This window comes from Leptosomus discolor, chromosome 24 (assembly GCF_034619465.1).
Source record: "Leptosomus discolor isolate bLepDis1 chromosome 24, bLepDis1.hap2, whole genome shotgun sequence".
Classification (NCBI taxonomy): domain Eukaryota; kingdom Metazoa; phylum Chordata; class Aves; order Leptosomiformes; family Leptosomidae; genus Leptosomus; species Leptosomus discolor.
The window spans coordinates 7,117,324-7,254,637 of NC_141414.1; the positions used below are offsets into that span (position 1 = coordinate 7,117,324).

At 51.6% G+C, this 137,314-nt stretch overlaps 7 protein-coding genes across 12 annotated transcripts; 2 read left to right on the forward strand and 5 right to left on the reverse strand.

Moving 5' to 3' along the window:
• Nucleotides 1–10,691: 10,691 nt before the first annotated feature.
• On the reverse strand, nucleotides 10,692–26,321 carry COMP (cartilage oligomeric matrix protein). Its single transcript, XM_009957976.2, has 19 exons — nucleotides 26,246–26,321; nucleotides 24,057–24,142; nucleotides 21,765–21,816; nucleotides 19,449–19,621; nucleotides 18,095–18,232; nucleotides 17,221–17,298; nucleotides 16,909–17,067; nucleotides 16,260–16,364; nucleotides 15,970–16,077; nucleotides 15,377–15,536; nucleotides 13,893–14,011; nucleotides 13,409–13,461; nucleotides 12,796–12,989; nucleotides 12,192–12,370; nucleotides 11,942–11,990; nucleotides 11,506–11,702; nucleotides 11,223–11,395; nucleotides 10,920–11,059; nucleotides 10,692–10,738 (listed from the first exon to the last, which is right to left on the reverse strand). The coding sequence occupies exons 1-19, from the start codon at nucleotides 26,319–26,321 to the stop codon at nucleotides 10,692–10,694; spliced, it is 2,286 nt and encodes a 761-aa protein (XP_009956278.1).
• A 21,335-nt stretch (nucleotides 26,322–47,656) lies between these two features.
• Nucleotides 47,657–70,623, forward strand: UPF1 (UPF1 RNA helicase and ATPase). 2 transcript variants are annotated; one of them, XM_086477326.1, is made up of 24 exons: nucleotides 47,657–47,881; nucleotides 54,229–54,371; nucleotides 54,787–54,876; nucleotides 55,427–55,594; nucleotides 56,449–56,629; nucleotides 57,090–57,251; nucleotides 57,903–57,987; nucleotides 58,153–58,251; nucleotides 58,438–58,555; nucleotides 59,368–59,527; nucleotides 59,649–59,767; nucleotides 60,038–60,202; nucleotides 60,418–60,532; nucleotides 60,716–60,859; nucleotides 61,296–61,509; nucleotides 61,729–61,846; nucleotides 63,446–63,602; nucleotides 64,609–64,751; nucleotides 65,392–65,566; nucleotides 66,294–66,375; nucleotides 66,892–67,053; nucleotides 67,280–67,497; nucleotides 67,972–68,094; nucleotides 68,208–70,623. In XM_086477326.1, exons 1-23 carry the CDS (start codon nucleotides 47,657–47,659, stop codon nucleotides 68,089–68,091), a joined length of 3,363 nt encoding a protein of 1,120 aa, XP_086333452.1. In that variant the 3' UTR covers nucleotides 68,092–68,094; nucleotides 68,208–70,623. The 2 variants fall into 2 exon arrangements, with proteins under 2 accessions (XP_086333452.1, XP_086333453.1); XM_086477327.1 differs by having other exon boundaries at nucleotides 58,447–58,555.
• Nucleotides 70,624–72,991: 2,368 nt separating this feature from the next.
• On the reverse strand, nucleotides 72,992–75,176 carry GDF1 (growth differentiation factor 1). Its single transcript, XM_009948396.2, has 2 exons — nucleotides 74,891–75,176; nucleotides 72,992–73,830 (listed from the first exon to the last, which is right to left on the reverse strand). The coding sequence occupies exons 1-2, from the start codon at nucleotides 75,174–75,176 to the stop codon at nucleotides 72,992–72,994; spliced, it is 1,125 nt and encodes a 374-aa protein (XP_009946698.2).
• A 2,227-nt stretch (nucleotides 75,177–77,403) lies between these two features.
• Nucleotides 77,404–89,783, reverse strand: CERS1 (ceramide synthase 1). Its single transcript, XM_086477637.1, has 7 exons — nucleotides 89,562–89,783; nucleotides 81,290–81,449; nucleotides 80,339–80,519; nucleotides 79,791–79,952; nucleotides 78,726–78,873; nucleotides 77,944–78,092; nucleotides 77,404–77,446 (listed from the first exon to the last, which is right to left on the reverse strand). The coding sequence occupies exons 1-7, from the start codon at nucleotides 89,781–89,783 to the stop codon at nucleotides 77,404–77,406; spliced, it is 1,065 nt and encodes a 354-aa protein (XP_086333763.1).
• Nucleotides 89,784–92,187: 2,404 nt separating this feature from the next.
• Nucleotides 92,188–98,045, reverse strand: COPE (coat protein complex I subunit epsilon). 4 transcript variants are annotated; one of them, XM_086477351.1, is made up of 10 exons: nucleotides 97,906–98,045; nucleotides 97,536–97,598; nucleotides 97,013–97,106; nucleotides 96,654–96,846; nucleotides 95,491–95,544; nucleotides 94,941–95,022; nucleotides 93,685–93,840; nucleotides 93,360–93,428; nucleotides 92,791–92,865; nucleotides 92,188–92,533 (listed from the first exon to the last, which is right to left on the reverse strand). In XM_086477351.1, exons 1-10 carry the CDS (start codon nucleotides 98,029–98,031, stop codon nucleotides 92,486–92,488), a joined length of 960 nt encoding a protein of 319 aa, XP_086333477.1. In that variant the 5' UTR covers nucleotides 98,032–98,045; the 3' UTR covers nucleotides 92,188–92,485. The 4 variants fall into 4 exon arrangements, with proteins under 4 accessions (XP_086333477.1, XP_086333478.1, XP_086333479.1 ...); XM_086477352.1 differs by having other exon boundaries at nucleotides 96,654–96,806; nucleotides 97,006–97,106; XM_086477353.1 differs by lacking the exon at nucleotides 96,654–96,846 and having other exon boundaries at nucleotides 97,006–97,106.
• Nucleotides 98,046–98,270: 225 nt separating this feature from the next.
• On the forward strand, nucleotides 98,271–103,318 carry DDX49 (DEAD-box helicase 49). Its single transcript, XM_086477297.1, has 13 exons — nucleotides 98,271–98,385; nucleotides 98,516–98,639; nucleotides 98,741–98,826; nucleotides 99,084–99,205; nucleotides 99,292–99,479; nucleotides 99,598–99,738; nucleotides 100,097–100,172; nucleotides 100,295–100,371; nucleotides 100,802–100,899; nucleotides 101,268–101,342; nucleotides 101,960–102,048; nucleotides 102,430–102,501; nucleotides 102,799–103,318. Exons 1-13 carry the CDS (start codon nucleotides 98,271–98,273, stop codon nucleotides 102,988–102,990), a joined length of 1,455 nt encoding a protein of 484 aa, XP_086333423.1. The 3' UTR covers nucleotides 102,991–103,318.
• An 8,877-nt stretch (nucleotides 103,319–112,195) lies between these two features.
• HOMER3 (homer scaffold protein 3) lies at nucleotides 112,196–134,793 on the reverse strand. Of its 2 annotated transcripts, none has more exons than XM_009956455.2 (9): nucleotides 134,570–134,793; nucleotides 123,258–123,414; nucleotides 122,218–122,349; nucleotides 121,676–121,783; nucleotides 118,084–118,205; nucleotides 116,951–117,107; nucleotides 114,952–115,062; nucleotides 114,121–114,201; nucleotides 112,196–113,265 (listed from the first exon to the last, which is right to left on the reverse strand). In XM_009956455.2, the coding sequence occupies exons 1-9, from the start codon at nucleotides 134,572–134,574 to the stop codon at nucleotides 113,077–113,079; spliced, it is 1,062 nt and encodes a 353-aa protein (XP_009954757.1). In that variant the 5' UTR covers nucleotides 134,575–134,793; the 3' UTR covers nucleotides 112,196–113,076. The 2 variants fall into 2 exon arrangements, with proteins under 2 accessions (XP_009954757.1, XP_009954755.1); XM_009956453.2 differs by lacking the exon at nucleotides 134,570–134,793 and adding an exon at nucleotides 125,336–125,349.
• Between the last annotated feature and the right edge of the window lie 2,521 nt (nucleotides 134,794–137,314).

Genomic DNA, 137,314 nt, shown 5'->3' on the forward strand with positions numbered 1-137,314 from the left:
CCTGTTAGTCCTCGTTAACGCGGGCTGACGGACCGGTGCCTGACACCGCACCGATGGCGTTAAAAAACCCCCAAACCACAAACCCCCCTTGACTCCGCACTGGTGGTGTCGCCTCAGTGCCGTGGCCGATGCCCAGGTCTCTGCGCTCGGGGCTCTTCCCACGTTCGAAAAACGCGTTGAAAGACTGACCGAGAGCCCGACGGGCGCGGAGTCACCGCTGGGGGCACTGGAAAAGGTGCCCCCGTTACCCCAGAGCCTGCCCAGTAACAGAACCTGTGAGAACGGGGCCCTTCTCTCCAGCAGAAGTTACACATTAACACTTTTTTTTTTTAGTCTTATTAACAAATGAAAAATTACGGCGCACCTAACACCCCGAACGTGAGGTAGAGGAGAGCCTTTCCGTGCAGCGGGGGTTGAACATCCGTTTTTATCCAGTGCAGCCTCCACAACAAAAAGGTTCGTTTTCGTGTCAAGGTGCGCTGTGTTCCCCCCTCCGGCACGGCGCTTCCACCTCTGCTCTCCCTCCCCTCGGGCTGCACCCCCTGGATTTGCTTTTTTTCATCTCAAATCCCTTCCTCAGCTGTCGTGACTTCCAAGCGAAAAAACCCCTCGGCGCTTCTCCCCGTCCCGTCCCCCGTGAGAAGGGGTTTCCTTGCCGTTCCCCGCGAGCGCCGGCGAAGCTCTGCCGAGGAGCTGGGCTGCCCTGAATGAGTTATACTAGGTTTCTGTGTGCTTCCAGAAATTGGGAGGGGGCCGCCGTCCCGAGACTCACGCACACCCTGCTGAGCAGGGTCGTTGCTGGGGTCTCTCTAATCTGGGTGCGTGTTTGCTCACGTTTGTGCCATCCGTTGACCATTTGCACTAAAAAATGTTTTGGGTTTGTTGTTTTTGTGGTTTTTTTTTCTTTTTTGTTCCTTTCGCTCTCTTACCTCTGTCTTTGTGTTCCTTCCCGCGCAGCAGAAAGGTTTTCCTGCGTCTGTTGACGATGTTTTTTGTCCGCTCTAAACCCAGCCGTACCCCTTGACTCCCGCTGTCTGCTTGTTTCAGATTGCTGATGCTTTCTCGATTTAAGGAGGGAGGGGGGGGGCGTTGGGGGAAAAGATAGCTCCGAACAGGAGGGTACCCCAAAAGAACAGGAGCAATTCGGGCAGAGGTGACTCGGAGTCCTTTGCTTTGACCCAGCCGCGGGGACGGCGCGAGCTGAACGCGCCTCTTGCGGTCCCGCAGCTCCCGGCTGGGGTTTCTGTCCGTGTCGCTCGCGCCTCCGAACGGCTCCCGTGCGCGTCCGTCCTCGCTGGTGATCTGGTTTTGTACCTTAAAGCAGAGTCACTCCAGAGTGAAGCGCCCGGGTAGGAGAGGAGATCCCTCACTGGAGACTTTTACAGGGAGCTTTGCTAAATGCTACCTTCTCGGGTTTTTTTAAACTCCGTGTATATATAAGAGATCTTGTTTATTAGACTTGTCGGTAGACATTTAAAATGGCCTTAATTTAAAACGAGCACGTCTGGATGCAACTGTCACAACTAGGGACCATCGAGCTGAGAGCAATCCCGGGTTTGTTCCTTCCGCGCGGGGCAGAGGGAGGGAGGGCGCTTCGGGACGGAGCGAGGTGGGGCCGTGGCAGGGAGCGGGCGACGGGCTTCGCCCCGGGAGCCGGCGAAACCCTTGGAGAGCCCGAGCGGTTATTCCGACGGCTCCTGCCTTTGCCTGCCCGGGGGGGCACGTAGGGGCTGCGCTTTGAGAGGGGTCTTTTCCCGCCCCCTCCCCTTAAAAACGTCGGGGTTTGTCACGTGCGTGTGCGAGAGGCGGGTGTTCAAGCAAAGCCGGTCTCGTCGGTGTCAGACGTAACCGCGGCGTTTCTGGAAGAAGCAGTCTGGTTGTGTTGGATGATTTCGTAGCGCTGGTTTCGGGCTGAGTTCTGGCTGCGAGGGCGAGCGCCGTCGGGAGCGGCTGGCCCTTCGCGCCCCGACGGGAGCAGCGGAAAGACAAAAAAGATCCCTTAGCAAAAAAGAAAAAAAGGAGGAAAAAAAAATAGTAGTATTATTTATAACTTTTTGAGTTAAATGATGTTGAAGCTGTCTGGTGTCTCAAAGGGTTCCTGTCCACACATACCTGCTGAGTGAACCTCCCCCCTCCCTACAACATGTGTTTTTATATATATATATATATATATTACAGAGTTCCCAAGCTAGACTGTTGCATTTGCCAATACAATGGGGAAAGAACAGGAATAAACCCTCGGTGTATCAAATACTGTGATTTTTTCCAGAGACAACCAGAACTTCTGCTGGCGGTGGCAGCGCGGGGAGGGGGGCGGCTCTCTCGCTGTACATAGCGCCCCGCGTTCTCGCGCCCCTGCCTCTGCCCAGCCCGGGCCCGGCGGCTCCCCACGGCTTCTGCATGTCAGCGAGCACTTCGCCAGCGCCCCTCGGCTGTGCAAAACCTGCCCTGTACAGAGAACCTTCGGGCTTTCCTTCCTTTTTTTTTTTTTCTTTTTTTAAAAATATTTTTTCCAAGAGGGGAAAAGGTTTCCAGAAAAGAGGCTGCGAATTCATTCCAGAAATTGTTGATTAGTTGTACAATTTATTACCTTGCTTTAAATTTAATTGATTTTCTTTTTTTTTCCCCAAGCGCGCCCCGGTGCGATCCCGTGCGAGGCTTAGGGGTGAAAAGAGGGCGCTGCCCCAAAAGCAGCATCCGATAACTTACAGAATCACTTAAAACTCCCCTCAAAAAGCAGCTCTGGGCCGTGCTTGCTCGTCGAAGCTTGGAGCTCTGTGGGAGCGCTAATTAAGGTAATTAAGGCTCTGTCCCGCAGCGAGCGAGCGCAGCGCTCGCCCTGGAAACCCCCTCTGCACGAGAAGGACGAGGAGAGCCCCTCGTCGCCCCGCAGGCCGCAGTGTGCGCTGTGCTTTCAGGAGACAAGGAAAAAGAAAAAGAAAAAAAAAGGAAAAAAAAGAAAAAAGAAAAAAAAAAAAAAGGCGTTTATTCCTCTGAAAAATGGACCCCCCGTCACTGTGATGGCAATGTGAAAGCGCAGGTAGCGTTTGTTACGTGTGTCTGTTCTTTTTAAAAAACAAAAAAGCAAAAAAAACCGGGATATAAATTTGTAGTGTTCCTGTTCTTTGTATTTTTAGTTGCCTATTATTTATACTGCGCAGTGTGGGCATGGATTGCATGTCGGTTTTCTATGCGGGCACCATGACGACATTATAACTGTGTATTATAAATCATTTTTACCTTTTTAAACAGAATCATTGTGTGGAATTTCTATACTGCAAAACAAAACACTACATTACGTACTATATTCATTTGTGTTATTTATTTTATTATTTCGTGGGGCGGCGGGGCGGGGGGGGGGGAGGGGGGTGGTTTTGACTGTGGTGTATATTGCCTTATGTGGGCTTGACCAATTTTATCAAAATAAAGGCCTAAAGGGGTAAAAGCCGTTTACTGTTTTCTTCAGTAAATCGACTCCGGCGGCCGCGGCCAGCGGAGAGCGTCCAGGCAGCGAGTCCGGCGGGCAGGGCGGCTGCGAGAGGAGCAGCCGCCGGGCCGAGGACCGACCGCGGGTGGCGGGAGCCTCGTCTGGGAAGTGGTTCGAGTCTGGCGCGGCCGTGCGCCGCGTAGCGAGGAGGAGGAGGAGGAGGAGGAGCAGCCGCGTCCCGCCCCGTCGCGCCGCCCGGGCGCCTCCCCGTTGCTGTGGAGGGACCTCGGCACGGCCGCACCGGCCCTGGACACCACCTCGCGCGTGACCTCAGCCCAAACTGTTCCACGATTCCGGCGCTGCCCAGCGCTTTGGGAAGATTCCCGCCGCTCTTCGGCTTTTCCGAAGCGTCCGTCTGAGCCCCGCGGGTTGCTGAAGGCCGCGGGTCACGAGACCGAAGAGAAAAGAGCAACAGCAGGGACCCGCAGCCCCGTTTCTCGGGAGAAGGTGCAGCACGGCCAGCGGCTCGGTGCCTGGAGCAGGTGGAGCCCCGTCCCTCGGGTTTCACAGCGGAGCCGTTCTGCCTCGGCGGATTTTTGTCCGGCCTCGACGCGGTTGGAGGCGCGGAGCCGCGGGGCCTCGGTCGCCGCGTGCCGGCGGGGAGGAGCGGGCGGCTCCGGCGGCGGGAGTCTGGAGCAGGGGGTGCCGTGGGCGGCTGCTTCTCCCGGCGTGTGTTCTGGCCCCGGCTGTCCCCTCGTAACCAGCTTCCCCCGGTGCTTCTGTAGGGTTGGGCGGGTCGTCCTCTAACTCAAGAGTGGGCAGGGAAATGCCTCAATAGCGTTTGTTTTGGTTTATCTTGGTTCTTTTCGTTTCCAGTTGTGCCGTGAAGCGGCTGCAGGAGGATAAAGTCAGTGCTGCGCGTTGAATTTTCTGGTGGTTTCTGCTGGAGAATCAGTGAGCTGCCGCCGGCGTTTTCCCGTGGGTACAAAGGTGGTTTGTTGGTTGTGGTTTAGTTCAGTAATTGCTTCAGCTTTAAGGCAACATCATTTTGGGCAGAAAACCCACGTGGCGAGAGCCCCATCTGCTTTTTGAGGGGCAAACGCTGAGGGTTCTCGACCCGACCCCAGCCACTTGCTGCCACGACCGGCCTGGGAGCAGCTCGCCGGTGCCAGCGCGGCGGTCGGGTGCTCTGGGTCGATCCGGCTGGTCGCCCCCTTTCCCTGGAGCTGTGGCGCGGGCGTGCGGCGCGGCAGGGGAGCCCCGGAGCTGCCGGCTTCACGCACCGAGACTTACCGGGGCCCGGCGGGACGGGTGAGCTCCGGGGACGCGGTGGCCCCCGAAGCGGCTCCGCTGTCGCTGCCGCCGCAAAACCCGAGTCCTTGGGACAAAAGCGAGCGCCTCGGGAGCCGCCGGCCCTGGCGTCGGGGACCCGCCGCTGCGTTCTCCGAAATGCTTCGCTGGCCGCAGGTTTCCCTGTCAGCGCCGTCGCCCACGCGAGGCACCGCTCGAAACGCCGGTGCTTCAGGGGTTTTCTCCCAGCGAGGGGACGGGATGGCAACGGAGATGGTGGTTTAGACGACGTTACTCCTTCATTTTGCCCGCCTTCAGCCCCTACCGCCCTCCAGGCGCTGCTGCTTCACCCTATGAAGTTTTGCAGCCGGGGTTTCCCCGTGGTGGCTGTCGATCGCGCTCAGGCAAGAGCGATAAAACCGTCAGCGGAGAAACTCGCCGCAGAAGCAGGGAGCCACGTAGGGGGCTGCACCGCGCGGGGGCAGGTCGGGGATTCGGGCCGTCCCGATCTCTTCTCTCGTTTTAGGAAACGGGGATCTGCCGCTGCAGATGGGCAGCGGTTTGTTTTGGAGCTTGGATACGACAGCGTTTAATTTGTGACGGTTCTGGTCGCCTTTTGTTGGGCTCAAAACCAAAACCACTGATTTGAGCCGTTGATCTGCCCGGTGGGGACGTCGATCACCCGTTTCCCGCAGCCGCTCCGTCCGTGTGCGGAAGGGACGGCCGTTTCCAAGCTGGTGTAAGGATTCCTCCTCCTCCTCCTCGACGAATCTGCTTCCAACAGTGACGGCGGCTTTTCTGTGTTAGTGTAGAGCCGAGCCTGAGGTTTGCAGTAGCCAACCTGAGCTACCCGGGGACTAGTGACTGGTACCGGTGTGGCCGAAACCTCCCGGGGGGGGGAACTCGGTCTGGGTTAACGCCGGGAACTCGGAGAGGCGCGCCCTGGCTTTGAGTGAACAGGCACGTTCGTGTTAGTGTGGCTTCTGTCGGTCTTAGAATTGTTGGGGGTTTTTTTTTGATCTCCGTTGGATCAAGTTTTTGTTTTGTAGTATTTTGATTCGCGTTGGGTGGCGGATGAGTCAGAACGAAGCGGGCCTTGCTGTGCTGGGAGCTGCTGGGTGCTGAGCGTGCTGGCAGATGGCAGGCGCTGCCTGGTGGTGTTCGACTCCTCTGCTCAACGTTTTCAAAACCCTGAGAGGCTGGAGGGGGGACACACGGTTGAACAACTCCAGATTTCGTCTCCCCCTTTACCTTAGACGGCCGAGAATCCGTCGGTAAATAAACGGGGACGAAGGGAGCTGAGGTTGCAAGAGACGCTCTCGGCGTGTGAACGGAGAGATGGCGGGATGGGTCACGTACCTCCCGCCCTGCTCCCGTCCTGAAGTGCGTGTCCTTCAAACGGAAGCTGCGTTTGAGCCTTAAATGAACAAAGGAGGCGTCGCTCCGCTTCGAAAGCGTCCCTGGCAATGACACAAAGCCGAAATCGTTGGTGCTTCTGCCGGAGAAACGCGAGTCTGCGAGTCGGAGACCGCGGGGGCTCCCGAGGCCTCGTCCCGAGCAGAGCCCACTCGGATCTCGTCGCTCTCGTTTGCGGAGGCCGAACCCCCCCCCGGGCTGGTGCCGGAGCGGAGCCGCTGCCGCTCCCTTCCCTCGGCCTCGCCGCAGCCAGAGTTTGCCGCTTCCCTCGGGCAGGGGCTGCCTCGGGGCGCCCGGGAAGGAGGGGACGGGTCTGGGTCGCGTTGCTTTGAGGCCGCTGGGCTCTGAGCTGCTCTGGTGGAGAGAAATTTGCCGGGCTCTGAGCTCCGATGCGCTCGGATGTTCTGGGTTGAAAATAAGTCCCAGCCCCCGGCGAGTCAAGCTTTAAAACCTGTCGGAAGGCGCCCAGGTCTGCCCGAAGCCGGGAGGTTTCCGCTTGCGGCTGAGGTTTTTGGCTAGATGAAGTTTTCGGCTTTTTGGGAAGATGCGGCGTCCCAGGGAAACGCGTGTTCCGCCCCGGGAATGTTGTTCTCTACCAGGTGCAAATTTTGCTAAATCTTTAGTCTCGGACCTGTGCAGATTCGTCCACCTTCAGTTCTTCCCTGTGCAGTAGAAGTTTTTTTCCCCTCCATACGCTTAAACTGTCATAAATGGAGTGAGGGCGAAGGGAGGCCTTGGGGAGGCTGCGGCTGGCGGGGAGAGGGTCGTGGTTGTGGGGAATCTCGAGTAAATCTGCGAGAGCGGGGCAGGGGCTGGGCGCGGAGGCGGGCGGAGCGGGGATCGTTCCGAGGGGACGTCGGCTCCGGCAGCGCTCGACCTCCGCTGCCCTCGGGACGGCCGTGCAGGGCGGCTGCGGGCTGGGCCACCAGCTCCTTTGTGCCGGGGTTTTGAGAAAGGGGGTGGAAGGTCTTCGGGTATAAATCTAGAAATTAAAGAACCGGTTTCCGCAGCTGGGGCAGGGAGTTGTCAATGTTTCCTTCGGAAATTTTACGGTTTAAGCTTGCTCGTAGGAATTGCGGTGAATTCCACCACCCCGAGGGCAGGTTTTGAATTCAACGCGATCCGCTCTGGCTACTCGTCAAGGAAGAAAAGCGAGGGTTCTCGAATCTCGCTTGGGTGGGATGTCACAAGCCTCCGTTTGAAAGGCAGAGATTAGGCTTGGCTCAGTTTTGGAATTTCTAAGACGTTAAATATCGAGAAGATAAATAGGTGAAGCTGCTGTCCGTGCGGAGTAGATGGTGAATCGAAAAGTTATGTGATAATATTTACAGGGCAAAATGTTGGGGGGGGGTGGGGATAGGGCTCGCTTAAAGGGAACTTTCTTTACTTACTGGATCCTGAACATTCATGGCATGAGCATCGGCGCAGCCGGGCGGTGACCGCGTGTATAAATGTACCGTGTCCCCATCCGCCAGTCGTCGCGCAGCGTAGTGCTTACGATGTCGTAGTGCAGTCAGCTCTTCACTCATAAGGCGGTAGATACGGAGGGTTTCTTTTGGGGAGGAATTAGAACTTTTAGATACTTTTTCTTCTGACCTTCACGGAGGCCCCGTCTGTGGACGGGATCCTCGTAGGAGTGGGAGTTAAATGTATTAGTGCTCACGAAGGGGAAGTTTGATTTTAATAAAATTAAATACAGCTGCTTTTGGCAGCTTCTCTTACAGACTTACAGGCAGCTAAAAACAACTTTATGTAGTTCATTGAGCTTGGGCAAAAATGTCAGATTTATGCATTTTCAGGGACAGTATAATATACTGTTCTTTACAAGCTAAACTTTTTCTATTAAAATAATTTGTGGATTATTTCACTGATATATGCAATCCTATATTCAGCTACAGCGTTGGTGGCACAGGAACTCTGGAAAAGTTGTCCCTGCGACATAAAAGTTTTATTTATCGTGTTTTTCTATAGGTAAAGTGGAAAACTGAAGTTGGCTTTAAGTGTTTGCAACCTGAGAAATGATGTGACAAAGCAGCTCAACTAAATGTACATTCTTTTCAATCTTTTTTTTTTTGTGTGAAGGCTTTTGTCTTTGTATCTTTGCATTATTTGTAAATGAAATGTAATAAAAGTTCAGACGTTTTTGTCTCTGGCTGCTCAGCTTTTTCTGAGTTCCGTTTGGTTTGTTCGTTTGCGTTTTCGACTGGTGGTTTTCAGGGTTGGAACAGGGGTTTTGGTGCTTGTATTTACAGAGCAGCAGCAAACCCTGATCGTTTTGGGTGAGCTGGGGGGAAGCTGCCCTCTGTCCTGCTCTTCCCAGAGGAAGCCGCAGACAGACCGAGAAGGAGAGGAGCCTCCAGGGGCAGCCGGTCTCCAGAGGCGTTCCCAGCCTTCCAAAGGGGAGAATTTGGGGGGCTCGTGGAGACCCTGTGGCAGCCGGCTCAGAGCCTCCGTCCCCTCTCTGGGTTGCTGCACCGCTCGGGAGCTTTCTAGGGCGGGGAGAGTCCGTCTGCGCCGGAGCTGCTGGATTTGGGGAAGAGACAATGAGCGCGTGGGGGTTCCGAGCGGCCTGATGAGCTGCGGGCTGTGCCAGTGGGGTGCAGCCTCCGCCGCCCGAGCCCCGCGCTCGGGGGGTCACCGGGGTGAGCGGAGCCAGCGAGGAAAAATAGATGGACGTGACGGAGGCGGCTGGGCTGGAACAAGCAACCCCATCGCTGGGGCGGTTCTTTCGGAGCCCTTTGGAATGGAACTGCCCGTTTCTGAGGCTGTTTTGGGGCTTGTCTGCGGGAAAAGCTCCTCTGCCAGCAGCGACCTGACCCGAGGGAGGGTGCGCTGGGGAGCAGCCGCCCCTCAGCTGGCGGGTTCTGTGCGGGCTGTCACTAAGGGGACCCGCAGCAAGGCTGAGGGGATGGACCTGCCCTTCCAGCACCGAGCGGACGGTGGTTCCTTTCTGCCCTCGGCGTGGAAACGCATCCCCTCTGGCCGCAGCCACGTTGGAACCGCTTTCTTGGCAGCTGCGCAACGCCCCTGGGGTTCGTAAAGCGTTTTGTACGGGGGCTGTTGGGCTCTGGGCTGCCTCAGCTGCGCCTTTTCCTCTTGGGGAGGGAAAACTTGGTGGCTGGTTCCATGGCGGTCACAGACCGGTGAAGGGAGACGTTCGCTGAGTGCTGTGACCAGCGAGTGAAGCGTCTCCGAACGAGCCGGTCAGTGAGAACCCGCGGTCTTTTGGCAGGTCCCTGCTTACGCTGCTGCCTCCGGAACGTGCAAGTCAAACCCCCGCGGCGGTGGAGACCCTGCGCTTGGGAAAGAGCCGCTTCTGCCATCGGCTTTCCAAGGGCAGAGGGAAAGTCGCGTTCGCAGCGTGCTCGGTTGGTGACGCGTCACCGAAGCAGCGCAGGGTGTTTATCCTACGCTCATCCCAGAGGGAGCTTCTGCCTCCCCCAGCGGCACCGTGAAGCGCTCGACGGGCTGAAACCACGAGCGAGTTTCGGTACAACCCCCGTGAGCTGCTCACCCGCAGCGTCTCGCCAAATTTGGCCTTTGTCGTCCCGTTAGGCGGCCTGGAATGCTGCGGGTTGTCGTTCACCTGGAAGAGACGGGGCAGCACAGCAGTGCAGGGTTTAGGGCTCTCCAGGTTACCAACTACAGCAGCCCTTTGTCCGCTGTTCCCAGCTCAAGGGAGCACCCACGATACTGCCGTTTTCCCAGTTCCTCAGCTGGTGGGCTCTGGGATAACACAAAGCCTAAAGCTTTTGTGTGTCGTTCTACAACTAACTGCCACTTCCAAGAACCGGGTAGGACGGTGGGACTAGAGGGAGGTTCTTGAAAGCAAAGGGGTCCCTGTGTCCTGGTGCTGCTGCCAGCACTCCTCGCTCAGCGGAGGGCTCTCGAGCAGCACTGCTGCCTTCGGCTTTTGAGGGTTTCCCTGTAATAGACCTGTACCAGAAAAGTTTCAGAAGAGGAAAAAGCAACATGCACAGTGACCAAGGAGAAGTCTAGTATTTATTATCCACCATTCTGAGTATTTATTATCCACCATTCCAGAACAAAGATACTCTCCTTAAAGTGCTTCCCGTCCTGCTTTGTGAGCAGCTTGTACGCAGGCTGCCCTCCGCGTCCTTTGCGGACGAGCGCTGGGTTTGCTTCGCGGTGGGGGCTTGAGAGGGAGAACAACCTTCACACTCGAGAGCCTTTGAGTGGGGAAAAAGTTCCTGGGAATCCTCCACGCTAAACTTCCTCGAACAATTCCAGCTGCTGCAGGCAGGTCGCTTCTCGGCACGTCTTCCTCCGTGCGGTGTAGAGAAGCAGCGCTCCCAGCAGCGCAGGCTCCTGGTCACGCTCGCTGGCTACGCCTCTGCCGCGCCGGTCGGGTTTTGTAGCGGTTAAAGAAAGTCGCCGTTGTAGAAAAGATGCCAGGTAATGCGTTGCCGCTGGGGGCTGTGCGGAGCGCAGTGGTACGTTACTTACGGGTCCTTATCCAGTCATACCAGAGCGGGAGTGGGGCAGCTGAGCACGAGTTCTAAAGCGAGGTGGGCTGGACAGACGTGTAGCTCGGCGGTTAGTCTTGCTGAACTCTAAACGTTTCGTAGTCTTCTGGAATGGTGTCTGAGGGGGACGAGATTAAAGCAAATACAGGTTAGAAGTAGAACCAGGAGGGAAAAAACAGAATAAGCTGCGGCACCACATCCCTGTGCTGTGCAGCCCAAGCTGCGCGTGGCCGAGACCCAACCAACGCCTTGAAAGCGAAAGGGCAAAATTCCGTGTTTGACTTTCGGAACGAACTCACCGTTGCAGCGGTAACGCAGGTTCGACCAAATAATGTTCTCCTGGGAGAAGCAGAAGACCCCCAGGCGTCCTCCTCGCATGGTGGTGTCAAGGACAACGCCAGTGTCTGCTACTACTTCGGGGCCTTCGTAGAAGCGAGCTCTAGAGAGAAGCAGCGCGTGTCGGGCGGGAGCCGAGGCCGATAGCCCCCTTGTAGAAACTGTAGTCCCTCGGCCAGCCGCTCGCCCTCCTCTCTACTGCCCGGCTGCTCTCGCGTGTCAAACCTCCGCCCAGCCGCGCGAAGGGAGCGGGGGCGGCCCCTCACCTGATGTACCCGACTTGGGGCCGGTGCTGCAGGAACCAGCGGTACGACGTCTTGTCCTTCCAGCCGGAATTGCGAGGGTCCTTCCACAGCAGCTTGACCTGGTCGGTGGTGTCGCCGGTGTGCCAGAGGGAATTGCGGAGGTACTCACCGGGGCCTGTTTTAGACTTCACTGCCTAACACGGAGAAGAGACTGGTCAAACGTGGGGGCAAGGGGTTGACTGACCACAGCTGCTTGCCCCACAGCTAAGAAAAAGGCAAAATTCGTCTGCAACGGCAGCTTTACCTTCAGCTGAATTCCAGGCTCGGCTACTGCTCGGAAGGGGTTTGCCTGCCAGTAGGTCTGTTCCATCTGCTTCCACATGACCACGTAAAAGCTGGAACTGTCCTGGTAGCCAAATATGAAGCCAGCATAATCGTCATCCGTGGCGGTGTTGACATGGAAGGTGCCCTCAAAGTCCACTCCGTTGAAAGCCGTGTAACCTGCAATTGGTAGGGAAGCAAATTCTCTGTATTTTGAGACAAAAAACGTCGCTCCCTTCCTTTCTGGATTCACGTGGGGGAGGCGGATTTTGCTAAGCCAAACCCGAAGACTCTGCCTACGACGGAAAATATTGTCCCAGGAGGTGGGTGGGATCACGGAGTTGTGTCTGAAATGCTTGTGAAAGCTGCACCGAGAAGTAGGCAGCCAAGGGGGGACAGGACAAATAGAAGTGCCTCACCTACAGCCAGGCCAGGATCGCTGTTCATGGTCTGGACAATTTCCATGCCCTGAGAAAGATGAATGTTGACTCGTTAGCTTGGCTCCAGACGTGCTGGCTTGACCCTTGTACACCAAGGGTGACACCCGAGGGGTGGGACATTGTTAACGGTGCCATCAGGCCTGCAGAGCCTTTTAATGAAAACGGCATCCAGTTGGGTACAGGCGTGTTCCCACCCCACTCCCCAGCCCCTCCTGGAGCCGTCTCCTACCTGGTTGAGGACAATCCAGTTGGGGTCGATCTGTGCATCACCCTCAGGGTCCAAGACAACCGTCTGGAAAGCCCTGAAGTCGGTCAGCGTCACTTCTGCGTTCTCCGGGCACACATCAATTCTGTCAATCACCATGTCTCTGTCGAAGTCGTCTTCACAGAGGTTTCCCACACCATCACCTGGGAGCGCGACAGAAGAAAAGGAGGTACAAGCTTTCATTCCTGTCTCCTCCCCCTTGCACCCGAGTGTTACCCAGCTGGCTTTTGGCTAGCTGAGTTTAAGGTAGCCACGTCTGTGCAAGGTTAAGAGGTGTCCAGAGCACTGGACGCTCTTCAAGTCAGTTGCAAAGAAACCCTGAGGCTCCTCGTGCTCGCAGCGATGCTGTGAACAGAAGGAACGCCTCAAGTTGTAGACACTTCTGGGGGAGAACTTCTCCCAAATGTGATCCTGATGTCAGGGTTATGGGAGATCTGAACATGACGTAGGACCCTCAAGGCAGTGCTGAGGAGCTCTGAACTCCTGTCTGTCTCTGGAGGTGAAGCTCATGTGCGCTGGCCACCGGGAAGAGAAGACCCCCCAAGCAGAGCTAGCGTGCATCCCTTACCGTCCGAGTCTTCTTGGCCAGGGTTAGGGACGAGCCGACAGTTGTCAGGGCCTGGAGGTTTCTCATCTGGAATCCCATCGTCATCGTCGTCATCATCACATTCGTCTCCCAGCCCGTCGTTGTCTGTGTCCACCTGGGAGCTGTTGGGCACTGACGGGCAGTTGTCCCGTGAGTCTTGGTGGCCATCCCCGTCGCTGGTGGAGGAAGTCACGGTTAATGATTATCCACTGACACGTGCTTTTAAAATCAGCAACACCTTTCGAGGAGCTGGGACCCGCAGCAAGAAGAGCAGAAGTTGGTGCTTTCGGCCTCGTGCAGCCCGAAGCTGTTAGTCACAGGGGTGACAGCTCAGCAGTGCTCCAGCTGAAGAGATCCACGAGTGGCAGCTCACGGCAGGCAGCCCTGCTGTCAGCAAGCTCCCCCCTGCTGGCCCCTGGGCTGTACTTCCCCGGGCAAGGTGTTTTTTTTTTTTTGAGGCCTGGAGAAGATTCCACCTCCCTTAACCTCCGTCTTTTCAGTGGATAAGGCCAAGCCAGGTTGTCGCACGCCTTTTCCCCCCTCCATCCCCGAGATTTCGTGCAACGTAGGTATCATTTTTGCAGCGAGCTCTCACCTGTCCTGGTTGGTGTCACAGACGTCTCCCACCAGATCATGGTCGGTGTCTTTCTAGTAAAGTAAAGCAATAATGATTTGAACTTTGCATAGGAGGATTTGGCAATGAGGAGAACAAAGAGAGAGGTGTTTGTCAGCCTCCGTGCCGTGGTGAAAGCAGAGCTGACACCAGCGGGAGGGTTCCTTCTGCAGGATTTACCAGTTCCCCTGCCCGTTTTAGGCACCGCTGTTTCTAAACCCAGAGGAACAGGGTGGGGAGAGAGAAGGCCAGAGCGCAGCACCTCCCCTCCGACTGGTGCTTCTGCGCCCCAGGGGGGCTGGTCTCGGGGGGGCCGCACCTCTGTGCCGCAGGACGGCGGCTAAAACCTGCGAGCGGGACCCTTGGCGAGTCCCCAGGTACCCACACGTTCGGCAGGTGCTGCGAGCGCTGCCTCAAGTGAGACAAACGAACCCCTAAGCCTGCAAAATCGGGAGTGCCAACTCACCTGGTCTGGGTTACTGACTGTGGGGCAGCTGTCACACACATCTCCGACGCCATCGCCGTCGCCATCTTTTTGATCAGGGTTAGGAACTCTCTTGCAGTTGTCCACTGCGTTTTTGATCCCTGTAAAACGTGCACAGTGCACCCATGAAGGCCACAGGGCTGTGAAGCTCGATGCAGCAAGACCTCTTTTGGATGTAAGAGATGGCCAAAACCTAGGTCAGCTGAACCCGTGGAATAAAGCAACGCTTTCGATTTTTCTGTACGTTTTAAATTCAGCGACATCCTAGCAGCTGTGAAGAGATTGGCAGCAACTGATCTTAAAACATACTCCAGAGCGCATCACGATGGATGTCTGAGCGTGCTACCTCACACGAGCCCGGGAGGAAATGTCCTTAACTGCGTTCCTGAAGAGCAAGCTAAAGGACATGGCTCCAAACCGGCGTCACATCTGCGCAGCAGTGAGCGGCCAAGAGGATGGAGCTGTCTGCGGTTCCCTAAACCGTGACAGGGTCTTTTCCCTCTAAAGTAGACGTCTGTGTCGTTATACAGTCAGTCAAGGTTCATCTTGGCTATTTGACACAGAAGATTTAGACAGGGCCTCTTCAAGGCCCGAGACGGGACGGGAACAATCTAACTGGCAACCTGTGTGACTTCACTTCCCACTTCTCTGCATTTACCTACTACACCAGGAAATCACGCCAGCAGGGAGCCACTTGGCAGGAGGTAGCCAGACCCAAACAGCACTAGCTGAGCTGGAAATACTCTGTAAATAAATATGTATGTCTGAGGCAGCAGCAGTTGTGATTTCTGGCTGCTGAAAGCAGGCTTTGAGCAAACACAGCGTCATTAGCGCCCAGGCTGCTTCGAAAGCCAGCCAGGGTTTTCTTTTCGCCCCAGAAGAAAAGCCCTGACACGTACTGCCTTGAGGCAGTAGCTGCTGTCCACTTGGGTATTCCCATCCTTCTTCATGAGTTTAAAAGGCAGCACAAAGTAGTGTCCTCGTCCGGGCTGGGCTCAGCTCACAGGGTGCGTCTTTCTTTCTCAAGCGTGACCCGGGTTTGCTGTGACTGTGTGCAGCACAAGCGCTAACAGAGAATGCTCAGCACCATCCCCGTGACGGAGCTTTAAACCCTGCAGGAGCTCCACTGTGAAGGACGCTGGCTCCTCTGCTCATCCTGGCATCTTAAGACCTGAGCTGTGCCTCACCCCGTCAGAAATGGGTTCCACTCCTGTAGAGCTCAAGCCTCTGAAGGCCGGTACCGGCCGTAAGGGTTTCTGGTACCGGCCTAAGGGTTTCTGGTACCGGCTTAAGGGTTTCTGGTACCGGCCGTAAGGGTTTCTGGTACCGGCCTAAGGGTTTCTGGTACCGGCCTAAGGGTTTCTGGTACCGGCCTAAGGGTTTCTAGCTGTGGGCTGAATACCTTTTGGGTCTTAGCTCAGTATACACGCACCTCGGTGAGGAGGAGTCTCTCCAGCAGCTCTTACCGTCTCCATCCATGTCATCGTCACACTCGTCTCCCCTCCCGTCGCCATCAATGTCCCGCTGATCGTTGTTCTTCACCTGGCGGCAGTTGTCGCAGGCGTCCCCGAAGTTGTCCTTGTCGGCGTTGCGCTGGTCCGCGTTGCGGGTGTAGACGCAGTTGTCCTGCGGGAGAGAGGGGCTGGCTGAGGGGAAACGGTCGGCACCGAGCGCGCTACGGAGGAGTGAGAAGGACAAAAGCTCCGAGGTGGGTGGCCAGCGGCTCTGAGAAGCCCAGGGCCTGTCTGCAGCCGGCCCTGGCCTCCTCTGCACAGCCTCGTCGCTGCCTGTTCAGGGCGGACCTGAAAACAGCTCCCACCAGCGCTAGAGCAAGTGAGGGAGACTCTCCCTAATTCTCAGGGCACCGTGACCTGTTAAAGTCCCTTCAGTGCCATGATGTTCTCTCCTCTCTCCTTGCTTTTAGAGCCTTCCAACTGTCCAGGTCGAAAGCAAACGCTGCGTGTTGTGACCCGCAGGTGCCCTAAACCCACGTTAAAGGTGTAGGCAGGACCTCTGGGTACCTTTAGGTATGGCAGAGCTTAAGCATTAGAATTCAAACCTCAGCATTTAATATCCCATCTCCGTCGGCGTCATCGTCACAAGCATCTCCAATTCCATCCCTGTCTGCGTCCTCCTGCCCAGAGTTGGGGACAGTCACGCAGTTATCCTGAAAGGAGAGCAGCAAAGGGCCTGCTAGCGAGCTGTGCGTGTCATTTAGCCTGAGTGCTGAAGGCTGGGCAGGGTCTGACCAGCGCCCAAAGCCCGCCCTCACCCCAGCATTGCCCAGTTCTGGTTAGGGATTCCTCCCATACACTGTTGCCAGCAAGACACGAGCCAACCGCATCTTACCTTGCGGCATTTTTTGTCAGAGCAGCGTTGCTTCTCATCAGGGACCCCATCGATGTCCGTATCCTTCCCACAAACATAGCCGTTCCCTGCCCAGCCCACGAGGCACTGGAAGAAGCAGATCAACAAAATGAGGTGAGTCCCCTGATGGCCATATGCCTCCAAAATGTAAGGCTTTACGTGAGAACCAGCACAAAGCACTGGTTATCCAGGTACACAACGCCCCGCGGGGAAAAATATTGTCTGGAAGAAACAATTACAGCATAACCAGCATTTTAAATAGCTCAGATACAAGCTCTCTGCTTGTTCCTGGGATTACAGAGACAGATGCAGCAGCAAAACTTCTTGGCTGCCACAGGCCGCTGAACGGTGCTTCTCCCGGCTCGGCTGCGTGTAATGCTCCGTGACTGACAAATTTGTGGTGCTTCAGGCCAAAAAGGCAAACAACCAGCGGTGGATCTGAGGTGCCAGGAGCAGTGCGCTTCTCCGGAGAGCACCCAAAGAGCTGCTGCCCTAGCTCAGGGGTTCGTGGAGAGCAGGTCTGCGTCGGGAAGGCAGGCTCTCCAGGAGAGGGCAGTGGCAGACCCAGGAGAGGAACCGCAATGGGAACCGGCGGGAGCAGCCCCCGGTGGCGGGGAAGTGTGGACCTTACCACGCAGGAGAGGGACCCGTCGCGCTCCACGATGCACTGGGCTTTCTCGTGGCACGGGCTGATCTCGCCGTTAGGGCAGCGCCTCAGAGTCTGGCTCTTGCAGCCCGTGACTTGGTCCCCGACAAAGCCAGGTTTACAAGCCCCGCACTTGTAGGAGCCCTGCAAGAAAAAAAGCAACGGGGAGTTAACTAAAACACGAGCCCTGGCAAAGCCTTTGCCGTGACCTTCCTCAGCAGCTGGATTTGCCACCGCTAACAGAGGCCCCCGAGCCTGGGAAGGGAGATCCACACGAGGCTTTCCGGTGATGCTTACCCGTGTATTGATGCAGATGGAGTTTGGGACACAATTCCTGGCGGCGCCTGTCTCACACTCATTGATGTCGGTACAAACCTGCCCAGGAAGAATAAAACAGACGTTGACTTCACTCTTCAGCAGATACCACATCAGATTAGAGAATTAGGGCAGCACTAGATGCAGAAGCAAAGCCCCTGAGATGCCTTACTAGGACCCACAGCTCCAAGTTTTCCTTCTGACAAGCTTGAGCCAGATCCCAGCAATACTCCTGACCCCAGGCAAGCTGTTCACCCTCTACAGAGTCACCAGAGATTTTAGCCTGGCAGAACAGCTTAGCTCTGAGCTGAGCTGTCAGAGTATCTCCTTACTGTAAAAGGATAGAAGAGAGTCAATGGAGCAAGAAGGTCAAAGACTGCGTCCTATGACCGGCTAGCAGCTCTCTAAATAACACAAGCCACATGCCATTCCTGATTTTGGCAATATATTCTTATAAACCGCACTAAGACTCGGTGGGTTGTGGGGTTTTTTTCACCGTAATCTATCTATGACTGTCAGGGAAGGGGGGGGGGGGGGGGGGGCAGCGGCTGCATCAACTCTTCTGTGCCCTAGTATGAAGGATTCTCCGGGCTGGCTTCACAGCCACAAGGGTGTCAGGGACATAATCTGTCCAGCATAAATTCAGCAAAGGTCAGGGCTTGGAGCGGAGGTTGCTTTGCTGCGGGTGTTCTAGGACATCCTCGGCAAGTCTCTGCCCTCGCTGCGTCAGCCTTCCCACCAGGACAGCGCAGTCACCTTGTATTTCCTTCCCGTTCGAGGGCTCCAAGACCTTTGGGTTACAGTTACAGAGGGGGAAGAGTTAATGGCTTCTGAAGGAGACACAGATGTTTCTTACCTGCTTGTTGGCCCTGGCGTAAGCTAGTCCAACCCCTTCGACCGTCTGGCCGGTGAAGCCGGGAGGGCAGGGATCACAGCGGAAGCCGGGGGAGGTGTTAATGCACTGGACCTTCGGGAAGCAGGGGTTGGCGTTGCACTGGAAAGAAGAACGGGGTTGTGCAGAACCGTGAGGCCGGCTCGCTCAAGGGCGGCTGGGCAGGCAGCTCTCAAAGCAAGCCTTGCTGGGGGAGCTCCAGCTATTGTCCGTTTGTTTTTAAAGAATAAACCAAAAATGCACAGAAGGTCCTGGCTTTCCTTGCAAGTGGAAAGTGCAGCTTTCCCATCTCAGCTGGTCTCCCAAGTCCCAATATGTGCAGACAAGTAAAACAAATCAACTTTCAGGACTAATTCTTCTTAGGGGACAGGCAAAGGGCTGGCTTCCCTTCACACTTTCCTTCCCGGCAGCCTCTGAATCCAGAGAACTGGGTAATTTCTTACACTGCTTTTGAAAGACAGAACAGTTCACGTACTACTCTGCGAAGCAACGTCGCTATTAACGCTTGCTTTATTTTCTCCAACTCAGTTCTCATGCTCTGCGCTGGCAGACGCATTACATTGAGGCAGTGGTTCCCACGTTTTGGTGACCAACAGATGATCATCAACCTCAAAATCTCTCACTGACCCTTTTAACTTTGGCAGGCTTTAAAATTGAAACGCGATTGGGGTGATACGGCTTTGCAAGACACTTACAGTTGCTTGGTGGACATGGGACTAGGGTTTGGGAGCCACAGAACGAAGGAGTCTGATGGACACGCAAAATTAATGGCTGAGTAAAGCTTTGCATACGCACAGAGAGTAAACTTGATGGAATGCCACACTTTCTAAAAAAAAAAAAATAAATTAACGGCATCTGCCTAGCAAGGTTTGATTTAAAGGCAGAAGTAAAGCAATACGGGTAGTGTGGCGAGATTTATTGTATGAAGGACTATTTGGGAAGCATTTGATCCTATTCCACACATAATAAATCTTATCTCTAGCAACTCATCAGCCGTTAGCTCAAAAGATTGTAAGACCAAAAGGGACCGTTCTGGCGCTCCAAACTCACCTTCCTGTGTGGTACAACCCGAAAGATTTATTGTGTTTGAGCCCGTGTGTCTTTTAGCAAGAAATGCCGAGCAAGACTGGATATAAACCCAACATGGGACAGAGCTGAAGGGAGGGTGAGATACAGCCTTCCTTCCAGTCAAACGATCTTTCTGTGAGCTCCTACGGGAACCGCAAGACTTTGCTTTATAACCCCAAACCAAACCTGCAAGACTCCGAGAAAAGCGAGCCAGTTTTGTAACTCCCAGCCTGTCCTACTTGGGTTTTACCTCATTGATATCTGTGCACTGGGACCCATTGCCTGAATAACCTGGGGGACAGGGTCCGCAGCGGAAGCCAGTGCCGGTCTCCGTGCAGGCCACTCCAGGGAAGCAGGGGTTGGGGAGGCATCTGTTAAACTGGGTCACGGTGATGACGGGGCCTGTCGCCTCGGTGTGCATGCCTGGAGGGAAGAGGAGCGTTAAGAACAGAGCTGGCGCTGCCAGAGACGATCACCAGGTGGTCCCACCGTCTCAGAAGATACCAGTGGGCTTCACACGCTGCACGCTCCCTCCTTTCTGAGGGCTGAGCAGTTGTAGCTCCGTTTTGTAAATGAAGAAAAATGAAGCCAGAGGCAGCAGCTTGACAGATTTCTGAGTCAGAGCAGGCAGAAAACAAATAAGAAACCCCAGAAGTCCTGGCTCCCAGTCCAAAACTCTTGTTGTGCTGCCCTCCCTGTTGGTGGAGCGCCCTTGCTTTTGGAGTTCAGTTCTCTCCGTGGTTCCTCTACAACCTCACCGGCAGCAGGGACTCCGACACCTGGCTAAGGCAGAACCCACACAGCACAGGCTTCAACCCGGGGGCAGCTGTCAGCCAAACTGCGCTGCAGAAGGCAGGCACGTTAAACAGGCCAGCTTGGCTTGTAGCAGGAATACACACACGTGAGGCTCACACGAGGCTCTCACGCCGTACTGTTAGGCATAACACACTAGCTGCTACCTCCACGAGGCTGGGAAACCTCACTTCATCCTGGCAGATGAGAAATCCGTCAGGCATTTACCACTCGTAGGCTGGAACGCAGCAATATGGTCTAGCTGAGCGTGACGTACCGCGTGTGATGTGTAGGAAATCCTAACCTGTATAAAACGCTGCTGCTGTCCTACTCAGAAGCACTCTGAACACGTCGAGCCTGTCCCCGACACCGCTGCACAGCAGCTTGCCTTAAAGTTTTCAGCCAAATGTCCTTACCCTCATGACCTGACCCACGGCACAAGAGAACTGGCAAAACGAATCCGTGTGGGATGCCAAACTTCACTGAAGGCCAACCCAAGGCTGGGAACAAACCTTCCCTGAATCTAGAATTGCCACAAGTCTCCCACACCCACTACTCTAAGCGGCAAGGACACTTTTTCCTCCCAATTTCTCCAGTTTAAAAGCCCAACATAAAAAAACCTGAAACGAAACAAACCAAAACCCAACACTCTACCAGCAGCAGCGGCAGCAAAATCTTCACTAAAAACAAGGGCTCCTCTCTTCATGCTTCTCTTTCTGAGAAATAATGAGAGAAGCACATGACTGCTGTGAGTCCCGTTGTTCAATGCATGACTAAAGGAGGCTCAAATTCTACAGCAAGGAGTACAGGAGCAGAACGCCTATAAAGCAGAAGAGCAAGTGGGGAAGGCAGAAATCAAGTAACAGAGAGAAAGTTCAGGACAGTTTTATGAGCAAATTATTCAAACAATTGCTGTGGGTGAATGCATTTCTGTATTGCAGGTCCCAGAAGCTTTGGCTAATCTCTTTTCCAGCAGAAGTACAATCTCTCCAAAGGCAGAAATGGTTATTGCTCCACCCTCTGGCAAATAACAGAGCACCTCCAAGAACCATGCTTTCTGAAAGCCAGATATTCTGGAAGTAAATTCCAGTCTAGGAGAAAACCAAACAAACCATACATTGGGGAGCAGAGGGCGAGATTTATACGGGGAAATTTACGACCTTGCTTCCTGAATCCTCTGTGAACAACCTCTTTGCTTGGATGGTGGCAGCGCTAGGCTGGAAGGAATAGCAGAGCAGTGCCTCTTGGGGGTGATGTTCTCTTCCACTTGCCGCTCAGGATTAGCCAGCTCTATCCCACAGGACACCCAGTGTGCGTTCCCGGGCAATTCTAACATCGCCACGGGATGGGTTATCGGGAGATGTAGTTGTTGGGCAGTTTTCTGCGCTAGACTGCAGCTACCCCGAGAGGAACAGCGTGGTACGTCACAAAACCACTGACAAAGCTTATTTTGGAAATAACGGAAGGGAGTGAGTGCTGGGGATTTGCTGGGAGGAAAGATGAGCTTTTGAAGGCTACTTCTGCAGCCCGTGCGCAGCTTCAGCTGCCACTGAAGCACGAGAGCAGCACGGAACACTGGTCCACGTGTGCAGAATGTTGTAGGGGGAAAAAAAAGCATCGCTAATAACGAGTATTACCCTGTGACACTCAGGATGATCGTGAAACAAGCTATTTCCTTCGGGGAGATGGTCACAGGTAGCACTATACTACTTGTTTGGACACAAAGGTGTGAAGAACTTGGAGGAGGCTGTTGAACCTCAGCTCAGTAACTCACCGCAGGCATCACACTCCATGACTGTGTTCTTCAGGAATGTTATCTCCTTAATCTAGAAGAAAACAAGAACCACCACTGAGCCAAAGGCTGGGTTTTGCTCCCATGAAAAGTAACAGCCCCGCCGCCAGAAAACAGGGTGTCTCTCTGAGACTGCACAGCGACGTACAAACAATTTCACTCTTGCCCCGAAGTCTCTGGCGCAGACTTTCTGGAAGCTGAGGTGCTTGTATTCCCTGCTGTGGGTCACTCCCTGCTGTAGGGTTCCTGCGGGCTAACTTGATAATACTGTTCTATCACAGATGCAGGAAACGTTTGACTTGAATACACGAAAACAAGTGTCACGGAGAACGAGAAATCTACTTTATCTGGGTCTTCTACTCTAGAAGGTGCTGAACTAGCAGCCCTAGAGAGGTCTGCTTTATCTGCAGTCCGGGCACTGCATACGTGAAGTCAGGAGGAGGTTCCCTTTGAGCCAGTTTTGCAGATACGTGACTCATCTCTGACACGGATTATGCCAATCCTCAGCCCTAATGCCCTGGCCATGAGGATATATAGAATCTATTCATGAAAGCTCCTCTCTCCAGACTTCCTCTGATCTCCTCTAGCCTCCTAGTCCTTCAAGCTTGCTTCAGTAAAGGGGTAATCTGTAGCATCGGGCGTGCAAAGATGCTGCTCCTTTGGTGAAGAAAGGAGTATGTGACAGGCACAAGTAAGCGTATCAGTCTCAAGCTAACACTTAAGTGACTCTCCAGCATCCTAGGTAGCAACCCTAGCGACTTCTTTCCTGCAAAAGCCTTACTGGCTGTCTACAGCTGACGCTCAGGACCACCCTTCCACACCCCGTGGACTTTATGTTTCCACGATGAAGTCATTTCACTTTGACAAAAGCTTCTACTCCTGTCTCGCTGCCAGCTCCCAGGTGTAAGAGCAAGCTTTCGTTCTGCGTGAGGTTAGATTCTCTCTTCCTTCCAACACAGCCCGGGGTCATGTATTTTGAATAGTTAAGGCAGAGATAGATCTAACCCAAATCCCCAGAACAAACCTCCCATTAGAAGTGGGTGACAGAGGGCAGAGAGGAGAATTCGGAGCGCTGCTAATGAATATCAGTGACTCCTGTGGGCCAAGAATCCTTCAGCCTTTGGCTCAGGAGAGTAGATCTGGCCTCTGATTGTTAGGCCTTTTGCCATCCTTATTGCCAGCATCCCGAGATGCTGACTCAAGGAAAAAATCAAGTTTTAGAAGATCTCTGCGCAGATTAAGAAATGATGAACTGCCACCTTTGGCTCTCCAGTCGTATATGCGAGTTTGTCTTCTGAGGAACAGTTTTCTTGAAAGCGCTGTTGAGAAGGCGGCCGTGGTTTAAAGAAAAAAAAAAAAAAAAAAGTAGGTGGCAAGAGCGAGAGAAAGGACAACCAGAAAACCTGTATGGAGAAGCGGTGCTAAGCTGGAAGGGAACGCTGGAAATCATTGCTGGAGGCTGCCAGGAACCATGTCTGACCTGATTCCTAGTAAACACTGGGTATTTATGCAGCAGCCTGAAATGTGAGAGTAACTCCATGCAGCAGATGTTTTTGCAGATTAGAGGCCGCCCAGTTTGCACTGGCACAGAGACCCGTCTGCCATTCCAATTATCTGGCAGGCAGAGGCTGCTGCCCTCAGCTCCCAGGGCGGATAAAGGGAGAATGGAACCTTTTTCTACCCTTAAAAGAGAGCTGACCAGACAAACCACCAGCTCCTTGTTGAAATGGGAAAAGATCTAAGCACCCAAGAAGTTCCAAATTCCCTAAGAAACTACTGGAGCCAGAAAGGCTTGGGATTAAAACAACAAGAGGAAAGAATGAATACAGAGCTTGTTTCGACTCCATGCGACTTCCCTTTCCAGGACCCTAGTAGATGGCTGAAAGGTCTCTTCCATCTTCCAAGTTTGGACTCTACTGATTCCATGAGCCCACAAAACCAAGGAAAAAGTGAATGGTTTTTCCAGTTAAATATATACCCGCTGCGTGTGTGCGTGTCCTTTCTTCTAGGAGTTCATTCCCCACATACACTGTTTTTCAGCAGTCAGGGTTCTAAGCAGCAGAATTTGGAATTCAAATGAGTCCGCTTTATCTCAGCATTACAGATCTGACTGTGAGCCCACCTCTTCGCTCTGGTTTGCAGGGCAGTAATTCCACTACTCATTTCACCTAAGGCAAGGAGCAGCACCCCCAGTTCCAGATCTGAGCACGTAAGGCAGAGGATTCACAGATCTCTTGTGCAGCACGCAAGGAATTGGGTCCCTTTCTCACCTACCTGCTGTTTCAACAAGTCTCGAACTTCCATCAGCACGCGGTTGGTTTCTCTCATCTCTTCCAGCATTTCTGGCCCAACTTCACCTCCTAAAAATAACCCAGAGCGGTTGGGAAAAACACAGAATAGCCATTAGCAGTCCAAACCAACCGATATCATTAACTTCAGCTTCGTATTAAAGACAGAGACTCCCCCACACCGGTCTCTGCCAGTTCCCGACTCGAAACTTTCTAGAATGAGCAGACTTGCGCATCGGGCAGGATTTGCTCTGGGCAGGGCAGGCAGGGATAATCAGCCGTGCCCGTCGGGTAGGTGACAGCTACCCCTCGGCAAACAAATTGGCCTGGCAGTCTGGCGGCTGTGGTAGCCGCTCATCTGGCACGGTCTCTGCAGTTCACACATCGGAAGGCTTCGCTGCCAAAAGAAGCAAATTAATAATTCAGTGCCGTGGAAGCCGCTATGAAGGGCAGCACTAAAGTACGGCTCTTTGCTGAGTCTATCCCAAACGTGCTGCCAAAAGCTGAACGTGGAAAACCAGCACATCAGCCGTTGCCTCGCCTGTTCTCAAGGTACAGACTTTTTTCTCGCCGGAGCCGGGCTCTTTTCGGGCAGCGGTAGTTTCAAACTGCCGTGCAGTGGCTTTGGGACACGAGGGGTACATCTGCTCATCCACGCCACATTGCCAAATCCTGTTTAAGCTATGGTGAACAGAGGGTATAAATCATCTTACAAGGGCATCTAGGGCAGATTAACATGACTTTTCCCTCCCATCTGCTAGATTCTGGACTTGCCTGGTCCTTTGAGACACGCTAAAATTCTAGTCTGTACTCCAGCTTCGCTCAGGAAGAATGCATGGAAGTAGCTCGTTGTTTCTAGAATATGTCAGTTTTAAGACAACTTGAACACTTGGACAGAAAGTTCAATTCTGGCATTCTGTCTGCCATGAGAAAGCACAACCTCGTGTCTCTAGTTTTCTCTAGACTAACCGATCCCCTAACAGGAGTCACACCTTGCCTGCAGTGTAAGAAAACCTTTATATTTCTACAGCAGTACCCTCTGCAAACAGCACTGCGTGTTCAGGGGAAAATGAGCTGGAGGGAGGGGTCTGCCTCCCTGAGCACGAAGCATTTGCCAGTGCCAAGCCAGGGCTACTGAGTGCAGGAGCTTCGGCATTCTCATGTGACGGGTGAGCCTGAAAGCCTCATGGGTCTTCCCTGCACGGAACCAACAGGGCTTTATGAATATTTGTAACCTCTCCAACGCATTTGGGTTTTGGAACTGAATTGAAAGTACCACAAATGTGTCATTCTGGAACAGAAAGGCTGAATTAAAGTGACGTTTCTCATTTTATTGAAAACAAGAGGCTTGCATATAATTTCAAACTTCAAACAGAGGTTCTGAATAAGTTCAGCATGAAGGCTCCAGGCAGCTTCCGTTATCCTGGGAAGAATTTTCCATCCCTAGTAGCAAGATGTCATTTAAAATAAAAGTTTGTTTTGGTTTGGGTTTTTTTTTTTAATATTCAAATCCACAATAACTATTCAACCACTCAGGAGCGGTTTCCAAAGGAAATCTATGCACTTGCAGACGTTTCCATTACTGCGCACCCTTCCCCACGGACTCATTCTGCCCCCACCAGCGCACAGCCGAACCTCTGGTACGCGGTCTGAGTCTGCCGGGTCTCACAGACCCTCCTGGAGCTGAGCATTCCTCTAACAGGCTGCTCAGAGAAGTGGAACTTTTGTGATAACTTAGCACGGCTACATTCCTAGAAGTCAGGGCTTCCCTGAGCTCTACGTGCACAAGACGAAAGAATATCCAAGGATCCTGCTATAGGACACCCTGTAGGATCCGTTTTTTTTTTAACATAAATCACGTGCAAAACGCAGGTTAACGTAAAGTGTCTCTCGCAGGTCATTACAAAACACACCAAAATTTCCAGTTGCCCTAGAAGAAAGTGTTTTTCTTAAAAAAACTTCAGGAGGGGGAAAAATCTAAGCCTGAACATTCACACAATTAGGCTTCAGGTTTCATATGAAACTACAAAATCCCTGAACATTCCTTTTAGGCTTCAGTAGGTGCAGTCGAAATGTTAACCTTCCTCCTCATTGCTTTCTGCAAAATACAGTTTTCATGGGAGACTGCAAAGCATCTGAGTCCAGAAAATGTAGAGATAATTAAAATGAACTTACCTGCTCTTCTCTGCTGACATGATGAAAAGGGACAAGAGAGGCAGAGGAGAAAAACAAGCGCTAGAGCTGAAATCATCTTCGACTCTCCAGGCAGTGTGGACGTACGGGCTTCTCTCGCAATGGATTTTTAACCTGCAGGGTTGCCTCTGCTCCCCATTAGCGTCTGTGGTTTGCTATTTATGAAGTTGCATTCCTTCCTCTGAAGTTCTTATTCTCTGATGCTGGACGAGGGGTGGACGTCATTTCTGGCTGCTCGTCCACAGAGAACGTTACAAAAGTAAACAATATGAGAAACTCATCAGGAGAGTAGCTTAATTTTTTTTTTTTTTTTTTTTTTTTTTAGACCGACTTGCACCAAAATAGGTCAGAAAATTCCAGAATTAAATGGATTCTTTTTGGATTGGGGTTTTTATTTCTTCTCATGGACACAGGATAGACGGATGATTCATAGCCCTATCCCTCACAGATTTTCCTTCTAAAACTGCTCGCAAGATCACAAAAGCTATGAGACATCTGGACTTCACTAGAGTCTCAGAAAAGGCTCTTTAAACTCCCAAAAGGCAGTTTCATCACTCACACTTGGGGTAGAATTATTGAATCATCTTCCAACTCCAAAGAGGAGCTATCACATCCTATTTCAGAGGGATCAGGCAAATGTACTCGCCCTTAGAGGCCGATGTTCTTATTAGCCCCCAGCCAGGCTTGTCTAAAGGAAGGTGCAGTGCAGAAGGGACGGCGTGAAAGGAAGGCAGACTTTGCTGCTTCTTGCCTGTGAAGGAATGAGTCTTAACCCAGCATTTTCCATCATTCGGTCTCAATCCAGCACTTTCCTTCAGAAGACACAGAGCGGATTGAGAAATCCATCTAGAGCAGCCAAAGAAAATCTGCCCAAAGAAAATCTTAAAGCTACTACATCAAGGAAACGGCGAGTTAACCTGTAAAAAAGGTTGGTTTGAACACCAGCGAAACTCTTGATCACACATTCTCACTGTTTGGTTGTGAAATCTGTCAGTGTGCTGATCATACAACACCCCTGGGGACACGGGCAGGAAAGCCCCAGGAAACAGTAGCTCAGTCTTTAAAAAGTGTTATAGCAGCCGGATCCTGAGGGGTTTTTTTTCCTCATTTTGACCTCAGACCTCCCGCGTTCAGGAAAAAACTTCCCATCCCTGTGGCTGTGCACAAGCCTTGAAGGGAACTAGGTGCAGTCCTGCAGGCGCTGGGGAGCGTGATGCACGTTCACTAAAGCAAGCGAATAAACACGACTACTTCTACCCTAGGGGAACGCTGCAGCAGGCGGGTTTGACAGTTTCTTGCACCAAGCAAATTTATACTGAAACTAAAGTTAATTTGCACGTGCTACCGAGGTGGCATTTGCATGATGCTGCTTCTCTGGCCCACGTGCCATCTCACGTTTACACACAGCAAGTGACTTTTTGCTGTCGACCCACAGGTAAATCAGCTTTGAGGGTTTGATACTTGTGGCAAGCAAAAGTGGTTTAGCTGGAACTCGGATCGACTGAGTTTCCCAGGTTTTGGCCCTTCTGGGTCCTTCTGGACAAATCAAAACCATGGCAACCAATTATTAAAGATACAATACACTGTTTTTTCCAGTAAAAATGTACAATTTTTATTTTATAGCATCAAACGGGGAGCGAATGAAAAATGCCCTTTCACCCACTCCACAGAGACCAAGTCCTTCACCTGCAACAGTGACAGTTGGTGTCCAGCTTCTGTCCGAAGGCGCTGAGTCAAGAGGTGAGAGAGGCAGACCGCTCAGTCCGGGACCCTGCGAGATGGCAAGCAAGGAAGCCCATTAGTACCTGTTATGGTAGTGGAGAGTTTGAAGGGTAAAGCACATTACTTCAAGAGAAGCCTGATAGGTCATTAATAAAGGAAGGTTCTTGCCAAATATTCAGAAAAAAATCTGTTTTTTTCAAGCGGGGAGAAGTCATAAAACTCGAGAAAGCAAGAGATGTAACTCTCATGGAATGAAGAACGGACAAGGGTCACTTGTGAGGTCACCTCGGAAACATTGACATCAGATTTGCTTTGTATGGAGAAATACATGTCCATATAGAATGACGAGACAATCAAAATCCCAGTACTACAAAAAGAAATGAAAAGAAAAAAGGAACTATTCAATACAAGGCAAATAAAATCTGTATGAGCAGTATGATGTTTTCTGCTATCTAAGCAACGTATTACTCGGTGATATCAGGACATAAAACCAAACAAACCCACATAAAAAACCCCTTAAAGTCAGACACCTAATAAAAAAGTTGCTTAGAAGTCCAGTATCCAGCTAACCGGATACTTCTGCATTTCTGCGTCTTCATTGGCCAAAAAACGCCCAGTTTTTGAGGAGAGAGAGTAGGCTGACTAGAAACAACCATTTCTGAGACCATGGGAAATCGGCTTGTAACACAACACGACCCCCAGCCAGCAAGGGAGCGGTGCTTGTACCTGGGAAAGCTCTCGAAGACTATCAGGAAGAGTCCTGCTCCCTTGGTACGGGGTTCAGCTTTTTTCTGAACACTTTCAGCTGCCCAGAATCACATGCCCTTTTATAATACTATAAACTGGTGATCACGTTACACGCAAATTCACTATATTTTGTAACATGCCTCTTATTAATTTGGATGAACTCCTCAAAACTGTATTATAGAGAAGTTAGGTAATTTTTATTGGTTTTACTACGGACTGAAGAAACTCAAATAACTGACATTAAAAAGAAGAAATCTCCCAAGCTCCTGGAGTCACCGCAAAGGACAAAAGGAAAAGAGTGAACCCCTCTCTGAGGAATACCTTGTGTGCACTGAAGTGCCTAAAACCTTCGGGGCTACCTGCAGCGAACCTGGATCTCTTCACAGGGAAGAGAAAAAGAGAACTTGGGTAACGTGGACAATCTGCAAAGTTGACAATCGGCAAGTCCACCACCATCTCTGCTCGCCTCTGCCAGAGAGTCACTAACAATGAATTTACCAGTGGGGGCTGGAGATTGTGCTGACTGGCTCACGAGGAGCGTGTGACGTGTAAGTAACTCCGCAGTTAGCTGAGAGCTGTGAGTACGTTCTCGGGAGATGCAAGTTCTCAGACCCAGAGAAGTCAGGAATGTTCACTGCTGAGAAATGACATTCGTTTCCCTTGAAACCATTAGTGTAGGACAGCACGGTGACAGAACAGTGCTTATTATTGCTCACTTAGTCTAAATGAAATGAACCAAAGCCTTATTAAATCTGCATTACACTCATTTTAAATATTTGAACAAATAAGGCTTCAGCATATTAAGGCAGTGATCGATACGTCTTTACATTCTTCTAGAAACCTGAAGCCATTTCTCTCTAGTCTGCAACAGTTTCTGGGTTCATTTCTATCCATTGACAGCCACAAAATAAATGTACAAATTAAAATGAAGCTAGTTTCTACAGGGCTTTCTTGAGCTGAGCAAGACACGGTGTCTCCACAGGGTGAGGTCATTCCTACCTTTATTTTCCTTGGACTCACGTTATGCCTTTCTACATTCAGATCTGAGGGCTAGAAATCCCTGTAAATCACTACTCTAACGCAGCTGAAACACACAGCAGCAGATCAGACGGTGTTTGGTCATGGCTTGGTTATTTCTGGGTGCTTGTGTCCGTTTGAGAAGGACAAATTCAAAAGGAGCTGATCTATCCGAACTTGTCATTATCTGATGGGGAAACATGAATTTGTTAATATCATTTTTTAAACATTACTGATTGAAAAAAAAAAAAAAAGTGAGCAGCAGATAGTGTTTATTCGGGCTCCAGCGTAGCGGTGTTTTTGCGCTCTGTGCAGTGCCAGGTTAGTTACACCTTTTTCCCTGTCTGGAGCTGACATCACAAATGAAACCAGCTCACAAACAAACAACAAAAAGAAAAGCTCATACCAGTTTAAAGTTTAAATATTTTCCATCTCTGTGTTTTTAACTAACCTTTGCCAAGTGAAGGACAAAAGTCAGAAGGAAAAAGTTATTTTTCAGTCTTGTAAGGTCAAGCTCTAAAAATAAGTGAAAAACACCTACACCCTCTGAAATGGTACGCTGAGCGTTTTACAATGGTTCTTATATATTTAGGGCTGTAAGAAACCAAATTATATAAAAGGTGACCAGGAAGGATTTCAAAAAACATCTCCTCCTTTTCCTCCCCACACAGGATCAATAGTACCACCGGCACTCCTCACAAAGACTTCTCTGCCCTGTTCTTAAATGCTTCCAGCGATGGAGACTCCACAGGCAGCCTTCCAGTTATATTGCCACCGACAGAAAATGTTTCTGAGGGATGCTATTTAAGCCCGTTGCTTCTTTTCTTATTCACCACGGAGTCAGAGCAGATCAGGCCCTTCTAGCACTACATACCTGAAAACTTGCACTTTGGTTCCATACTCACGTCGAAGAGCCTGGTAACGTACGCAGCTGCCACATTTCACACAACCAACACAGAAACAGGGAGATGAAAAATGACTGCAGTCATTGCAGACTGTCAACAGTTGGTTCTAAGAGAAATAAAAGTCTTGAAGACTCAACTAAATCTTAATCACTCATTATTTTTGGTAACTGTCCCAATACATAAACTATCTACGACTCAGAAGATACATTATCTGTTGTGGTGAACTGCCAGATTACAACTGAGGTCGAACCAACCCAACACATTTCGCTCATCGATCAGTAAGAAGCCCAATCCATCAGAATTTCACAGCACAGGTTTTTCAGCTTGTACTTATTTCGAACAACGCTGTTGTCTGGCATTTGCAAATTCCAAAGACACGCGCTGTGAGCAGGACTGGCCGCTGAAGCTTGAGGCCCAGCTCCAGCAGAATCTTCAGCCTTGTCCTACCTTCCTACCACGTGCTTCCAGACAAAACAAAGCCCTACTTTCAAAAGTTTGCAAAACATGGTTTTACAGCTTGATTATGTACAAATACTGATTTCATCCGTTGCTAAAACACCATCTCAACAAACAGGATTCCTCCATCATCTACTTAGAGCTATTTGCAGTCCCGAGGTAACAAAGTTTAGGTATTAACTAAATATTGTAAAGAATAGCACCGATGCTTTAGGGAAGCCAGGTTCATTATTTGACATAAACACCTAAAAAGTAAATACTGTACACAAAAGCCCCCAGTCAATAGGCAAGAACACACCCAGCCCCTCCCCGTACGCCTCATGCACTGCGAGATGGAATAATCCGTTATAGGTTGTGGTTTGTTACGTGTTTGAAGAGTCACAGCTTGCTGCAGTCTGGTTTATGTCTCTAACTTCGAATTCCTCAGGAAAGCAAGGCACTGAAGGTCACTGAAGACCTTTTCTAAGTACTTTTAATGGTTTTTTTTCATTAATTTAATGGCACACTGCAACGAGACAATCAAGCCTGCAAAATACGGTAAATGGACACGGCTCCATTGTGCGCTGCGCCAACTTTAGCTTTCATTCTTCTTGCTGTTTTCGACCCTACTACTAATGGGATTTATGCCAGCAGAGCCATTCACACGTGCTAAAAAACCCCAGTCACACAACTCGCTGTGGCAACAGGCAGAGTGACACAACACTGGGCCGCAACCACAGTGTCACAGCGACCGGCACCTCGTGACAGGGACGTCTCCTGGGTGGGGGCTACTGCCTTCCGCCACAGAAAGTGGGACCTTCCCTGAAGTTAGGTCAGAGGTCCACAAGGGTCAACTTCCCACTTGTTGCTTCAACACTATTAGAAATTTGATGAATTTTACACTTTCTGCGTAGGAACGGCTGACTTTCAAGGCAACGTCAGTTTTTACCCTGAACATTTTCTTCGAGTTTTGAACGCAACAAAACACAAACACCATAAAGCTGGTGTATAAAAATAGCTGCAAAATGGTTTCTGAAAAAAAAGCGCAGAGATGCCTTCCAATGTTGGATCCTTCCAAGGAATCCCACAAAAAAGAGACCGATGAGCTGAGAACATTCAAAGTCTTTGTTTTATCCTCAGTTCCTAATGCACAACCAAAAATAGTAACTAGAACCAGTATGACCCGAGTAGGGGTTTTCCAATATTTTTGCTGTTGAATGGCCAAAACGACGATGCCCATTTAATAAGAAGGAGATATTTGTAATCCATCAAATACCTATCCAGAAATTTCTGCCTTTATTGCCTTCTTTTTCTTTCCTTTTTTTTTTTTTTTTTTTTTTTTTTTTTTTTTTTTTTAATTCAGTGAATGCTGGGGTAGGGGGAAAAGAACGTTGCTACTCTAAAAATTTCTAAGTGTGTCATCAGGACAGATTCCCTGCACCCCTGGACCTGACCTAGGAAGCTACTAGTAAGAGCCCGAACCAGCTCCTGTCCCTCAAGGCTTTTGTTTCTTGATCTCTCTGATGAGACTCCCAACAAGCTAACCGATTTGTATAACCAGGAGAGCTCTCAATGGCCTTTTTACTGCCACGTTACTCTTCCGAGGAAGAAAGAATCCTGCTCTACAGACATGGAACTGGATCACTCAGGAGCTGAGCAGCTTGTGCTAGGTCACACCATGCAAGGAAAGTGAACCTGGAAGCCCAAAGCCCACACCAGCACTGTAATAACTAAACTTCTCTGAAGAAGGGGAATCTTCATTGATAAACATTGGCAGGGGAAGACAAAAAAAAAAAAGCACATGCACATTGATCTAAAACTAGTGATCCTGTATATTGTCTGAGCAGCCTTACCACCACCGTAAGTGGCTGATCTTCCTGAAGTGACATGTTCTGCCCACACTGGCTGACAGAATGACACACGATGACACAGGAACCCTGAGGAGCATCAGCAAGAAAAGCTGTGCTTTTACAAGAGAAGAAAATATCAAACACCTATAGCCCTGCAGCGAATCAAAGGTGTCCAAGTGCACAGTAGGAACACCACAGCTCAGTTCCAGCACAGATGTGACACTGAACTGCAATACTCAGAGAGCAGCAGGAAGCACGACTGAGGCTAACCTAGACTGTTCAGGTAGTTCAGGTTACCAGATTACTTGGTCACTAGTAGCTTCATCCAGGGAGTCTTCTCAGGAACAGCAGGAGACAAGGCCAGTGACAGGACTGGTGACAAAGCCACAGTACAGGTCCAAGGTCCTTCCAGAAATAGGGCTACAGGATCACCCTGAACGTTGTCCTTCATTTAAAACACGGTCCAGAACTTCCCAGCGGCTTGATGAGTTTTGATAATCCAATTTGTCATCTCTAGAAAGGTCACGGTGCTGGCAAACATTCCGCATGCCCGGGTCCCACACTGATAATCCTATCCCTTCCAAACCGCCTGAGACACTGTGTCGACATAATCCTGTCCGAAGAGAACGAAGACACCTGGAATTAAGATGCTTTTCACAAAGCTGAGGGCAGGAGGCCAGTCAAAGGGCCCATAAATTCCGTATCGCCCCCCCATTCGGTTTTGCTTTCCCTCGCATTTAAGCCCGCCAAAGACGAACTACGACAAACCAGGGTGAAAAGCAGCGGCATGTGCAGATCACGAGAGCTGTCTCCCATCCTTCCCTGCCCCTCAAGCTGTAACGAGCCTTACAGATGGGGGTGTAAAACGCTGCCAGAGCCCCTTCTCCCCACCGCCACCCTGCTCAGCGCTATTCCCCAGCATATGTTGTAATCACACACCCAGGAGGGTTGTTAAAACCTCGCAGGAAACATCTCACATTTTTTCCTTTACTATTCATGCTATTTTCTATTACGGACAATAAAGACTTCTTAATGCTGGATTAAGCTCATTTGCAACAATGAGCTACTATTGCTCCAGGAGCCAGCAGGAGCTCAGACTCATTGAGGGAACTGGGAATAATTAACTGAATTGTACTGGAAAAAAAGGAAAAGACTGAAGGCTGTTTTGACCAAGAGAGATGCAAACTGATGTGATGGTTAAGCCATCACGTCTTGCTGGGAATTATTGTTGGGAGTATCATTAATGCTTAGAGTATGCAGGGGTTTTTTTTTTTTCAGTAAAACTGCTTTGGCCATGGTCTCCCTTTCCAGTTTTGCTACTAAAAGACACCTCCCAGAGTCATAATGACAATAACATAGTTTTACTGATTGCTTTCACTCGTTGCTCAGTATGCACTAAGTCACTTCCCAAAACTCTTAGGGACGGCAAACCTTAAAAACAAAAGCTCTTCTAAGCAGACTGGTTTTTCTTTTCCCCTGAATGATGTATATAATTCATTTCTGCAGTCAAACCTTCTGATTGTGTAATCCGGGGGTCTTCAGCAGGAGTGTAAACAGGAATTGTCTCATTACAGAAGGGACTGGAAGTGCTCCGTGCTCTGAGCTCACACATGTAGGTGGGCAGACAGCACGTACACTTTTTAATAGTCTGGGGACCTCTCTCAGGGAGCATTGACTTGGTTTTGATCATGTACCAAGACTTATTAACTCAAAAGAAACATCTGGCATCGACCCCTTCATAGGCAGAACACTGAACCTGAGGGACCCTGGAAATCTGCTCTGATACATGGCTGGAGCTGTCTGCGCGTGATTAGTTCGGTAGCTATACCTAAATGCACACACTGTGTATGAATAACACTATTTCTGTATCATATATACAAGTACTACATAGATGAGTATTTGCTGTCCTCAAATTACTGCCTTCTACCCACAAGTTGGCAGATGCCATTAGCCTTTTGACATGCAGCTTCAAAAAAAGATTGAGTTTCCATCGTTCCTTTCAGCAAGGAAGATCCCAAGGAACTCGACAATCTATTCATACCTCATACCACCAGAACATAGACACCTTTGGGACAGAGAGCACAGCCAAGCACATAACTGAGTGCAGAACAGCAGAAAAAAAGGGAAACATTTGGCTTGGGACTCCAGAGCAAACCTTGCTTTTTACAGAGCGCGCCAAGGAATGGTTAGCATCCATTCACGGGAGACAGAACTGTGCTTTCTGTGGTCTCATCCCAAAGACCCGCAGAGAAAATTTGAACTTCACAGTTTATTCTGCCTCAGAAGTATGAAGTGGTAAGTTACCTTTCCCAACAAGCCAGACCAGTGGTTCTAATAACTGTGTTCAGACAGACCACAAAGCTGTCCTTTCTGTGGGCATCTCAAGGGAACATCAAGAAATTTTCCATGCCAAAAGTTATATTAAGCAAACCTGTTCAGGTCTGGATACATGCAGCAAAGTTGTAGCTTTTTAATAAGTGTTGATTCAAGATTAATGACGGTTCTCTTGACATTTCCTCTCCCACTGACTGCAACAAGGGCCATTTTTTTCCCTTCTCATTTGCTCTTTTTTCACATAACCTCTCCACAGCAATTAGCTCTTACTGCTTACATTTCAGAAAAAAAAAACCCACACCAAAAGCGAGAAGGAAGATATCTAGTGTGATTTCACAGCTGGAAATAGCAAAACCAGCACCCAGCAATCAGGTCTTTTCAGGACACCGGTGATCAAAAGACCACTGTTGAGGTACGCTGTAAAAATGTAATTTGCAGTCCGGTGTTTGCAGGAGACACAAACCTTTTCACTGTTGAAAATGAGAGTTAACTTGTACGAAGAGGAAGAAAGGACAGATCACACTGTACCAAAGCCCCTCACATCTTCACTGGCTATGGGGACGCTGAAAGCATGAGGTCAGCAGCCTGAGCATTGCTTTCTCCAAACTCAGCGCGGCAAAATACTGGATGGGACAGAAAATGTGGAGCAGTTGATCACCAAATGCAATACTTTGTCTCCTCTCAGGAAGGGGCCGCACACTTGAAGTTCAGTTTTAATATGAGTAGTTTAGCACTTGCATGCTGAAATATGACTTTTTCTTACACAAGGGAAATGGAGAAAAAAGCCTTTATGAATTACAATGAAAACTCAAGTGTAGGTGTTTTCTTCAATTGTCGTGGAATCAGGATGACTAGGAGGTTCACGGAGGGCACGAAGAAAGGGGGATGTAGGAAGCACCAGATCGTCAAGGCTGTTCTCTAAAGTAGTCTCATTATCCATATGTAAAATGAGAATCTTGAATATGAAAAAAGAAAATGGGTTTATTATTATAGCAGAGCCTCAGTATTCCACAAAAATCCCTCTTCCTCTTACGATGGTGGTAGAGCAGAACATTGCCTCTGTCTTTTCTGCTTATACCCCACTTCAGCTGATTACTAACTTTTGTTAGATTTCCAGCAAACAAGCATGAGTGTTCTTCCTGGAAACTGTCTTATATGCCTTCGCTAATTGTTCCCAAAATCTTGACCACAAAAGGATGCTGGCTCCTCAAGGATGAGCAGAGAATGACAAACCTGGTATCTTCTAGACAGACCCCATTATACCACAAGGCAGTATATTCTCACAGTGCTGTCCCCCTTCCAGTGCTCGCCTGAGGCGTTCCATAGGCTTTCTGTCAAAGATAATTACGGCTGTCAGAGGAATGAATAGACAAAGATGTTCACAGGGCCCACGCTCTGGGGGTGGGGAAGGACAGGTATCGTCCTCAGAAGCAGGAGCACTTTGTCTCTCTCAAAAGAGAGATCTCATCCAGTATGAAGAGGAATTTTCAAACAGAAACAATAGCACAGAGCCAAGCAGCTGAGCCCTCATTCACGTTTGGTTAGATAACAACGTTAAACCCTCGGCCGTTCTCACGCAGAAGCTTCCCCCCACTCAGGCCTGAAAGCGCACTGGTACGACTCAGAAACGTTACTGGAGTTGTGGCTGTTGCAAAGCTGAAGGGAACGTCTGTGCTACCCGGTCCAGACTACTAGAAAGTTATCAACAGGTGTAAGTCAAAAGAATCCATTCAAGAGGCCTATTAGCCTTAAAAATAGTTGCATTCGTGAAACTGCTTGTCTCACCAACATCAGGGATCACTGTGGAAACAAAGAAGCCACTGGCTACTAAATGCATGCTTTTCCTGGCACGCGTACCGTCCGCTCATCTTATCATACATCTCTTTTCACAGGCACATTTTATTTTCATAAGCTTTGAGACGTTACGGATTACTGGCTTCATCCGAAAATTGTGCTTCTTTGTACATCATTTATAAACTCAGAGGAAAATTCAACATCATCCAGACTACGGGTTGGGTTTTTTTTTTCACCCCTAGAGAAATGGAAAAATGGCGTGTACACAGGCTCACAAACGGTGGGAAGCTCTCCAGAAAGATGGAGTCTGGAGACTAATCCAAACCTCTTGAGTTTTCAAGAAAATATCAGACCAGAAATCTCACAGGAATGAACTGGCTCTGGAGATTTCTGGCAATTCCTTCTCCTGACCCCACCCAAAGCTGAAAAACAGCCACAAAAGCAAATCTAATCTTTTTCCCAGTATTTTTCAGTATCACGGTCTGTGTAAAGATTCAGAGTAAGCCCTTGCTTCATCTAAACCACTCTTGCCACCCAAAGGTTGCAAGGACACTTATTTAGCCTAACTGCGATGGTCATACAATTACTCTGATCTTAATTCCACATGGAAACCAGAAGTTTGATCCTCTGTATTTTTGCAACGCTTCCTTCAATAAAGGCCAACTGCTTTTGGCCAGCACAGCCGTCGGTTTCTTCCATTACTCTTTATTCAAGCCAAAACACTTCAGGTGCAAGCGACGTTGAGTTCCCTTTCGGCCAGAGAAATACCTGTCATGAGAGTGGAATCCGAGAGCAATCCCTAAACTCCAGCTGTCTTGTCTCTCCTTGACATCTCTTCAGTCTTTGAATGCTTTCTGCACAAGCCATTACACCCTTCAACACTTCTTCCAGGAAAGCGCATACAATTCCAGGAACCCCACGCCTCAGGTGAATAAACAGCAATGACAAAAGCAACTTTCTACTGGCAAAGCAGGAGGCAATGTTGAAACCGAGTCTCCACACACAAACGCAGTAAAGGCTACCGTGAAGGCCAATATTTCCCAAGGAAATCAAATATCAATGCATGGTTTGGATACGAGACCTTCTGGAAAGAGTAAGGAACATGTCTAACCCTGTGTGCTCAGCAAAATCTGATCTCACAGCCTGAGATCATTTGCTGGCTTCAAGTCGCATCTGGGAGTTACTCCTCACACAGCGAGAAGTTGTTTCTAGGGAGATCCAAGTTCCACTTCTAAATCTCCCTATAAAACAGGAGCTTTTGCCATTTTGTACTGCAGGTGCCCCCCTCCTTTTCTTTCTTTTTTTTTTTTTTCTTTTTTCAGATGAGGTTTGTGGTGGCCTCCAGCAGAATGTGGAACAAATGGTATAAAAAGGAAAAAAGGAGCAAGGCATGTGCAACCTCCTACAAAGCCGACCAGGCCTTTAGCTATTCATAGCTGAATTCAGTAGGAATTTGTTTAAAACTGTATGTACCTGCTAGCAAAGGGCTCATCTCTATACCTCAGCCTGAGAGTGATCCATCAGTTCAGACCACCTGCAGCACCACAACGGGTCATCCTATAAAGAACCTACAACAACACAGTTTTTAAATTAGGTTTTTGATGTTTCCTGATGTTCATGAAGTTGTCAAGTCCACGAGAATAATATCCCTTGGTTTGTCTCAGCCCTTCTGTTTCCTCGGTAAAGGAGGTGGATGCAGGCTATAACTGGATTTGTTTTGAGCCCCAAGAGAACAGTTCAAGCTCGGTCTGGGATCATAGCAATCGTTCAGACTGTTCCAGTGCTCCAGCTAGCTCAAGATTTGCCTTCTGACTTCGAGACACAGGGACTCATCACGAGTGAACACACTATGTGACTGGAGTTATAATGCCCTCCTCCTCTCCATTTCCTAGTAAGCCCTCACAGAAAATACTGGGTTCTCTATCCTGCCACTCCTCAGCATCACTCTAATATGGCTTTTCCATCATGACCTTGCATGCTTTGGACTTTTCACAAGTTCTTTATTACACTGTGCAACTTCTCCTGCTGTAGGAGTCCTCCTGCATTTTGGCTAGTGGCCTTGTGCTGCTCCTGATCCAAAGGAGTTCATTGCCCAATGTTTAACATTACTTTTCTGTTTAAATGACATCATTACTAAAGCGCTATTCAGAATTATTGCTCTCCAGACCTTCTTCATATCCCTTTCGCAATCACCTCTTCCAGCGAAGCCATACACTAAGCCGCTGCCAGGAAGGTGGCCTAATATGTTAGTACCTTGTCTGAAATTGGAACGCCACTTACTTACCAGAAAGCTTCCTACAGCACCCTTGCTCTGTCTCCATACTATAGCTGCAATAAAGGCCGTAGGATCTCGTTCAACATCATTTCATTTTCTTAATAACATTTGCTAACAACTACATAAAAAAATTCCTGTGTTCTGGGTTTCCTCCATATGACATAAGGCTCACGGATTGCTGGACCAGAACTGAGAAGCAGTTTGAAAACTTCTGTTTGATCATAAATCAAGCCCAGTAATTACCTTTTTAGTAAAAACAGCCCCACTTCGCAGTTTCCAGACTCCACAACGGGTTCGTAGTGTTGCCACGGGCCTTGCTCAGGGTCCAGGAATTCAAGCAAACCCCACTTTCGTTACAGCACCTGCAGCAGCTTGCGCAACGGGAATCTCAACTGGCACCACTGGGGAAGTGCTGGTCTGCGTGACACTGGAAGGAACAGCAGGGAAGGACTCCTTATCTCTCCATCTCTTCATAGGTCTTCCAGCACCTTTCCATTTATTTACTCGCTGTCACACTGGCTGCCTTCCGCAGCGGGAACTCTGCCTCCTCACAGAGCACATGGAAAAGTGGCTTTCCATAGCACATGGAAAACAAAGGCTAGCTGGGTAGTTAACTTGGAAGCGCTGTCGCAAGCCTGGTAGAAAGCACATTGGGTCAGGTCCAGGGAAGGTCCTGAGGCGTTGCCATCAGGGTGCTGCTGCTCCCAAGGCAGGGCAGTAGGTCTTAAGTCGTCCAGTCTGAGGAAGTCTCGGTAACCAGCACCACCAGGTTGGGGTGAGAGAATCACTCCACCTCTGCCCTAGCTGAGGAGCAGGCTACAAAACTGTCCTGAGAAAGGGAAAACCAGTAACCCTTAGCAAAGGAACTGCATGAAACCCTCCTTAACACCAATCTGATAGTGGGAAACCTTGTTTCAAGCACGTAGGGGCAAATCAACTGTGTCCAGGAAGCGGGTGGTACAATCAACTGAAACGTTCACTCTCAGGAGCACTGATAAAACCTGGGACCCCACCGTCCTCCTGATCTTTTCAGATGCTGCTTGATGAAATTCCACCAGTTGCCTGGGTACATTTCCAAGGAACTCATGACTTCTGGGAAGGCATTACAAAGCTTCACTGTAACCATTCATGACCTGTGTTCAGTACTGGCTTGGTTCCTCCTCAAATCCACAACATTCTGCAAAGAAAACATTCTTTCCACTTCAAGCAAGCTTCTCCATCCTGAAACCAGTCTGCTTCAGGCACCCAACCTCTTCTTGGCCTGCACTCACCCCCGGGCATCAGAAACACAGGCTTTCTAATGGAAGGGCTTCCATGATGGCAGAACAACTGCAACACCTAACACGTTTGGTCTCCCTCAATTCTAGATCTGTTGTTTTTCAGGCAAGAAAGAAAGGAAAAGCAACTGTTAATATTACTGGCCTTACCTACAGCTGCTACTAGGAAAGTATGAAAGTTCTTACACTCGTCGTTTTCTGAAGCTTTAATGTCTGCCACGAAAAGATAAGGCCTAGCTGGTGAATTCTGCGTTTCACATCCAAAGGAACTGAGATGTCCCTGAAAAAGCCAGAGAGGATAATTCTTGAGAGCTGGAGACCAGAAAATTAAATGGTTTACACTTCAGGACAAGGACCTTCTTCGATGCAGGTGTTTAGTCCGGCAGGAATCTGAGCCACTCCTACAAGTCAAGTAGCCACATTGTATGGCTAAACACACATTGTTACACGTGTGCCTAGATACCCCCCAGCAAACCCCAAAGGGCAACACACCTAATTATTGGATTGCTTACGTTATTTCATTTCTAAGACATGTGCCAAATTAACAGACTTCTCCCACAGCAGGAAGAAGGATTTACTTGGAAGGATTTACTTTATACGTAGAGAACGCAAGTATGCTATTCACTTAAACAAAAAGCAAAGAAAAAGACAGGGTGGGACTCAAAAAATAGTTTTTCAAACGATTTGGTCTCTTAAATACTCTCCACAAAAACAACCTCATATTTAACCCTGTGCATGCTACCTTCCCCAAAAGTGAAAGGCACGTCTGTAAGGCAGTAACGCTTTGAGAAGACAGCAAGCTGTTACCACATTAGAAGTCGTGTTGCTAAAACTCAAAGTATTTATAAATTTAAATGAGACACCAGGGATAACTCTTCTATTTTCCCCACTAAAAGAGAGGGAGGAACACCAGTCCACAAGATTCAAACACACATCAAAACCCTTTGCGAAGTACTGGATTTTACATTACACCGAAATAACCTCACCGCTTCTCCGTCTGCCAAGGATAACTGCCAGCAATTCAAACAAAGAACATGTACACTCTTTGTAGTCAGTCAAGAGCTTCAAAAATTGTTTTTAAGCTCAGATACAACAACATCTGTTTTGAAGAAGTCCCATTTACACAAACATCGATGCCCCTTTAGAAATCGACTATTTTTAACAAGTCTGCTCCTTCCAGAACTCCTACCAAAGACAGATCTAATAGGTAACAGATACTCTCAAATATCTTCTCCAATATATCCACCAGTTCCAGAAATATTTTTTTTTCTTGGATTTTAGAAACTATGCCTTTCTGCTAGAGATCTTTAACTTCTGTGGCCAGTTAAAGAGAAGTCGATCACTTCACACAGTACTTTTGCAACCAAAACCCTGCAGAGAGCCAGAAACTCTGTTCATAAAAAGAAGTCTCCCCTACACTAGTTCCTTGACTTCAGGTTCTGTGCTAACGTGGCATTGTGAACACACTGCAGCTAGTTTCACGGAGTGGGAGTCAGAAAGGACTTTAACACATTTTTGGAGGGAAGGATTTCAAATTTCATACTGAAATTAAGTATTTTTAATTAGTATCTTACTATTAAGTTACCTTTTCCCAGTTTATTAGCTTTTTAGTATCCACTGAGCTTGGGCAGTGAAAGAAAACTGGTTCATAGCACAGAGTTCACAGCTAGTTTCATTCACTGGCTTTCATACCCTGCTATTAGCTTTTCAAGTCACTCATCACCTTAATATCCAAGTACCTTCTTCATTCAAGATTACTGAAGAAAAGAGCTTCTCCTCCTTTTCCTTCACTGTTTTAAGTCACCTACCCATGACTTGTTTCAGGAATACTTTTTATAGCCACAGTCGAACCCGCAGGTAAATCTGCTGAAACAGAAATACTCCACAGTTTGCTGAAGGATCAGAGCATTGAGATCACCCTGATAATGAGCGAGAGCCCTTTCCTGTGAACCTTCCATATGACATTACTCGTGCTCCTGAAATCAGAGCTGGGTTGCATTTACTGTTGCACCTGAGAAATATCCTTACATTTACACACCATCGCTTTTCTGACACGCCTTTTAGCTTCTGAAAACATTCTGTGCATTAAAGGGCTTTTGAAACATGCCTGTTCAACCTCGTGCCACTTGACGGAGATCTTTTAATGGGATGTTAAACTACCTGTCCTATAAATGTAAGCGTTAAGACTGAAGTCCATACAGCTATAATTAAAAAAAAAGTCTTTCTTTCCACCTTACTCAGAACAGCCCTTTCTCCCAGTATTATTGTTCAGATCCCACAAGGCAGCTTGCTCAATGAGCGATGCCTCTGTCTCACCTCGGCTGGATGTAAAGCTTTACTGGCACTAGGGATTAACAGGCTGCCTAGCCTTACACATACACGCTGCATTGCTTTCCATCTAGTGCAGGGCAGGACCGGGCTTTTCAGCTCCACAAGAGCCCAATAAACCCTGCAGTATTTACTTAAAGGGGATTTTATGGCCCTCTTGTTTCACGAAGGCATTGTTACGAGCTCTGATCTTACGACATTTGCATCATCAGCCATTAATTTGCGAAAATTAAATCAACAAAAATAGCTCCATAACCTTCTTCTCCACATGCCTACAAAATGCTGCAATATTTGTTGGTCCAATAGCTAGAGATGGAACAAAACCACAGCCAGCCCAACCGCTCCGTCCCGACACTGCTGCAGACATTCCAAGAGGAAAACGCTGAGGAAAGATTGTGAAGTTCTGGGAAAAGATCCATTTTAGCCATTAATGCTCATTATCACATTTTCTAAGGTCTATAAAGCTTTTTAAAGATTATTTGGGATGAAGGAAGCTATGGGAATGTTATGATCCCAGAAGATCTTCCTAAACAAAAGGAAAACGTATGTTGCTATGACCTGCATCAGGCCGTTCTTTTGATTTTTTTTTTCCCAGCACTGCTTTGGCTTTCCTTCTGTGTCCCTCTTGTGGTAACGGAGAAGAATTGTAACATCTGCAACGGAATACCTAATTCACAGCCTTCAAACATTTTTGCTTTGTTGCTGCGGGGTTTTTTAATTAAATAAATGTCGTTTTTTTGAAATTTTGTCAGTATAGAGGGGAATCGTTTTTCTTTAAAAAACCCGAACAACAGGGATTCTCTGCCTTCCATTTACCGGTACTCAGGCCAGGTAAACTAGTTAAACTGCAGGGAATTTGCGTTGGAAGATGTGTTTTAGACAAGCAAAAGGAAAGAGAGAGATGGAAAACGGAGAACTTTTAAAACAATATGAGCCACCTGAACATTGAACCAGGGAGAAGAAATGGAGATGCCGAGTGACAGAGCAGATAAGAAAGTGATTAAATATGCTTAATAAATTGACTGATTGCATTAATCATTCTACAATCGGTTAACATACTGGTAACCACAGTACTTAGGAAATAGATCACCACCACCAGCTGCACAATGTGTGAGCATTCCTTGAGCACTGATCTCTGCTTCACACTCCTTCCCCCCCCACCCCCCCGAACCTGAATTGTTTTATCCCAGGATAAAAATACACTTTTTTCTTTTTTTTTTTTTTTTTCCAATCCAACCCTGTCATTTGAAGTAGCAGTTTTGCAAAGCTTCCTCCTGCTCAGTTTGATTGGCTCCGAGCCCCTCACGTCACAATGACACTTTCGAGCACTATCTCCATGGCTTGGAGTTTGCAGAGACCAATCAGTTCATTCCTTTTCGTAACAGCCTGATTTCAGCCCTCTCCTGTGCAGTCCTGAGAGGAGGATGTTAGCGAATCCCCGTGCTAGCGTGTCTTGGAATCGAAATGAGTTTCAAGGAAAGTCCTCTGGCAAAGCCAATTATTTTGAGTCAGGACTGTGGTATTTCTACCAACACCTAAGCTGCTGTATGCATCAGGTTTACGCTTTTAACCATCAGGAACCTTTATTATCACCTCTTCAAGATAATCACCTTTGTAGTTCATGGAAGCAAGCACAAAGCATCTTTTTTAAAATTAAACTCCCCCACATTTGTTCTCTTCTTATGGCTAAGTGTGTCCCACGAATTCTAACTATGCACAAAAATGGTAAAGCAGCAACATTTTCAGAGACTGTGTTCCAGTTTTCTGAATTTTTAAATTTCATATGGGATGTACAACAGTAAAGACCAATGAGTCAGAGTGCCATTTCTCTGCATTAGCCCAGATCTAAAAGAGAAAACGGCCACAAAACATGGCTTACACAAAAAATATCATCTAGGAGCTTGGTAGTGTAGCCTGCACGCGTGCCTCCATATTTTTTAAATGCACCAGAGCAGCCCACAGAGTTCCCACCATGCAGTGAACTACGATTAAACAATTCTATAATGAAATTCAAATGCACGCCCTTCGCAAGTCACGCTTCTATATTGGTGTAACGACCACCTGCAGTCTCTGTTTTTAAACAGAGTAACCAGGAGCCCAACGGCCACAACTCACTGCCAGTCTGATCCCTCGTCAAGATACCTCAGGGCGAACGGCAGGCTCTCCACACCCGACTCCCTCCGGTTTTCCTTCTGCCTCGTGTGGCAGGGGAGCAGACCCACCGGGGAGGGGGGTGCTCCCTGCAGCCCTCCGGCTTCAGCACGGCAGACAGCAGCAAACGCAGCCAACGGGCCTCGGTGCCTCCGGATCGGGAGCCAAACGTACCTTCTGACAGCACACCAGGCTGAGGCCTGCAATTGTCAGCAAGTTTTCCAAACAACTTCTCTTTGCAAGCATTGTTGTCTGATGTACTATGTAGGGGACAGGGAAAGAAACCCAGCAGCGCATCAAAACTTTGGTCGGTTTCCAAAACTTCTGAGGATTCTGTACAGCAGCCAAATGTTGCAAGTACGTTCTGTTTATTAATAAATAAGTGCTCATACCACGCAGCCTACCTGGTTTTAGAACTTTCTTCTTCAATTTTGCTTTCATCCTCAAGTAGGGCTTCGTATTTTCTTACGGTTATGCTTTTCTCTGAACTACGAAACAGTTAATTTCTAGTTTAAGAAAGCACCAGTTTAGTTCATCCATGGACACCTTCCAACCAAACTTTCAGTGAGTTTTAATTCAGCGGCGTTTCACCTTTAGGAACCAAGAGTATCAACATTTGAACCATCCTGTAACGGTGATGAACTTATGTATGGGAACACACTGACATATGCTGACGTCACCACGTTAAACGGGAGCTGATGTAACAGTCATAACTCAACAATCAATTTTCCATTCCGCCTTTTGATTTCAGTGGCTTGTTGGATTAACCTACTTTAATCTGAATCCTGATTTAGTATACATTTATGATAAACTATTCGTACAGTCCATTCTTCCCAGAAGCTCAAAGCTAAAGATTAATTTGAACAGCCTGTAGGCAGAAGTGATGACTCCTGTGTTCTCTTTACTTGTTCCTTCCCCTCCTGTATTTGGTGCACAATATTCCGAGGACAAGGACGCTTCTCAGTCTTCATCTAGATCTTTTCACCCTAACAGCTGCAAATCTGGTACACGCTTTTTTGGTCCCAGGCTTTATCCTACACAAAAAGGAAGAATAATATTTAAGTTACTTATAAAAGAACATACATATCTGCATCTTACAAGCGAAGGCTTTACTAAGGACAAGGTTTTGAATATCTGCCTAGCCTTTCGTATCAATGTTTTTCACGACACACAGAAGTCATCTTAAGAGATTTGTTGCGTGCTAATAAAAGGATGTTGAAATGAGGGCATCCAAATCCAAGTTTGGTTTTTTATGGGTAGAAACACGCGCTATTCACCTTCTCTGCACAACCCATTCACCTTCCTTGACCCCAGAGAATCTCTGTGGCCAACCCCACCACCCTCACCTCCCAGCAACTCACCTTTCTGACTATCACGCTGTTCTGTTTGGTATTACTGGTATAATAGGTATTACAGCTAGAGCAGGTATTACTATAATACCAGATCCTTCTTAATCAACATGTCTGTCTCAAAACACTTAAAGCCCATGCATAACTCCTTCCCTCGGGCTGTGTCTCTGTGAGACCCTACACACTCACTTCAAACAGGCCACAGAACCAGCGGCTGCAGCTCCAGGCCCACAGTGGGCACGGGGGGATAAAGAACCCCACGTTGTCTCCACAGGGGCAACCGCCACCGCGCTCCCCCTCACACGAACCCGCTACCACCTCAGGGCTCCCTCAGCACCACAGAGGCCACGGCCTCCACAGGGCCCGTCCACCACCACAGCCCGCCCCCCTCGCAACCCCACCGCAGCCCCCTCCAGCCCTCGCCATCGCCTTCGCAAGTGCCGACAGCCACCGCCGCCCCCCTCCTCCCTCCGGCCGCCCCAGGGCCCTTCGCCACCGCAAGGGCCACCTCGGGCCCGAACCGCCGCCCGCCTCAGCCCGCCACCGCCGCCTCAGCCCGCCCTTCCTCCTCATCTCGACGACCCATTGGCTGGCGGAGGAGTCAGTCAGAAGGCACGCTCCGCCCCCTCCCCGCGAGGGGGTGGGGGGGGGGGGGGCCGCCCCTGACAGCGACACACACCCCCCCCCCCCACCCCCCCCCGCCCGCCCGCCAGGTGGCTCGCGGCGCCTCCCCCGCGCGGCGCGGCGCGAGCCCCTTCGCGCCTTCCGCGGCAGCTCCTCCCCTTCGCCTTGCCCTCCCCAGGTGTGTGCGTGCTACGTCACCCCTCCCACGCGTACGGGGCGTGCTGGCGTCGGCCTCCTCCGTGCGCTCCGCGTCACCGCTCCTGGCCTGGCGCGCGGCGGCGGCAGCAGCGGCCGGACGGTTCCGCTCGCAGCGCCTCGGGGCTCGCTCCTCCGGCGGCGCCCGCCCGCCGCCTCGGCCGCCTCCCTCCGCCGTTGGCTCCGGCCGCCTGGGACCGCCCGAGCGGGGCCGGCGGCGGGCTCGTTGGTGGCCGGCTCGCGCGCGCGGCCTGGTGCGCGCGGCGGATCCTGCCGCTCGCGTAGCGCGGCGCCCGGGCTCCCTGAGGTGAGGCCCGGCCGGCTCGGGCGAAGGGGGGGTGGGGTGGGGTGGGGAAGAGCCGCTTCTCCTCGCCCGCCGCCGCCGCCGCCATGAGCGTGGAGGCGTACGGCCCCAGCTCGCAGACCCTCACCTTCCTGGACACCGAGGAGGCCGAGCTGCTCGGCGCCGACACGCAGGGCTCCGAGTTCGAGTTCACCGACTTCACTCTCCCCAGCCAGACCCAGACCCCGCCCGGGCCCGGGCAGGCGGGGCCGGGACAGGGCCAAGGGCCCCCCGGAGCGGGGCAGGGACCGCCAGGACCGATCGAAGCACAGGTGAGTCGGCGGCCGGGGGGGGGGGGGGGGTGTCAGGGCGGCTCCGCCACCGGGATGAGGCGGGGGAGGACGGGGGGGGGGGCGGGGGTCCGGAAGGGGCGGGCGGGCCCGGCCGTGGGGCCGGCGAGAGGAAGCCCTGGGCGGGCTGCGGGGTTGGTCGCTCTGCCCGCGACGGGGAAGTGGAAGCTGCGTGTGGCGGCTCGCCTTGCCCCGCGGAGGGGAGCCTGCCGGCTCCGGAGCGAGGCTGCCGGCTCCGGAGCGGGGCCGCCCGCTACCGGCACACCGCGGCCCGGAGCAGGCCGGCGGCCCCCGGCCGGCAGCGTGGAGTGGGCCTGGCAGGAGGGCGCTTTCCTTCTGCCCTGGAAAGGCAGGGAGAGCCCAGCCGGAATCGAACCGGCGGCTGGTTGTCGGCTGGTAAAGCCGGCGGGCTCCGCGGCTGTGTCGTGACAGCTCTGTCGCTTCTCGGTGCGATGTGGTAATAGGAAATCAGAAACGCTTCTGGGAGTCATTTCAGGTTCTTTTCCTCTTTAAAACAAATATGCCTGTAGGTAATATTTGATTATCAAAAGTTGGGTGCTGAGGAAATTCAGCGTTGTTTCTTTAGTTTCTTCCTGTGACTAAAAGCAAAATATGCTTTTAATTTTTTTTTTTTTTTTGTTATCCTTCTTTGCCACTTTTTCTGCTGCACGGTTGCTAGGCTGGTTTGTTTTGGGTTTGTATGGGAGTGACAGTTGATACGGCCTGAGATTTAAGTTCAGAGGTCTGGTTCCTCATGACTTAAAACAGGTGGTTTTTTAATGTAGTCTGTTGATGATTGGTATGCATGTAACAATTAAATTGTGTTTATTTAACAATTCACAAAAGTGAAAGTAAAGAAGGAACTAGGGTTATATGCTCACAAATGAAGATACTCCCTGTCGCTGTGCTACGTCTTGGCTGTGTCTGTAGTAAAAAAAAAAAAAAAACAAAAAACAAACTCTGAAGAACTCTTCCGTGTTTTTTTAAAACTCAAAACATTTCTCCATTTAAAGCTCCTGGAATATTCTACTAAGTTTCATTACATCTAAATAAACACTCATGCAGTCCCATTATTAACAATTAAATGTTGTTGTTATCCATGTTTTAAAGGAGGAGTTGAAATGCTTTAGGTAAGTTTTTAATCCTGAACCAAGCATAGCTTGAGTAGGCTTGTTTTGTTTTGTTTTTTTTCTACTTGCAAAACCTGATCTCTCAGGGTCTGTAAATGGTAGAGCTGCGGAAACACAAGTGAGCAAGCTGAGAACAGGCCAGCAAGTCCAGGCACTGAGAAGCTACAGGTGTGCAGTGCGGGACTGAGGGTGGTATTATCGTGTCCCAGCTGTATCGGGTTTATCTCGGGACGAATTGAACGACTTTCTTCTGCCTGGCAGTGCTCTGCCTGGGCGGAGCCGCTGTGTGGTGACTTGCTCCAGGTTAGTATGTTTATAAAACAGAATTAGAGATGTGACCCCATGGGCCGTTCATTTTCTGTTTACTTTTAGCTTTTGAATTTGGGTTTGGTGGACTTCATCGACTTTGAGCATTGAGATATCAGAATTATTCAGCAAAATCTTGTCTGCCTACAGTCAGACTATAGGTTAATTGATTAAAAAAAAGACAGTTTTAATAAAATCTCAGTTTTTAAAGCTTTAATGGGTTGTGATCATTCCAGAACTCACAGTAGAGAATATGTGGTCAGAAGAAGAAAAAACACTCCAAAATAAGCCTCATAATCCTCTTGTTTGGTCTTTTAGCTTAATTTGTCTTTTTTTTGTCTAAACATGTTTGAAAAGCCTTTGAAGTGAAAAGAAAAAAAAAATATTTGGAGAGCACGTTCAGGTGCTAGTAGGTCTATAACAATCTGTCCTGGCAAGAAGGAAGGGATTTTTTTTTGAAACCAAGTGCATTTAAGATGTTTCTACAAACTCTTGCAGTCGTCCTGATCCTGGGTCGGTTTTTGGGAGGGTAGGGACAGGGAATGTGACTGTTGCAAGGAGAACTCTCAGCAGTGTGACAAGTATAGTGTCCTCCTGAGCTGAAGTGCAGCGGAGCCCAGATCCTTGGATCTGTTCAGGCCTGTGCATTTCAACGGTCTCATGAGTGATAAGATCAGAAATTATGTGGTTTTTAAAGATTCTGTAGAAAATTTTGCTGCCTTCAACAAGTAATTTAAACTTTTTATGTCTTTTGGCAGGCGATGTACTAAATAACTTCTAAGGCCTGAAGATTGAGCACGTTTTGCTTAATTAAATGTTGTCCCTGTGATTATAATTAAAGCTGCTTGAATAAATAATTTTTACTTGGAGCTGATAAACTTTGGCAGTATACTTTCCTGTTTCGTATTCTGGTATCTTTTTAGTGTCCTAGTGTTTAAAAAGCCCAGTTGAGCAATACAGAGCACCTGATTTCTTAAGAAAATATGATTGATTTAGGCAGTCTGTAAGAGCTTCCTTTCCCAATGTACATTTAACTAATAGTTTAAGAGGATGTTGTTACGGTTGATTAGTGTCCAGTTGACAAAAGATAGCAAGAGGTTAGTAGAGCAATGTCCACTGTTTTCAGAAAACTGTATTTCCATTGTTTACATGTAATTAAAATCAAACATAGGAGCAGATTTTTCTGAATATTTCAAGAGAAAATCTGATTTCTGCCTTGTTTTTCCACTCTTCCAGGCAAAGACTTGTCTGTGATGCTAGGAAGCAGTCACATGCTCCACGAGTCTGTGATGGACAAGGCACATGGTGTTAATGGGTTAGAGTGGTTGAAGGAGGCTGGATCAGCTATTAGGGTTTTGGTCTAGACTATGGGGGCTGGATTTAATTTCCCGTTCTAACAAAGACTTTTTGTCTTGGCTAAATGACTTACTCCTTGTGGCCTAGGTCCCCATCTGGACCTACAGCTTGCTCCACGCTGCTTGGGAGGTGTTGTGGGGGTGAATGTTCTCAGTAATACCTCTCCCTTCTGACAAGGAAAGCAAATCTGTAGAAGAGATTATAATAAGGTGTAGTAAATAGTCTATGGCTTTAAAGAATCTGCAAAAACCAAATAGTTGGTTTATCTGTGCAAGTCCAAAAACATGTATTTTTTTTGTCTAAAGCGTGAGGGGAAGATTACCTGAATGGGGCGAGTGTAGCTGGGTGTCCTGTGGCTGCTGTGCAGGCTTGGGCTGCGTTGCCACGACTGATGGGACTGCAGCCTTGTGAGAAGGGTGCTCTTGGAGCAAAATCCCTGCTTAACTGCAATTAGCTTTCCTGTTACAGCTTGAAACGTACCGCTTTGAAGTAGAACTTCACTAAGTGGCTGTAGCTGCACTCACCTGTGGATCAGCTGCTGGTGTGGGTGGGGTACAGGAGCCAGAAGCAGCAGCAGAAATTGAGATGGCAATATTCTGTTACTGCCCACTTGGGGACTCGCTTATGTGCGGTCAGGAGGAGCCACCACATGGTCTGGTTTAGGATTCTGTCGCTCGGTTCCCTGGGCCTTTACTGTTGTCTCTCAACCAGTAGTTTAGAGGCCGGAAAAGGAGCGAGGGAGGAACCTGGTACCTTGACGACTGTTTTGGAGCACCTCAGTGTTCAGATGGCTGTGGCTGTTGAACCTGCTGTGCCAGAAGTTTCAGTCAACATGTTTAAAATAGAGAAGCCCCCCCCCCCCCCCGCCCCCTTATCCAGCACTTGGTGGTGCCAGGTGTTTAATCGTATGCCCATAGGCTAACCTCGCCGTAGGTTTTGGAACAATAGTTGAGTCACCTCCTCGTGGAGTGCCTGCCAAGGCCTGGTGCTGCTGGACTTTCCTAGTGACAGGGGACGTCGCTGCTGCCGAACTCTGAAAGGGCTGGAGTTCCCCAGGGTGGCACTGACACTGTCACCTGGTGCAGAAGTACAAATAGCTGGCTGCTGCTGTAGTTTCTTGAGTTTCTGCCTTTAAAAAAAAAAAAAAAAGTGTTAGAATTTTATTGCAGTTCAGCAATGCAGTTTTTTATGAGCACCTAAAAAAAATTGATTGAACTTGTCAAGGGATGTGTGTCATGATGTATTGTGGCTCTCTGGAATGGACTGACAGAAGGGCACCTGTGAATGTCTGGTAGTCCTGCTTCTAAAATTCGGATTAACTTAAGGCTTTGCAATACCACCTGTTCCATCATCGGTTAATAAGTTACCTTCATGGTTTGTAAAATGGCACCATCTATTTAAAATGGATATTTGTCTTCCGACATCTGTGAAGACGCTATTACACAGTGAGCTGATCGGATTTGGGTTCATCATACTAATGGGTTGTTGCATGCTACTGCCCTTTCTTTGGGGTTTTTTCCTTTTTCCCCTCTGCTTGTTTTGCACATTCTGTGCTGACGGTTCCTCTTGGCTGATCTTTCTATTAAAAGCCAGTGCTTGGAGGTAACATCAGTAAAAGCTGTACCATTTATGCTGTGTTTTGCAAACGCACCTCATTTCATTTGAAGATAACAAAACAAAAGCTTGTGCTGTTGAGTCCAGTTCCTGGCTGCCGAGGGCAAATGTGAGGTGGCTTACGCTTAGTTTTAAATTTAACTCTTGCAATTGGCTGTTAAATTTTAATGTGCAGTCCTGAAACTGGCTTGGGTGGGGTCTAAGTGAGACTTTCAGAGAAGTAAGCTTGTTTTGATTTGCTTATGAGTTGTAGCTTTTCACATGCTACAGCAACTGTTTTTATTAAATCTCTTTTAATAAGGATTTAGCGTTGTTCTCACTGGACAGCTTTCTCGTCTCTCGTCAGAGAATTAAGTTACAGATACCAGATGAATTGCCTTCCTCACCTAAGTGCAAAAGAGTTATTAAAATACTGTATTGATAGACAAAGGCCCTGAGTGATTCCTATGCTCCCATTTATTAGCTAGTTAAAATTTTCAGAAATAAGTATTTATCTCGCCTGGTCTAACCCAATACCTTTAGAAACAGTTGGGGCTTTTAATACATCTGATGATTTTGCTTTTTAGGGAAACTGCCTCATGGCGTTCATCCCAAAATTTGCTAATTCTGTGCTGATCATTGCAGTCGCTCTGGGGATCCCTTTCCCACCTTTATCCACTCCAGGCTAACGTGGGTTATGGCGTCCTACCTCCTCGCGGGTTTTAGCGAGATCTTGACTGAACAAGTCAAAGAATCACATGGTGGAGTGGATGGCGTTTGGGGGTGCGGGGATCTTGGGGGATCCTACCAGCATCCTGTTAGGTGCTGAAGCTCCCCGTGGCTGTTAGCCCATAGAGCTGCAGCAGTGGAGTTAAACCACCGGCGAGGCCCCGGGGGCAACGGCTGCTCTGGCCGTACCGAAACCTGATTTGCGACGTTGTCCCTTCTTGGTGGTGAGCGCGCTGCGCTCGGCCTTGCCAAACGGGAGTTATTTTTAACGCCGGTGAGACTCGGTGTGTAGAAGTTGCTGACGCAGCAGCAAACGTTGCAGAACTTGGTGGTTCTGGCAGTTGGGGTATCGCCAGCGGACGAGCGCGCCTGTTTTGCCCGTGCTGTGTTAGCACGCTGCGTCTCTGAAGTGTCGCTCTGAAAACGTGAGCTGCCTTGCTGGTTTGGATGGACTTTGGCAGTTTTCTTAAAGAACTTAGGCCTCATTTTTTTAAATGAAATTGTGCTGTGGCTGGAACAAATCTGATGTGACACAGCAGTGACTGTTGTACCTGGTGTGTTTTGTGTTTGATTCGGTGTGTAACACGGTTAGTGCATCCTGCACCAGTGATGCTGCCTGGAGAGTCAGGCACGCTGCTGAAAACCAATTTCTGTTAGTTCTTGCACTATTTCAGGTTGTTGGGGTTTTTTTTTTTTAAATTAGGATTATATGAGAACAGGTTTCTTAATAATCTGCTCTCTGTTGTCCAAATGTCATAAAGTTGTGCTCTTGGGCAGGGGGGGGAAGGCACACATTGATTTGGTGGGTAGAGAACAGCAGAAATAGGTGGGGGAAGTCCTGTTCAATAAAGTTCTTGTTTTCACATCAATTCCTGGAATAAAATGGAGGGTGAGAAAACAGTGTTTGATTCTGCTGGAATTGTTTAAATGGAATTTTGTCTGTTGTGTAAGACTATGGAAAAACATAATCTGCAGAAGAGCAATCTTTTCATTAACTTTTTTCTACTTATCGGTTGCAATCCTGTAAAATAGGCGCTCGTGAAGCAGGTATTGATAGACCTGGTATGTGTTTCAGCTCTGAAGAGCATTTTTTTGTTCCTTTTGGGGTTTTCTAAATTAAACACAAGTTTTTGCTTTGAGGGGTAGGGATTACTGTCCTTTATGTTTTGGAGTCTGTTTCAATTGTATAACTGAAGCACTGACCCTGTGTTTCAGGTTAACGGGCCCGATGGCATTCTGCAGAACGGAGCTGTGGATGATAACGTGGCTAAAACCAGCCAGCTTCTGGCAGAGCTGAATTTTGAAGAAGATGAAGAAGATACTTACTACACAAAGGATCTTCCTGTGCATGCTTGCAGGTAAGACCTGATCTTTGCCGCAGGCTTATTTCCAGAGGGCAGGAGCACTTTGTGCGAGGGAAGGGTATATGCTCTGAGGGTTTTTTGAGAGCAGCTTCCTCAGAGACATGCATGTACTGGTAGAAGAGTGGTGCCCTCTGGTGAGCTCCTGTGTGCGCTCCCAGCTGCCACGGCCAGCAGGTCTCTGACTCCCTTGAGGAACAGAGAGCTAAGCCAGCCCGGGGTGGTAGTGGTGGGAAGCGTGGAAATGCTTGTGACTCGGAACAGTTTGGTGCTTTTACCAACACTCGCGTTCCCTAATTTTCACTTCCCCTTATTTTTGTACACTACGAGGTAGTTTAACTGTTGTATTTGAATTTTCCTGTAAGCAAGTACCCAATCGCTTCCTGTGTCTTCATTTATTTTTTTTTTCCAGTTACTGTGGTATCCATGACCCTGCTTGTGTGGTTTACTGTAACACCAGCAAAAAGTGGTTCTGTAACGGGCGTGGAAATACATCTGGCAGGTAAATAGTCGAGTGACGGAAATGACAATGGCAATCTTGGTTTAGAGCGTGTTTGTTTTGAAGTGGTATGAAGGCTGTGACTTACGTTTTGGCGGTAATCAAAGTCTAGTGACTTCTGTGAGCCTCCAACCTCCTCTTTAGCTTTTCCGTTGTTGCCACCTTAGACCTCGATCTCAGCAGAACTTGAATCGCTTCTGAGGGGAGCTTGCTGCGTCTTCCACCGTCCTGTGTTTCTGCACAGCACAGTAGAACTGATGCTCTCAACCTGCAGAGCTTCAGGAGGCTCCTTTCAATTATGAGTAACATGAAAAGGATTTTTTTACGTGTTTCCTGTCCTTTCACACTAATCTACCTTAAAGCATTCATGCACTGAGAAACCACTGAAACTGTTAGCTTTGCTGGGATGAAAACAGCAAGATCCCACCAATGGCTGCCACGGCGTAAACAGATTTTGTTTGTGTCTTTCAATAACTGCGCTGATAGATTGAGTTAGGACTGAATGTGGTTTTCCTGTTAACCTCATCTAAGCCTGTGTCCTCTTTGCTTTCAGCCACATTGTTAATCACCTTGTGAGAGCAAAGTGCAAAGAGGTGACTCTCCATAAAGATGGACCTCTAGGAGAGACGGTCTTGGAGTGTTATAACTGTGGATGTCGTAATGTGTTTCTCCTTGGCTTTATTCCCGCTAAGGCAGACTCTGTGGTGGTTTTGCTGTGCAGGTGAGAGAATGCCTTTGTTGGCACCTTTGTGTTGAGTCTGTTGCGTAACCTGGCTTTTGTTTTGTACCAAAAGATACTTTGTACTCTGATTTGCCACCGTTCTTGCTTTAGATGATCATGTAGACTTCATGAATTGTGTTCAAGTAGATAATGCAACGAAGGAACCTTCTGTTCTCCTGGGCAAATGTCTTAGTTCTGTAGAAAAGTATTTCTCCCAAATGAAACAGTCCTTAATGAAAGAAAGGTGTTTCCCCCCTTTTTGAAACTGTGATTGTTCAGATTTGGAAGAATGACAGATCAGATCAGCAAATTACTGAGGAGCCCTGTGGAGCAGTGACTCTCGCCCAGCCTGTTTTATCTGTTGGCCCATGGAATCATTTGAAGACGACAGTAAATCAGAAAATGTTCTATCAGAAATCATTTTATAGTTGTGTGTATTTTAATTAAATGTATCGGACCGTAGAAGGTCTGTTTCTATGAAATGAGTTCCTCTAGTTGTTTAAACAACAGATGGGAAGTGTGTTCTGATGTATGTGGGCATAGTCTTAGAGCACTGTAACCACTTTCAAAGGTGAGTGTCATATGTAATATTTTAGATACTGAAATCTTCACTGCTAGAAACACTCAGGAAATAACTGCTGACGATACCAAGCCTTCCCAGTGTTGAAATAGCGAATATAGGAACTAAAAAATGAGTTGGCCCAGCAGGCTAGGGTGGTTCTGTTTTTTCCTTCTGACCGAGATACTTGACTTGTTTTTAAGAGCACAATGAACCTATTTTTACACTTCACACGGTAGACTCTTTCTTACACTTGTCTAATTTAATAATTTTTTTCAATGATTTGGTTGTGCAGGCAGCCATGTGCCAGTCAGAGCAGTTTAAAGGATATTAATTGGGACAGTTCACAGTGGCAGCCTCTTATCCAAGATCGTTGTTTCCTTTCGTGGCTGGTAAAGATTCCATCTGAACAGGAGCAGCTGAGAGCACGTCAGATTACAGCCCAGCAGATTAACAAACTGGAAGAACTGTGGAAGGTCTGTGCTGCTTTGCAAATTCCAGTTCTGTTTTACCGAGTGCTAATTCTGTGTTTTTATGAAGGAGGGACAAGACTGTTTCAGCAGCTGTAAAGACAGGGAATGTACTTAAATGCACTGTCAGGAAGTCTGAATAAACAGCTTTCCTTGGCCACATCAAGCCTTTCGTGTGTTTCTGCTTTATGTGATCCCAAGCTGAGCAGGGACCTGTTAGTCCATGTTTGGTTTTCAGTTACTGCTGCTTGAGAGTTTTTTCTGTACCTCCTTCAGAGCATAACAGACCTGACTGGGTGTGGGTGAGCGTGACACAGGATGTCTCAGTGTAGTTGTATCGAGGTATAACAAACTGTTAAAACTTCCTGTAGTGGTAAAACACGGTGTTACTGGTCCTGTTGCACAATGAGGGCTTGTCACTTGTGCTTAAAACTTTGAAACAAAACATGTATGCTTTGAATTCTAGGAAAATCCATCTGCAACCCTTGAGGACTTAGAAAAGCCTGGTGTTGATGAGGAACCACAGCATGTCCTGCTTAGATACGAAGATGCTTACCAATACCAAAATATATTTGGTCCTCTGGTCAAGCTTGAGGCAGACTATGACAAGAAACTCAAGGAGTCTCAGGTAATGTGCTTAAAATACGCCTGCTTGAGGGGACTTCTGACCAGTTCTGTGGTATCAAACACACAGTCACTGTTAGCATAGAAGGAAGGCCCGAGTGAAAGGAATGTCTCTCTCACAGGACTGTTACATCCCCGTAATTACAGTAGTCATGGGGGTGTTTGATAGCAGGGAGAGGAAAGAAAACCTCAGTTTGAGGATTTTTAAAGAGCTTGAAATGCTCGGGAGCTTCCATCTCTTTCTATGTTCAAAGCTTACCTTTCCAAGAACGATACTCTATCGTAGAACTGCAGCTTGGCCACCCTCTTTTACGTTGTTATCCTCATAACCTGCAGTTAGTCAGAGTTTCCAGCCAAACTTGAATTACATGACGTCATGCAAGCACTTAATATTTTAAAGGTGGAGGGAGAGAATAATGTGGGTGGTGATTACAACTTTCTCATTAACTAAGTAGCTCTTTTGTGGAACAGATTTACCTTCTGCAAATGGTGTGAACTCAGTCCGTAAGAGTGAATACAGGTATTTGTCTGTACCGTGACACTGGAACAGCAAGTTTTGTATTTCTCCACTATTGTGAAGTACAGGGCAGTGGGGACCGTGGTAGTGGCAGACAGCTCTTTAAGAACCTAATAGATGCTTTTTCTTTACCATTAGACCCAAGATAACATCACAGTCAGATGGGACCTGGGCTTGAACAAGAAAAGAATTGCTTATTTCACTTTGCCAAAGACTGATTCAGGTAATGACAGCTCGGGTGTATGTTTTGTCTGTGTGTTTTATGCCTGATGAACACCATGAGGGCTTAAAGAACTGTGGTGATCAAGGTGGTAGTGGAAGTTTTTTGTGTGGGGGCGTGGTGGCTCATTGGTGAACATCCTAAGAGCATTTTGTCCTTCCTTTGCAGATATGCGTCTTATGCAAGGAGATGAGATCTGCTTGAGGTATAAAGGGGACCTGGCCCCTTTATGGAAAGGGATTGGTCATGTTATCAAAGTTCCTGATAGTATCCTTTACTTAGGGAGCCTTCAGGGAGGCCTCATCGAAGGATGAAGTCTCTCTGGGAAATCAGTAGATGTGTACAAAAGTAATTTTGAGATGATTCTAATTTGTCGTGGGGGTCTGCTAAAAAAATAAAACAAATTGGGAAAAATAAAATTCAAATTTTTACTATAGATTACTACTTAACAAGGTTCTACAGATTATGGTGATGAGATAGCCATTGAGCTGAGGAGCAGCGTTGGAGCGCCTGTGGAAGTCACTCATAACTTCCAAGTGGATTTCGTATGGAAGTCTACTTCATTTGACAGGTAGTGAGAAAGCACTTGGCAGGCAGCGGGTGCGGGTGGTGTATGTGTTTTCCTTTACCTTCAGTGGGAATTTTTGAACATGAAAAGTTGTACTTGTGACACTGAATCAGAAACCTGAGTACGCCCAACGTATCAAGTCCATGAACATGTCGTGTCTGGTTCATAGAGCATCAGGCCTAACTCTTGCTAGAAATGGAAGGAACCTGGGTGCCAGCAGGCGGTCGGTTTTTCTGACTTTGAAGGCATGATTAAGGTTCATTCCCGAGGGGGGGGAAATTACCTGATGTTTAGTAACGCTTGGAATGTGGGAAGGAAAACTGTTTTGTAGTTCAGCTTCCTGAACACTGCTCCATCACAAAGTGCTCCCTGATTTTAGTTGACATTCCTAACCTTGGAATCGCTTTAACTAGCTGAAATGTCAGGGCATTGGAATCAGCTGCGGGGTCAGTAGGCTTCAGACATGTCTGTGCTGCGTTTTGTAAGATAGGAGTTTGTTTATTCTCCTGAGAGATGCTTTGTCTTCAACTCTTGCGCCTGAAATTACTATGGCAGATTCTCTACAGGTGTTTCCCTATAGATTTTTCTGGCTATGGTACTTTGTGGTGTTCGCGTGGGGAAAAACAAGGTCTGTGTCCTCAGAGACTAATTTTTGTCTCTTAATTCTGTTAGTAAGTGTTCTGCATTGTTCTCTTTTCTGAGGTATGTTTTAATTTGTGCCTGATGTCTGATTAACTGTTGTGTAGGACACTTGTGGACAGTTTGTATTTGAGGTCATACTGGTTTTTTTTTCCCCTGTCCTTCCTTCGTCTCAGAATGCAGAGTGCTTTGAAAACGTTTGCTGTGGATGAGACTTCAGTGTCTGGGTACATCTATCACAAGCTGTTAGGTCACGAGGTAGAAGATGTAATCATTAAATGCCAGTTGCCAAAGCGCTTTACAGCACAAGGACTTCCTGATCTCAACCATTCTCAGGTAACCTCATCTCCTTTTCACCGCGCGCAAGGAGTGCGATAGCGGATTTATGAATAGGGGTTGAACAGCTTTGTAACTTCATACATGTTGAATGCTAAATAGCAATTAAAAACTTGTCCAGGTTTATGCTGTGAAGACTGTCCTGCAGCGTCCTCTGAGCCTTATCCAGGGTCCCCCTGGTACGGGAAAAACAGTGACATCGGCCACGATCGTCTATCACCTGGCTAGACAGGGCAACGGGTAAGAACTGCGCTCTCAGTCTGTGTGTGAGGCTACTTTAGCCACGCTCAAAGAATCAACTGGATTTTAAAAATTAAAGTAACTTGTATCATTGAACTAAAAAGGTTTTCTAGAGGTCTGTTTTCTGGGAAGACATGTGCTTATTTCAGAAATTACTCTTCCCCACTGTGTTTTTTAGGGGACGTGTCGTAACACGCAATTTTATTACAAATCTAGTAGAAAAGAGTTTACAGCTCACTGAGACTTACTTTTTGCTCAACTTTTTTCAAGGCCTGTGTTAGTCTGTGCTCCCAGTAACATAGCTGTGGATCAGTTGACTGAGAAGATCCACCAAACTGGACTGAAAGTGGTTCGTCTGTGCGCTAAAAGTCGTGAGGCCATTGACTCTCCTGTATCCTTCTTGGCTTTGCATAACCAGATCAGAAACATGGACAGGTAAGAAACAGTTGAGGGGGGTAGGGGAAAGAAAAAAAAACAAATTAAGTGTTGGACACAACTCACTAACTGTGTGATGATGACGTATATTTGCTTGGTGTGGTAGCTTTTTTGGTTCTATATGTGTGTCACGTTTAGTTGTACAAATGAGTTCCCCTGTAATCCCACCGAGCTGTTAATTAGGCCGTAAAGCAAGATTCCCTTTTTTTTTGCAGCATGCCAGAGCTTCAGAAACTGCAGCAGCTTAAAGATGAAACTGGAGAACTGTCATCTGCTGATGAGAAACGCTACCGTGCGCTGAAACGAACAGCAGAGCGTGAATTGCTTATGGTGAGGTTCCGTCGGTTCTGGCAGCTTCAATAGTTGCCTTCTCCCACTTGAGGCTTAGTTGCAACTTTCTGGTGGAGATCAGAGGACAGTTTAACTTCTGAGGGGGTTCCTGGAATGGTATTGAATACTCTTCTTGTCTCTTGATATCCCGCTTGATTAACTTCAGTTGCATTTCTGTCTCAGAACGCGGACGTGATCTGTTGCACGTGTGTGGGAGCCGGCGATCCGAGACTGGCAAAAATGCAGTTCCGCTCCATTCTGATTGATGAGAGCACACAGGCTACTGAGCCAGAGTGCATGGTGCCGGTTGTCCTGGGAGCAAAACAGGTAGGAGCCGTTGGATTTCGTTAAAATTTTGTTAAAGAGAGAGTTTATAAATAGAGGAGGTAGCACCAAGCAGGAGTAGGGCACGTAGGGATACAAAACCCTTTCTTTTCGTGGGAGATGTTTCTGTAATACAGACCTAAATGACTTTATTTTGTGTTAGTCCTGCTGGTTTTCTCTTTCCATGGCATGGTCTTGGCTTAGAACATGTTGGTTCTGTTGGAACAGCCTGGATTCTGAATAAGACTATTTGAAAATGCTCAGCTGAAAAGGTGGCTGACACTAAAGGTTTGTAACAGTGAGATTAGATCTGAAGCTTATTACGAGTCAGGCTGATTAGTTCCTGCTATATTTTATAGTAGGATATTGCTGATTTTTCCAGTTACTGGGCAAGTTTCACAAAACAAACTTTGATATCTAAACCCTTTCTTTTCTACAGCTTATTCTGGTGGGTGACCACTGCCAGCTCGGCCCTGTTGTGATGTGTAAAAAAGCCGCCAAGGCTGGCCTGTCCCAGTCTCTCTTCGAGCGGCTGGTGGTGCTGGGGATTCGTCCGATTCGCCTGCAAGTGCAGTACCGCATGCACCCTGCCCTGAGCGCTTTCCCTTCCAACATCTTCTACGAGGGCTCACTCCAGAACGGCGTTACTGCAGGTAAGCCAGAACGGCGCTCTTGCTAATCGCTTTCTCCTCCATTCATCAAGGCTCAAAGGAAGGGCTCTGCAATCTTGATGAATTTGTCATACATTCACTTAAAAAGAGGATTGCCACTGCACTTATTTTGAGTCTTTAAGGTGCTTTGACAAGAAAGTTGAGTGTTCGTGCTAGCAAAGCAGCGCTAACTTCCCTTCCTTACTGTTTTTGTGCCCTCAGCGGACCGTGTGAAAAAAGGTTTTGATTTCCAGTGGCCACAGCCAGATAAGCCAATGTTTTTCTATGTTACCCAAGGACAGGAAGAAATCGCCAGCTCGGGCACCTCTTACTTGAACAGGTAAACAAGATTCAGCACCAAGGTGTAAACTTACTTATAAGTACTTCATACCAGGATATCTCAGATGTAGGGGGGATTGAATCTGTTAATAATCCTGTGACATCCCTTGGAGGCAGTCACGATTTGTGAAGTCAAGGGGAAGCGCAGGATACAGTTCCTGCTGCAGACCAAATACCTAAGCATTCCCCAATCCTTCGGAATCTCTGCACCAGAATTCACAGTATTCTGGATTCACCCTGCCTTGTGGTGCCTGGCGATGGGAATAAAGGCCTGAGAGCGAAGTAAAGCTGTTTGGAGAAGAGCTGCTTTCTGTTTCTGTGGGGGTGGTATCTGTACTGCAAATGAGCCAACCCAGAGACCTCAAGGGCATCGTGTGCTGGGCTACAGCGCTTCAGTGCTACCGATTCGTACGTTCTGCGGTAGCTCTTCTCAATTAAAAGGCCTGTTTGCTGTTAACAGCTGTGAAACTGCTCGTGTGCTTTTTTAATAAAAGCCGCCATCAAGGATAGCGCAGGCGGAGCCGCGTTTCGGAGTTGATTTGCCCAAGGCTCCCTTTACAGTAAACAAAGAGAAAAAGGCGTCTCCAGTGGGAGCAGTTCAGATCTTAAGTGGGTTGGAATTGCTCTGTGGAGGTGCGTGTGTTCCCTTGCTGGCAGGATGAGGAGGACGGGACAACGAAGTGCCTAATACGTGGGATGCCTTTGGGCCAGCAGGTAAAGTGCAGTTGCAGCAGGAAATGCTGGTCAGGCTGTGTTTTGAAGTCAGAATTCCGATAGCTCCTGAAGCAGAGTACAAAGTCTTAGATTTTGGTGGTGAAAGGGGTGGGCATTTAATTTTCTTTTTTCTATCCCTTTTTTACCTGCGTATTCTTTCTCAAAGAGTGAGTTTAAAACACTTCGCTCCTCTTGGTCGTATGCGTTGGTTCACAGGGAAGGGAAACCAGACCAACTTATGAAGAATATCTGCTGTGATATTTTTAATCTCCGTCTGTTTAATGAAGAGCATGTGCAAGACTGCTGAACGCAGCAGGCCGGATTGTGCACGAACAAATGGCACAATAGTTGGCTGACGGGGAGATTGGCATTAAAAACATTCTATATTTAAAACTTTGAGATAAAGCAACTGAAGTATCTGTTTGCATGGCAGGCTGGAACATTTTTAATGGTCTCACTCATAAAGGTACATGTGTTGGTTTAACTCTGCTAAGAAGTTCCACTTGGGAATGATGGCCCCCGTGAATTTTGCTATTCCAGGAAGTGTGGTTGTGTAGTTCTGAGGAGGTGGAGGTGTATGGAAGGAGAGATTTCTGTGTCATTCCAAGACCTTTTTTTGAGGTGTTGGCTTCTGCCCATATCCTTCTGGCTGAGAATATCTGTGCGTGGCCTAAATCAAGCGGCGATCCGGGTGGATGTTCCTGCGAAGCTTAAGCCGAATTAATCAGAGTGCAGCACTCGAGCAGTGTAAATCTGATCTGGAAGCAGCCTCTCTGTCAGAAGGCTGGCACGGCGTACGTGGTCCAGCTGTTTAGACCCGTTAACTCGCAAAACAGTTAGAGCTGATGCCCTGATTCTCCCTAGATAAACAAATCTCTCTTTCTAGGACGGAAGCGGCCAATGTGGAGAAGATAACCACAAAGCTCTTGAAAGCTGGTGCCAAACCAGATCAGATTGGCATTATTACCCCTTATGAAGGGCAACGATCCTATCTGGTGCAGTACATGCAGTTCAGTGGCTCCTTGCATACAAAGCTCTACCAGGTATGTAGCCTTCTGCAAATGGGAACGCTTGGATGCAGAGAAGCTGGAAAAGGCGGCTATTGTGAAACCCCACAACATTCTCATTTTTAGTCTGGCTTCTTAGGCGTCAGTCTGTGTTTGTTCTTTAGTAATTTTTGAGGTTTTTAGTTGATTGTAGTTAAAATGGACCAGGGAGAAGAGTTTAGGAGGTATCAAACGCCAGTAAGTGTCAGGGGAGCAGTTGGGCAGATGAAGGAGAAAGCCTGTTAAGGTCTCTGTTGGGTCTCTGCGGAGTCATTGAGGCACAGAAGGGAGAGGTCGTGGGTGCTTCAGCTGTGGAAAAGCTTCAGTCAGCTCGTGTTTTAGTGAGAGGGTCAGGCTGAGAGACATGCAGGAAACCAAGCTCCATAAATTCTGATGGTCATAGTATTTATTTGCTTGGGAATATGTTCTCCCATCAGTGGAACTCCTCTCCCAAACACTCAAGTTTGTTGCTACAAACAAGACAGTTGTATGTTCGGTGTAGTCTGTTGTGCAATATTGAGAACTTGGTCGGTGTTTTCACTGAAGGAGAACTTGGTGGAAATACTTTTCCTTCTGCCAGGAATGATCTGTCCCTCTGATTCAGGTTTCTCGGTAGCTGGGAGCAGCGGTGCTAACTTGGACCTGCCTTACTACGAGGTTTTGGAAGAGTCAGAAGTCTCTTTGGCAGCGTAGCTAGAAAAGGGACTGCTTTCCGTAGTGCAGATGCCAGTTCTGGGGAAATGTGAGAACATAAAGCAGTGAACATAAAATTAATTTGTCCTAAACTGAGACTCCCTGTTCTCCTTTAGGGAAACTATTTTAGTGACCAGTGGGATTACAAAATCATTCGTCATTACAAAAATAACATTTTTAATGTTATTAATTTTTAATGTCAAATGATGGGAACTGCTAGTGCACGGCCAAAGCATTCCGTAAGGCCCCTTGGTAGCGTAACTGTTTTGCACTCTGCTTCCATGATTTACATGTTTTCCTCTTGTTTCAGGAAGTGGAAATTGCAAGCGTGGATGCCTTCCAGGGACGAGAGAAGGACTTTATTATTCTTTCTTGCGTGAGGGCCAATGAACACCAAGGAATAGGGTTTCTGAATGACCCCAGGCGTCTTAATGTAGCTCTTACAAGAGCAAGGTGAAGTGAAATTGGGCAAATTTTTTATCTATTCGAGAGCCTGAGTTAGGTCTCTAAAGCATTGATGCAGGGCAGCTAACGAAAGGTCTGGTTTGTGCGTAGCAGGCCCCTGCCCCACCCCTCCTCGTTTGGGGGAGCCTTGAACGACTTCCACGTTCCCCACAATTCACAAGAGCAGCCTCAGCCTAATTGGTGTTAGAGTTTCCCTTCATCTGTTGCTTCGTCCCTTCCAGCAAGAGTTTTTTACCATTTTGCTTCTCTTAATGGATTTGGTGACAGAGAAGGGTGACATGGAATCAGCACTCTATTGGTTGGCTTCCTCGGTTCCTGCAGGCTTTCCAGCCGCCCCGGCGCGGTGGCTGGTTGAGCACCCTGACGGGTTTGGCCAGCCTGCGGGAGGAAGCTGGGGATTATTGAGAAAGGGGCTGCGGCAAATCTCCTTTCAAGCGTGGTGTCGTGCTACAGCAATCGTCTGCCGTAAGCAGGATGATTGTGTCGGGGTCTCCTGCGCCTGCCACCGTCGGGTTCTGTTCGGTGCCCTTGCTGCAGAAGAGGCCGACTTGGAGGCTGGGCTGACGCTGGGGTGTCACACGGCTTCCCTTTCAGTCCGGGTTCAGTGTCTCTGTCTGCTGCCCTGCAGGTATGGAGTAATTATTGTTGGGAACCCAAAAGCGCTGTCTAAGCAACCGCTTTGGAATCACCTGCTGAATTACTACAAGGAGCAGAAGGTTCTGGTGGAGGGACCACTGAACAACCTCCGGGAAAGCCTCATGCAGTTCAGCAAGCCCCGGAAGCTTGTCAATACCATCAACCCGGTAAGGCGGCCTCTCCCGTCTTTCAGACGTTGGTGGCGTGAAGCGGTTGGAGGTTGATCGCTCGGTTAGAAATGGGCGGCGTAAGCAAGTCCCCCCCATCGCCTCACACCCCCCCTGACTTTCCATTTTTGCTGCCTGGTTAATGCAGTGTGACCCGAGTAAGCTGCTGCTTCAGCTGCTTCTGCGCTGAGCACTTGCAGAAAAGCCTCTTTCGGTGCTTTTTTGGTTGCTATTTCCTGCCAAATTTGAGGGGGTAACTTCTGAGGCCGAGTGAAACAAAAATAAGTGTTTTGTGTAGAATTGTCAAGCTCGTTAGGCATGCATGCTTAATAGCGTTGTGCTTTAATCCTCCAGCTGCAAGTTTTACCCTTAGTCCTGTAACACCAGATGTGTAGTTACAGGGGTGGGCGAAGCTTGTCGGAAGGACAGTGGTGGGAACAGAGCAAGGGAAGAACCATCAGAACCTCAGCGTAGACTGAAACTCCTCCAGTGTTTCAGTTTGAGATGGCTGCATGTAGAGTCTTACTTCTTTTTCTTGTTGTCATGATGTGGTTGAAATGGTAGTTGGACGTTTTCCGTGTATTAGAGCTAGTTTGTTTCTTCAGCACTTGTAAATGTGCATGATCTGTGGAGTTTTGTTGGATTTTTACCCCAAATAACTTGCCCTGAAGTTTCAAGGCAAAGTTTCCTATGCAAAGGCTCTGCCTAACTCCTGTAACGCTTCCAGGGTGCCCGTTTCATGACTACAGCCATGTACGACGCCCGTGAGGCTATTATTCCAGGATCTGTCTACGACCGGAGCAGTCAAGGTAAAGGAAGCTGTCAGAATCAACACCTTTATTCCCCCCAACTAGTCCTTGGGGCACGGTATCTTGCAGACTTCAAACTTCTAAAGGTTTGAAGAGCCACTACAGAAAAATACGGAATTTAAGAACTGAAAATGTTCGTGATGTGCCTGGATTTTGCTCTCTGTGTGCAGAAGCCCCTACAGTCTGACTTGATGTCTGCAGAGCAAGTGAAAAATGGGGAGAAAGGGGGTGTGTGTGTGTGGGAGGGGGGTGAACGTTTCAAGAATCCTGCATGGTGCTTTAAAAGAGTGCCTGTGTGGGACAAATGTGTGTTAGATGAGTCCCTGAAATTTTCAATCAGGGAATAAACGGTGAGCTAGCAATAGTGGTGGTTCTTGGCAGCGGTAGGCTTGTCCTTTCACTTTCTGCTTGTGATTTATCCTGCTCGTGAGTCTTCCCATTCCTGTTAAAAGCAGGAATATGAATTGATTTTTAAATACTCGGGATCACTGCGGCGGCTCTTCCTCCCCTCCCCAGGGCGCCCATCCAACATGTACTTCCAAACCCACGACCAGATCGGGATGATCAGTGCTGGTCCCAGCCATGTCACTGCCATGAACATTCCTATCCCTTTCAACCTCGTGATGCCACCGATGCCGCCACCGGGATACTTTGGCCAGGCTAACGGACCAGCCGCAGGTACGGGGCGAGGGTGGAACGGTGCCAAAGCCACGCTTTGGGCCTGCAGTCAGAGAATGGCTTTTGCTACTCCTGCAGCAGTGCAGCGGTGGTTCTGCCTTTGATTTCCCTGCGCCTGCTACGTGGAGTCCGTACAAGAGGTTGCTTGTGCGAACGATCAGGTCTTAGAGAAACGGTTTGCATGTGTAAGACTTCTCACTGTTGGTTGGGATAAACGCTTTTCCAGGACGTGGGGCGCCAAAAGGAAAGACTGGTCGTGGTGGGCGCCAGAAAAATCGTTTTGGGATTCCTGGAACTAGTCAGTCAAACCTTCCAAATAGTCAAGCGAGCCAAGACGTGGTGTCCCAGCCTTTCTCCCAGGGTCCACTGACTCAGGGGTATATCTCCATGAGTCAGCCATCACAGATGAGTCAGCCTGGGCTCTCCCAACCCGAATTATCCCAGGTAAGCACAATTTGATGTGTTGTCTGCTCTTTTCTCCTGGGTTTTTTGTCGGTGATCCGTGTGCGTGCCCATCCGTGTTTCCTAGTACTGAGGAAAATGGGAGCTAAAACCACGTGCAGTGCCTCGGCCACAGCACTTCGTGCTCTTCCGCTCAGTGGATTTTCCAAGTACACTCAGGCATAAGAGTGAAACGCTGCATGTAGAGAGCTCAGCTCCAGCCTTACCTTTGAACTGCTTGCCTGTTTGACAGCCAGCTATGGCAGAAACCTTTGTGTTTGTGGGAGCTGGGCAGGAAAAAGAGTAGATTTAAAAAAAAAAAAAAACCAAACTACCAGACACAACCAACCGAAAAAAAAATCCCCAACAAAACTGACCTGTAAGACTGTCGTTAGCCTTGGCTGCCAGTTCTGCTTCGTGAGGGAGCACTTGAGCTCGATAGTGAGGTGGGGACCTAACACACACTTTCGTTTGCAGGACAGTTACCTTGGTGATGAGTTTAAATCTCAGATTGACGTGGCGCTGTCACAGGACTCTACTTACCAGGGTGAACGTGCATATCAACATGGTGGAGTGACGGGACTGTCACAGTATTAGAGTGTAAGGCACTTGAGGTTCACTCCTCTGCTTCTTACTCCCTGATTTACACTCCCAGTGTGTGCCCTGAGCGCGCCATCCCTAACGCGGCTGTCGTTCTGCTTTCTTGCTTTCAGGTTGAGGAAGAAGAGCTAAGCTTGCGTGGAGCTTAGTTCATCAGCATTTTATTCTGGGTAATAAAAAAAATAAAATAAAATGGATACCTGTTTTCCACTGCTAAAACTGAAGCACCACTGTGTGAGAGCAACAGGAGAAAGAAACCAACCAACGGAGAGGAGAGAGAGAGAGAGAGAAAGGAGCGCGCGCGAGAGAGCCCACTGCTAGCTCACTGAGACAAGGAGACTGACCGGAGAGGAGAGAGAGCACTGAAGGACTGGCTGGCGCCTCACTGGGAAGGCAACTCACCCTGAAATGAGTGGTCAGCTGAGTCCCTGCTCCCCCAGTCAAACAAGCTCGAGAGAAGGGCCTTAAGCAGGTTTCACTTCATTCCATACTTCTCTTTGCGAGCAGGGCATTACTTTTCAGAGCAGATGGGGAGAGGAAAACCCTCATCTCAGAGTTGTTCTCGTTTTAAAGGGGTACTATATTTTAGCAGTAACTGTTTACATTTTAGAAGCAGAGTATCTGAGAGAGAGAGAGAGAGAGGGAGAGTTCCTGACTAAGTGACAGCAAGCCAAGCAGAAATCCAGCGGGACGCAGCTGATGCTCAACTCTGAGATGCAGGTTTTGTTGTCCAACACTGGCTCTGAAATCCTAGTGTCATCGTGTCGCCCACATGTTGAACGGGTCTTTCGTGACAAGGTGGTTTTAAAGAGATTCTTTCAAAGGAGCACTGAAATTTTTAGAAGTTTGTCTCTGAATTCTTAGTGGTGGACCTGGGAGATCCTTGTTCTGAGAAGCTTACAAAAAGTTTTAAAACCAAACTAAATTAGAGCACCAACCTTGAGAACTTTCAGTGTGATTTAAAGTTGCAGCAATCAGCCTCTTCTCCCTACATTGGATAGCAGTTAGAGTGAAAGGAGCCTGCGCGCTCGAGCAGGAGGAGGGTTTCAAAGTGTTTTCTGTATGCTTTAATTGGCTACTGTCTGGACTCTACTCTGTGAAAAACAAGCCTTTCTGTAAGATGAACTTTGCGCTTGAAAGGGGATGGGTTCCTGTGCCCTTCGGCCCTGGAGGAAAAGCTGCTGCCAGGCCTGCTTTACCCGCTCCCGCAGATCTGGGGAAGAAGTAGTGGAACCTGGGGATTATATTGGTTTTGAAGTAAAGACTCTACAACGTTACCGAAGCAGGTCGGAAAAAATGGACAAAGCAGGCAGTTGTTGGAAGGTGGCCTCTGAGAGCTGGGTATAATTAGAGATAATGGGTTAGGCTTTTGTGTGGCTTCTTCGGTGATTAAGGCAGAGAGCTGAACGATTCAGGTGTTGAGAAACCAAACCCGGAGCCTATTTTTCAGGTAGTGGACGCGGCTGTGCCATCGATGCTGGAAGTCAGAACTGAGAACAGCACATAAGAGAAGCCATCCAATTTCTAAGTTGTACCCATGTCTTAACTAAGTCATAGGGGAACACTGGGAGCATTTTATTTCTGTCTAAACCTTTTTAGAAACGGCGCAGAGAACTTAAAATTCCTACAGACCCATTTTTATCAGATCCCTAAATTAGACTAACCTCTACCTCCTAATTGGCGAAGAACAGTAGAGCGTGATTCACTAACCGACGTGTTTTTAAAGTCTGAATTCAGTTAGCTTTATACTCAAAGGGCTCCAAGTGTTTCTAGGTTTTTTTTTTTTGGGGGGGAACTCAAAATACCTCTCATATGAATGTACTTAAATGACGTAAAACCCACTTTTTGTAACTGGGGGGGAAGCCCTTTCATTGCTGTCCTTTCTGTAGATTGTTGACCCGCTTTCATAACCTGTATTTGCTGTAGTTTTCCAAGAGTGTCTCTCCCCCTGCACAGACCTGGTGTAGCGCAGCCCCGGCCCGGGGGCCCTGTGCACACACAAACCGGTGTCCAACGTTTCTGTTCGGTCCTGCAGCGAACGTAGTTCAAGAACTGCAAAAGAAACTTTCCAGAAATGAAAACCATTCTTTTCTCATAAAAAGCCTCCAGCGTTTAGACTTCTAAAATGTGAAAGAATGGAGACACAGGCCACCTTCCTTCCCTGTAAGATGGACTGTTTTATTTATTAACATTGCCGAAGGGCTTTTTAATTTTTTTTTTTCCTTCTCTAGGCTGCGTAGTTGCATAGACTTTTCCGATAGGTTTAAGCTGTAACCCTCTGTGCAATGCAATCCATTGAGTAACGTAACCCCCTCCTCTCCCCTCGCCCCCTTTATTTCACGGACGGGAATGCTTGCCTCTGCTTTGTGCTGGTTTTTTCCTTTGTAGCAGTTACTCTGAGTTTTATAAATCCAGACATCAGTGCTAGCACGGTGTTATTCTTTTTTTTTTTTTTTTTTTGAGTTTGTCTCAGTTTGTTTTAAACCTGTTTGTCATCAATAAAATATTAATAAACAGCTCTTGCATTCACGGTGGCCCCTAACTTTCAGTGATGAAACCATGCAGCATTCATTAAAACTTAGTCTGATTGTATAAACTTCAAGTTTATTACTTTTTTTTTTAACACAGACTAGTACAAAAGTGTGGTGTGTGCACGGCGTACACGGGTAAGCAAATGAACGGTGAAAAGTCTGTTAAATGCCCTCCCCCTTTCCCCCCCCTCTGGCTCAAAGAGGACGGTGGGGTGCAGGGGGGGAGTCAGGAGGGGCTGGGTCCAGGGGTGACCAGTCCAGCTTGGAGGAGCTTCTCCCTCCGCCTTCCTCCCCGCTGCACTGCACACAAAAAGGGCTTTTACCTGCGCGGCAAAGCTGGGCCTGGGGCTGGGCTGGGGGCTGCTGCCCTGCAGCTCTGGGGTTCTGGGCACCACCCTGGGTCTGGGCTGCTCCAGGGCTGCTCCCTGCTGTGACCACGTCCAGGCGCTGGGTACTGGGGCAGGAGGGGGCCGGTTGCCCCCCGCTGTGGTGGAGCAGCAGGTCAGGGCTCTGCTGTGTCTTAAGGAGCTGAGCCCTCCAGGCCCTGGGCCTGCCACAGCACAGCTGCAAAAAAACCCCAATGCTGACAGGTTTTTCTTCATGTTGCCCATCTCAAATTTGTAAGAAAGGGCTCCCCTCGGCTTGACTGAAGTCCTGCCCCAAGCCCTTGAACCATTTAAGTGCTTGCAAGGGGGGGTCGGCGCAGCTCTGGTTCAGCCGCGGGGGGTCAAGCGGGGCGGCCCTGCCCTGGAACGCCCTGTCAGGCCGTGGAAACACGAGTACACCACACAACTACAGCACTCGAGCTACTCCGGTCTTGGGCGTCAGCGACACCCTTCAGGGTGTTTGTTAGCAAAAACACGGGGACGGGAAGAGGTTTCCTCTGCAAATCCAACAGTGGTTAAACCTTCAGTGCTTCCCTGGCGGGAGAAGGCCCAGCTTAGCTTGGTAACACTTCATCAGACCTCAACGACAATACAGTATCAGTACAAAAACCACAAAAAAAAAATATAAAATAGTCTATGCTAGGGTGTCAGGTTCACATTTAAAAAAAAAAAAGACAAAAAAGTCAAGTCTAACTCAGATTCCTTTTCAACCCCCCCCCCCTAAAAAAAGCAAAGTTGTAGGAGAGCCTCACCTGGGAGGGCCAGAGGCACACTCCTGCAGCGGGCTGGGTGCCACAGCCAACCAAAAAAACCCAGCAAAACTCCACCAATAACCCTAAAAAATGCACAACCGCGTGACCGTGGTGCCTGTGTCAGGGCTGTAGCGCTGGTGCCTGACGCTCGGCTGCCGCGGTCAGGCTGCTCCTGCAGCTGCCTGTGAGCAGGGGGACACCCCCCCCCACCCCACCCCCCCAGCCTGGTCTCATCAATTTGCAATCGAGGTAAATTAATTACTGACTCACAGGCAACTGGGAGGGAACAAGAGGCCACCAACTCCACTGCACCACCCGCTCTGCGTCAGGGCACGACGTTGTGTCCCCGTCCCCCCCCACTTTACCTTTTCTTTCCTCAGCCAAAACCCTCTGTCACGCAGCACGTTGCCCCTCGGCCAGTGGCTCCCAGGGGCTGCATTTGGCCACCCAGCACCTCCGAGCCACGGCCACCCCCTGCCCCCAAACCACCCCCGCGCTAAAACCAGCTCAGGCCCAAGTTCCCACAGCAGAAGGAGAGACCCCCCCCCACACACCCCTCCAGGCTCCGACCTGGCCCCCATGGGAAGGGATTCAGTCACACGAAGCCGCAGCGATGCAGCTCTGCCCGTGACACCATACCCCTTCCTGCAGCGGGACTGGAGCTGCCCTGTCCCCTCCTCCCCGCACGGCCACCCTGCCACCAAACCCTGCCAACCAGGAACCACCAGCATCATTTCGCTAAAAAAAAAAATAAAAAAAAAGTCTTTTCTTTTTGCACTGAGAAAGCAGCAGCATTTAGCCAAAAAAAACCTGAAAAGCCCCAGGCCCGGTGCTGCTCTCCCGAGCGGGTGCCTCGCTGGCACCAGCAGCGGCTCAGCCAAGCACGAGAGGGCTCCGGGATTCACAACCTGGTGCTGCCATCGCCCGTGGAGAAGGGAACACACAACCAGCACCAGCCTTGGTCATAATCCCGTAAGAGCCTGCTGTAATCCCAGCACCCAGCTCTGACTAAATCCCAACCCCAGCAACCATCCCTTCCTGCCCGACCTCCTCCCCGGCTGGAGAAGGGCAGCCCAGGGGGGAGCTCCGACACCCAACGCACCACCGGGAAACTCCCTCAACACCAGCACAGAGGGGATTTAACACAGTCGGGTTTATTCCATCAATCATTCAACGCTTCCACCAGGACCCCAGGGCACACACACACACACTCCCCCCAGCCGCTCCGCTACCTGCACCCACACTCATCCACCACCATGTCCTCGTAGTGCCTCAGCACCACGTTGTCGTTGTTGTCGTAGTAGAGGATGGAGATCGGGGAGAGCCTGACGGGGACGCAGCAGGGCTGGGGGGTCCCCTCGGGGTCCAGCGAGTGCACCATGGTTTGGAGGATGGCGTGGTTGGTGCTGTTCAGCTCCGCGGTCAGGGGAAAGGGGCACTCGCCCAGGCAGTAATTCGCCATGTAGCCCTGCGGGGCGATGATCCAGTTCTCCCAGCCGACGTCGCTGAAGCTGATGTAAAGCCGCCGGGGCTTGCAGAGGTTGCTCGGAGTGATGGGGGGGTAGTGAGCACTTCTCCTCCTCCTGGAAGCCTTGCACTGCTGCTGGCTGAGGGTCACCACCAGCAGAGAGGTGTCCAGGAAGGAGTCGATGCTGGCACAGAGGCTCTGCAGCCCCCAGCTCGCCGGGGCTGACGCACCGCCGCCGCCGCCGCTCACCGAGATCTCCAGGATCAAGCCCAAATTCCTGCTGTACGTCCTCCAGTCCTTCGCCACCCCGCTCAGGTTGAAGTGAAGCGACTTGTGCAGCTGGGCGAAGGACTGCTCCACCAGCAGCTTTCGGCTGTGCTCGTGGGAGGGCATCCCCCGGAGAGACAACTGGGAGGTTTGGTAAAGCCTCAGCTCAAAAACCTGCCCCTGGCTGGAGGTGTGGTAGGAGTTGTGGCTGAATTTGATCTCTAGCTGAGCCATCGTCAAGTGCTCGCCCTCCTCCAGCACGGAGAGGTTAAAATAGAGACGCTTCTGCAGACACAGCAACCTCTGGGGCTGCCCGTTATGAAGGAAGTGGCCTGACAAAGAAGGAGAGACAGAGGTGGCGGCGGTTGAGCCCTGTTACGCTGAGGAGGATCAGCCCCCCCAGTGCTCCAGTTTCAGCTCCTGGCTGCACAGCAAGAGGAAGATGGGGCCGACCGGGGCGGGCAGCCGAGCATCCTGCAGTCGTTGGATCAAGGTGACGACAAGGCTGCAGTAAGGACTACCAGCCCGATGGCACGGGCTTCAGAAAGGTCTGGGGGTGCAAACGCCAGCCTGGGCTCCAGCCTGCTGCACTGGGATGCTCTTCCAGCACCTTTGCTTAACAACTTGGTGCGTAATTTTTCCCCAGCTGTAAATATCTCCCCCCAGGACAGCGGGGTGGTGGTGGGTGCCGGCTGGTTGGGATGGAGGGGGAAGGAGGGCGAATAGCAGCAAACTTTAGGAACTGGTAAGCTGCCCGTTTCAGCCAGCCCTAGGTTTCCATCGGAAACCTGGAAACACAAAAGTGAGCTCCGTGGTGTCTTGAGACCGAGGGGACACCGACCAAACAGTTCCCAAGTAACTGAGAATGGCTCAGAGAGGCCACAGGCTGAAGCAGCCAGATGTGCTGCGTGCTCAGCCAGGGGCATGAGGACAAAAAGAAGAGGGGGGGAGCGGGGCAGGGGGGGACACACGCAGCCAAAAGGCCGAGCATCCCGTCCCCGCACACAGCTGGATGGAGGAGCCCGGGCGAGGAGTCACCTCCAGCACCACGAGCCCAAAGGGTTAAGCCGGTCACCTGGGATCAAACCAGCATCTCTGGGCTGCAAGAGGTGACTCCAGGACAGAGCCTTACACAGCTCCTCACTCTCACCTGCTGCCTGGTCTACCGACTCATTTCTGAACTGTAAATCATTACCAATAGCATCCAGAGGGACCAGAGTTTACCCAGCAGTGATTTCTCCTGCAGACTGATGCCAGGCACTGTCCTCTCCTCCCCCAGCCTCTCCTACCCACACCCAAGACACAGAAAAGGAAGGACTGGAGCAAAGCCTCCCAGCCATGAGATCAGAGGGGCTTCCAAAAGGCAGGACCCAAACCACGGCGTTTCTGTACCTTGGTCAGCGAAGACGCGGATGATGTTCCCAGGGACATTAAATTCCTCCACCCTACAGGCATCCGCCAGGTCTTTGTTTGTAGAAGGCAGCGTCTTTCTCTTCTGGAAGATCCGCCAGAGCACAGACGGCACGGGAACGGGCGTTTTGGGGCTGGGCTTGGCGCTCAAACCCAAGGATTTTAACAGTAAGCTTTCCTGCAAGCTTAAGTCCATCCCCAGAACGACGCTAAGGAGAGCCCAGGCAAGGCCGGCTCTAAAGCTGGTGTGTGTGGGGAGAAGCCCCATGGCTCTGCTCTCCTTCCCGAAGACAAAGAGCAGCCTGGGCTGGGGATCAGAAGACAGGGGCCAGGGGGGTGTTGATTGCCTGATTGGAGCCTTTGATCTGGTTAGTGCTCAATTAGCACAGAGGGATTCCCAGGATTGGGCAGAGGGTGTGAACGGTCCCTCCAGGCTCCCTGGGACCTGTTAACCCTTTGAGGCTGCGTGGCAGGAGGGCAGCCGCCCTCCTCCCTCAGAGCTCCCACCATCTCTCCCGCCCCTCCACACCATCGAGGTCCAACCACAAAGTCCTTGGTGGCAGAGAAGAGGCTGCTCTTCCCCGCACAGAGCTGCCGGCAAGTCGAGCACCGCTCCCATCCGCTGCAGACATCCCCCCCAGACCCAGAGGGAAACACAGAGCTGGGTCTCTCCCTCCTCCCAAATCAGCTTTTTCCCCCCCCCCCCCCCCCCCAATCACAGCATCCAACACCTCTCTCAAGGCCACCAACTCCCAGCACACCAAATCTTCATTCTCTTGCTTCAGCTCCCCGCCGCACGCACCGCCCTGCCCACCAGACACACAGCCCCGGGGCCAGCACAGAGTCCCCAGCGCCCACCCCCAGCCAGCCAGAGGGAGCCCCGTGGCCCCCCCATTCACACAGCCCCCTTCCAGCCATCGCGGCAAAACCGCCGGCAGCGCAACCCCCGTCGCCCCCACACACACCACTGGCCACGAGTCACCCAGCTGAACGCTGAAGCCCGGGCAAGCCAGCCCTACAAAATTCATTCTACCCGCACACGCGCGGAGCAGGTACCGCCGATACCCCGACTCGGCACCGTCACTGCCCCCGCCGAGCAGAAAACAGCCTGGGATGTCGGTTCCCTTCATTTCCTCCTTCCTAAATCCCACTTGAAAGCCAAGGAACTGAAGCACTGAGCTGCACCCCCCCCTGGCCCCCGACACCCGGCCAGGCGATGACGAGCGAGAAGGTGACGGCTCCTGCCACAGCCTGGGACAGTTTCCATCAGCCCAAGTCACATTTTGTTTGCTGTTTACCAAGGAACAGTCCCTGCGGCTCACACAACGAGCCTGGACTTGAACCAATACAGACCAAATAAGAAGAAAAACCAAAACCAACAACAATTAACCACCCTCTGACGCCTGGAATTAATGCCCTGAACCCTCCTCCACTGCCTGTTTGTACCCCTGGGAGGCAGCTCCGCTCCCCAGGGAGGACACAGGAGCTGTGGGTCCCGGCCCTGCTAAAGGAGAACCCTGGGACAATCTTGGTCCGAGGGGCTGTAAAATCCACAGGGCTGCTCAGCACAGGGACACCCGGCTCGGCCTCGGGGCCCTGCAAGGCTCAGGGCTGGCGCTGCCTGGAAAACCAACGTGGGGAGCAGAAACGATCTGGTCTTTCCTTGAGCGAGCAGATGTTGCGGGGTGAGTCTAGAGATCCCTCAGCAGGGGACCCTGCAGGACCAGGACTGGGGTTTTAAAGCAACTATAGGACTTTACGTAGCCTTTTTAAGCAAATTAACTCTCCTGGCCCTTATCTGGCAGGACAGGAGGCTGGAATAATGCTCCGGGGGGGGGTTTCCAGGCAGACCTGCTCAGGGGAGCTGCGCTGTGCCTGCAGATGTACCTATTGGTGACCCCTCCTGAGGGGGAAGGCTCAGGGGTGCGCCGCATCACCTCTCTAGTCCCTGCTCGGCAGCTGGAGAAGAGCTGGCTTTGGGCTCCCCTCGCCTGGGACAGTGATGCCAGTGGAGCAGAGGACGTTTCCCTCCCCAGTTTGATGCTGGGCCAGAGGATGTTTCCCTCCCCAGTTTGATGCTGGGCCAGAGGACCCTTCCAGGGCTGCTGAGGAAGCGTTGGTGGGAGGGTCCAACAACAAAGACTGGGGAAATCACACAGGGAGTGAGAACAGCCGAGGGATGGAGTGACAGAAGAAACACCAGGGGACCTAAAGCCAGCTCCAAATCCTACCTGGACCAGCAAAGCCACCAGCCTCTCAACTGGACCAGCACGGACTGGCTACAGAAAGCGCATCAGCATCGGGTGAAGCCTGGTCACAGGCAAGGCCCAGGAGGGGCCTGATCCTGTCAGTGGCATCTCTTCCCCGGCTCCAGGCAGGGGATGGAGGGGGATGAAGTTCTCCTTGTGCCTTTCGTTTGCTGGGTTCGAGTGTCGGGTGCCGGGCCAGTCCCCAGATCCAGCCAGGCTGCCCAGGCTGCGGCGGCCGCGCTTCCCTTACAGCCGCTTGTCCTTTATCAGTCCGTTCTTCAGGTGCAGCCTGTGGAAGAGCACAGCCGACAGTGAGCCTCGGTCTCCGCGCCGACTCTTCCCTCCCTTACTTTCACACATCTTTACTGAGGTCGGACCTGCCTGGACAGGCTCACGCAGACAATTTGCCCCCAGTCAGCCAGACCTGCTCCGTGGGATCCAGCCCCTGTGCCAGACTTCGTGCTCACCACATGAAGAGCAGACGCTGCTCAGAGAGAACAGCCTCCAGCAAAGAGCCAGTCCTACACGGTGAGCAGGGGAAGGGGTGGGGGAGGATTCACTGGCCAGGAAGATGGATGGATACACCACGATGCCCAGGCATGGAGATACAAAGTCCTTCCTAATCCCTGCAGCAACGTTTTCTACTCAAGGCACCCTGCTTTTCTGTCTCCCAGCCCTGTGGTGAACCCTTTGACAGTGGCTCCAGGGTGCTGGGAGGTCTGCCAGCATCCCTCCTCCTAGTCCACCGATGCTGTACGCGCGCGTCATCCCTCCCTGCCCACGTACCCTTCTTTCAGAGCATCGGGCAGCTGGAGTCCAGCCTCTTTCTTCTTGGCCGTTGTGGTTTTCTTGCTGTCCTCCACGTCGTACTCCCGCACATCATTCACCTCTTGCACCTGCCCCATCAGCACCTTGGCCACGAACAGGACGATGTACTGAGGGGGGAGAGACACCGTCAGCCACAAACTCCAAGGCTCAGAGCTCTCCCCACCCAGCCTACTCACTCCCACGTGCTAAGCGGGACCTTCCTCTGCTGTCCTCAGCCCCAGGAAGGGCAGGGCTGATGCCTCCCGGGTGGGCAAAGCCCTGGCATGGGGCCGATGACCTGCAGCAGCGGGATGCAGCACTCCTGCAACCACCCTCAACGGATTTCGTCCCCACAGGATGACAAAACACCGACGCTACCCTGCTCTGCCCAGGGCTGAGCTTGCTGACATGAGGCCTCCAAGCCCACCCTTTCCTCCCCCTCCCCAAGGCTCCAGGGGACGCCAGAACATTGACACCCACACCAAGCTCCAGCCTGCCCCCACTGCTGTTATCGCTCCCTCCCCCTGGATCCCCGGGGCGCAAGACAGTCTGAATTCCAGCGCAGAGGAGCGCCCCTGGGCACTGACGTGGGTTTTCCCTCCTCCCCTCCACGCCATCCCCCAAGTCTTCCGAAGCCTCCTCCATCCCTGCAGCCTCCCCAGCTGCCCCCCCCGGACAGGCAGGCAGCAGGCGCCATGCAGGAGCAGCAGAGGAGGCAGAAGCTAGATTAGGGTAGGGGTTGCTGAGCTCCCCCTACTCACCAGAAACCAGTAGACGTTCATCAGAGTGAGGACAAGGAGCAGAGCATTGAAGAAGAAGTAGAAGGGGATATTAGGGACCGACTGGAGGCTGGAGTAGCAAGTGGCGTAGAGCACCTTGAGGGGGAACCAGTAGAGACGGAACCAGAACCTGCCAGGGCAGAGGGAGCAGGGTGGGTTTAACGGCCCCCAGGGAGCTCGGGAAAGGCACGAGACGCAGCGCAGCTTCCCCCAGCACAACCTCCTGCCTCCGGGCAGCCCTCACCAGCTCCCCTTGCACCCAGCAGTCCCTGCTCTTGGCATCTGGCTCGGGTTTAGGGCTCTGGCTCTGGACAGGACTTCACGCAGACCCTGCGAAAGGGAAGGTGCCGAAGGGAGAACACGATTTCTGCGGGCAGTAAAGGCTTGGCACCAGCGGCAGGGCAGAGAGGCCGGTCTACGCTGCAGATTTTCTCAGCTGGGGGGGGGGGGGACAGGAGGGGACTACAGCTGGAAGGTTCTCTCGGTCCTGTGCATCCCTGGTTTATCACTAAAAACCTTCGCTGCTCTCCTTTCCTCAAATTGAGGGCTCTGGTTGCCACCCCTGCTTTTCAGAGCAGCCCTCAGAGAGGGGGGAAGGAGACAAAGGGACAAACGAGGGGTGCCAGCCTTCCAGTTACCCATCTCTATTCCTGCTTTTTTTTTTTTTCTCCTCCTCCTGCCTTGCCCCAAGAGGAACAGCAACGCTGGAATCTGGGACAGCCCTACATCCCGTTTGCTTCTTGCAAAAGCGCTTCTTGCAGCTAAAACCAAGCAAGTGGGAAAATGGAAACAGCTCCTCCTCCCCTGGGGTCATTTGTCATGCTGCAAGCGAGATTTCACAGGCACTTCTGTGGTGACAGACAGCAAAGTGACTACAGAAGGATTCCAAGCCCAGCATGGGGTCAGGCTCTGCGGGAACCTCTTCCCAAGCAGTTTTTGAAAGGGCTTGTTCCCATGCAGCAAGCCCAGCCCGGCTGTACCCCGAGGCACCCGGGGGGACTGCAAAAGCTGGCAAGGACGGCTGGAAGCGGGATCAGGCAAACTCACCAGCTGACGCTGAAGGTGAGGCAGCCAATGTTGGAGATGACATCGTTGAGGCGATGGTAGACCCCTCCCCGGTGCTTGAAGTAGACGTTGAGCTTGGTGAATTCCAGCTGCACGTCATTGACGTCGTGGAGGAAGAGCACGAGGATGCCCACGTTGTGGTACCTGGGGGAGGGAGGAGAGCAGGGAGGGAGATGCGCGGGGCGGGGGGGGGGGTCGATGTCAGCCCCCAGCACCCGGGGTGCGTCACGCTGGGAGCGGACGGGCTCCACAACCAACCCAGCCGAGCACGGCTGGCACGGCGCGGCGACGTGCCGCAGGGTGGGTCTGGCACCGCGCAACGGCTCGTGGGCACTGGGATGGCTGCCGGCAGCCTGGACGCAGCGTTAGGGCGGGAAGGGAGAGGCCAGGGCAACCCAGCAAGAGTCCTCCTGCTCCGCGCGCCCCCGAGACGCACGGCAGCACCGAAAGGCTGCGGCTTTTGCCGTGCAGCTGCCCGAGGCCGGCCCAGGGACGCCGCGGAGGGGCAGTGTCACGGCCAGGGAGCTCACCTGAAAGCGTAGGAGAAGGCTATGAGGGTCAGCGTGACCACGTGGTGGAGGAGCATGACCACGGAGTCCTTGCGCCACGTGTCCATGTAGGCGGTGGCATAGATGGAGTGCCCGTAGAAGCTGCACTGCATCAGGTAGGCGATGGCGATGTCCGTGGGCACGTCCATGCCCTTCTTCCAGTCTGGGGTGGGACAAAGACACCCGGGTGAACCCAGCGCCGCGAGGACAGAGCCTCCGACAGCAGCAGAGAGACAGGGGCGCAAAGAGCGGGGAGCAAGCGGCAGCCCGAGCTGCCCCAGCGCTTCGCTGCGCTCAGGAGGTCGTCACAGATGCAAAGGAGGCAAAGGCTGGACGAGAACCCACGTATCCCGGCTCCCAAACTCTGCCTTTGGCATTAGACCCGCTCCCTCTCCTAGATCCAAGAGTGAAGCCTTGATTTATTTCTCCCCTGCTTTCACTACTCCATCCCACTCCCCTCTGTAGCTGACACACCCCAGCCCCCGCGGCTGCAGCAGCCACTAGGTGACTCTCTCGGTAACGAAATCATTCAGGTTGGAAAAGACGTTTGAGCTCATGGAGTCCAACCATCAACCCTACTCTTCCAAGCACACGCCTAAACCCTATCTCCAAGCGCCACATCTAAACGATCTCTAAACACATTAAGGGATGGTGACTCAACCACCTCCCCGGGCAGCCTATCCCAGCGCCTGACCACCCTTTCAGTAAACAAATTGTTCCTAATGTCAAGCCTGCACCTACCCTGGTGCAGCTTGAAGTGAACAGAGACAGCCCGTGGTGCCCTTCCTGCACCCGCAGCACCACAGAAAAGGCAATTTGGGGGTTCAGGCTTCTCTTTCGCTCACCCTAACTCCCGTTCCCTTGTTCAACCCAGCGGCCCCGTGAACCTGGACATCCCAATCCATATCCACTTCTCCCTGGTTCTTACTGTACCGTAAAAGACAGATGGCGGGTCATAGAAGAAGGGGTAGTCGGTGAAGAAGAGCAGGTAGATGCCATATGACCAGGATAACGTGTAGAAAAGCAGCTTCCAGGCACTCTCAGGCATCTTGGCAGCATCTTTCGGCTGCAAGTTGCACCACTCCGCAAAGGGCTGCGAGGAGAGGGGAGAAATATCGTCACACGGGGCAGAGAGACAGGCCCTGGGGAGCCCAGGGCAGAGCTCACCAGCTCTCCAGACCCGAGCACTGTGTCCACAACCAGGCAGGGCAAAACCAGGGTCACGAACCCCATTTTTCTGGCCTTCTTTACAGCATGAACAAGGCGGTCAAAGAGGCTTTAGAGAGTGCCTGAAGCGGGGAAAAACCCGAGGCTCGAGGTGCTTCCGCTCAGCCCTGGCCGTGGTGGAAAGCTGCGAAAGCAGAGCCTCGCGGAGAAGGCAGGAGCCTACGGCACGCATCCCCCAGTCTGGGCACCACTCCATCACCCTCGCTCCAGGAGCGGGGCTGACCACAGCTGGCTTTTGCAGAACAGAGTCAATAACTAATAAAATAAAAATCAAGCCCTATCTGCACAAGGAAACCCAGAAGAGGAAGCTGTAACAACCCTATCCTGTGCAGAGGCACTTGGCAGCGCTGCCAGCTCCCAGAGAAGAGCCTTTCAACGGAGGAAGCAAAGGCTTTGCAGAGTCCTAGACACGCTGCTGCTCCCCAACCAGCACGGCACAAGGCTCCCCTGCACGTGCAACCAGCGTTGGAGGGGACCAGCTCTGCAGGTAACGAGTCAGTAAAGGCTGGGGCACCAGGTCCTCTCGCTCTCTCACACCTACCCCTGCTCCCCCACGTTCCCAGCAGCTTTTCTAGCTGCCCAGCGCTGAAACACTGCTGGGTTTTCCCCCTCTCTGTGGTTTGCAGCACCGCTCCCACCCGTCAGGACGCAGAAAGAGGAGGCAAAGCCTCCCCAAATATGGCCAAAGCGAGGGAAGGACGTGCTGTTCTCTGGATCGCTCACGCTAATCAGAACGAAACTTTCTCACCCTGAGCTCCCCACGCTCCCGAGGATGACGAGTACCACCCAGCTCTCCCGACACTCGTGCTCTGCAGCAGCGGGAGAGCTGGGCCACCGAGGACTTGGAAATCGTAGCGAAAGCAGAGCCCCAGCATTGAAGAGCTTCGGCTCCCCAGGAGTAAAAAACGCCGCCGCCCTTCGTCTCTGACCGCGTGCTGGAGGGCGAGCGATGCTGCACGCCGAGCGTGCCCTCAGCTCAGCCGGGGCTCCGGGCACGGATGGTTTCCCTCTGCGGCAGCTGAGCAACACCAGGCACCATTTCTGCTTCTCATCACGAGAGTGACAGAGCCGTATCAGCCCGGCCCACCTCCCCAGCCCCTGGCTGCAGGGGAGCAGTCAACACGGGGGGAGTGTTGCTCAAAGTCTGGAGGGAACCGTCGCTGCCCGAACCACAGATAACACCCAAAGGCCCCCCCTGGCTGAGAGCTCCCCAGGGAGAGACCAGATAAGCTCGAGATGAAAACAAAATGCCTGCAAAGTAACCGTACCCTGCCCCGGATCAGCACTTTCTGCAGCCACCGCTCGGCTCCTCGATGCTCAAGGGCTATATTAAGGCCCCAGCTGTCCCCAGGCAGCGGCTGCTCTGGCTTTTAGCCCCTCTCTGCATCCCATTTTCAAAGGACTCCACTCCAAGCATTGTTCCAACCTCCAAGGGCTTTGTTCTAAGCTCTGAATTTCCCAGCACTGGTCAGACCTGGAAGCACCAGCCCCACAAAGCTCTGCCAAGTTGTCCGTGTCCCCTCCAGCTAGAGGAGGCGCAGCTCCGGCCGCCCCCGACGCATCTCGCATTCAGAGCGTGGCCGTCCTCAGTGAGACCGGGAACAGGCGGCTGCCAAGGCTTCTTCCAGCAGGAGCCACGGTAGGAAAAAAAGAGGAGGAAGCTTGAAGGGTGAATAAATAATGCACAGACAGAAAGCCCTGAGCCCAGAAAGCATGAATTATTTGTGTCTCCATGGAGCGGAGCATAGAGGCAGCTCAGATGGGGGGGACAGCTACCACGACAGCGAGCGGCAGAGCCCCCTGCCCTCCTCCGCTGGGGCTGGATTTAGGATGCTGAGCTCAGCCTCAAATCCCCGTTGCAGCCTTGCTGCCAATCACCGGCCAAGGCCTTTCGCTGCTGCCCTGCGCCTCGGCTCCCCGCCTGCAAAGGGGGAAGAACGCCAACGTTTCCACCCCGGGTGGGCAGAGCTGCTGACCAGGACCATCACCCACGGGGCTGGCACACGCTGCTGGGACGACCCGCATCCCACGGGCGCTCGGACCCTCGGTGGCGCAGCAAATTGCCGCCGTGGGCCTGGAGTCACGGCAGCTCCCAGTCCGGAGTGGAAGCAAAACCCAGGGAAGGGCCACCCCCCCTTCCAGGTCGTGGTGGGTGATGCTCGGAGCGGTTTTAGCCCTCGCTGAGCAGATGGGCAATGACCAGTCCTGGCGAGAGCCCCCCTCCTCCTCCTCCCTTCAACAGCCACGGGGCATCTCGGGCTGTACCCCGAGCACCACAGAGAGGGGAGCTGGCTCTGGAGCAGAGCCAGGGAAGGAGCAGAGGAGAACCAGCATCCCACAGAGGGCTGGGGGGACACATTAGTGTCCCCGGGGAGGTCCCACCGAAACCCGGACCGCTCGCAGCGGTGGGGGGGGGGGAGCGCAAGCCAAGGGGATGCACAGACCGCGCCGCACGCGGGAGGCACGTCTGCCCTCTGCCCGGGGGTGGGAGATGGCAAGGTGGGGGCTGTCCTCCCATCACCCGGCTGCCGTTCCCATGGCAACGGTGCAGAGATGCTTGTTGCTATGGGTGACGGGTGCTGCGGCGGGAACAGCGGATCTGGCTCCGGCTGAAAGAGCCCAAGGCTCTTGGCAAGTGATGTAATGGGGCTTCGCTTAAAGGGCAACCGGCTCTGCCTCCCTCCTCCTCCTCACCCCCACGCAAACCTTCGCAGGCATCTTCTGATGCCCCGGCCAGGCCGACAGGGCCGAGGGACGGGGCTGCTCCCCGCGGCGTCGCCCTGCACAACCTGCGGGCTGGGGGGGGAAGGAGCGAAGCCGTGGGCGAGAGCCCGCTGCGAGCGCGGCACGGAGCTGGGAAGAGAAGCCGAATGGAAACCGTCGCTGCCCACAGCTCTGCCGAAGCGTCAAAAAAATACTCGTAGCAAAAAGCAAACACGTGCTCTCTCCCTTTTTACAGCCTCCAGCACTAGAGGAAAGCAGCCAGTCCCCTCAAATCTACAACCGAGCAGCAGGACGCGAGTCCTTCCAGCAACCCGACAGGCTTGCAGTGATGGGTTGTGAATTGAGGCTCGTTACAGAGGAATTGTCTCCCCCAGGCCGTCCCCATCGCCTCTGCCACCTTCCCAGCCTAGGAACCAGGGCCTGGACAAATCCCAGCCATGCCGTGTCTGGCTTCTGGGCACGACGAGTTCCCCAGAGGAACACAAAGGAATGGCTGGCACGAAGCATCCTCAGCCCAGGGAACTGGCAGCTTGACATCAGCTTTTACTCAATGCAGATGCCCGTGATGAGCCAGCAGAGCTCCAATTCAAAACCTGGCCACAACCAGCAGCTACTGCCCCTTGTGCGGCGGCGGCGCAGCTCCCCGCAGCACGGCGTGGGTCTGCCCAGAGCTGCGACGGGGCCTTTCCACCCCAAGGGACTACATCCCCGCCGTACCCAGCCTGGATGCCGCTCCTGGACCAGCTGCCACCCCCTGCCACATCAGGGAGGGGCAGAAGGAAAGACCCAGTAAAACGTCGCTGTTCTCTAAACGCGAAGAAACGAGTCGGCTGGAGCCCCTGGACCCAAGGGCAGTGGCTGTGACCCCACTAGGAAAGGGGAACAAACCGAGCACAGCACGAAGAGCTCCAGCTCTCATTGCTCCATCCCTACACCAGGCCGCGAGCGGCTCAGTGCCTCAGTTTCCCTGCCCGCACGGCAGCAAAGACGCTGGGAAGCTGCGCCAGGCTCTGGCCAACGCCTTCCAGATAAACACGTAGGAAAAGGCACCATGACAATAGCAACAAACCAACAGACGTTATTTCTTCCTCGGTTCCTCTGCAAGCGGTAAAATTTGCCCCTAAGAGAGAAAAAGCAACAGAAGACGCTCTTTGAAGACAAGACACAGCTGCCCACGGGGTGCTGCGGGGGCTGAATAACCTCCTCGTGCCTGACTGCTGACACAGCGGCACAGGGAGAGCAGCCCCCGCTCCGCGACGCGGCAGCGCAGCTTCGTTCCCCGGGGTGAAGAAAAGACCCATTGTTGTGGCTTTCTCCCCTCGAGTTTCCAGGGTTTGTGCTTCAAGGAGGGCAGAGCACGAGCGGTGGCGCGGCAGAGCCTTCTCCCACCCCTGGGCTCCTGGTCGGTGTCCTCCGCTCTCAGCTGAGGTTGTGTTGGGCGGCCGGGTTTTGGGACAGGGATAATTCCACCCCTCGAGTCACACGCCCAGCGCTGGGGCTTGGAAAAACAAGTCTTGACAATACTGTAGGGCGGAGAAAAGTTGCCTAAATCGCTGAAAGGGTTAACAGAGACTCTTACTTTCCAGCTTCCACGGCCTTTCTGGGGCTATACTGTATCCCTCACCAAGAAACCCTGCTTTCCAGCGCACAATTTTCAATTTACACAACACTCTTCCTCGCAGAGGGCACCTCAACGTCCTACAAATTTCGACAGCGAGCTGGCCCAGTGTCTGGGCCAAGACCAGAAAACATTCACCCACGGCAGAGAAGAGGCAGGCAGCCGTTCAGGACGGCGGCGATACCCGATGGACATCACCAGATTCAGGGGCAGCTTTTATGCAGAATGGATTTTGCTCACTTACTGACTTTACTGACACTTTGCTGACTTTGGGGACGTGAACTCCCAGCAGCAAAGATGGCCCGGGGGAGTTTAGGGCTGCAAGCGCCTGCCCAGGCTTGCCACAGCTACTCTGGATCCTCGCTGCGCGCGAATCCAGGTGTGCTCTCCGTTTGATCCAGGTTCCTGCTCGGGAAAGGAGACGGCCAGCACGGGCTTGCTGAGCTCCAGGCGCTTCACCGAGCCTTGCCCAAGCGGAGTTGCCTGGTCCTGTTCCAATGGCGCTTGGCCTCAGCACTGCTGGGCTCAGCTGCCCTCCAGGAGGTTTAATGAACGCAGAGATCCTCAGGCTGCTGCTTTTTAATCAAACTCCTCAGAGCCTGGCTGCAGCCGCTCTCCACACAGGGGACACACCAAGGACAGTGGCTTTCAGAGACCGGTGGAGCTCAGACGCTAACTGCGGCAGGAGGAGAGGGGCACACAAGCCGAGGAGGCTTCCAGGGGTGGGAAGCTTGCCCAGAACCGGTTGGTCTTCATTTCTGAAGGTGGTCTGCAGCTCCAGCGAGCTCGTGCAATCAGACGGGCCCCGAGTATCGTTCAAGTGAGCTCAAGAGTATCGTCCAAGCACTCAGAAGTGAAGGAGACAAAGAGCAGAGACTCTCAGGCCAGACCCCAGAGAGGAAGAGTATGTTGCTCGGGCCTTTGCAGGGATGCCCGTGCCCCCAGTATAGCTGACTTTGGGGGTCTTTCCCTACCTAGTGATCTGTGTTGGCTCAGCTAACTGGGATCTTTCCTCCACCAAAACAACTCCTTTCCATATTTGCACCCAAGTGAGGGTTCTGCAAAGAAGAGGCAACAGGCCAAAAATTATCTTTGCTCGAAGGATGATGGGAAAACCACATCTAATGCACAGACACGGACCCAGGCGTTGCAGGAGGTGAAAGTCCAGGCTTTCAAATCCCAACCAAACCCCTCCCGTCACAGGCCCAACCTTTACCACGTCTTCAACCCAACTGTGAGACCTTTTGGGATGAAGATGTAGGAGGAAAACCGCTGCTGTGGTCCTAGAGGAGAGCGAGGAGCCTACCTCCTGTCTCGCTCCCACCGATGACAGCGGGGCCGTGCAGACGGCGCAGGAAGAGGCGCACGGCTTTAGCGCCCTCGTTTCCCAGAGGAGCCGTCACGGGCAGGGCCAAGCGCGGTGCACTCTGTGCTCTGTGCTTCAAGGCCTTGCGGTGAGAGTCACTTCCTCCTCAGATGCACAGAACCACAGTCCAAGCAGCAAGATCTATTATTTATAACTACCACGCAGGAAGGTAGCGTTCTCCAGCCACTGAGTGGATTCATTTTTATAACCACGAGCGTTTCAGTTCTTGCAGAGAACACGAAGGGATTCAAAACGAGAAAGGATGCTCTTGAGCCTGCACTGGGAAGTGAAGTCCTGAGCACGGGGGAAGTTCCCTCCCAGGGTTAAACAGGAGGGCTTTTTTCTCTCCCCGATTTCCCTCCCGAGCGACCCCACTCCACCACTAGGCCCCACAGGGGCCATGCAACACAAACCGATTTCCTAAACGCTGCCAGAGGCTCTAGAGGAAAGCCACAACCTCCGGCTTTTCCCATAGCAACCCCAGCAGAATAAACGGAGAAAAGCTTCGGGTCCTTTTAAAATATCTATATATATGGAGAGAGAGTCATCTCTCCCTGCTGCTACCCTTCCGCCTATCCGCTGGGAGAAAACTGACGCTATCACGATTTCACTCAGCATCTCATCGCTACAACACATGCAGATGTAGCCACAAGAACCGGCTCAAATCAACCCCCCCCTCCCTCTTCTGCAATTACAAGTGTGACCCATTTCTCCGAGGGAACGATACCTCGGCACTCGCACAAGCTGCCAAGCCTCCTGCAAGGGCACCAAGCGGACTCCACGGCACAAAGAGCGTTGGTTTTTGGGGTTTTTTTCTCCACGCTCTGATCACCCCTCACTCTGTAAAGGTGAGCCTTACACCGGGAGAAACTGGAGCACAAAGGAAATTACCTCCAGTTTGTTACGACAGACAGAGGGTTACCTCCAACCTCGTTCGACCCAGTCCCAGCGTGCCCAGGCTGCTGCCCATCGGCAGCCACAGGCAGACAGGGGTGCAGGTAACAAGGAGAAATTCAGTCCAGCGCAAGGCAGCACGTTGCCTGGCCGACACCCCGCTTTAGCAGCTTCACACGACCCCAGAGGATTTGGCCTGGAACCTTGCACAAGGTCAAGATCCACCTGGCGTTACTGGATAAGCAAAGACAGCCCTGAAGAGCAGACGCAGAGCCATTTTAAAGGCAGGGCAGCAGGCAGGGCAGCAGGCAGGGCAGCAGGCAGGGCAGCAGGCAGGGCAGCAGGCAGGGCAGCAGCGGCTCCCAACAGCCCAACGAGGGGATGCCAGGCAGCTGCCCGCGGTCGGGGAAGCAGCCTCCGAAGGGAGCAGCTCGCCCAGGGCACAAGGCCTGTCCCACGTAGCTGCAAAGACCCACGCACGCTCTTGGAGCTACTCGTGCCACCACGCTCGTGGGTGGGTGAGAAAAGGGGTGCCTCCGCGTCCCGAGGGCTATCCCCTGACCCAAAATGCTGCATCTCCATCGCTTCTGCCTTTCAAGTCCTATCAAGGCCAGGGTGACCGCAGAGCCAAGCGCACAGCAGCTCTCTAGGAGCGTGGAAGAAATCGCCTCAGCTGGGACTGAGCCATCAGAAAGAGAGGGGAGGTCTCGTTTCATCAGACACGCTTTTCACTGCAAGAAATTCAACAGAGCCGGTCTTCACTCTCGGGGACGTCCTGCCCATCCAGCCCCGTACAAAGCACCGCATGAATGCGGAGGGGACAACGGGCAGCAACCCCGTCCGGGGGCTGCGAGGGTCGGATGCTCGCATCCCTGCATCCCCCACGCTCCGAAGAAGGTCAGCCCGGCACTGCAGCACAGCAGCCATCCCCACGCCATCCTCCTCACCGCCGCACCGGGGAAGGGAAAGCGGCGAAGGACATTTTTCTTTTTTTTTTTTTTTTTTTTTCCATGCAAACCACGGACGACCCGCAGAAATACGGCCCTCTCCTTCCCCCCCCCCCCCCCCCCCCCGAGAGAAATAACCTGCCCCCCTGCGAGAAATAACCCCCACCGGAATGCGGCTACGGGGAACACAGCGTGAGGAGCAGAGCCCTCCCGGTGCAGCGGGATGCTCGGTCCCCCGGGATGCAGCCCCGGGGGGGGGGAAAGGAGATGCTCTCCCCCACGACCCCCCCCCCCCGAGAGGCGGCCCCGGCTGAAAGAGCGGAGCCCTCCGGTGCACCAAGCCCCAGGCTGGAGGCGGCCCAGCCCTCTCCGGTGGGTGTCGTGTCCCGTTCCCCCCCCCCCCCGCCTCTCCGCGGTGCCGGGACTGACCCGAAAGAGCCGGCGGGCGGCGGCGCGGCGCAGCGCGGTCCACGCCAGGGCGCAGAGCCCGCACAGCAGCACCTCTCCCCAGCCCAGGTGCGCGTTTTCCGTCCAGGTTTTCCGCGACAGCTCCCAGCCGCACTCCCCGCAGCCCCGTACGGCCTCCGTTAAACTCCCGTAGCCCCGTCGCAGCAGCTGCCCGTAGCCGGGCATGGGCTCGGGGGGCGGCATAGCGCTCCCGCCGCCGCGATCACCGCCGCCCGCCCATGGGCAGCCGCTGCCCGGTGGCTCCGCGCAGGCTCCAGGCGGGGCGGGACGGGGCCGGGACTCCCCTCCCCGTTGTTACCGGGCCCTAAGAGCCGCCCCCCGCCCCGCACGGCCCGGCCCCTTCGGGCTTTGGTCGCCCCCCGGCTGGAGAAGGCGCTCGCCCGAGGGCAGCGCGCCCGGAGGGGGGCGGCGGCTCATTAGGTGCTCGTTAATCAGCACGGAGCGGCGCAGCGGCTCATTAGGTGCCTGTTAATCAGCACAGGCGCTCGCCGGCTGAAGTTGTATTACAGTTTCGTAAATAATAATAATAATAGCAAAAAAAAAAAAAAAAAATAAAGCCAACAACTCGATTGCTCTCTTGAAGATGAGCCCCGTCACAAGGGGCTGGAGTCGCCTCTGGTCCATCACCCCAGGCAAATACCAAAATTTCAGTATCGAGAGACGACAAGAGAAGAGTGGAAACCTGCTGCGCCCGCCAAGGTGCACCCTTTGGGTGGTCGTTGAGGGGCTGGAAGCTACCCACAGCGTCCTGGTGACGCCGTGTCACCCCACAGCTCTCCGTGCTCAAAATGCCTGACTAAACGTTCACCCTAAACCAGCTTTTTCATTCGATGTGCAAAAAGAAAACAGCTCTCCAGGTCTTTCTTTTTTTTTCCCCCCCATACCTCGCAGCAAAAGCCTCCAAGCAGCAGAAGATTCATCCCTTCCTCACAGAGCGTTTCGGTGGAAAGTGAGGGGGTGTTTCCACGCCATCACCACGGCTGAGCTTCGGCACCTGTTGCAGTTCAGAAGGGGCTGGAACAACGAGATGCACCTGAAAAATGCAAACACACCCTCCCAAAAGGTCACCCCTGATGAAGGACTTGAGCGAGTGCCTCCTCCAGAAGGCAGGCAGGTTGTGCTCCAGCTCCCTGCTGGGTCATAGAACAGAAATCCTGTCATGTGTGTGTTTAAAACTAAAAGCGATACCCCCAGGGTCACGTACAGAGGGTCAGACATTTGGCTCGCTGTGAGGAGCGTGAGTTTCAGAGGGGGATTCTCCTAAAATGCCGACACGTTGTCTCATGGTACGGCACAACAGGAGCCTCAGAGCAAAGGCGCTGGAGCAGCGCAGCGGGATTCGGTTTCAGCCGTGGAGGAGGAAATGGGAGTTCAGTTGTGCTCTAATGCACCAAAACTATCGGCTAAATTGCAGCTGGGGGATCCTGACTAGTCGAGATGGAGAACAGTCATCATCATCATCACCACAGGCACCCAGGGAACTGTAACTTGAACCAGCTTGAACGAAAAAGACAAAAGATCTAATGAGTTTTATCTCATTTTAAATCGTTCCTCTGACCGCAGCCATTCTGCCTTCAAGTTCTCTGGACCCTCACTAATTGGTCCGGGGTAGTAACGAGAAAACACAGACTCATCCCTCTTGGAGGTCCGAGCATGTTCCCCCATTCCCACAGTGACAGCGCTGGCTCCGGCTATGCCACTTGCTTTTATTGTTTACGTTTTTAAGTCAATTTATCATGGCCCATCAAGTGGGCAATGGCTGCCCTGAACACACAAGCCCCTTTCACGTCTCCCTCAGACAGCTCCACAAAGGAAACATTCATTCAAGGCCGGGCCGTGAATAACCCCTCACTGAAAAGAGCCGCTCGCTGAACAAGCCAAGGGACGGGACAAAGAGCCCTTTCAGAGCAGCCCCGGCCGAGGTGGGCACAAAGGAAACGCCGGTGAGACACAGTTACAGACCAGTATAAACCCCTCTTCTCCCCCTCCCCGAACACGAGCGAAATGATAATTCAAGAGAATTCAAATATTAGAGCTCAGGGGGGCCCGGCTGAGGGTTCCCCTCGGACATCTGCTCTCCGCGGCCGACCTGACGCAATCGCCGACGCCACCAGGAGCCCGAGGTGACAGAACGGCGCCGTCACGGTCGTGCTGCGTCACGTGACGTTCCACGACACGTCAGGTTCAACCCCCACCGCGCTTTTGAGAAGCGACTGGTGACAAGGGCGCTCCCCCACGCACTGCGGGATGTGCTCCCCTGGCTCCAGGACACGAGCTACGGCATTTTACCAACTTAAGATTAAGGCTGAGCCTATTACCGCCGGATTATTTTTATTTTGGGGAAGCTTTCCCTCTCACCAGCAGTAACCCCTACGGCTGCGTACGAGCCTTCCAGAGGATGCTGAAGCTGCTGGAGGAGTCCTCGGTCAGACTGAGAGACCCGTAACTCAGGATCCATCCGTGTCCTGAATGCAGATGCTTAAAATAAACCTCCGCGCTCTTCCCACAAGTATGGCCTCAGTGCGGGTGACAGGGCTCAGTCCCAGCGTGGAACTACCCAAATCCCAGCAATTAAGGGGCACACAGATCCAGAAAAGGCTTTATTAGGAATGTTTAAGGTACAGTGTTGCACGCTCTTGCTTCACACTGTATTTTAAACGGAGCTCAGGACCCAGGCGTGCCAGAGCACAGGCTTTTCAGCGGCCGCATTCAAGCGGCGACGTGTTCTACGCAGGTTTAGCGCCGGCTCTGTGAGACCCTGGCGCAGCGAGCTAAGCCAGGGTGAGTCGCCGAGGGCGTTTTCCCGTGCTACCAGCGAGGCTTTGCCCATCAACCCCAGTTCCCAAGGGAGCAGGGAGCAGGTCCGCAGCCCCGTTCCCCTCTCCTCAGGCGCTGGGGGCGTACTGCATGGCCAGCCGGTCAAAGTCGTTCTCCTTCAAATCAAAAATAAAAAGGAACCAATCTTGAACTTTACCGAAAATTGACTAAACCCTGCATCACTCCTTTGTTGAACACCCGGCTCGTGTTTCCCCAACATCTCCCACAAGGGCTAGAACACAAGGGATGTGACAGAACACGGGCCTGCCCCCGCAGGACCGCAGTCGTGCTGGCTGGCAAAGAGTCCGCTCGCCCCGTCAGACACGGGAGGAGGCAAGAGAAACTCCGTGTTCTAGGAGACAGCAATTAGTACCTTTGCCTGATACTCCTTGATGAACGGGTGGGTTTTGTGCGCATCTTTCAACTGGGACAAATAGCGATTCGTCACCTGACGGGACGAGAGAGAGAAATTTAAATACTGAGGCAACAAGAGGAAATGCCAAGAGTTTAAAACATCCCACTTCAATGTATTTGTTTACAGCGAGTAAAGACCTGATTTTCTCAAGTGTCCTGCGTGTCAGCAGCCCCAGTTAAAACCAGTAAGACCTGTGCATACTTTGCACTTAAAAATTAGACCTTAAATAGCGGGTTGAAGAGAACAATCAGTGAGAACTGAACTCAGAACTCAACAAACTTCTTTTTCTGCCCAGGCTTTCCTCTCAAGTATATACACCATTGTCTACACCACCTGTATTCCCACAAACACTTTACTGGCTATTGAAGACGTGAGCTCCCCGCACCCCAGAACCACCCTGATGGGAACACACAAAACTGCAAAACCCGAGCGAAGTCACCACGTGCACGGGGGACGCACAACCCGCCCCCAGCAGCGGGAAGAGGCCGGTCGGATCCGCCTGCCGAGCCCAGCAAGCCGAGCCTCACCTCCGGCGCTTTGCCCAAGTGCTGTGACAGGACAACGAAGTTGATCAGGGTCTCGGGATGGCCGCTGTCCTGAAAATAAGAACAATCACCGGATTTACTTGACTTTCCTCTGCCGTGACAGCGCCGTTCTGCAAGAACAAGTTCTGCCCAACCTACAGCTCACTGCACTGGGAAAGGCAAAGCAGGACAAAAGGCAGGTATTAACAGCGACCTCAGCAAGAGAGATCAATATATTGGTGTCTTCACGGAGTCTGGCAGTGGAAGTCCTTGCTGCTTTACCCTGTACCCCCCCGAGAGCAAATCTGGCGGGAAAAGCAGGCCGTACCTTGTCCAACGCCTCCTGAAGCACTCCCTCTGCATCGTCCCACTTGCCCTGAGCCATATAGCAAGCAGCTTGTCCGTTGAGCAGGAGGAGGGTGGAGGAGCATTTGTCTGCCATCTCTTGGAAGATGTAATAGGCGTCCTGTAACTTCTCGCCACCCTGCAAAGGGAGGAGACAAACACCCCCAGCTTCATCACGCGTTGCTAAGAAGCCGGGGCGTTCTCGCCGTGGCTGAAGGACGAGGCACAAAGTTCATCCCTAGGGTACGAAACGTGTAAGAATCCTAACAGCTGTCAGCATCCGTGTGATCTCCTGCACCACAACAGATCGCTGTCAGACCACAGATGAAACAAATGCAAAAATATTAAATATTCACAACCACTTAAACGATCAAAAGCTCCAGGCTTCCATTCAAAAATAAAAAATAAAACCACTTCAAAAAAAAAAACCACCCCCACTTCAGATGTTTGACGTAACAAAGGACTATGAAATGGTATTTTTATAATTAAACACAGGTATGGACAGCTGGCTTCTCAAAAAGTTCCAGCTTCAGCAAGGTTCTACAGGCAGTGGCTTCTGCCAGGTACAAGGGGGATCCCTTGAGGCAACGAAGATCTTCAGGAACAATCCAGCTGCACACGGCAAGGGCAGGGCTGTGTGAGGGATTTCACAGCCAACCCAAGTGAACGCTGGAAAAGGAGCCTTAACAGTGCAACAGGCTATCGCATGGATAACCGTGGACTTCACTGGATTTTGTGAGATTACTTATTTTCAGTCACCTGAGTACCTGGGCTGCCAAATGCTATGTTTCTGTCCGATTCACAAACATGTTTAAAGACAGATATTTTGTCCGATTCACAAACATGTTTAAAGACAGCCTGCTCTGAGCGGAGAGCAACATTTTCTTCTTGGAGCTGAACGGCAAGGTCAGGTTGCTAACACCACCGCAGCTTTCCATTCTACATTGGAATGTTTCGTGACTCATTAAGCCCAGTTCAGCTCTTCCCTGTGCGAGCTGAAGGCTAAGGAGCACAGACGAAAGACTGACAACCAACACAGCCAGTCAGCGTGTGAAGCCAGCTACCAACACCTTCTGTGCGCCTGAGGGAAGGGAAAAAAACCCCAATCCCAACCCAACAACCCCCCCCCAACCCCCACGCTTTTCCGAGAGCACGACGTGGGAAGAGCACTCGGGAAGAAGGAAGGGAGCGGTGTCTCCCCGCCGCTGCAGGCGAGGGATCCCCACTGAAGACACTCACTATGGCCAGGTTCACCCAGGCAGTTGCCAGCTGGGTAAGAGTCGCGTCCTCGTCTTGCTCCTGCATCTTCTTCAGCTCCTTGCTGCAGAAGCAGAGGCGGGAGTCACACAACAGAGAGACAAAGCGACTTCTTCCACACAAAGAAAAGGCTGGGGTTTCTTCTCTCAGCTCTCCCGTTGCCACAGCCCAACAGGCCCAGCAAGCTGGCAACGCGGCACAAACACCTCTCAACGTTTTCCTGAAACAATCTGTGAGACCCCCCCCCTTGTTTTACTGCCCTCGGGCAAGTCAGAAACCCAGCACTAGAGATTCAAACCACGAAACCACGGAACCCAGAGGCCCATCTCTTCCTTTAGCTGCATCCAGCGCGACCATCTCCGCAGCCTCCGCCGCTGGAAGAACAAAACCATTTCGCAGCGCACCCGCGCCCACGCGCAAGCTGCTCCGTCCCCTGCAGGTGTTCAAACGCCGCGCCCCGGGGGAGGAAAATTCTCTTCTCAAGGCCCACCCCACAAGAGCCCCAGGAAGAAGCAAAGGGACACAACCCTACCGAGCCAGATCGAGCCTGTCGAGCTTCAGAAGAATCTGTATCATCATGGCCATGCTGCAACGAACAAGAGCAAAGCGGTTTTCACAGCCGCAGCCGTCGCTGCTCCCTGCGCTTCGCCCAGGAGCCTCCCTGCCGCGGGGAACCAGCAGCTCTGGGAGCAGGAGCCGGGGTGGGGAAGGTGGCTCCCACGCGCTCCCTCGCTGCGCTGTCGACAAAAGGTCGCCATCACGACAAACTTATCCCCGCCGCGGCAGAGAAGCCGGCACTTCTTTGCTGCAGCGCTGGGGAGCACGGGGGGTGGCTCCACCTTAGCTGCTTCATAGTTACATAAAAAACCCTCAGCATTTTATATCCTTTTTCTGCAAAGCCATGGTCTTTAATACATTTTAACATAAGCATGCATTATGCCTGCTATTAATTTTGACATTTCAATGACTGGTCCACCCTATTAACTAACTTCATTAGTATTCCTATACTAATATAATCATGGGTTATCTTACTGATCAAGATCTCTGATATACAAATTAGGATGGGGAGGACATGAGGGTCTTCACCTTAACATTCTTTATTTTCTTCATCTTATTCCTTCCTGGTTTCATCCCATAAGATAAGAAGACACCCCAAGAACGGGCACTTTCCCTCCCTGTCCCTGCCTCCCTGTTCTGTTCTGGGCAATTTCACAATGAGCAGCAGCTTTAGCTTTGACCTTCTTTGCAAGGCCTGCAGCTGTGGTTTCTTAGCAGCAGTGAGGTTTTGTATATTTCTTACTACAATGTAAACTAATATCATCAATACATAGCGTTAGCTGTTCCTTAAAGCAATTAAGTCGTTCATTAAAAGCAATTAGTTATCAATGAAAAGTAATTTATCTATTCAAAATCCAAACTTGATTATAGCAGCACTGCCATAACGCTCACCTCAGCGACCCCGAAGACCCACCAGTCAATAAAGCAGGTTCTTAAGTTACCCAGGGGAACAACAGCCCTGATACCGTAGGACGGGCACCAGATCGCTTGCTACTCAGCAGGCAAACCTGACAGCAGTTTCTCGGCGGCTTCAAGGCTTTGCAGAGACAAGCCAGCCCTCAGCCATTCCCACAGCACCTCTGCCTAGGCAAGAGAGAGGCTTTGCCAGCGCACCCCCGCAGCGCGAGTCACGCTTACCATTCCAAGCTCTCCCCTTGATGCAGCGCCCGCAGAGCTGCGTCAGGATTTTTGTCGTGGAAATAGATGGAAGCAGCCATCAGCAAGAAAGTAGTGTTGGCTATATCAACGCTTTTTGCCATTTTCTTGTCCAAATCGGCAACAATTGCATCCCTGTGGAGAGCAAGGGTGAGAATTTGGGAGTGTTTTGTTGCTAAGCAAGATCCTGCCCCCACACAATTCTGCCTTTTTGACTTTTCACTGCAAAACCCACAGAAAATCACAATAAAGACACACTTCCACGTGACGCTTTCCACACGGAAACATAATCGCTGTCAGACAGGGCGGTAAGACAGCTTACTATCAGACTTACCTTTGACTCTCATTTGAAAGATATTCTGCAAACATCCTCACTGCTTGGAGCTCAGGACTAGCATTGGCTTTAATTTCATCCAGGACAACACCGTATTTTCTCTGTTGAAAGCAACAAAGAAAAACCTGTGATGCACTAGTTTTTCAGAAAGCAGAATCCAGTTGTTTATTTTCTAAAACCTCAGTTAGAACAACAACCACGAGAACCAGGAATGGCAAACTTCTTTATGTCTCACATCGTGCTCTACAAACGCCGCCAAATTTCACAGCCCCAGAGAGGACTGTCTGCCCGTGGGCCGTTTTAAAGAGGATGAAATACTTCTCAAAGAGGCCTCATCAGCTCACCCAGACCCAACGTACGACCCACCACATTCACCATGGCATGACTGCCAGGAAACACGCTACGTTCCAGTGCGGAAGGGGGAATTATTACCGCACCGTGTAACTCTGCATTCACGGGGCTCAGAGTCACAACCTCCTCGGCTCCAGCCCTGCAGTCGGATCACAGGAACGCAGCACCTACAACCTCACCTGGGCGATGTAGGCTCGGAATAAGAAAACATCCCTCTCCACTTCCTTCTCAGGGTTAGATGGCTGAAGGGACGACAAGAAACAAGAACCTCTCTCAGAACCCGTACAGCCAGAACCCCACCCCGCAACAACCCAACCCCACACACGACACCCCCCCCCCACCCCCTCACGGGAGCCCCCCTTCCACCCCCTACGAGAGCACGGAGGCGTGGAGCACCGAAATCAGCCCGGGCCGAGGCGGGCAGGGCCGAAGGGCGCTGGGGAAGCCCCAGGCTCACGCCTTTAGCGGCCGAGGGGAGGCAGGATCCAGGGAGAGGCACCGACCCGCGGGCCGAAGGCCGGCCTGTCCCCCGCCCTGGGCCGCCCCTACCTTGACCCGCTGCGCCTCGTTAATGGCGGCCTGGTAGGCCCCGATGTAGAAGCTGTTCTTCACGTCGAAGAGCTCGTCGGCGTCGCCGCCCTGCCCAGCAGAGCCCGCACCAGCCCCGGACGCCATTTCCCCCGCTCAGACACGTCTCCGGAAGCAGCTGAGCCCCGGCGGCTGCCGGGAGCCGCCGTCTCCATGGAGACCTCCCGCGCCAGCCAATAGGCACGCAAGGGGAGCGAAACGTCATCACAGCGCCGGAAGCCGCTTCCGGGAAAGGCATGCTGGGAGGGGAGCGCTCAGCCAATGAGGAGGGGCGGGCGCGCCCGGTGACGCAGGACCGGAAGTGCCGGGTGCAGGCGAGCAGGGCCATGGCGGAGTTCCGGGCGCTGGGGCTGGTGTCGTGGCTGGCGGAGCAGGCGCGGCAGGTGGGGCTGAGCCGGCCCACGCCCGTGCAGGCCGCCTGCATCCCGCCTGTGCTGCAGGGTGAGCGCCCCGCTGCCCGGTGCCGCTGCCCGGTGCCGCTGCCCGGTGCCGCTGCCCGGTGCCGCTGCCCGGTGCCGCTGCCCGCGGTTAACGGCCGCTGACGGTCGCCGTCCTTCTGCCTCCCTCGCAGGTCGCGACTGCTTGGCCTGCGCCAAGACGGGCAGCGGGAAGACGGCGGCCTTCGTGCTGCCCGTGCTGCAGGTGCTCTCCGAGGACCCCTACGGCATCTTCTGCCTGGTGCTGACACCCACCAGGTACCGAGCGGCCCCGGTGAGGGCCCGAACCGGGTGAACCGTTTCCCGGGAAGTCCCCGCTGCCGCGGCGGGCCCCGTTTCAGCTCTCTCCTCCCCGGCAGGGAGCTGGCGTACCAGATCGCCGAGCAGTTCCGTGTCCTGGGGAAGCCCCTCGGCCTGAAGGACTGCGTGGTGGTGGGCGGCCTGGGTGAGTGCGGCTGCGCAGGGGTCGGAGCCTCCGCCCGGCCCCTCCGGCCCCGGTACGGGTGGGAAAGAGCAGGGCGCCAGGGCGGGGGGGGTGTGCGTTTCTCTTTCCACTGGTTTGTTTTCTTCACGGAGCTGCTCTCCAGTGTCCGAGGCAGCAGAGGCTGGTGGGAATACGGAGGATAACGTTTTCCAGCTTTTCAGACGGAACGACTTCAGGTTTGTGTTCCGCTGCCCGTGACTCGGCGGGTCTTGTTGCAGACATGGTGGCGCAGGCGCTGGAGCTCTCCCGTAAGCCCCACGTTGTCATCGCTACGCCCGGCAGGCTGGCAGATCACCTCCGCAGTTCTAACACTTTCAGCCTTAAAAAGCTAAAGTTTTTGGTAAGGCGGTTTTCCAGCGTGGTTTTTGAAGACTTTTTTTTTTAGGTACGGGTGCAGATGAGCTCAGTGTTTTTGGTGGCGGCTAGGTTTTGGATGAAGCTGACCGGCTGCTGGAGCAGGGTTCTGCCGACTTCACCGCAGACCTGGAGGTGATCCTGGAGGCTGTTCCGGCCCGCCGGCAAACGCTGCTGTTCAGCGCCACGCTCACCGAGACGCTGACCGAGCTGAAGAGCCTGGCTGCCAACAGACCGTTCTTCTGGGAGGCCGTGTCCGAGTAAGTCTTCACCCGCTCTGCTGTTGGCTTGTCTCTTCACTGTCCTCCATCTGCCTCGTGTTCTGCCTTCGCTCACCAAACCGGCGCTTCTCGGTGCTTTGCCTTCCCCTCCCGACAGGGTGCGGACAGTGGAGGAGTTGGACCAGCGCTACCTGCTTGTGCCCGAAGCAGTCAAGGACGCGTACCTCGTGCATTTAGTCCAGACCTTCCAGGACGAGCACGAAGACTGGTCTATCATTATCTTTACCAAAACCTGCAAGTGAGTTGCGTTGTTCCTCCCGATCCCGTTCGATGTAGGCGTGACTTTACGTTTCTAGAGGAGATTCCCGCATCCCGCTGTACCGGTGTTAGGCTGGGTTGGTATTTGCTGCCTTAATCTGTTCTGAAATTTGGGAGAGAAACACCTTTTCCTTCGAGCAGCCTCGGGGGTCAGCGGGTGTCCCATTCCCTATCTCTGTCAGAGGGCTTCGGTACGTTGTGGTCGTTGTAGCACGAGGGCTTCTCGAGGAACCCCCGCTCTGTCCTGACCCATCAGCTTTACGTTTCCCTGTTACGTTCTGATTATCTCTTTTCTCTTTTTTTTTTTCCTTTTTTTTTTTTTCCCTTCCTTCTTGAAGGGACTGCCAGGTCTTGAACATGATGCTTAGGAAATACAACTTCCCTTCTATCGCTCTGCATTCCATGATGAAACAGGTGAGCCACGGACAGGTCTGGGAGACGGATGCTGCCAGCGGCAGCCCTGAGCCAGACGTCTGTCCGAGTCCTACAGCTGCTGTGGATCGCGCCGTCCCTCACACAGGCTTTTCTCTTCACAGCGGCAGCGATTCGCAGCTCTTGCAAAGTTCAAATCCAGCATCTTTAAGATTCTCATTGCCACTGATGTTGCTGCCAGGTGAGGGGAAAACCGCTGCCTGTGTTGCCAAAGGTCTCGAGGCTGCCTTTTGAGAACCCCTGGGGAGGTTAGGCTGGGTTTAGCAAGAGCTTTAAGTTCCCCCCCCGACTTGGGTAGGACAGGGTTGCCCGCTCCTGTGTGACGTAGCTCTGATCCTGGCTTGTTTTGCTGCAGCGGGGGGGGGGTGTTCTAGCAGGAGAATGATTTCTGTGAGGCTCGGTGTGTTCTCCGGGAGGGAACGGCAGGCGACGAGGTGACGTTGCATTTTGTGACTGTTGGAGAGCTGCACGAGGAGGGAGTTGGTCCTAGAGGCAGCCCGGGCCAATGAAGACTCTATCCATGAGAATAGGGGGCTTTTGAGGACAGGAGCTCTACCTGCATGTATTAACCCAGTGTTTCTCAACTTCTGTTCTCTTCCCCTGCATTCCAGAGGTCTGGACATTCCTGCAGTACAAGTCGTCATCAATCACAACACTCCCGGCCTGCCGAAAATCTACATCCACCGGGTCGGCCGGACAGCCCGTGCGGGTGAGCAGGGAAAACCCCGTGCTGTTTGCTGGCTAAAACTGGGATCCCAGTGCTGGGGCTGAGCCCCGAACGGGTGCGAAGAGGCTTCGCAGCAGCTGCGGCGCAGCCTTGTCAGTCAGCCCGGATCTGCTCGGCTCGCTGCCTCGCCGTCCTGCCTTAAGAGCGCGACAGTGGCTCGCCCCAGCTTGAGTCCGATCTGTGCCGATAGTGAACTGGATTTTTTTCAGAGCAAATAAAGACCCCTCTGAGCGCCCCGTCGCCATAATGTGCTCGGCTGACTCATGGGGATGGATGGAATTGGGCATGGGTTAGGCTTCTCCTCCCTCTGCTTGCCAGGACTCGCGCATCGCTGTGTTTTCATCATCCAGGTCGCAGAGGAATGGCTGTTACGCTGGTGACGCAGTACGACATCCATCTCGTACACGCTATTGAGGAGGAAATCAGTAAGCAGAGCGTCCTTAATGCTGCTAAAATGTGGGATCATGCGTGTTCCTTCGTGCTTGCGGTACCTGCAGCCCCGATTTCATCAGTGCAGGCTGTATGATCCAGAACGTCAGCAGAAAAATGGCTTCTCTTCCCTGTGTGGCTCAGGCTTGGAGAAGAGCAGGAGCACTTGAGGCTCCATCAGCTCTGATTCTGCTCTTGAGTGTGCCAGGCATGAGCGTGTTTGTCTCCCTCCTGTTTCTAGTGGAGGAGAGACAGTGTGCTGAAGTTTTTCTGTAGCCCTTTTATTAAAGCCAGCTTCTTCCTTCCTTCCTTCCTTCCTTCCTTCCTGCCATCTATGCTGATGGACAAAAAGAACAATTTGCCTAGGTTCAGACTTCCTATTTCTGCAGGAAGCAGAGCTAATAAATGCAACGCCCTGTGCTGTGGGGAACTGTAGGCAGAGGGGAGGGTTTAATCCTTTGTTGTGGGCTGAAGAAGTCAGAGTGCTCATAGCATCTGGCAACAATGCCACTGGTAATCAGTGGAACTAGGTTGGATTTTTTCACTGCTTGAGAATCTGCCCTTGGATTTTGTAACCGACCAATGGTCTGTAAATGTCTCGCCCCCGACGCAGAACTGAAGCTGCAGGAGTTCTCTGTGGAGGAGCGGTTTGTGCTTGACATCCTCACCCACGTGAACGTCACCAGGCGGGAATGTGAAATCGTGAGTGTGCAAACGTGAAGCCCCTTTGTTCGGAGGACTGGAGATCGTGGGCAGCTGGGTGCAGCCGGGAGGTTTGTCGCAGGCTAACGTGCGGCTCTGGATATGCAGCTTTGCTCTTGAGCACAAAAATAAGAATTTTTTTTCTAGTGGAAGCACTTAAGATGTGTGTGTGGAGGGTTGTTTGAGTTACCTTCCCTGGGTTTGCTTATTATTGCACGTTTTTATGCTATTGAGGCTGGTACTTTGGGGGGAAGGTCTGCAGGCTACCAAACGTGTGCACGCCCCTGAGGCTCTGCTGCCCCTTTGGAGCTGTGCTGCTCTTCCCCGTGTCAGACTCGGTGCTTGGTTGCTGACTGCCCTGCTGTGTTTTTGCTTTGCCAGGAACTGGAGGGAATGGATTTTGATGAGAAGAAAGAAATAAATAAGCGGAAACAATTGATCCTCGAAGGGAAGGTGAGAGTTGCTGCTACGTAAACTACTTTGATCAGTCGCTGGTGTAATGCCGTCAGTGTGGGAAGGGAATGACGGTTCCTCCCTCACTGCTGTGGTGTGTCTGCCTCCCTCCCCTTCAGGGTGGTGAAGTTTTATCCCAAGGGGTGACTGATATTAAAAAGCGCATTGGAGCGGTGTCTGCCTTTTGCAGCCTGCTCGGTCACGGGCTAGAAAGCAGCGTGGGCATCTAGGGAAGGCAAAGGGGGGCTGGCGCTGTCCCTGGGCACGTCACTCCTGTCCTGGCATTGGCCATTGCAGGATCCAGATCTGGAGGCAAAAAGGAAGGCAGAGCTAGCCAAGATCAGGAAGAAAAACAAGCAATGCCGTGAGAAGATCCAGCAGGCGCTGCAGAAGAAAAAGCAGCTGCAGCTGAAGAGGAAGCTGCAGAAGAAGATGGAGCGACGGAACAAACTGCGTGCTGAGGAAGAGAAACAACAGCCTTCGGCCTGACTGGCTTGGCTCGGACTGCCCTGACCTTGCTGCTGCTTTGGGAACACTGGGATCTAACGTCTTTTAATGCGGACGCTTCTGACCTGAAATCGGTGTCGGAGAGCGTGGGGAAGGGGGGAGAGGGGAGAAGGGACGCTTTGATAAACAGTCTCTGTTGTTTTTCCTTCCCGCACGATGCGGCTGGCTCGGGCCATTCCTGGCAGGCTGGGTCAGTCTCCTGGAAGACTGTCTTTCAAGAGCATGTTTCCTTCCTCCAGCAAAGGAGAGGCCAGACCTGAATTCTTGGTGACGTTGAAGGGAAATAAAGATCCTTTCTCTCCCCCCTTCATTCAGTCATTGCTCTTTCCCTTTCAAGGGCTGGTGCTTGCCACTCACCACTTGTTTATATCAACAGATTCTCCCCTGAGCCAGAGTCTAAAAATACTGTGACAAAATGAGCTCAGCCCCTATCTGTGCCATAGCGCGGAGTTTTCCGAGAGGAAAATTCCGGGAACACGTGGGGAGGTTGTACTGTGTGTGACGGGTCCTGGGGTCTTCTTGGGATAATTCTGCTTTATGCATTTCAGTGATGCCTGCGATTGCCTCGGCTCAGACTCCAGCCCTGGGCTGCTCTCCCTAGGGGCATGGCAGAGCCGTGGTTTGGAGACCAGGGCTGCGGGGGACTCTGTTTTCCCAGATGATCAGTCAGTTCAAAGCCCATTTCTGGCACAGAAGAGGAGCCCCAGGAGTAGGATTGCCTCATTTCTTACACCAGAGTAACCAGAGGGGTTTCTGTTTGGGTCTGCTCTGTAGATTGTTGGGCCTCTCTGTGTAGATTTGCATCGCATGTGTTTGGAACAGGAGGTGGGGTGGGCGGGAGGGGCTGAGCTCTCCGAAGAAACAGTTGTGTTTCCCTATGGAGAGAGAACTTAAAATCCCAGAGGCACTCAGGCCAGAGTTTGGTCAGGTTTGATCCTCAGTGCTGCCTTTAATGTTTCTAAAGAGCTTTCTAGGACTTGAGACTGAAGATCTGTTATTTCTGCCCTCTGGCTTACAAAAATATTTTCTATGGTCAGCGCCCAAATAAATTATTTATTGTTAACAAGTGACTGGATGTTTGACCTTCTCCAACACGTGGGGGAGCTGTGAGGCGCAGTACTTGTGTGGGCAAACAGCTTGGAGATAAAATCGGTTTTATTTCACGAGTTGGGTAAGGATTGAGCTTCTTGTGGGTGTTAGATCCCTCAGTCCCTTCATGCAACCCGAGCCCAGCTCTTCTCCTGGGAGCATGGAGTTCCTGCAGCGCCTTTGCCTGACTCGAGGATGGTCTTGCAGAGGAAAGCTGGGGTTTCCCTCAGGGAAACCCGGTGCCCTCAGGCCAGGCAGAAGCGCAGCGCTGGGCTTAGGAGGTGCGGGTCCGTCTGGCTGCCTGATGGCAGGCGAGGTGGGTGTGGTACCATCTGGGGTTTTGGAGATGCCTGACTGTGTTCCTTACGTTCCTCGCTTTGTCCTCTTGGGTGCCCTCCAGGAAGGAAAAAAGCACTCGATCGCCTGCCTTGTAGCGCAGCTCCCTGTCGCCAGCGGCAGCTGCTGCAGCGGCAGCAAATAGGTTTGTATCAGACCGATGCTCTCTGAATGCTAAATGCTTCTACAGCCCTGTGCGTGCTAATTTATGGAGCAAGCCTGTTAGCTGTAGATTAAAAAGACATCCTCTCTGGGACAGGCTGCTCCTGCCTTCCCGGGGAGGGTGCTGCTGCTGCTGCCTTTGAGTGTCAGTTGTTCCCCTCCCTCTTGCAGACACTTCTTAACCTGCTGTCTGAAGTCTCCCTGCTTCAGCCTGGTGGGGGTTTCTCTGTTTGTCTCCTTCCACATGTGACACGTGGGGTTTGATCAAGGCTCTTGTCTTGAAGCTTTATTCAAAATTCCTTTTAATACACCCCTTGTCTTTCTTGAGCAGCCTTCTCTGTGAGGGTAGGACACGTGCTGGCAATAAGAACTCTCTGTAGCGCTGAAGCAAGATGCTCTTGCTTCAGATAATCGGTTTTGGGAGTGGCTGAGTAGGAAAAAAGGTGCTAGTTGGGATGTAGAAAGATGCCTTAAACACCCAGATTAGGAATTTACATCTTGCCCCACGGCGAAAGGACGTTGGGTGACGTTTCTGTACGTGCCCCCAGGCAGCATATTCCATTCTGGGGTTTCCAAACATTGTCTCAAACCTTTGGGATCCCCTAGGAATACAAGGACTTCCTTCTCATCACAGCCTAGGTTGCATTTTGGCTGTAAACCCACCCTCCTCTGTGTGTGGCTCTGCCTGCCAGGCCCCGTGAGCAGGCGCTCGCACACTTCCCAGCCTGTGCTGTGCAAGAACCGGCCCGAGGCACGGCTGCCTTTTAGTGCCCCGCTGTGCCCCAGCACGCCCATCGCCTCTGCCCCGTGCCTTCTGCAGGCTCTGCTCTCTCCTCTCCTCCAGCCCAAGCTCCCCAGCTCTGGGGCGGGGGGGTTCCCTGGCTGGGTTGCCATGGAAACTCAATTCAGCATCTCGCATTGCTGCCTCTTCCTCATCCTCCTGTCTCTGGATGCAAAACCATCACCCGGCCTTGCTCCTCTGCCTCCCACCGTGCGGGGCAACTCTGTCTGGCCTTGACACTGCTGGGTCTGTAGGCACATGCCAAGACGGGCTGTTCTGTGTGTGTTTAGGGAAATATTTGTCTGTTCTTGGAGTATTTCCTCCCATCTCTGTCCCTCTTATGGAGGAGCGCTTCCCAGAAGTTTTTCAGGGAGAAGGGAGAGGCTGGGATCCTCCTGGGTGAGATACACGGTATATGATAAATCCTCCCCACTGGCAGTTCTGCTGAGCAAGGAAATGGGGAAAGTGGGGACAGGTTTGGTAACACGACAGTCACCTTCAGGCGCTGGCACCCCCTCCATCTGTGGATGCTGCATCCGGCAGGAAAGCTCTGGATCCCTACAGTGACGAAAAGGCAGCTGCAATGAAATAGTCTGGGGTAATCTTTGGGCCGGGCTTTTCCCTCTTGCTGAGGCAGCAGTGCTGCATTGGAGCTCATGTTCCAGCCTTGCTGCTGCTGGCTGCAGGTGCAGCCATTTTCAGCTCTCCCCTCGCAGGGGCTGCGCTTGCTGCACACACCCCATCTCCGTGATGTGTTTAACGCCGCTGCGCAGCCAGCGGGGTTCTTCGTGCTGTCCGAAATCTCGCTGCCCCAGCCTGCTCTGTGCCAGCTGCTGCTTTGCCTTTGGATGCTCATTGCAAACACAAACTCGGCTGTTTTGAAAGCCTTAAAAAGCTGCTTAAAAAGCTTTTCTACCAGGAATGGCCTTTTCCCCTCCAAGCCCTTCTCCCCAGGGCAGCTTGTGTGCAGCCCCCGGGGTGGGGGGGGGCCCGCCGGCAGATGGCAGCTGCTGTGCTCTGGACACCTTCGCTCCTGGCTCTAGTCCTTGTGCGGAGGGAAACGCAGCGCAGGGCTTCTTGGCTGGGCAGCTGGATCTTAAAGGTTGGGCCTGAGAAAGCAGGGAGACAGTGGAGGGGGGAGCAGGGCTGCCTGTCCCTAAGCCCTGTCCGTGCCGCTGCTGGCAGGATCCTCCCGGGTCCTCAGCCTTTCCCCTTGACTTGCAGGGCAGGACTGATCCTGAACCCTGCCATGTTCCATCGTAGTTACGGCCGCTTCTCTGTTCCAGGGCTCTCCTCCCGACTCCTTGCAGTTTCTTTGTTGAACCTTCACCTTCCCTGTTGCACCTTAAAGCTTGTCCCTGCCAGTTTTTGGTGATTAAACTCCCCGTCCGTGGCACACCCTCACCCAGGGCTTGACGGCAGCTGCCCAGACATGCGGCTTCACTCTGGGTACGACATGCTTGACACTGTAACTCCTCTAGTTCCTCCCTGCCAGAATCAGGACTCCAAAAACAGAACAGAGGGAAGGAATACCTGGATTTTTTTTTTTTTTTTTCTACTGTGCTAAGAAAACCTCCCTGCTGGCTGTTTAATTCATACCTGTCTCACTCTCTGCAGCAGCTCTGTCTCCTTGGAACGCATCCCTGCATGAATTGCTTTGGATTCCTGTCACCTCTCAGAGGGAGAGCAGTTGTCAAAGAGCAGAAGATTCTGCTCTGGCCTTGCAAAGAGAAGCTGTGAGCACAGCACTAGCCTGTTGCAGCGGCTCATCCCCATCCATTCATCTCTGCTCGGTACTTCCCAGTATCATTCTTGAATTCCCAACCCAAATATCACAAGCTGTGCTGCCACCATGCTGAGACCACAGGAGAGGTGGCATTCGCGCCACCAATCTCTAGGCTCAGCCACTGTTTTCGTCTACCCATAACAAGGTCTGGACATTAATATCTCCAGCCAGTAAGGCTGAAGAGAAATGTTTGTCTGTTGCCTGCTGGGATTTGAAACCCTGTTAGCCCAGCATCGGTGGAAACAGAAGGCAGAGACTATATACAGCATCCTCTCTCACTTGTTCTACCAGCCCTGGGGGAAAATAAGCTAGCAACAGGGTGAGGAGGTAGTGCTGAGAGGCTGCCCTGCTTTCTCCAGAGCACAGCCTCACAGGCGTGCAGACTGCAGGATGGGGTACGGGGGAAAGGAGTGACGATTCCCATTTGGGGCAAGTCCCAGTCAACTGCAAAGAGGGGGACACGTGCCCTGGAATAGCTGGCGCTGCAGAGCCCTTCCCTGCACGCCACGGGGACAGAGGTGACACCAGCTTCCTGCCCCCTTTCCACCTGGAAATGGTTATTCGGTGCCTTTGATTCTCACTTCCCAGGTTTGTGCTCAGCAGAGCGCGGGGAGCTGAGTGCCTGCGAACGGTGCTTCAGCTGGGAGCTGCCGGGAGCGGGCACGTGCTGCTCCTTCAGCTTACCTGTTGCTGCAGCTGCCGCGGCTCTTGTGCCTGCACTGTTGCCTGCTCTTACCACAAATGTCTCGTTTCCAGCATTATTCCAGCTGCTGCTTTTTCGGAAGGGTGGAGGGAAGCTGATGGAGGAGGTAGGACCTTGTGCAGAGATGATTAGTGCTGTAGCTCATGTTCTCTTCCCTCGGAGCAGAAACTGCCTTTACACACCAAAATCTAATAATGAAAATAATTATAAATTACCCTGGGAAAGCGGACTGGGAACCTCACTGGATTTGGGGGCTTTATTATGTGTTCGTGGACGTTTTCCAAAACACACATTTAATTGCCTTCTCTGGTGCAAAAGGAAATCATCTTCCAGTGTGTGCATGTGCGTGTGTGGAGGGTTACACTCACAAAGTAAGCTTGCCTGTGCTGTCAAGTGTAAACAGACCATTTCTGCACTAAAAATAACCCATCCTCTGAGTAACAGAGCAGCTGATCTCTGCAGCCCAGATGCAGGAGCTCCAAAGGGTTAGGTCACCTATTTTTTCATTAATGGTGCTATTTAATTACAAATCCCCCCCCCCCCCCCAGTTGGATCCTTTGGAGATTTAAAACAAAGCGCCTACTTGCTTGCTCTCCATCAAGAGCTTGCTTCAGTGTGTTCTCACAAAAATACAGATATCAAAGACAATCTGTTAAGTAACTTTGATGCGAGGCTGCCTAACAACGCAACACGGATTACCAGGGGGCTCTGCAGCAGCTTTTTGGGATGAGAAAGATTTTTACCTCTTGTTTAAAATCACTCACTGGACTCAGGGTATTAACCAGTCTGGCCTGTGCTAACCTTTTCTTCGCTTGGCTCTCCGGGGCCCTTGTAGATGCTTGTAATTCAAGTCCAACAGTCCTTCAGGGAGGGTAATTATCTACTTGGTGGAGGAGGAGGAGGAGGAATCAAAGCCTGGCGAGGTGAGGGAGTTTGCACAGCGAGGCAGTGGCAGAGCTGGTGGTGCTTTGCCACTCTGACTGCCAGGCCAGCTCTAGGTCTGGACTGGATCTGCATTCCTGCCCAGCCTGGAAGGCCTGGATTGGCATCTGTCAGGCGACGTTTGCATTAAACACGTCTTTGTTCTGAGGCTCTATTATTGGCACGCCCTGTAAGAGCTAAGCTCCGTTTCCCCTCGCTGAGCTCGTCAAAGGACCTTGTCTTGGGTTTGGATTCAGAGCAGAGAGTCACACCTCGCTGCTGTTCATCAGAACGTCGTGCAAAGGGGAAAGCTGCAAGGTTTTTTATTTGTTCATCTTCATCTCATATGTGAACCACTTTTCCCATGTTCCCTTTTCTATTAACGTTCTGTCTAGGTTTTCTATGAATAATTAAGATCCTAATTTGCCAAAAGAATTAGGTCTCTCAAGGTACCTGCAACCAGTAGCATTTCTCCCCCAGCAAGGAAGCCACCGATTCAGTTGCCGACAGTAATTGTTACTGTGAAACAGAAGCAAACATAAACCTGCAGCCTCGCCATTCAGCACCGGCTTTTGTAACGCATTTTTCTCCTTTTGAAGCAAGAGAAGCATAAACAGGGAAGGGGCGAGGGCTGGAAAGCGCACGGTGGGGCTGTGTGAGAGCACCGCTGCTCTGAAACACGATTGAAGTCCTTTCTAAACGCTCGCTTGAGTGGGGCGAGATGGAATTAGTGCTTTGCTACAGTAGGGTTGCCTCACTGCTAACCACAGATTTAGGGCATTTGTGGAAATAGCTGGTGACGAATGGGTTTTCATTAGTCTAGGAGCGGGGAAGACTGCAACGGAAAGTGCCTCCCAGACCCATCCATCCCGCTGCCCTGCGATGCCTCAATAAAAAGACTTAACAAACGCCGAGCGCAGGACAGATCTCATGAAAAAAGCCACTATTCAGATTGTTCTGGCAAGGAGGAGAATTGCAACCAGCACCTGTAGGGAAGAGCGTAAAGGAAAACGGCCTCTGTTCCTGACAATGGAAGAGCAAAGGAGCGTGGCCAGGCCCGCGACCAGCTGGCAGCGGTGCCCAGCAACATCTGGCCTCAAGGTACGTCCTGCCAGGGCAGCCCCAACGACAGGGTTTCCAGAGGCTGGCAGCACCGTTCATTTGCAATGAACAGGCTGCTCGGGAAGTTCAGTGGATGGGCTGGGTTTATTCCTACTGCAGAAGTGTTATTTCACAAGAGCCGAGCGGAGGAAGTTGCGCTTAACGATGGGACTGGGCCAATACTTCCCCCAGCGGACGGGAGCACGACTTCAGGGGGTTACACCTCCCCAGTTCATCATCTATCGGGCTGCTCGGTCTCAAGAGGAGGCCCTAGTTCAGGCTCCCCGCAGGACCAGTGCACAGCACCCCTGGTTTGTTGGCACCCAGATTCCACAGTTTGAGCTCAGCACCGGGGGGGCAAGGGCTGCTCCCGCAGGCACCTTGCGTGCAGTCGCACCTGGGCTTTGGCTTCACGGGGGACATGAGGTTAAGCAGCAGCTTTTTCATAGCATTTGGTGTTCTGTTTTTTTTTTTCCATGGCATTTTTTAAAGAGAGTCTGGCCCCAGCTGACTCTCAGCCTGACGTGAAGAGGTGGAACACTGTGAAACAAGAGCTTCCTGCAGGATGTCAGTGGAAGATTAGCTGCAGATTCCTTATTTTTGTGACTTGTTGCGTGACTTGCAGACATTTTTGCGCTCTACCTAGCCTGTCAATGGGTCAGCTGTCTTTGCTGTAGGCCTAGGTGGAGTTCCTCAGTGATGCTCGGTTGTGCTTTGAGGATATAAAATGCGTAAAGGACAAGAAGAGGCTTAAATAGCGTAAGAGCTGAGTCTCACCCAGGTCAGAGCAGGTCCTGGGGAGAGCGGCAGGCAGCACGGTGCTCCATGAGGCTGTCAGAGCTGCTCTCAGCTGAGCACCACGCTGCAGCTTGCCTCTGCCTCTCCCCGACTCGGAGAGAGTCCTGCTGGGATGTGCAGCAGCTTGACTCAGGTCCTCCCTCTCGCTTCTTGGGAACGGTCTGAGCGTGGCCTCCCTCGGGAGAGGTGACTCACCCAGGCGGGGCACACACGGGCCTGGTCAGCCCCATCAATGAGCAGTTCAACACAGGCCCCGACCCAGGCGCTGGGCTAGGAAACCGTCACCACCAGAATTTTAAGGACCAGCTCCACCTTGGGGGTCACAGCCACAGAAGAGAAGCGTGAGAGGGTAGTAGCAGAGAACTTTAAGAAACTTCTGCTCAACTTACTTTCTCCCATATTGCCAAATCCCACCCTCCTCCTTCCATATTACAGGGACAGAGATGCAAACCAAACACACCTTTCTTGGAGCTGATCTCTATTTCAAAAGAAGGCTGCTCCTGTGGGAATAAAATATGAACACTGGCATGGGGTGGTAAACAAGTCCCTAGAAATTTTTGCCACCCAAAAATTACTTCCTTCCCTTCTTAAATACCCTGAAACAAATATTACTACAGTTGTGAGAACACTTCATGCAAAAAAAAAAAAAAAAAAGGAAAAAAAAAGGAAAAACCAACAAAAAAAAAACCCCAACCCCAAACAGAAAAGCCCTTCCCGAGCTGTGCAGGTCTGGAAATCTCGATGTTTCCTCATCACCCTTGGGAAAGGGAAGGGCTTTGCCTAGACACAATCCAGCACAGTCACCAGCAGTTCTCCACTCCAGCAGGTTCCCAAGGTGCCAGACCTAAATCCTGCCCTGACTTGCAGGCAGCGTGTGGAAACTGTGGGTTCCTCTCGTGGTCACCAGGCGAGCGAGAGGAGAGGCAGGCCCTGAGGAGCCGCACCGCCTTCCCACAGGTCTGCTGAGGTTCGGCTGCACGCGGAGAGGGCAGTCCCCGGCAGCCAGGGCTCGCTAAGTACCGGAGTTTCTGCAGACCTGTGAAACATTCCCAGGATTACTGCTGTCTTTGCCTAACTTCTAGCGGCAAAAAGGGCAAAAAGCCATCAACAAAAGCCAAATCCATCAACACTCCTGTAAGGTTACTAACTACTGCTACACAGACACTGCTTCGTCATTCAGCACAGGGCTAAGCATGCTCCTAGGTAACTACGGGGGCGCAGCAGGTGCCGTGGGGGGGACACACAACTCTCCAGGTTTCTGTGGTGCCTCCCTCAGGCATTGCTCAATTCCTACTACTAGACAACATCTACGGTAACTCACAAACTTCCCACAGGCCCCGCAGGGCACTGGTCCCAGCACGCTCCAAACGCCTCCTGTTCTTGTTTAATCTGGCCAAGCACAGCAAGCTGGGACCCGTACCCTTCACAAGGAATACTGCTCGGCTGACACGGAGCAGGACACCTCTGTGGACTGTTTCCCAATAAAAAAAAAAAAGAAACCAAGAGCAACTGTGATTTGCTCCATTTAATTTCAATTAACTGCAGCCCTTAGAGGCCGGGAGAGATGCCAATCTAGCAGTTTGCTGGCCATCCCCTCGGGGATGTCCCATTTCTCAAATGTCCCTTTCCCAACCAAGCCTCTACTCTTCTCAGCTTAAAAGTTTCAACAAGTCATCAAATCTCACTGTGTTAAACTAATAAGAGCTTTAAAACCTGCGGTTCTTTTTCCTCTGGAGGATGGGACTGAACAGTGGAAAGGACACACCGCCAGGCAAGCACCCTTCTCTGCAGTGGGGACACTGCTACCTCTGGAAGCTCCTGACAGTGACCAGCGTTACTTGATCCTGTTAGAAAGACACGATGCAGTTAGGGCTGGGGAAGAGAAAAAGGAGTAACTATTGTCCTCGGTGTGCTAGAGCCTCTCCTCTCTCCCTAGGTGGGGAAACAGGCAGCTTATTTGCAAAAGGCAAGTGGTTTCCTAAAAAACTACTGAAAAAACCATGAAGGCTGCTCAGCCCCTTCCCCTAGAAAACGGTAAAAACGTTGGAGACACAGTGTGGCAGCAGGGAAGCTGGGAAGGCAGCACGGGGACAGCTGCTGTCTCTGGACCACGCCACAGCCATGGCAAGGTCCAGAGAGGTCTGGCTGTGACTTGTAGACGCTCCCTGTAGAGGATTCAGAAGCCCAGGTCCTCTCTGCCCTCTGGCTGGGTGTTCGGTGGGCAGTGAGAGGCTGCGGCTGGGCTCCACGCTGTCCAGGCAGCTGCTGGTATGTTGGCGTATCCTGCCCGAACAGACCTCGAGGCTGTTCTGTGACGGTAACTGCTGTCCGTGACCAGTCCCAGCGCGGGCTCCCCTCCTCCGGAGGTGTCTCCTCCGAGTGGGCTGCTGCTCAGTTGCTCTCTACCAGCTTGGCTAGTCCCTGCCGGATCTCGCTGAGCTCAAATATCTTCACATCCATTATCTCTGCCACCTTGGTGACCTCGTTCTGGATCTTCTCCCTCTCGGCTAGGGTCTCCGCCAGCGTCTGCTCAGCCAGGTGAAGGCGTCGCTCCAGCTCTGCGTTGCGTGCTTCCAGCTCCTGCCAAAGGACACAAGCGCGGTGAGGCGGCTGCCCCGGCACCGATACACGCTGCTCACAGATCGCCACCCTTATCTCCACGGAACAGCTCTGCCAGCACCCCGGCGCCAGGCTACCCACACCCACCCGGCCTGGGTCTCCACCAGTTCTTTCACAGAGGGATCTCCCTATCTCGAGCCGCGCACTCGGGCGTGCACACGAGCACGTGTTCCCCAAACCCACGGTTTGAAAAGGAGTATCAATGCAGGTCTCCTCACGTGCCCATCATCTCCAGGTCTGATGGCATTTGATGTCTGGAGATATTGTTCTGCCATGAAAGCCAGCGCCTGTGTACGGGGCCGAGTCCTGCAGCAGATCCCCTTGTTCAGTAGCTGAGAGGTAAACACAGGCAGGCAGTGCCCCCAGAGACTGCACAACAGATCGGGCTTCCATCTGTGTCCGTGCCCTAAGGTGCGGAGCAGCTTGCATCCCTCCTGCCAGCCAGACTGAGTCAGAGCTCTGCTCCCCAGCCATCCCCGGCCATCCAGCAAGCTCAGCAGGACTTCAGAGAGATGGAGGGTCACAGGACATCACCGGTTCTGCTCCACTCCCACGTCAGGGGCTACTTGCAAGTGCAAGAGGAGCGTACGCGGAGGCTGGGTTTGCTATTGCCTGCTGATTGTGCCCCATGTCGTACCTCTGAGGGACACAGGGAGGGTGGAAGAAGGCAGAGACGTAGGCAAGGACCTGTTCCCATCATCCAGAGGCAGAGATAGGCACAGCAGCTCTGCAGTGTTCCCTCTTTGGCTCAGGGGAGAAATGGGGACAGATCCCTCTACTATGAGTGCAGAGGTGTCCCAGATCTGCCATCCTTACCTGCAGCTTCTGCAGTGTTTCCTCACGTTCACCCTCTGCTTCCCATCGGCCACACTTCTGGCTCTTTAGCATCTGAATCTCCTAAAAGACAAGGAGAAAGAGCATTAGGTCAGATCCACTCCTGTCCCAGTGGGGCCAGCTCCCACCACATATCCCAGCCAAGGCCCCTTCCCCCCCTCCAAGGTCTCTGCTCAGCTGTTGGGTGAAAGCCTCTGCACACCTTTGCCCCAGCATTTTTCCTCTAGCCTGAGTAGGCCTGGGGCAGGGGAAAAGATCTCTTCTCACTATGGATCAGGAACCCCAAAACACCAACACCTCCCCTCTTCAATCCTTGCTTTGTAGCTCCAACCCTAAGGCTCCATCCGCCCACCCTGCTGAAGCACAGGCACCAGAGCGCCTGCAGTGTAAATCAGAGAGATTCTCTCCACATCTCCCCTCCTCCATAGCCTCTCTAATTAAAACTCTGCTTTAAATCATTCATTTAAATGCAGTGAAAGCGAGAAGCAATTACTGCACTAGAGGCTAAGTGCAGCTGCAGACAGCTGAGAGGAAGGGGTAAGACACAGCCCTGTCGTTCGTGCGGTGGCTGAGACTCTCCACTCAAGGCTATTTGCATGGGAAACTCCCAGCTCTTTACTCTGACTCAGCTTTGCCTCTCTGGGGAGGGAGACCACTGAGGGGGCTGCGCCGGCTTACAGAGGCCCCCAGCTTGCATAGGCAGCATGTGCAACAGCACCAGGGGCCCTCTGATCTCACACAAGCTGTAACGACAAAGTTGGTGATTGACAGGCCACCCAGCTTCAGGCTTTGCTCCGCTTTGTGGGGTATTACCTCGTCTTTAGCCTTGATCAGTAGTTCCAGCTCCTCCAGGGTTTGGCTCAGCTCTTCCTTATTGTTCTCACTGGAGGAATCATGAGTCCCCTGTGACTCCAGCTCTGCTACCTACATGGAAGGAAGCACAGGGAAGGCACGTTCAGAGATACAAGAATGCCCTGACACCTTATCACCCACAGTCATCCTCTGTCACGGTTTGGCTTCCTTGCAAACCCAACCGGGCTTACGACAGGATAGCAGCTCCCGCCCTGGGGCTGTTGGGAAAAAAAACTCTCTCCTGCTCTGCCTAGAGCACGCACAGAAACACCCTGCAGCGAAACTTGGTCTAGAGACTCTGTCTCTGCTTTCTCCTGCAGTTCTGCACTTCCAGCAAAGGCTGGCTGGTGGACATGAAGCGTGTGCACCTACAACCCAAAGCGCTGGCTAGATCCAGCTCCATTTACATCCCTGGGCAGAGACTGCCAAGGGCAATGAAGTTACTGCAGCTCCACCACAGCAGGCTGGGAGGAAAGGTTTGCCCAAGTGTGCTCCCCACTCCTGAAAAATTCAGCCCAGTGGCTTAGATTATTCATGAAGAGGATTCATTTTTAAAAGCTCATCAGAAGGCCTGCAGCAGCTAGGGCTGGGGCCCAAGCTCCCACAGGGGCTGCACTGAGCTCTACGAGTGCGGCTCCAGTGATGAGTACTCTCACACAGACAGGGCTCAGCCCCTCCTGTGCCACCTTCCCATGAGCAGGGGCAGAAGGACAACGCTGGCTGGATTGGGCCTCTGCCAGGGTCCATGTACTCAGTGGCTGGGAGCTGCCAGGCTCACAGGGTCGTGGGCAGAGTCAGCCAGCTCTGGTCCCAAAATGCTCCAGTTTAGGGACAATAATCGAGGTGTTTCACTGAGTTACAGTTTCTTCTGCGATTCTGCAAAGTCCCCAGTGGCTGCCCTTCACCCGAGGCTCAGGAAATCCTCGCTCCTGGCTGTGAGAACAGCCACCAAACAGCTGAGTATGCACAGAGCCGTGGCAGGGAAAAGACAGCCCGATCCAGCCAGTCCCAAACCCACACAGATACACAGGCACAAGCGAGACCTCCGCTATCCCTAGGGCAGGCTCCTGCTGCAGAGGAGAAGATTTGTTCCGTGCAGCTCTTTTACCGTCTGACTCCAGCCCTGAGAATCAGCAACAGGCACAGCGAGTCCTGGGGGACGGCTGTTTACTGCACAGACTGGCCACACAACAGCCATCAAGTGGAAACAGCTGTTAATTGCTATAAATCCCTGCTGTCTTTTGAATGAGCTACCTAGAGGTGAAATGGCTTTATGCCGCCTTCTCCAGGGCTCCAGAGTCCTTTCCCAAAGGCAAACCCCAACTGTCCTAAAACCCTTTCCCCCCCCCAAGTATTCTGCCGTTCTTCCCTGCCAACAAACCCAAGCGTGTGACTGTCACTCCCCTGCCCAGATGCACACAGGCCTCCTCAGTTGATCTGTGACCTCTCTGATGTTACGTAGGTCAAAAGATCCTATTATTCCAACCGAACAAGGGCTTGTTTGTACTGCGCCACGCGGGTTTCATGATGTTGCAGCTTGGATTCAAGCTAATTATAGCAGACAGAGCCATCTTCATCCTTCCTGTCAGCAGCCCAAAGATTGCCCTGATGTCCAGCTCAGGGGGGGGGCGCAGGCCTTGCTGTCAGCTAGGAACCACCCCCAGAAAATCCGAAGGGAAGCTGGTATTCTTTGTGCTCTGGTTTCCTCCCTTTATGCACAGAAACTCAGCACACTCCCAACTTGCTCTGCAGAGAACAGGAGCTCTTGGGAGAGCTCCCTAGTTACATGGCCTTATTCCCTGACATATTTTCCCTGCTGGGCTGAGGCAGCATCCTGGATTTTCACCCCATCTCCTGCTGACACCTCTGGAAACTGATGGAAGAATGGGGTCAAGGGCACCATCTGGCTCTGGGACGGGGCTTCCTCTGACCTGCTCTGCAAGGGCCCTCCTGCGCTCACCCGCTGCCGCAGCGTTTCCGTCTCCTCCTGATAAGCAGCCAGCTGCTTCTTCCACTGGTCCACGTTGGCGTTGGCTTCATGGAGAGCAGCCACGAGCTTGTTGTTGTTGTCCTGAAGGCTGAAGAATTCAGCCTCCCACTGGACCTCGCTCACCGAGCTGTGTGAGAGAACGGGGGAAGCATGCAGGAGAGCGTAAGAGCCTCAGCTTGAAGGTTTCTTCCTAACATGCTAACTTGGAAGTGCTGGGCAGCTCCCTATTTTCTATTTGGCTTTCATATCACTTCCCAAATTTAAATGCTTCCTCCGGCCCTGAATCTGCATCTCTTTCCTTTATCCCTGGATAATATTTGACTTTGAGGCCTCGTGTGCTTGCTTGAAACTGCAGAAACCACACTGTGAGATTAATGGGGTGGGGGGGTGGGGGAAATACAGCTACTAGAGAGGAGCTTTGCAATGCGGGGCTGTGAATCCATTTTTAAAATCTTTGTTAGATCTGAGCTTGCTTTGAATAAAACCCTACCACCCCAGACTCAGGAGAAGGTAGCAAAGGACACTTGCTTTTGATTTAAAAATATTCTAAGTGTTCAGCTGGAAGCTCAACGGGAGCCACAGGGCAGAATCCAGCCCAGAGTCTTTTGAACAGACAAAGAGCGGAAGCAGCAGGGACTTTGCTGGAATCATCAGGGGAATTAACACAAACGCAGCCCTGGGCCAGCTGGAAAAGTGTGAACATCTTCTGGTATCACAAACTACTGATCTGTAGATAACTGGCATCAACTCATCCCCGCTGCAGGCACAAAGCATTCTCCTTCCCACGCTGCCTGAACAGCGGATTTCACCTCCAAGCTGGAATAACTTTCTACTGGGGAAAAGGAGAAATTGGGTTTGAGCAGCAGCAGACACAGGGCACTACTCTGCTACCTACAGAAGCAGCACTGGGTCAAGAGTATTTGGAATCATAGAATAGTTTGGGTTGGAAGGGAACTGTAAAGGTCATCTAGCCCAATGTCCAAACGAGGCCATTCAGTCATTCAGGGTCTCTCTGAGCACTGGGATGACAGGGACACGCACCAAATCCTGCCAGAATAGATAGCTCAGGAGTCAGAAGCAGAGCGCACTTGCAGCAGCCTCACCCTTCTGAAAGCATCTTCTTCAGCCGCTCCTTCTCTGTTGTTATCTCAACATCGGCACTTTGGCTCCGGAATAGCTTATCTTCTCCTGGCCCATTGGAGCTGATGATGGGGCTGGGAAGTACCTGGAGGATGAGGAAGAGGTGGTTATCATACAGCAGTGAAGACAGGCCAGGTGGCCACAAGGTCTCAGCAAACTCATTCACAGCCCGGGTTCACAGTTCTCAGTCCCTGCACTGGTGAGAAACGCTGGCTTTCAGTCCCAGCTCTCAGGTAGTGCTGTGCTTGTCTGCACGACCAGGGGTGGCAAAGACCCTCGTGTACGGCTCAGCAGCATCAGTCAGGGCACAGCGATGGCTTCGGAAGCTAGGCCGGCACAGGGCTCTCCCTTGCACAGGCAGGTTAGTGCTTCACTCTTCCAGCAGCTGCCCTGCCACGTCCTCCCCTTCCCTGTCTCCGTGCCATGCCGGGGCAGCGATCCCAGCGCACAGACAGCCCGAGCAGGTGGGCTCACAGCTTGCACACACCAGCTATTCCTCCCTCCCGACCTGAGGTACTAAATTCTCCAGCCTTCAACCTCCCCGTGACAAATGCCAACGCTGTTCCAGCCTGTAACCCGAGTGCCACGGCTGCGCGCAGCACTCGAGCTGCTCAAACCGGCCGTTTCGGGGTTTTGCTGAATTCTTAATAGGATTTTCTTGCTGGTTCTCAGAGCAGCAGAAAGACTTAGGAAACTCTAAACACAGACCTGCCAGGCCACCTGGGTTCAGGTGCAAGTCCAGCTTCTGTACCTTGAATTAAGACACCAGGTGCCACTGGGACAGTGCTTCTCAGGCTCAAGGGAGGGAGATTCTTGCTATTGCTCAGATGACTGCGGTACCCGCTTTCCAAAGGTGTGGGAGAAGAAACTCACAGCCCCTGCACCTAAGTATACCCTTCTCTCTGACTCCATATTCCTGCATACATCAGAGCTAGCAGAGACAAACAATTCATCCTCCCAGGCTGGAAGGAAGTGACACTGGCGCGGAGGGGAGTATGCAGAAGCCAAATCGGACTTTACAACCTCCAGCCCCTCCAGAAACCCCTGTCTGCACAGTCTCCTCTCACAGCAGGGCAGAAGCTTGGCACTGACAGGGCAAACTGAGCTATAAAAAGACTCTCTGAGCAACGAGTCTCTGGGGGGCTGTGAGACCAGGTGGCTGGTAAGCCTGCTGGAGTTCATAGGTAGCCCTCAAATGCCTGCGGTAAGGACAGCCACCTGCCTTCGGAGTCGGCTGACATCTATAAATAGAGCCAGACAGGGCCATGAGATTGAACACCAGCTTCACGAAGCCCTCCAGAGAGTGACTGAGAAGAGAGACCCGCCAAACACAACCCTGCCTCACCTTTACCACAAGGTGGGGAAACTGAGGCAGGGAAAGGGCAGAAGTTTCCTGTTCTGGTGCGTCGAGCTCCTGCGAGTCCAACTGAAACTGTGAGCAGCTGAAGATGCTTCACGCTGGTTTGTTGCTTACATTATGCACGGTGGCACACTCTGTGATGGGGATGCTAAATGGGATGGGGATTGGCCTAAAAGGTACTAGAGGACCGAAGAGAGCTGCTGTCCTGGGATTGCCCCAACTCTGAAAATCTGAAGCCTAAGTAAACCAGTGCAGATGCAGAAAATGAGGGAGCCTGATTTAATTTCAGGAGACAGATCTGCTCTCTGCTCACTTGCAAACAGAAACACAATCAATTATTGAAGGATGAAACTCATGTTTGGAGCTCTACTAATGTAGAGACTGTGAACCAGCAGTGGGACAGTGGGAGAAGGGATGATGGGCTGATGGATGTACAGGCTGGGGAAGGCAGAAGATCTGCAGGCCCACATGGCAGGGGACACTGGATGTCTCACTGCGCCAGCACTCTGGCTGCCCGACGGCTGCAGGCAGGGGCCGTGTCTACTTGTGTCCGAGCTCCCTCAGCGAGGGAAGAGGCAGGCTGACCGGGAAGAGCGAGTGTGGGTTCACACGGTGGCAGTTTGAGTGCTGCTCAGTCAGGTAAGAACAACGAACAGAGCCTTGGGGCATTTCCCTGACCTGTGTTTAACCTTCACCTTCTAACCTCCTCATCCCTTCTGTTGCAAATTGCTGTCGCACCACAGAGGAGATGGACACGTCCTGTTGTGGCACCTGAAGAGCTCTGCCTGCTGGAAACAGGGTAAGAGGGAGTATCTCTGTTCCCAGCCAGCATCTCCTGGCCAGGGGAGCCACGAGATGGAGGCTGCAGCTGGCCATGAATCTCTGTCTTGGGTAATTGTTACTGACCAGTCTTTTACCTGAAACTTTGGCTCTGCTATGAATGCTCTACTCCCTTCTTCATTTGCCACCCATTAGGATGGGGCTTAGAGCTAGCAGGAGCCAAAAGCCAGGCAGATTCTCCCCCATTTTTGCACCCCACATGAGATTCCCAGTGTCTGCAGAGCCACCGCCTCCACCTCCCCCTCTTCTCCCTGCAGGCCAAGGTATTGTTCGCACTCCCTCCTCCTCTTCTGCTGCCGCTCCATCTGTACCCAAACCAGAGAACGCAGTGTCTTCCATCCTACAGCTCCTCTCTTACTTCCAGGAGCTCTGGGAAATGCAGTCACCTCTGGAGTGAACTGTTTGGAAGGACAACCTCATCATCAGCACTGAACCGCTTCACTATGGGAAAAAGCAGGGTGGAGTTCTCCAGAGCTTATCCTCTCCCCTCCATCCCACCGCTGCTGCGGTTGGTTTAGCTGTACAGGGAGGAAGGTAACAACTGCAAGAGCAATGCATGTGAGAATGATCTGTGATGGGCTTAAGCTTTCTGGCTTGGTCTCCTGGGGGAAAGGAAATTGAATGACTGGCTCTCGTACATGCAGTTCTTCCTTAGGGGAGAGCTCCCAAAGGGTGTGTGATTCCTACTCTCACAGCACAGCTTCTCTTCCACAGTGGAAATAGGATAGAAAGGAAGAAGTCTGGCCAGGACTCCTCAGTCACCAGCTCCAAGAAATCACTTTGTCTTTCCACGGACCCTCATGGACAGCCCCATCAGCTACCAGAGACACTTGGAGAAGAACCCCCTGCAGCCCCAGAAGAGGAAGAAAAATGGTTGGAAATGCCACATGCCTTCCTTCCTATGACCTTCAACCAGGTGACATGTGCTACTTGCCTGTTACTGTCACACTGAGCCCAGGGAGAGCCAGCAGCTCTAAAGAAAAAAAGAAATACAACAAAAAACACCGAACCAAAAAATCCCAACCACCACAACAAAAAACCCCCACACCTCCAGCATCGCTTTGTAGGACACCAAATGGTTTTGATAGTTTAACTGGCAAAGAGGGAGGAGTGTGAACCTTCCCAGGAGCTCCACTTAAGCGCTAATTAGTTAATCTACTTCATGTGTTTCAGTAGAGTGACCTCAGGGCCACAGGTGTCCTCCAAGTGTGAAACTCCAGCCTCAGCGTCTGGCAAGAAAGCTCTTGGAGACAAAGGGACGGAAGCAAGAACTTCGAGGAGATCAGCACAGTGGCCATTCTCCCCAGCTGTCGTTGCGCCGCAGCGAGCTTCACTCATGCCTCTCCAAGCATTACCTGGTGAGATGAGATATTCAGGGCAGGATTGGTCAGCTCTGTTTTATCCTGGGACTTCTCCCTCGCCAAACGGGCCGCTTCTTTCACTTCCTGGAACTTCTCTGCAAACTAGAGGGGAGCGGAAAAGTCACTCCAGTGCTACGCCGAAATGCAGAACAAACGAGAACTGACGCCTGGGTTACACCTCCCTTTGCAATTGCATTCAACATCCTTTTTAATTTCTCTTCAACTAACAACAACATCCAGGGAATAGCCCCTTCCTGCCCCCGCCCATGATTTGGGCACTCAGGGCTGTGGGGTTAGCTAAATAGCAACGGCAGCAATTGAGCCTGAAGTCCTAATTCAATTTGTGATGCTCAAAACACTCCGCAAATATTCCTTTAAAGCTCTTCCTAGCACCTTTGCATCTTGCATTAGATTTCAGCACAGTGGGAACAGCATTACATCGGGTTCCTAAAGTCTTCTTTCCAGAGGCTGATCCCCCCTTCAGGGTTTCAGGGACATTCCCCCTGCTAGCATCAGCTTTCTACCTGCAGCATTACCTGGGAGAGATGTTGCTCCGAAGCAAAGCCCAATCCATACACTGTGTTGGCTCGGCTGTCTGCCCATTGTCCAAATTTCTGGGATGTCTTCGTGAAGGTCATGTTGGGGGTGATGGTGCTGTTGATGATTGCCTGTAGAGAGAGGCAACAACGAGAGGCAGAGAAAACTTCAGCCTGCTGCCCTGAGGTGGTGGTGTGGGGTTGATCACTTTAATCCCTGTGTACTCTAGGAAACAGGGGCAGAAAGCTCTGGCTTTTAACCTGTAAGAGAACAGTTCAGGCTCTTTCTTGGTGACCAAAAGTCTTTCTAGTCCGGCTACGTGACATGAACAAATCTCAATCATCTTGTCTACTGAAAAAGGAAAAAAAAAAAGGCCTCAGTATCATCAGCTTCCTCCATTGCTGGAAAAGAAGACAAGACACAGCGTGTCTCTGGGGACTCAACAACTTTCTGATGTTCTCCATTTTCATGGCAAGTAAGGAAAAAAAAAAAAGCTTAAAAAACTTAACCAGCAGTCAGGACTAGCTATTGCAAAACACCCTCTGCCTGGGAAGACTGCCGCATCTCTGCCATTGAAGGTCTTCAAGAAAGAGTCAGGAAAACACTTATCAAGAACAGTTTAGGGAGAGTTAATCAGGCTTTGTGGAAGTGACGGAACAGACTACTTCTGAGATTCCCTCAGCCTCTATCTGCAATTTCATTATATCTACAGGGGTTGGTTTCAGCACAGGATAAAGGCTCTCAGGAAAAGCTTGTGCTTCGCACGCTCAGGGGGGCCGGGGGTGAGAAGAGTGGGGCAAGGAGGGACAACATCAGACCCTAGGGCACATTTCTCATCAGCACAGATTCTACTTTTAACACTAAATCCACTTGAGCATGGAGGTAGCGTTTTACCTTCCATTCCCAGCAGCGGAGATGCTAGGGTGCCCGTGCTGAGAACTGACCGACTCGACACCAAAACCATCAACACCAGCACAGACTTCGGCCGGAGAAAAACCCGCTGCCAGGCTGCGCCACGCTGTCAGCAAACACCCCCTACCTTGGTGCCCCCCACGCTGATGATCCGGTACACGTTGCGTGTGGCATCGTAGAAATAGGAGACAGTCAAAGCGTGCTTGCTGGCAGGGATCCAGTTCCGTTTGGTGGCAGGGTCGATCTGGAAGACGTGGGCCCTGGTGCTGAAGATCGGCTGCTCCCTGCAAGAGAAACGAGCGGGGCTGTCAGGGCAGAGGGGAAGCTGAGCAACGGGGGAAGCGCAGCGGCTTCCTGGCACTCGTGTTGCATTATGCGCCGCCAGCAGCACTTCTGCTATTCGCCTTCTCTCCAGGGATCCGAGCCACTCGGGGCTAAGCGCTGCAGCCCCCAAGGACGCAGCATCTCTCATGCTCAGCCCTTCGCTGAGCCTCTGTGCAGGGAGCAGCAGCTCCCCGTTGTCTGCGCTGGTACCATTTAGTGTCCCTTCTTATCAGGGGAGTCATGACCCAAGTTGTCCATCGCTCCTGTGAGTTGCTTTTCCAAGATCTCTGGGCTTCTCTGTGCTCTCTACAGGAGCCCTCCACATCCTTGGTGCCCACTGTAGAAGTACTGGGGGACTGCTGGCTGATGCCCCTGCAAAGTAAAAGCCCACGGTTCTTTCTGCCTCCCACTTGCCCACCATCCAGGCAGCAAGATGACAGCAGCTTTCGCTACACACTAGTGACCTTGGTCTATGAAAACACCCTCGGCACAATAACAAAGCTGCCAAGGGTCTTTAACCACAGGTAGGTTTTTCTCTTCCTCTAGAGCTTCTCTGTCCTCCCCTGCAGTCTTCAGGCATTTCCAAAGACCACAGCCTGGTTATTCCAGCAATCACAGGCTATGCCCTCAGGTTAGTAGATCTTATATGCACACTCACCCGAGGATGGGCCCGAAACTTGCAAGCAGAAGTGCAAACAGGACATCACAATCTCATGTTTGGGGCATGCCAGATGGCCCCACACAACACAGCCAGTGTGGCAGTTATGCTAACGATTAGGGGTTACATTATTTTTAGCCTGACTTGAAGCTTTCTTTCACCATCCCTTGGCACCTTAGTGGTCAGTTCATGGCAACTTTACCAGGTACACGATCTCTCTGGTTGCTGCATTATTTGTAATTCATAGGATACCTCCAAGCTGGAGCTCTAGGGAAATGAATGGATGGAGGATGTGTTTGGGATGTGAGCACAAAAAGCGCCTTCCCCTCAGCACAGCTCTTCCTCCCTTGACTCATGCTTGGGAAGCGCATCCTGCAGCGAGAGGTCGCAGGATTAAAAGCAAGTCACTTAACAATGAATTAAAGGAAACACTTCACCACACAATGTGCAGCTGCTGCAAGAAAGCACTGAACCAAGCACTGCCTGGATTTTGTAACTCCTAACATCTGAGCTGAAATAAGAAGCTGAATCTCAGGCATCAGGATGTAACTTGAGCGTTTCAGGGGGCAGGAAGGAATGTTTCCATGACACAACGGTCCAGCTGCATCAGGGCTCGGGGTCTTCATTTGACTTTGGTTAAAACCCAAGGCACCGGCCATTGCCACCCTCCTTACCCAAACCTAGTGAAACCTGATGTGACTGGAAGCATCCCACACCCCCATCACAGCTGCAAACCAGGCACAGTCACAGTCCTGCTATGTGCAAGCTCCCAAAATCCAGACACTTCTATTTCCTGCCCATTCCAAGTCCTCACAGCTGCACTGAGCAGACCTGCCCGTCAGTCCAAAGACAACTGTACCCGGAGCTTTCTGAACCCATCACCAAAACTTAGGAAGGAAACAGAAATGCTCCCCGCTACCTCCCAGTTTCAAGCCTGCTCCCAGGTTACAGCCCTGACTCGGATCTCTTGTTCAGAGGCAGACGGCACGAGGGCCTAAACCAGCCCCTTCTCAGCATCCTCCCTGGCTGGTTTTATTCATCCACACTCTGGGTTTGGAATGAGATTCAGATTTTCCAGGCCCCACTACGAGACACTAAATTTTACATGGATCATGGCTTATCCTTTGAGACACAGTATCTACAGAGGAGGGAAAACTAATGTTTCTGCACCTTAACCCCCAAGTCCTGGGCCAGGGTCAGAAAGAACAGAGGAAGGACATTACCTAGTTGTTGACATTTGTTAGTAAGGGTAAGACAGACTACAGGCCAGTGGAGTTAGTACGCGTGTCTCCTCCAACAGCTTCTTTCTCAGGTCTCCTAGCTGGACTGAGGCTCCTTTTTGGTTTTGCCTCCACAGTGATTCATTTCCTAGCGATGGAAAAGTCAGCTGTTATTTATCACACAGAGCACAGACAGAGCGTTCAACCAGGCAGCGTTTAGGGCCTTCATTTGTCCCAAACTCACAAAGCTTGTAATTTGTAATGATTTCTCATCACCGAACAAGTTTTCTTCCCTGTCATGGGAGATAATTGGGTGAGCTGTGGAACTGGAGTAAATCCCTTTGGCAGCAGGCGCTGGCTGTTGGGAGAGGGCCACAGAGGAGCCTGGAAGGCTCTAGTGTTTCCAGTCATGCACACGTGATGCCAGCTGCATGACGGAAAACCCTCCTCAGAGATCACCCCTCACACGCACGGCAGCTATTCCTGTGCTCGCTCTTCATCGGCGAGGTCTGTACCCAGAGTCAACGGAAACCCTCCCGCGACTGCAGCGGGGTTTGGACCAAGCCACGTTTCAAACAGCCTCCTGCCACGTGCCCTGACAGAGCTCTCCGACGTTCCCCGAGACCAACCCTTCCCTGCCTGCCGGGACAGGCTTGCAGCCACACCTGGGTGCGTGCCCACCCTGTGCACTCCCTGCCCTGTGCTCCACGGGGCCAGGCACCATCCCAGAGCCCAGCAGCGAGGAGGCCCCGCGCTGTCTCCCCAGGACACCAGCGGCAGCCGTGCTATTCATTTGCTTTGTAAATGAGTCCCTCGGGTACACGGTCCCCACCCTGCTCTCCCCCACATCAGCTGAAATTGGGTTATCTCAGAAAGGGAGCAAAAGGGTAAGAAAGTGAATTTGCACGATGAAGGTTGCCTGTAGAAGGGGTAGAGAGCCCAGATCTCCCAGCCTCTCCGCTAAGTCTGCCTTCAAGCAGGTCAACTGAGCGTGTCCCAATGCTTGGAAAACCTCCCTGCTTTCCTCCTGATCACACAGGAGAGGCTCAGGAGGCCACTCAGATGTCAACTGTCCTGTAACTACCGTGTCCCCAACCACAAAAACCAGCGTTACTTTCCTTCTGAGCACCAGGAGTGGAAAATGAAACGCCACTTGTCAGACAGGGGAAAAGCCCGTCTTCACAGGGGTTGGCTTTGCTTTTTGTACTCACGAGGCTGACTCGGCTGCTCCCTTGCCCAACACACAGCCCCTGGGCAGGCAAGCTCTTCTCCTGGGCTCAGGTACACGGAACTACGCACCGCTGATGGTGCTGACGGGGAAGGGTGCTCTACTTTTTGTGCCTTCACATAATCACTGCTGTCTCGACACTCCTCATGCATTTGTTTATGCCTTACGGTCTTCCCTGGAGCAACCAAACTTCATGCTGTCTGCGAGAGGTCTATCCCTTCCAGTTACACACGGGAAAGTCTCGCAGGCTCTCCGAAAAGGCCTGCTGCCAGTTACACCAGATGTGCTTTGCTTCCGACAGCCAGCAAACTGGCAGCAACAGCAGCAGGGCTTGTGTCAGCGACTCCACCTGCCTGCCTGGTGCCAAGGAGGGAACTCCTGCACCCACCTCCCTCCGAGGGAAGCAAAATGTGCAGAATCTCGTGAAATTATCTTTCAGGTTCCCCCTTTCCTCACTGCAAATGGGAACACTTGCTGCCAACTTGCATGTCCCTAATGATGGTGACTGGAGGTGGCTTTATGAGGCCAGCACGTTAGTGCCTTCTCACAACCACCTGAGCACAGTGCCAGCCTGGCACGGGGACAGTGCTTTCTAGGAAGCCGTTGCTTAAGCTCTGTAGGTAATGGTGAAGGAGAGCTTTGTGCTCTGCCTGGGAACAGCCCAGAGATGTTCATGCTCCTTTTGCAGTGCTTGTGCTGGGGGAAAAAAAGTCTTTGTTTTAAATCCATCAAATGACACAAATTCTACCCAGCTAGTACAAGAATTTCACTGTCGAGGACGCTGGCTAGCCTGGAAACCTGCCTTTCACTTACTTGTCTGACAGGGTTAAAGCAAACGCTACAGAACAAAAGCTCTCCTAGAGTCTAAGTGGTGGAGCACATCAAAACACATTCAGGAAGAGTAGGCAAACCAAGGGAGAAGAAAAGCAAGAAAGTCTGCAAAATCTAGGGGCCCATCTCTAAGAAGCCACAAATGGCTCATGAAATGGAAAACGCCCCTGCCTCACCTTTTCTACCATTCCTTGAGCCGCAAAGAACCACGGCAGGGTTTGACACGGCTCAGCACAGCCGAGTGGATTCGCAAGGTGGGGACACAGGCAGGACTGCGGGGCACTGGCGTACGTGCTGAGGGAAGTTCAGAGCAGGAAAAGCACAGGTGCCGAGAGCCAGATCTGAGATGCATGAGCGGAGTAATGTCTGAGATGCACCCGTCTGCGTGCAGCTTGCTTCTGGCCAAGCTGCTGACCTCGAGTTTCCAAAAACACTACAAAGCGTTTAAAAATAGCCCCGAAAGTGCCTGGGATTCAAACTGTCATGTTCTCTCTCCCGCTACAGCCCTCTTTCCCCCTGTGTTTTAAGCGTATATGCTGGATACACCACACATCCCTAAACGCTGACATTTTTTTTCCCTGCTCCCAGCTGGGAGTCCCCATAACAATACAGACAAAGCAGTGAAAAGGGCATGTGTAAATAAAACCACTTACATCCCCCCAGGGCTGTCCTTCGCAGATAATTAAGAAAAACCAAAGCAAATGACTGAAAGGACAAAGATCTGGCTGAGACACAGACACGATCAGCAAGTGCCTGATGGCAACTGGAAAGGAGCCAGGTCTCCTCACTGCCAGCGTTCGCTCCCAGCCCAGGGGGGGAAGGGCAAAATTCAATATCCCAGTCCTGCTGATAGCTTAAAAATGACCTGGCCCCCACGAATGTTCCCGGGCACTCCAGCAGCAGGCTTCCAGCTACCAGGGAAAACCAAACAGCTGAAAATGAAACGAGGAGCTGATCTAACGGATCCAGCTATTCCTAACGGGTTCTTCACATCAGCAAAGCACCTGGCTCCAGGATGCTGCCCGAGTAAAGACCCAAACGCCTCCTCTCGTGGCTTCTCCTTGCAGAGAAGCTGGAAGGAGGTCACAGGGGGAGGACATGTGAATACAGGGTCTGGATCAATCATTTCCGATTCGCTCGCCAACTGGAGTCTCTGACTCAGTGGTCATTAAGACGACATGTAAAAGTGCATGCCGGTCTCATTTCCACTTTGGTTCTTAGATTATTCCTCTCTCTACAGCATCCAAATTGATTTCTTAATGAATAGCTGCTTATTTCACCATTGCCAGGCGAGCAAATCGTTATTTGTCCTCTTAATTTATGGTCTCAGCAGAGCAGCAATGGACTGAGCAGGCCAAAGGGACCGAGTTTGCTAAGGCTGGAGGAGGGACGTGGTCAGGTTAGGACACACCGACACACTGCCAAGACCCTGGAGGAGGAGCACACCCTGCAAGCACTGCCCTGCGCCAAGGAGGTACAGATGGCAGCAATTCAGTCCCTTGCACCAGTGCCACATTTTACCTAGCAGGGGGGAGAGTGGGTACAAACGGTGCCAAAGCCTGGAGAAGACCAAAACCAGCATTGCCCCCTCCGTTCTGTGTCACCTGAACACCTATGTCACTGGATGCACGGGCTGTCCTTGAGTGTCCTGTCTGCATGTGGGCTCTCAACAGGCACGTGCGCCTCTTCCTAAGTGGGATCTAAAATAACCCCGTGCTGCAACAGAAAGGGAGATGAGACACCTCGTAGAGAGGCCTCTCCAAAGAGGGACCGCAGCACCTCCTGTTTAGGAGACGGCACGAGGGACTAGCACCAGGATCGTCCCACGACACACCTGCAACGCGTGGGATCGTACGGCTCGGTACACAGACAGACCTGACGTGAGCACGGGCCGGCCACGCCGCAGTAGAACAATGCCCAAGCTGAAGCTGAGCTGCCGACACGAGGCTGCTGGGAGCTCGGCTCACCTGCCCTGCCTCGGAGCCCATCTCCCACAGAGGGTTCCCCACACGCATCTACCCACACTTCGAGCAAGCCACCTTGAATGCCTCTGCTAGGTATGTCTTTAACAGGAGGATTTCACAGAGGCCGCCTTCTAATCCTCACCAGAAAAATACTCTGAAATCTGCAGACAAGTCTAATAGCAGAATAGAAGGAAGAAGGTGAAGAGATTTTCTGTTTAAGCCACAGGAGTCACGGACAGAGCCGGGAACAGGACAGGGTCCCCACTGCATCCTCCAGCCTCCTGCCACAACCTAACGGCACACAATCCTATAAAGAAACACATCCCGTTTTAAGGAACGGCCAAGGTTAGAGGAAGGGACAGACAACTTTTGAAAGAGCAGTTCAGCAAAACGTTTGGGTTTATGTCTAAATTTCAACAGCACTGTGGCAGCTCCAGGGTGTTTCACTGCATGTTTCACTCCCTTCTCTCTTTGCCCCACCTCAACTTCAGCTGCCTGTTGGGGTCTTTACCTTGAGAAAGTAAAAGCAATAAACCCACAGTTTCTCTGAGGTGTATTTCCAGTGCAAATAGCACCTCTTTGGGAAAACCCCGATGGACAGTTACAGGCTCACTCACTCTCTTCAGCAGGTTCCTAAACCTAAGGGCAACTGCTAAATCACAGCCCTCCTGCCAGATCGCTTTGAAAGGGAGAGACAAGAGGAAGAAATCAGGGGTTTATTGTTTGCTTTAGATCTTTCATTGCACCCAGCGATGCCTTTGCTCAATAGCTTCTACACTGGGTGTTGGGAGGGGTCTCTTTCTGACTCACTTGACTTACACTTTGTCCTTGTTCTTCTCCGATTTTCTGTACAATCTCGAAGATTTTTCCCACCGAGATCCTCTTATTTTTTTGTTCTCAGTAATTCTCGCCTCACAATCCTGTCTGCCTGCCTGTGACATGCCCATTTAGTTAACTGAATTACTTACCACATCCTGCTCACCTGCCCCCACCCTTTGCTGCATGACCAGAGAGAAGAAACCTTGTTTGCTGTGGAGCGGGAAGCTTTTAGAGTCATCGTTCCCCAAATTATATTAACATTTCTGTCCTGTTTTCAGTTCCAAAGCGAGGTGTGCGACAAAAGAGCAGGATTTAAACCTAGACACAAGCACAGAGTTTTAAGAGAGAGACTTCGTGGGTGAGTCTGAGTTCAAAGCACTCCAGGGGCACAAATAGTGAATAGGTCTGAGGTTTAGAATAGTCTTTTAGCCACTTAAGGCAGCATCTGGAATGTGCTGGGGAGGCCGAGCTCAGTCCTCATTAACTGCGTTTGCCTTGGTGCTCCTGGATGGGGTTCAGTCAAGGGCATCTCTAGCAAGTCCATGTGCTGTTCCCCAGGCTGCACCTCCTCTCACTCACTGCAGCTTCACTTTGCAGGCATATTCATTTACTTGTCAGAGAAAGGAGCCTCTCCGCACTTGGACGCAGAGAGGATAATCACTTTAAATACTTTGCTCTGCATCTAGACAGTCTGTTGTTCCCTGTCATCTAAAAACCAAACCAAAAATGCCTTGCAAGAAATCACAAAGTACCAGATCAGCAGAATCATTTGTTTCTGTGGCTCAGGGGCAGAACCATACTCAGCCACAAGGGCAGGGAAGGGCTTTGGAGGTGCAATGTCCCTGCTGACAGCAGCAGGATACCTTCAGAGTGCAGAGACCTAGGGACGTATTTTTGCACTGTGGCTGGGCTCAGTGTGCAGCTGCAGTGAGCAAGCCCCCCAAAAAAAGAGTTCTTCTTCTGATAAAGGCCCATTGCCAGCCACAGCAGGAGGTAAGGGTTTCCCAGCTGCTGTGGTGGGAACTTTGCGATTCTCACTGCGATCTTCCCCAAAGTCCTTTCTCTCTGCAAGGTCTGGTTTCGCGGATGGGTGTTCAGAGAGCAGCTTGTGCAGAGCAGAAAGGGGTACGTGAGAGCATGTGAGCACGAAAGATATGTGGCTCAGCTCTGGCACTCAGCCCACCGCCACGCTGAGTCAGCTGGGAGGCCGTGCTGGCTGCGTCAGGGCCAGGGCTCTCCCTTCTGTTGGATCGCCAGCCAGAGCGCTTGGTGTGAGAAATCCTACGAAGCAGCACGGTCTGGGATAACTGAAGGAAGGGGGTCGGCCAGGGCAGATGAGGAGGGGGAAACGTGTTTCAGACAGAGTCCATTACTTCAAAAGGCAGAACTGGAGCACAGAGAGGGCCTGAGAGCCAACCTTCTCCTCCTCCACTGCTGTCTGTCTTTGTTTCCTTTTATCTTCCCTCAGCAGCTTGAATAGCTGCTGACTGTACGTCAATGCTGGCTGGGGAAGAAGTGTGGGTTAATGAGAGTCAAACCTCATCTCTCCCTTCGCATTCCTCCCCAAAGCCTAACTCTGAGCCAGGGGCTGGGTGTAACTCCCTCCAGAGCCTACGGACTCTTACTGCTTCACTGTCAAGGGGTGCAGAGCGTCAGAGAGCGGGCTTTGATGTTGCCTACCCAGGATTTGGGCGCAGGCCCCCAGGACACTGACCTGCAAAACTACTTTGGGAACAAAGTTTGGGAAGGCCGATCCCCAGCCCTTTGTTCTAACCACCAGGCAGGTTTTCAAGCCCTCTTAGCTGCAGCTTCGCTTTCACTCTGTGCTGCAGAATGTGACCTTGGGGAAAATGCATAGATGCTGCTAGTGTCCGGATGGGATTGAAGGAGACCAAACTTCTACCCAACGGCCACAAAGGGAAGGTGGAGCAACGCAGCTCCAGCAATGGGAGCTGGCTAGGGGCTGCTTTCCCTTCTGCCTCCCCCAACTCCCAAGAGATTACCCAGCAGGGCTTAGCACAGGAATGAAAAGCAGCTGCCTCACGGCCTGTCTGCAGATAAAGGGCAGCAAAGGAATCCTGGCCGCACACGCTCCTGTTGGATCAGTGTGGGGAACAGCGACAAGCACGCAAGGTCAGGCACAGAGACAGGGGATCAAGGACATTTAAAGATGCCACACAGCTGAGAGAGATTTCTTTTGGAAACCAGTCTCCATCTACAGAGCATCTGGGCTGCTGAACACTATGCTACTGGGTGTCTACAACACAATCTGTGCATTCACCTTCCTGGGACAACTGTTACTTCTGCTACTAAGCTGCCGCAGCTCTTTCTTTGAGACACACGGACCGTTGCTGGAAGCCTGTACAGCAACAAAAAGTTAAAAAACCCAGCAGAGCCAGACTGCAGCCAAGTAATTCTTTATACATTCCAGAAAATATGTCCAGTAATAATTAGAACCACAGAAATGGAGATATGTGCACATTTCAAAATGCTCCGTGCCTCCAACACGTTCTGCCTCTGCATCTTCATTATAAGCTACAGGACCCGTAGTACTTCCAGGCGCAGATGCCTGCTCAGCTTCACTAGCAAAAATCCCCAAGACCTGCTGCTATTTTCAACTTGCCCTTGCCAGAGCTCCAAAAGCACAACCTCTCTGACAAGGACAGTTCAATGCCTGTTTAGCAGAGGTCAGGGGGATGACAGTATACGTAAGAGTGGGTGAATTAATTTACTTGATATATGTGACAAGCGGATAAACTCTATTCTGCTCAAATTAGAAGCCGTAAGTGGCATCTCCCTGTCCTTACATTTGACAACGCTATCGGCAGAGCGCCAGAGAAATGCAAGTGTCCACTGAAGACTCAGCTAAGACCTCACTAAATTCACTTCCCTCAGGATCAAGTGCTATTTCCAACTGTCCTCTTCAGAGAGGAAGTGCTAATGCAGTAATACCTACAGCGCAGCGGATACAAGAGTCCACGGAGAATTTATCTGTGAAAACCAGAACATGATGTTACAAAGAAATCTAATATGGAGGAATGAAAGCAGAACCTCTGCTTTAACAGTAAGTTAACTAAAAATCAACTCCTGCAACGTGATGGAAGAGGTGATGAGCTTTTCATCTTTTGTATCCAGAGTAAACTGAACCCTGCTGAAAGCTACTCAGTATCCCCATGGGATCAATGTAGAAGCAAAAAGACACTTTTATCTCAGGAGTTAAGTGGAAATAAGGAATTTTGGATGGAATCGTCATCTCTGGCTTAACAATAGTTTTACTACTACACCACTACAACTATACAGTGAAGTCTCAGCTGACTGAGCTGGTGACACTCCCTCAACATTTTCCATGGGAGCTGGTGAGCGGCTAAAGAAGTGACAGAGCTGCTGGGGGTACCGGCGGTAGGTCCAAGCATTCGTCCACTAACTCTAACAAAGTGCCAGTCCCAGACTAGCTGCTTGCTAAACGCTTCCTGACGGTTCTAGAAGTTTTACAGGAAAAGTTACAGGAAAATAGGGACGCTTTCTGATTTAACCTGGATCAGCACACACTCTGCCAGCTTCAAAGGATCTATGCCAGATTCACACTGCTGTCACTTTTGATTCTTCACCTCTACCTTTTCTGCTTCTCGAGTCTGTGTTTGACTGTTCAATCATTTTATCTAGGTAGTTCAAGAGGAAAATTAACAAAAGGAAAACAAGCTCCTAAGAATGTTATTTATTTCTCTTGCATTGTCAAACCCACACGGTTGGAGGGAGTCAATCAGACAGGCTTCCTACAGATCCACTGTGCTTTCAAACAGCCCCAAAGACTTCACTGCACGAGAAACTCACAACACGTCAGGTCCTTAAAAGTTACATGATTGAGACCTATAACTAGGGCATAAATTAAATACCAGACTAAGCTCCTATTTCCATGCCAAAATCCACTGCCACATCCCTGCAGCATTATTTCACTCTTGGAAAACCTGAGGGGGAGCATAAACAAAGTCATCGGGGATTTTCAATCAGCTATTTATCCATTCAGAAATGCAAACAGGATCCATTTTACTGAAAGCCAAAGCCACAACAGCCGAATAAAATCCCTAATTTCTAACTTCTGGAAAAGTTTGTGAACACAACCCAGCTCCAGTCCCACCCAGCCTCCCAGTTTGGATTTCATACAACATATAGATCACTAGAGGCTTCCCTCACATACGAGTTTATTTAAAGAAGTTGCAGAGACTTGCAATCATCTACTTTCTAACCCATAAAATCAAAGGCAAGTCTAAACTTTAAAGCTTGCAATGTGGACAAAATGCAATTTAAAACCTTCATTTCTTTTGCCATTACTGTAAAAATAGCTCGGCGGCCATGAATAATAAAAGCAATTCAAGAATAATAAACTGCCAGTCTCACCCCATCTCAGCCGGGTGTCAGCTTCTTTCTCTCCCGTCCTTTCTTCGGCTGCCTGAGATTCTCTCCACGTTTTGATTTATTTCTCCCTTCCTCCTCCTTTCTGTCTCTCCGGATCCGGATGCTCTTTAAATTTCCTCCGGAATTTCACTTGGAAATCTTGCTAGTTTTGCTGTCGGCTCCAAACGCCCAGTAATCCCCGAGCGTGCGGGGCAGCGAGGGCAGGGGCCGCCCGGACCACCGCCGCCCCCCCCCGGGTTGCTGGCGCCCACACCCAGCCCCAGCCCGCAGCGCTCGGCGGCAACTCCGGCCCCCCCCCCGGCCGCCGCAGTCCCCAGCAGTGCCCCCTCTCCGGCTCCCAGGATCCCTCCTTCCCTCCAGCATGGGAGGGGAGCAGCAGGACGAGGTGGTGCTTTTGCAAGCCCTCTCAGACAAAGCCGCCTGCTGCTCCGGCAGCTCCGCAACTTGGTTCTTGTTTGCTGGCTTGGGGTTTTTTTCCCTCCCCTCGCAGCCCAAGAAGTACAGCCGCCTCCTGGATCGCGATTGCTTTGTTCTCTCTTTTTTTTTCCCCTCTTCCCTATCCGCTTCCTCCCCCTGTCAACTGCCCCATCTCGGTCACATTTCTCCGCTTCTTCTCCCGACTTTATTCCCGGGGCCGGGGCCGGCTCGGCGGCACCACCTGCCGGGCAGAGCCGGGCAGAGCCGAGCCGGGCAGAGCCGGGCAGAGCCGGGCAGAGCCAGCCCCGGCGGGTCACGGCGCTGCGCTGGGGGGTTCCTGGACGCTGGCTGCCCCTGGAAACAAAAATGGTTCTTTAATCTTAGTCTAGACATCTGCTGTCAGCAATAGGGAGCTCTTTGTTGCTCTGTCTTTTATGAAAGTCATTTGTACAAGTGGAAAATTAACATAAAGCATGAATACATTTTGTATGAATCGGGAAAATACCCTGGGAAGAAGCGAGGCTGAAAAGGCCTGGGGAAGCGGAGTGGGTAATTAGCAATATCAGCCGCTCCCAGCCTGCCGCTGTGGCCGGAGGAGCTAATGCAGCCCCCAGCCCTGATAACAGGGGAGCAGAGGAACCCCCTGCTCCCCTGGGGAACCCCCTGCCCTGCTCTAGTGCCCACACCTCCGGGATGCCGAGCAGCTGGAGAGGGATCTTGGCAGAGCCACGGGGGAGAACAAAACACACTCTGTGTTCACAGAATAAAAGTGCTTCATCAGTTCATCAAAGGATACGGTGCGACAGGATCAGAACCGTAAAAAACTTCCTGGTAGAACAGAATTTTATGCAGGAGTGCTTTGAGTTCAGCCAGCCCGGGTGGAACAAGCTCCAAGGGCTGGAAGCAGAGGCTGAACAGGTCAGTCTAGGAATAAACCGCATTTTTAACCACGAGGGCAGAGATGCGCCAGCAGCCTGGTCTCATGAAGGCCAGGCCAGGCCAGGGACGGATCTTTTCACGTTTGCTCCTTTCCAGCGTTACATCCAAGCGGTTTGCAGCTGCAAACGGCAGCTCCTCCTGTAGGCAAAGCCCAAGGTGCCTCCACCCGGGCGTTTCCACACCCGACAAGGACAAGGACAGGGCCTGCGCGTGAGCGCTACCTGTTCGAACGGGCTTGTGACAAAAGTCAGAATTGAGCAGGAATAACTGTTCTGGGCAGGGTGAGTCAACTCTCCTGCCTGCCGTCACCCTGCGCTTTCAGTCAGTGACTTTGAAGCCACGGAAAAGTTTTATACACTTCTAGAGCAGATAAAAACTGTGCAAGCCTCTCAGCCAGACACGCCTAGTAAAGAGCTGTACCCGCATGGCCTCCCAGACACCCCTACCAGTACATTCAAATCTTGATTGAACACCAATACTCCTCAGTTTTGTCTTAAAATGTGCCACTACACGAAGCTTCCCACGGGCAGACTCAGTGGCGCTGAGTTATGTCGCTGCTAGATGATCCCAGGCCCCTCTGTGCTCCCGCCTTATCAGGACACTTTAATAGGAATTCTTCCCAAGAGAGATTTTGTTAATCCCTGGCAGTTCTGCACATTAATTCCTCCAATTTCTTCTCTTTCTCTTAATAACTTCAGAACTCGCACCAAAATAGTAAGCTCTGTACTAGTAATCTTACAATAAAAGGTGGAAGTGGCGTTCATAATTCAGCAATATTCAGAGTTCAATACGAGCAGCACAAACACGAGCAATAACACCACTTTTCACGCTCCACTTTCAGCGTTTTACCTCCAGCCTTTTTTGTGATGTATTTACAGAAGGTTTACTGAGACGGGTGCCATTCCTTGTCTCCAGTGTCCCCACCACTGTTGCCCCTCTGTCTGGGGTTATGGTTTGCTGCCAGTAATTTTAAGTGTGACATCAAGACATACTCGGAGCACACTAAGACAACGCTCTGTTTGACACCGCGGCAGCAGCCGTCAGCACAACAGATTTTGGGCACCGAGAGCGCTGCCCCGAGGCTGGAAACAGCGGGGAAGGTGTGTGTTTTCACAGCACATTGGTGTACGCTCTGAAAAGTCATTGCAGGGCGCGAGTCGGAGCAGCGCGGGACGGCTGCGCTGAGCTGGCAGCTGAACGCGCAGCTCAAGGGCTGCCTCGGCTCCGCCGCGGCGCTGGGCACCAGCAGCCCTTCTTGCCCCATATTCTCTGTCCTTCCAACGGGCCACGTGGCAACCAATGACAAAAGGACTAAAACTGCACCGAAGACGCTACTGAAAGTAGGGCACGGTATCTTTCAGATCAACCTGT

Coding starts and splice junctions, on each gene's coding strand:
- GDF1 (XM_009948396.2), bottom strand. CDS start 75,176: ATGGGGCTTCTCCCCACACACACCAGCTTTAGAGCCGGCCTTGCCTGG. Junction 73,831..74,890: donor CCGCGTCTTCGCTGACCAAG/GTACAGAAACGC, acceptor CTTCTTTGTCAG/GCCACTTCCTTCATAACGGG.
- CERS1 (XM_086477637.1), bottom strand. CDS start 89,783: ATGCCGCCCCCCGAGCCCATGCCCGGCTACGGGCAGCTGCTGCGACGG. Junction 81,450..89,561: donor CCGCCCGCCGGCTCTTTCGG/GTCAGTCCCGGC, acceptor CTCTCCTCGCAG/CCCTTTGCGGAGTGGTGCAA. Junction 80,520..81,289: donor CCCGCCATCTGTCTTTTACG/GTACAGTAAGAA, acceptor GTCCCACCCCAG/ACTGGAAGAAGGGCATGGAC.
- HOMER3 (XM_009956453.2), bottom strand. Junction 118,206..121,675: donor TGAATATCTCATCTCACCAG/GTAATGCTTGGA, acceptor CTCATCCTCCAG/GTACTTCCCAGCCCCATCAT. Junction 117,108..118,083: donor AAGAAGATGCTTTCAGAAGG/GTGAGGCTGCTG, acceptor TCTCTCACACAG/CTCGGTGAGCGAGGTCCAGT.
- DDX49 (XM_086477297.1), top strand. CDS start 98,271: ATGGCGGAGTTCCGGGCGCTGGGGCTGGTGTCGTGGCTGGCGGAGCAG. Junction 102,049..102,429: donor CCAGGCGGGAATGTGAAATC/GTGAGTGTGCAA, acceptor TTGCTTTGCCAG/GAACTGGAGGGAATGGATTT. Junction 102,502..102,798: donor AATTGATCCTCGAAGGGAAG/GTGAGAGTTGCT, acceptor TGGCCATTGCAG/GATCCAGATCTGGAGGCAAA.
- COPE (XM_086477351.1), bottom strand. CDS start 98,031: ATGGCGTCCGGGGCTGGTGCGGGCTCTGCTGGGCAGGGCGGCGACGCC. Junction 95,023..95,490: donor GACAGGCTCGATCTGGCTCG/GTAGGGTTGTGT, acceptor CTGCTTCTGCAG/CAAGGAGCTGAAGAAGATGC. Junction 92,866..93,359: donor ACTTGGGCAAAGCGCCGGAG/GTGAGGCTCGGC, acceptor TCGTCCCGTCAG/GTGACGAATCGCTATTTGTC.
- COMP (XM_009957976.2), bottom strand. CDS start 26,321: ATGATTTCAGCTCTAGCGCTTGTTTTTCTCCTCTGCCTCTCTTGTCCC. Junction 21,817..24,056: donor GAGACTTGTTGAAACAGCAG/GTAGGTGAGAAA, acceptor GTTTTCTTCTAG/ATTAAGGAGATAACATTCCT. Junction 16,078..16,259: donor CTGACAAAAAATGCCGCAAG/GTAAGATGCGGT, acceptor CTCTCCTTTCAG/GATAACTGCGTGACTGTCCC.
- UPF1 (XM_086477326.1), top strand. CDS start 47,657: ATGAGCGTGGAGGCGTACGGCCCCAGCTCGCAGACCCTCACCTTCCTG. Junction 59,768..60,037: donor CTGGCTAGACAGGGCAACGG/GTAAGAACTGCG, acceptor ACTTTTTTCAAG/GCCTGTGTTAGTCTGTGCTC. Junction 60,860..61,295: donor TTGTCCTGGGAGCAAAACAG/GTAGGAGCCGTT, acceptor TCTTTTCTACAG/CTTATTCTGGTGGGTGACCA.